The 114,326-nt window shown below is 44.7% G+C and overlaps 3 protein-coding genes across 3 annotated transcripts; 2 read left to right on the forward strand and 1 right to left on the reverse strand.

The window, feature by feature from the left end:
• Positions 1–13,687: 13,687 nt before the first annotated feature.
• Positions 13,688–106,862, forward strand: LOC144123941 (uncharacterized). Its single transcript, XM_077656652.1, has 3 exons — positions 13,688–13,879; positions 23,602–23,750; positions 106,676–106,862. Exons 1-3 carry the CDS (start codon positions 13,688–13,690, stop codon positions 106,860–106,862), a joined length of 528 nt encoding a protein of 175 aa, XP_077512778.1.
• On the forward strand, positions 69,730–75,549 carry LOC144123187 (uncharacterized). Its single transcript, XM_077656065.1, has 4 exons — positions 69,730–69,779; positions 71,592–71,648; positions 72,146–72,297; positions 74,955–75,549. Exons 2-4 carry the CDS (start codon positions 71,597–71,599, stop codon positions 75,315–75,317), a joined length of 567 nt encoding a protein of 188 aa, XP_077512191.1. The 5' UTR covers positions 69,730–69,779; positions 71,592–71,596; the 3' UTR covers positions 75,318–75,549.
• LOC144124754 (uncharacterized) lies at positions 94,305–98,767 on the reverse strand. Its single transcript, XM_077657618.1, has 4 exons — positions 98,638–98,767; positions 98,206–98,256; positions 96,270–96,421; positions 94,305–95,089 (listed from the first exon to the last, which is right to left on the reverse strand). The coding sequence occupies exons 2-4, from the start codon at positions 98,249–98,251 to the stop codon at positions 94,733–94,735; spliced, it is 555 nt and encodes a 184-aa protein (XP_077513744.1). The 5' UTR covers positions 98,252–98,256; positions 98,638–98,767; the 3' UTR covers positions 94,305–94,732.
• Positions 106,863–114,326: the final 7,464 nt, after the last annotated feature.

Below are 114,326 nucleotides of genomic sequence, written 5' to 3' on the forward strand. Positions count from 1 at the left end.
AGAAACCGCAGGAAATATGAGGCCGATCATTACGGTCAATGTGTCCGAAGACTTCTGAACTTTTCATTTAGAATATTAGCTTGCAGAAAAAGACAGAAGAATCGAGCAGGACAAATCATCATCGGCTCTAACAAAGCGGCTTCGTTTTCGCACGCCTGAGAACACACGGTCACTGCATCTTATCCTTGCTCTCGTCTTCAGTTCGTGCTCCTCTCAAAGAAAGATGTTCCTCTCATTTAGTGCTGCAGGAAGCCGACTTATTCTCCATAAAAAGGAGTCGTCAAGGACAAGAAAAATTACAGACATCTCCGCATACTGCTCGTTGCCTACAAGTTATTTACTAAGCTTATCACTAATAGAATCAGGTAAACCATAAACTACAATTAACCAAAAGATCATGGAGGTTTTCCTAAATGATACGCGGCACTAGACCACAATCAATTAGGTGACAAAGAAATTCGCAAATATAACGAATCCTTATATATAGCCTTCGTTGATCATAAGAAGGCATTTTTTTCAGTGCAAGCCTCAGCAGTCATGCAGGCACTACGGAGCCAGGTTGTAGATAAGTATTGTTTCAAAATATTGGAAGATATCTCTAATGAGTGCACTAATAGCATTGTCCTTCTCATAGTCATCAATAGAATTCCAATAAGGGAGGGTGCCAGGCAGAGAGACACGATCCTACCTATGCGATTAACCGCGTGTTTAGAACAGATATTCAGAGGCCTGAATTTGGAACAGTCGGGGATAATACTTAATAGAGAATACCTTTGTAATTTTTGATTCGCTGATAACGCTGCCTAGCTAAGTCACTCAGGAGATGAACTACAAACCATGATCAATGATTAGACAGGCAGGACAGAACAGATGGTCTAACACTTAATAGGCAGAAAATTAAAGTAGTGTTACAATTTTTAGCGAGGTACTCGAAGTGGTAACGAAATACGGCTACTTAGGGCAGGTAGTGACTGCCAATTGAGATCACGAGAGTGAAATAACTGGAATAAAAATGCGGTACAGCTCATTTGGCAGGTTCTCTCAGGTCATGATTGGCAGGTTATCAAATCCCTTAGGAGAAAAGTGTACAATCACTCATTTTACCGGCATTCACCTGTGGGGCAGAAACAAAGAGCCTAACTTAAAGCATTCAGCTCAAGTTAACTACGTAGTGAGCCATAGAAAGAAATATTATATGTCGAACTTTAATATACAGGAACATGGCAGTGTAGATGAGCGAAAAAACGCGATTTTATGACACCCCAGTTGGAATCAAGAGTAAGAAAAGGTCTTGGGCAGGGCATGTAATGCGGAGGCAACATAAATGATGGTCCGTAAGGTTAACAGAGTGGATTCCAAGAGGATGCAAGCGTAGCAGGGGTGGCAGAAGGTTAGGTGGGCGGATGAGATTAGGAAGTTAGCGGGCATAGGGAGGGCGCAGGTGGCGCAGGATAAGGCAAATTGGAGATATGCAGGAGAAGCCTTTGCCCTGCAGTTGGCGTAGTCAGTCTAATGGTGAAGATGATGATCAAGCGACTTTTCCTACAAGGTGGTTCTAAGCGGAGTGTTAAGCTGCGTCCCAAAGGTGCACAAAAATGTTCGATGGCATCTTAAAGGTGTCATTGTGTCCAGAAGGCTTTTTTTCAGAGCAGTTAGAACATACACGTCACTGTGAGAACATCCTCGAAGAAACAGCACCTCTAGGGTTTAACTAGACGCAAAACGCCTTGAAAGTAAATTTAGGCAGTCGCAATTTTCAGCTGCATTTTATATCCAGTAAAACTAGGCGAATAGCTTCAAAGTGACTCCATTTAATGTTTAAGTTCCGGATTCTTTTTTTATGTCCGAATAGCAGCGTGCTTAATGGTGCATGCTGATTTCTAAAATATTGGAAGAGACCAAAGCTTCAGTATTAATATTGAAGCTTTGGTTTGTGAGGTAAACTCTGCAGGCATTTTCCGGAGTCCCTCTGACCGCGATATACAGGACACCAATGCACTGAGCAACGTTTTTAGTAACACATTTTTTTTTACAGGAAGTTACATGAGAAGAGATCGAGCGCGAAGCGATTGGCACTCTAACATCTTTATCTAAGGCATTAATTTATTTCTTTCGATCTAAGAAGATTAAAGAACCCCAAGTTTATGCGATGCCCTCCACTACGGCGTCCCTTAGAGCCGGTGTCGCTTTAGGACATTAAACCCCAAAAACCATTATTCCGAGCAGCTTCACCTAGATGGCCTTCAATCCTACTGCAGCAGAAAGAATTTTTAATTCTGCGAAAATTCCACTGCCCATGTAGCAACAATCAAACAAAATTTTGTGTCTTTTCACGATATATTCTAGTTCCTTCTTACCCTAGTATTTAAAGCACCGAACAAAATGTGTTCTTTGTGAGGAAAACAAATTAAACGGGCTTCAAGAATGTTTTATACAAATTCACTGCAGGTTGCACGAGCCAGCCAGCTCTTGAAAAAGTCATCAAAAGCTCTGGGTATTATGGTAGGGTAGGAAAAACGTCAAAAATGCCAAAGATGGGCTTCCTTTTCTTTTAAGCAAATATTAAGAAACGACTAGTGCAGCGTCATTTGATGCCATCCGGGCATCAAGAGCAGTGAATATAGAAAGGCGCACGGAATTGCAATGTATAAAAATTTATGTTACTGAAATTGTATAAGTTATGCATTTTGAACTAACCACGCGCAAAACTGTGACGCCCTTTCAAAATTACGACATTGGTCAGACTTGCAATAAACGCACAGGAAGTTGACACCGTCGGGCCCAACAGAATTTTCTGAGCTTCTTCGCAGGACAAAATCTATGGTCAGACTTGCAAAGAATGCACAGGAATTTGACCCCATTGGAGCGAACAGAATTTTGGGAGCTTGATCGCATGACAAAATATGCATCTAGAAACAAGAAGGCTGTGCAATGTGTGATGACCAGCGACAAACATGGTACTCTAGTGCAGCGCTTGGCGCGTAATAAAACTTAGCGAACCTTGTGGTTTCCTGGCTTCTTGGCTGCTTTTCTGGTTTCTTTGCTGTTGTGGTACGACGCATCAGCGTTTAGTAATGGGATGAATAATCTATTATCTATTACAAGCTGCTGCGGTGGCTCAATGGTTATGGCGCTCGCCTGCTGACCCGAAAGACGTGGGTTCGATCCCGACGCGGCAGTCGCATTTCAATTCAGGCGAATTACTAGAGGCCCGTGTACTGTGCGGTGTCAGTGCAAGTGAAAGAACCGCAGGTGGTGGAAATTATCCGGAGTCCTCCGCTACGGCACCCCTCATAGCCTGAGTCATCTTGATACGTTAAACCCCATAAAACCAAACCTAATAATATGTTACCGCCTTCCTTCGTTTTTCCCTTCATGAATTTAAAAGCACTTGTTATCATATGCACTCTGCGCACTCTGCCCGCAGTCATGTTTGCGACAAAAGTGTGGCATTGAAAAAAGTGGCGCGGGTTTCAGCAGCTAGAAACTGCCTAAACATGTAGCATGGCAGCGCTAATGCGTTGTCCGTTTCAGTCTATGAATGTGATACTCATATTTACCTTTATATTCATATTAACTCAGTGCCGATAACTGCTATCTCTACAGATAGTATACTGCTAGAAAACTACTTGTCAAAATTTTCCGGCGAGAACCTGACTGGGGATGATCGCTACATAGTTTGTTCTAGACGATGCTGGGACGAAGAGACAAACCGCCGAATGCCACATATCGCTTTCACTAAATGTAAGACACACTCACGTGGTCAAATCGGCAATTAAATTATCTCTTTTTTGGCTCTCCAGAAAACGTACACAGCAGTGTATGTAATCATGTCAAAAAGAAGATAAAACTTTGATTTAACAGTTTCTTCTTATTCCATGAAGACTTATCTGCGCGTTCTTCCTAAAGTCCTGAGTGCCGGTTTCAAATACATCACGACGGAGATAGTGAACTTTATGTTTTGCCAAGAACTTTGTTCCTGGGCGAATCATTTAATCGGTTTAAAATTTGAGCTCCACGTCGTGCTGAATTGCATGAAGTTCGATTTCGCCAAACTATGCAGTAAATTATTTGACGACAATTCGACGCTGTTGAGGATGTTGAAATGCCTAGTGTTAAACCGCAGACCTTCTGAGCGGCAATCCTCACATTTCCTGGAAGCCGATTAACAATGATCGAAGAGCCAGAAATGTACTACGTGTTTTTAAATATGAAACTGAGAGAGAATGGACGTCAAGAGGGAAGTGCTTAACGAGAGCGCATGTAGAGTACATGTTCAGCTTTTTTTTGAAGCAGTAAGATTTGTTCCCTTGGTTATATTTCGTTTCCATGCCTTATAGTCTGCAAATGTTTATTCTCAAATTGCTTCATTGTTTGTCTGCTAATTTTCTCTACAATTTTGCTGCAAAATTTATTTTTGTTATGAACGAGCACCTTGGTTCTGAGAGTGCACTTCAGTATTTGCGCGTGATCGTGAGCTGTTTTTTGTTCGGTATTTTCAGTCGATAAATAGGTAGAACAATACGCTTCTTGTAACAGACATGTATTTGCTGCAGCACTGTGTTCTCCATTTTGATTAGCAGAGATGAATAGGCCAGTGCATATGGACAATCAATTGGCTATTTTAAGGCAAATACTTCCTGCTGTTGATATCCTTCGGTTTGCTATCTAATGGGAGATGTTTCAACGTTGCGAGTAAAGTGATTGCACGTTATCTGGCGTAGGAGACGCCTACTGGGTGTTTCCACGCGGAAAATCGCACATCTGCTATTCACAAACCTTTCCTTGCAGATGAATGGGTCTGACCGTCTATGAGTAGTATATAAATTAACAGTCACTTCTTTTTCAACAGGTTGAATAGTCGCTCTTTTTTTTCATGAAATAGTGACGGAATATTATTAATTTCACTTCCTCCTCAAAACGTCGGCAGATCGCTTTTGCGTTTTTTTGAAAAACTTCCCTTTCTTTCCTCCCTTTCGTTTGAAGTTGCTTCTTGTTCTTTCCAGCAGCCAAGTATTTTTCTAGAAAATCAAATTGCTCTTCAGCTCAAGTTCAGTTCACACGGCGCATCTAGAGAAGATATGGCGTTTTGTATCACAACTTTTGACCAGGCGCTGCCGTTTTCTCCACAATATGCAATACTTCTTTTCTGTTTGGGTTTTCGCACAGCACTTTTATTTCCACTATTCTTGATTTTGCGCAAAAATTAATCATTCTCGGTTGTCTACCGTCCGGCAAGTGCAAAAGCCAAGGCATATGCATGATAACAACCAAACTTTACAACCTAATATCAGTTCTCTTCTACAGAAAAATAGTCATTATGCAGCCATGATTTATTTCTCTTTATTTTTATTCTTTCTTTACTTCACCATAAATTACTTTCGAATCATAAGGACAAAAACTTTGTGACAAGCTGCCAATATCTACTTCTAAATGTGCGCGCCAGTTACGGCGAACATTTATTTTCTTTGCCGCTGATTAAAGTAGCAGATCCTTCTTTATTGCTAACGAAATAATCGGCGTTCTTGGTTTAATTCAATACAGTCTTAAAAGATTTGTTGTTGTTGTTAAAAGAAAGAGGTTTCTCAACCTTCCTATTTGCATTACTTATTTCATTTCTCACAGCTTGTCCTCGGGGCGAGGAAAATTGACATAAGCTTTTCATTTTGAAGCAACTGTGAAGAAAGGTAAAGTTCTTTAATGTAATTATTGACGCAAATGGCCCATTCATCCGATGAGTAGCAAAATGTTTCTTTTAAAGTTTTTCCATCGCTCGTATCTAGTAACTAACACTGCTATAGAAAACCAATGGGGAACGTTTTTGATGGCAAAAAAGACATATATTACAAATGTAATGATATTTAAATGCAATTATAATAAGAAATCTTACCAAATTTAAGGGAAGGCGATGATTATGATCATTGTGCTCATCAAAGAGCGGCCAGTAATAAATTAAGAACACCCATAGTCTATTTGGGACTCTGGTGCAGCTAACGCAATACCTAAGCAAAAAATCTACCGGCGCATACGAGCGGCTGCGTAGATCGGGAAGCCCAGTTAAAGGAACACTGAACGTTGCCGACTATATATATATATATATATATATATATATATATATATATATATATATATATATATATATATATATATATATATATATATATATATATATATATATATATATATATACAGAGCCACTGCAATGTGGAGTCAATTTCATGCACGTTAGCAAAACATTGTAGTAGATAAGCTTGTTAGCATGAAATCCATTTGCAACAAAGGCCGATGACTGCCATAAAAAAGGAACAGCTAAAACCAAAATTTTGGTGTTCCCTTCGTTACAGCAAGGTTCAACTGAATATTTGTAAACATCAGCAATTATTCGCCAATTAAAAGGCTCTGATTTCCACCTTCAAGAGTGCACACTGCCGCTCTTGAAGGCCTTCGAAATCACCACTCTGTTCCGTGCTACTTCACTGTCTCAATACATTATACATGACCCGCATGTCGCATTCAGTGCCCATCGGTTGCCAGACGGCCATGCTGTGCTGAACCACTGCCAGACTGCCTCTAGCTTACCGTTGCCTCTGTTTGCTCACACAGAGTTGATTCGCGTCCATCCGCAGCTTCACTATGGTTTTGTGCATTATCCTCAGTGGCTCCAATCATAGCGACAGGTACAGGCACAAGAACAAGCAGACTAACATGAACTTAGCGCAAGAACTCCAAGATCCCAGAGCACAAACAGATGCAGGTTGTGGCTGGCTCGGACTAAGCAAGACAATTTGGACCCCAAGAGCCTCAATTTACAAGAGTACAGAGTGCACTTTGTGACAGATAAGAGGTTTGGGTCGTGAACTTAATGTCTGCAAAGCTATGGTGAGCAAGGACTACACCCTAAAGAAGTGAATGTTTTTGTTTCGAGTCAGGCCATCTGACTTGTTTGACAACCCAAACACAGACTGGGCCCTGCGTCACTGCATATACCTTGGCTACAGCACTAGGCAAAGTGGTTCAGATCACCACGGCCACAGCCAGAAACAACGGCAGAAAGGACAGCGTGCTGAGGCCGAGCTTTAGGTATCGTAGACTCGTTGCAGACAGGTTCCTCGACCAGCAGCTCGTGAAATATTTTTGTACCTCCAATGATTTGAGGTTTGCATTCTTTCTAATGTCACAAAGCTGGAAGAGTAAACTAGATAGTTCACGATCCCTGTGGGTCACTTCAGACCACATCAACATCTATCATTGCATCGTAACCCGGCCACACTGTGTATGCATCCATATTGTCGCACATTTCCACCTTTTTTGTGCAGCGCACATGCACCGATCCAGCAAGTTCAAAGTAATAACCTGCATTGAATAGCCGATTCCCCTGTGGAGTCAGCATCATGCCTGAAAGGATAAGGAAATAATCCAAAGCATCTAAGGAGCAGTCAGGCCACGCAAGGCGGACGGTCTGGGATCGAGTGGTTTGGCGGCACGGCCGCCAGCGCTTGATAGGAGCAGAAGTCACGTCACGAGCAAGCCATGTATTGACTCAATTGCTGCTGCAGCTAACTGTGCAGCAACTAGTGTTTATCTCTTTAGTCGTAGACAATTGGTTTGAAAGTCATTGAAATGCCCATGTGATAGAGATATCTTTTCAATCGCGAGCGATAAACTTGGACAAGGACAAAGCACAGTCAGTCCTAAATGTTTTCAAACCTGTAGAGTCCAGTGACCTGGAAACTGGATATCACCATAAAACAAGGCATTGCAGTGTTTGAGATCACATGCGAATTTGAACTGGCAATCGCTTTTGATGCAGATGAAGCAACGACATCAGCTCACAAATGCATGTGTGCATCATTCATTAGCCTCCCAGTTTTGAAAAGATTAGTCACTTGACAGGCTAGCAAAAGGCGCCCGTGTGCTGTGAAGTGTTGGCGCACGTTAAAGACGGTTAAAAAATCCGGGGCCCTCCAATACAGCGCCCGTCACAGCCCATGCGTCGCTTCGGATTGCTAGACACCACAATTCACAATTGCACACATAGCGTTATCCCGGCAATAAAACCACTTACGGCATATTGTGACGACCGCGACTGGGCAGCGGAAGCACTCGCACCCTGGGGCGGATGGGTCCGCCTCTTCTCGAGCAAGGCGGATTACCTCCGCGGCTCGCTTCTTCGGCCAGTGGCAATGCTGCCAGTCATAAGACAGCCACCCGACAGGGATGACAGCCAAGCTGTCGTCCTCCATCGGGAACTTAACTACCGCAAACGGTTTTGGTGGCATGCTGCAAGGAGTAAAGCGATGCAAACAAAGATTAGTGCGTAAATAATGATTTTTCAAAAGATCGCTCGCCCTATTCTCATGTTCCTCTCGCACGAAGGTCTCGCGACACATCTCAGAAGCAATACAACGCAGCGTTAAGAAAATAAGTGCATGAAAAAGGCATACAATTGAAGGTGCACATGTCGTCGGTCGAACCCATGGGGCAAGCTAGCCTCCCACATGACTATAAAATAGTACAATTACAGAACAGGGCAACAAATGACGCCTGTCCCCTTATTGCTACTCATGACAGTAGGCTCATGAGGAAACAAAAAAAGCTACTAACAAAAAAGCATAAATACTTACGCAAGTGGCGGGCTTGAAGATCGCGGTGAAAATGCAGCGCTGACCGAACAAAGAAAGAGATGGCATCCGTCGGAGCGGTCGGACGGGTAGCAATGGTTGCCAGATAGCTCCAAGCACAGGTAGCCATGCTGGCCTCCGTAGTAGCCTAAATGAAGCCAAAATACTTTGTTTTTGCGTGGAAAACTCCTTAGCCATATTAAACTATTTTTCGCAAGTATATCTACATAATACTATTAGAAGTAGCGCAAGGCTTGCCTGCAAGCGAATTCATGATTAAGCAAATGTGGTGTTTATCATAAACGTCGTGTTTTATTTTTTCTCAAAGCATAGCAGTATCAGGAAAATAATAACACGCAAAAAACATCGCACAATAAACTCACTGAGTAATGATATGCATTCAGCAATGCAGTATAGGTACAGCTCACGACAATTTCACTAAACACAATAAAATAAATACACTACAATAAATTCCAAGACAAACTCTAGTACAAGTTGCGGCTAGACAAGATATAGCACAATCGACGGAAGTAGTCTAGAGAGGGATCTCAGGCATCGTGAGCTGATTCGAAGGGGAACTGTTTGGCCCATACATGGTCAGTGACCTTCAAATTCATCAGTATCATGCCTGACCATGGAGACGAACTTTCGTCGAGCCCTAGCATATATGTGTTCCCATTGATGTCTGAGCTGGCATTCTATTTGTTGTCCCTACCGTCATCAAACGCAGCCGCCGAACAAATGTTCAGCCAGGTCTTGTTCACTATAAAACCTACCTTCGAAATAGAATGTAGATCTATAACTAGACTTTGCAAGCGCTCTTCCATGTACGTGAAGTTTGGTATGGCCGGGAATGGAGGCTGCTAGAAGGATTTTAAACCGGCCAAGAATTTTTGTCCCGTCTCAGCCCTAAGACTTAGCTGGACATTTGTTTGACGGCTGCGTTTGATGACGGCAGTGACAACAAAGAGAGTGCCAGCTCAGACATCAATGGGAACATATCCGTCTGGTCAGACATCAATGGGAAAGTCCGTCTGGAGGCATGATATACTGATGAATTTGAAAGTCACTGACCATGTCCAGGTTACGATACGTACGGCTCATCATACGTACGACCCATACGTACGGCTCATCACCTCGACATGCGCGGTCATGTGACCTTCAACTTCGTCAGCGGGAACGTCTATCGGCTTTCCAACATTTTTTGCATTTATCACGCAGAACCGGATATTGTCTGACAGATCGTCGACTTTTGTTAGAGCACGCGATTGCCAGATTCGATTGCATAAATTTACTTTGTTGCTATGAAATCACCGAATGGACAATAGACAAAACCGATGGAGTTCGGGTCTGCGCCGATCACTCAGAAGCTTTTGGTTCGCAGTAATGCCTCTTCAGCTCAATATTAAAGCAGGAAAAAAAAAGAAACGCTGCGGCACCTATCCAGCAGGAACCGCTTGTCAGAGATGTTGATCAGGGGAAGATATTTCGGGGCTGTCGAGAAAAAACCTTACCGCATGCCCTTTAATGTAACATTTGTGCTGCTCCCATTCGGTGTTGTCGTTCAGCGTAGCTGCACGCAACTCAGCGTTTTCTCAAAAGAATTGGCGTAGTTACCGTATGGTAGAGCTAAAGCTAGCCGGACAGTGGCCGGGGTCTTCAACCGAAGCCCTTGTTCATTCGCTCAAATTAATTTCACCGATTACAAATCCAACAAAAAGCAAATTCTGATCATCGTCATAAAGTTGGTATTCTTTCATGCCAAACAAACCACTTTTACAACTCATTCATCCCCAGCACATCGGCACAATCAAATCACCTTCCCCGATCGGTCGTCGAAATAAGTGATCATTCTGTGTTTAAATCGGCTTTAACTAAGTTTATGGTAACATAGTGCATGTAATTCTTGCGCCCTGCCGTTTATTCTTTTCAGCTTATGTGGTAGTTAAAACAGACCTGGTCTGCGTGGTATGCTTGTTTGCGTGGTATGCTTACTTTTATTCTTTGCTCATAATTTCGTGTTAAATGACTGTTAATTTGATTGATTGTTTTTGCTGTAACCTACTGATTTGCGCGAGCCATATTCTTGTTCACATTTTTGTGTTACTTGTGACTGCTGTTCCTTTGTTATTTTGTCTATTGTACCCCACTCCCCCCTGTAATGCCCTCGGGCCCTGAGGGTACTGAAATAAATAAATAAATAAATAAATAAATAAATAAATAAATAAATAAATAAATAAATAAATAAATAAATAAATAAATAAATAAATAAATAAATAAATAAATAAAATATATTTCCATATGTATTCTTTCTGCGTAGCAGCTCTCTCTACTTTTCAATGCACCGATTAAAGCGGTCTTCCAGTATAGCCCACTTATACACAATTAATCGCAAGGCAGGTGCTATGCTGAGCCAACTTGATGCACATAAATAGGCCGTTAGGTGTATGCGGGAAGATAAGATGTCCAACACGGCCGCCATCACTTCGGACTATATTACGAATAATCAGCGGCGTCACATGAGGCCGGCGTACGTTTCTCCGTACTCATGCTGCCGTTTTGGAGTACCTGTGCTTCATTTGAAAGCCTGACGTAAAGAATTCTAGTACATTATATGAAAAGCAGTCAATGCGGGGGTAGCCCACGCACTTTAGAACCACGCTAGAACCACGCATTTTGTGCCTTGATTTTTGTGTAAAGGCTGTTGGGCTGATGCCCCGTCTGTCCCGAGGCCCACACACTATTTCACGACAAGTTTTCTACCAGCTATCAGCGCTTAAATAGAGAAAATAGCCTCTCCGCATCGATCACTGGTACAAAGCCGAGAAAGGTTGTAAACAAATCACAAAAAAATATAAATTACAGACAGTGACTACATTTGCTCCGCAAACCCTACAGTAGAGTGTAGCTCTCACTGGAGTGGATGGATGAGCGAATCAAGGAGGCTATGACCTGAACAGTTATGAGCGAGTGGTGGTAAACATGGAGGTGCGGCACGCGTATTTTAGACGCATGCTACTAAGACGTGCCGCTGCGGCCACTTATTTTCTCCGTGAATTAAAAATAAAAACAACTCAACTCGTGATTATTTTTTTTATTTACTAAAGATAGTGACCTAATATAATACCAAATAATTCGCAACCGGAGGTCTTTTTTATGCACAGTGTTAACGCCTTTTTGTGATGTTTGTGCTTTTGTGCGCTGCGAGTATCTGCATTGTTAGGCCTCTTTTTGTTTTTAACTGTAGCACTGAGCGGTTAGGTTTGTTGATTGTTCGTAACTCTGATCTTTTGCGCTCCGTCATGAGCATAGAGACGGAGGTCATGAGCAAGTGGCGGAGGTACCGTATCATCGAAAGAGAGTACAGGGAACTTTTGGAAGAGCTCGACATCCGACGGCCACCGTCTACGCATCTGAAATGCTCCGGAAGCAAGAGAACGGGCGGCGAAGCAGCCTTGGACGTCGTCAGCGCCCCTCCCCTCCCGCTACCGTCCGGAGCAAGCAAACGGCCGAATAGCGAAGCCTGCGCCGGCGGCGCTTGCGCTAGTGGCAGCGGACGAGCTATTTCGTCGCTACCTGCAGACCCGCCGATACCATCTCTTCAGAGCGAGCTCAACGAGCAGGCTTATGTGTCCGAGAGTTGCTCTGAATGCCTTTCTAGTGAAGATACCGCTACCTCGTTCGACTCAAGCGATGAGACCTCGTCCGCGAACAGCCTTACTGCTGAGAACGTGGAAATGGGCCAGCCTCATGAGGAGTCTGCTGAGCTTTGTTATCGCCATCTCTCTATAGCGCCGGAGTTAGCTAGCATAGCTAGCAATCAGAATTTGACGCACGCCTGTATCAACGATTTCCTGGATTTCTGCCGTCGGCGTGGGATTGTAGAGCTCCCGAAAGATGCAAGGACCATCATGCAGACGGAGCGGAAAGCTAATTTAGAACACGGCGACTCGTTTGTGCATTTTGGCCTTGCTGAGGGAATTCAGCATGCTGTTGGCCAAGGACCAGTGCCTGAGAATGTCGAGCTGCACGCAAATATTGATGGGCTGCCTCTGCATAGGAGTAGCCAGACTGCACTCTGGCCAATTTTGTGCAGAGTAATTAACATCAAGATATCTGAACCATTTATGGTCAGTGCGTACTGCGGTGCAGGGAAACCTCCGTGCCTCCAGGAATTCCTCAGGCCTTTCATTGATGAAGTGCGCAACATTAGTTGCAACGGACTGATGGTGAAAGGGGTGCACGTCAATGTGTGCTTAAAAGCCGTGATCTCTGACGCCCCAGCAAGGAGTTTCGTGAAGGCAATCACTGGCCACACAGGCTATCATGCCTGTGAACGTTGCAGCCAAAAAGGGCACTATCTGGAAGCCAGGATGGCTTTCCTTGACCTGCATGCACCACAGCGAACAGACTCCTCTTTTCGTTCGCAAGAGGATCGGCGCCATCACACTGGTGTTTCACCATTTACATTTTTGAACATAGATATGGTGAAATGCTTTCCTACAGAGTATATGCATTTAGTCTGTTCGGGGGTTATGCGGCGGCTCCTTAGGAATTGGATATGCAAGGGGCACGCTGCCAGGCTGAGCCGGGCTGACAGGAGTGCACTCAACGACAAGCTGCGAGAAGCAGCAACTGCATTTCCAAAGTACTTTCAGAGGAAACTGAGGGGCACCGAAGAACTCGATAGATGGAAGGACACAGAGTTCAGGACTTTTTTACTACACCTGGGGCCAGTTCTCCTGAAATCCAACCTGTCTGATGAGCTTTATAAGCATTTTTTATATTTGCATGTATCTGTTAGGATACTTGCCTCTCCTCAGCATCACAGAGACCTCAACCAGTTTGCTCACGACCTGCTGCGGTACTTTGTGCAAGAATTTGGCAGGGTGTACGGACAAAAACAACTCGTGTACAATGTGCACACCCTTGCACACTTGGCATAGCAATGCCTGGAGCATGGCATTGTCGAAGAGTTCAGTGCATTTCCATTTGAAAGTTACCTAGGAAAGGTAAAGAAGAGACTTCGGACGACAAACAAGCCTCTGGCGCAACTCAGCCGACGAATGTCGGAGGTGAGGGCGTGCACACCGCTCTCTACAGGACAAGTGGGTGGTGACGTGAAAGTCGGTGACTGCTTTCTTGTGGATAACTGCGCTGTAGTCATTGTTGATCTCCTGGGGGACAATGGCAAAGCTGGCATCTTGCGAAATGGCAGAGAGTTTTTTAGAGTCCCAATTGACTCTTCAAGGATGGACGTGCGTCGCTATAGTGCTCTTGGTCAAGAAACCAAAATCTGGCCCGTTTCGTACATCAAGAATAATGTTCGATGTATAAAGCTTCAGTACAAGAGGGGGCATATCGTTTTCCCTTTGGCTTTACATTTCTGTGGTGCCTGAAGGATTATGTGCCTCTATTAAGATAGCTGCAGATTGCAGCATCTTGCTTGAAGTGTTGGTGCTGAAGACAGCAACTTCTACATCACCATCCTTTGCATGGTTTGGATTTGGTTGTACGGGGCTTAACATCCCAAAGCGACTCAGGCTATGACAGATGCCATAGTTGAGGGCAGCATAAAATTTCGACCGCCTGCAGTTCTTTAACATGCACTGACATCGCACAGTACAAAGGCCTCTATAGTATTCAATGCTCATCAAAATGTGACTGCTGCAGCCCGGATGGAATCTGCATCTTTCAAGTCGGCAGCCAAGCTCCATAACCACACCAGAAAGTAGATCTGTTTCTAGGAAGGAGCTCCCTTCAAACACTTGCTTCAATGCAGAGTCTTTGAATTACGTCACTTAGCACGAGACACATCATATTTTGAGCACTTTAACATGACTATATATTGCTTTAAAAAGAATAATCTAGCTGCGTAACCATATATATGTCTGCTCATGACATGAGGCTTGGGCTATTTATACTGAATAAAAGTACCATAGAGCATCAAGTTTGTAGCAAGAAATTTGAAGCTGCTGCTGCTTTAAGGGATGCCAAGGACAAATGTGATGGATTACTGCTGTCTGAAAACAAAAAAGCTACTTACACATCATAACGCTTTAAAAGGGAAGTTGCAAAAATTTAGATACATTTGCTGTCATCATTAGAGATTTTTGCAAGAAAAGTGTAGTTAAAAAAGACGGGTTCTTTCACTGGATCTGTGGTGATGCGCCATTCAATTACACATGGCAGATAGCAATTTTTTTGCTATTGTTATCAATTGAGAAATGAGAAAAATTTAAAATTCTGATTTTATCTGCAAGAACTAACAACACAGAAAGCATGAGCCATGGAATCGATTATAAGAAAGCAATAGGTTGAACTCATATCCTCCATGCCCCTTTAAAGCTCGTGCTTGTGCCGTACGTGTTGTTTTCATTTTGCCAAAAGGAGGCACACAGAGGTGCCATATTCTTCTTTGTCCTTTATGACTGAACTGGATCCACCGTTTGTGGGCATAAAACGGGCCAAGTGTGTATCCAGTCCAGCCCTTTACATGCATTTTATGCAGTGGTAAACTGGCTGCATGGCGGCTGGTCGACAATTAATGGTTTCTTAGTTGTCAAACTCCTGGCAATAGTCTTATAAGCCTGAGAATAATTTCCATTTACACTTATAGCTTGATTAGAGTTGCAGTCTAGGCAAGTTGGTAGACAATCACACTTCTTCGAATCATGAAAAAAAAACTTGCATATAAAGCCTACTCACAACTGGTTATTGCAACAAGTAACTTGGTGAAGAAGGAACCGAGTATTTGAAACACTTGGCTTTGCAGCCAAGCGTTACAAAAAAGATAAATACATAAGAATAGAAGTAAAGTTACTTTGATCTCACTCGCGTAATGCATGAGCAGTCAAGGAATTTCTGAATCTGAGAGTGCAGTGGGAATTAAGGGGCTTTTATGCTTGTGCTGCCTCCTTTCGAGAGATAAAATGCCTTAGTTGTTTCATGAACTTTGTTTGGGCTTCAAGATGAGTTATTGTTCCTGAGAGCACTCGCATAGCAACTTTTCATTTATCAAATTTTTTCTGGGCTCAATAATCCTAGGGTTGAAAGATCAGACTTTTAGGTTTCTTCTTTGATAGCATTTTTGCTGCAGTAAAAACTTAGAGTGCACTTCCTTCTGCATACAGGTATGCCTACCATCATTTTTTTCACACTGCAAAAAGTTAGAGAGCTCATTGGGTATTTTCTACCATTCATCTTGAGAATGCAGGAAATGGCTATGTGTTTTTGGAGTTAATGTGGTAGTGTAAGTTGCTTTTACACCACAATTTCGTGGTCGTGAGATGATCGACGGTCCTATGGACACCCGTTCAAGTTATTGAGATTACTTGAACTATTGCAACAGGAAACGATAGATTATGCTACTAGCTCATGTCAATAATACATATTGTTTTGCTTTCGCCTTGATCTTTTTATTCCCTCACCCCTTTCCCCGGCCCCTGGTTAACCTATCTTCCTTTCCTCCTCCTCGTCCTCCTCGATTTGCTTTGCATATTTGTTGTAGTTCTTTTCCAGAAAATTGAAAACTTCAGGCGTACGTTTCTTTATTAAAACATGTGCAGCCTTCACACCTGCCTAACACGCACCATTCCGATCTAATTTAGGCGCCGGTCATTGAAAAAAACAAAAACAGTACCAGCATCCCACTACAACAATCCATTTATTATTTGATTATGTTTCGATGACTGCAACATTCCATGAACGAGAATTTAGTAAAGAGAGGAGGGGCACAAAAGACAAGCCAAAATATGATTGAAGAAAAGTTTGTGGACATGCAATTCTAGCCTGCCAAGAGCAAGTGCAAATAGTAGCTGGCCTTTGCATGATGTATATCTATAGGGTCACCTCGCTCTGTAAAGTTTAGCACGTTCTGAAGTAGGCTTGGGTTGACTATTTAATTAAGGATGTTTGAATGAAGGATCTTTTATGTGTATTGAAAGTGAACAATAGAGAGAATATCCTGGTGAAGGCATTCTCGTACTATAATTTTGCATCTAGAAATAGTGTGACTTCACTCTAGCATTTAAAGTACTACAGTGAATATTTGGCACAGCACTAAAGTTAAATACAGCCTTGAAGTATGGTGCATGGCCTATTGAAGAATTGCACAGCTCAAAAGAAATTTATTGTTATTGCCATACATATTATGCCTAGTGGAAGAAAAACGGTCGTACCATATCAGTCGCGTGCAACTATAGCCTGGTCTTATGCTAGTCTAAATTGCTACTCTCTATATTTGCAGTTTTCAAAAGCTCGTTTCCGTAGCTGTCTGTCACCTTCAGCCGCTTCAGGAAATCAATATCTGTTCTGTGTATAAGATAGTGTATATCCTAATTTAATTATTGTGCTGTCGTATTTGGACTATGCGGGTATTACAAGCATATTTGTTCCTGACCATTGCAGAAGCAGTAAATTGTACAGAAATAGAGAAAGGTAATTAGAGTACTTTAAATCTGATATCGTAGAGGTTAGTACTTTGGAGTATGTAGACTCCTTCAACCCTATCGCACAAATGCTGAGGTCTCTGAAGCATAAAGCCATGTGATGAGATATCCAAACTGTATAAGTAATTAGATTGCAGGATAATTTTCTTTATGACAGCAGTGCTCTGTGAATATCAGTGACAATGCAATCAACATCATGCTGTATTCCGTGACCTGGTACTATACCTAACGGACTATACTAATGCGTGAAGTAACAATTTCGTATTGCACAGGCCGATAAAAGATATGAAAAATACGAAATGCTCTCAACTATATACTCCAAAATTTTCTCCCATACTGCTGATATTGTATATTTCATTGCAATAGCAACAGCTCGTTCGATGTGAACAGTCACATGCAAGCCTTTGCATGTATGTCAACACTGGCAATAGTAGGCAGTGGCTAAATTTTGTTCTTGGGCATACACATATTTGATATAGTCGTGCACTTCCATGGCTTTATGCTGTGTAACCCACAACTTAAGATATTGCATTTGCTTTGCTGAACAAATGTCAGTGAAAGGCTCAGCAATAACCACTGATGTGTTTACTTAACATAATGAAATATAATAGCATTGCTTTACTTTGCTATACTTTTTGAGTAACTGTAGCAGTACCTATCTAAGTGACTAATTTATGGGTACAATTTAATTAAATTGTCAATTTGTACTGCAGATCGAAGCATCTTTTCCAGTTAGTTCTGATTAGTTGGTGGGTTGGTGGTAAAAAAATTTGAGACACAAGGGGCAAAAATTGCCATAGACAGACGGGCAAGTCCAAGACTCCATTGCTGAAAGCCGCTGAGATATCTGAGTTGCTAGATTAAAGATTGAGAAGAAATGTGTGTTAGAAGGAACCGTTGCATCACATAATTTTTGAAACAGGCAGGGACTGCAGATCCAAACTTATGGTTTTCATGCAGCATTTAAGCCACCACGTCAATGAGGCACAAACTACAACTACATGTGAGAAATGGTAATACTGATCTGGTACATCCTTCAGAAGCATGCATTCTTGGACACATTTTTATGATACACAAATAGTACTAATGCATAATCCAAAATGTGGACTGTGGCTAAAAAGGTTTCACAAAAAGACCACGGGGAGATCTGAACTGTTTGCAGCTATACAAGCAATCTGGACAAATACATGTGTATCAGGTGACAAACTTTGGAGAGGAACTTAACTGTTAACTTGTCTGCTATATGTTATTACACTCAGCACCTATTAATGCGTTAATTTGGTGGTGTATGTTTGCAGAAGGTGACACATATGTATGCTACCTTGAGCATTGTACCTCTGCTGAATGCCATCTTAAATGTGTTCTTGAGACTTTAAACTCTGGTGAGAATAAAGCGCTGGCCAAAAGGCTGTGATATATACTTCTTTAATATTCCCACTTTAATAAAAACAAGCTTCACGCGCATGTTGCACAGAAGGAAGATACATTTGACGCCTTTGCTGTGCTATATATCTGCCTGAAACCCTAAAGATGAGTGGTACAATGAGCTAATTACAATATCAGTTTCATTACTGTCTTAATGTTTTGCCCGTTCAATGCACATATGGACGACTGAATAAGTACCTGAACATGCTTTACACAATGACCTTCTTCATTAGAGGTGAGAAAAAAGCAGCTAGAGATGGTGACTGCATGTGAATTAATGGTGCACTTTATTGATTACCAGAGAGCAACAGCACACATAATTGTGGTTGTTATGATTAAAAGTGGAGACAAAAAAAAGCTTCCTTGTATGTTACACAGCAGAATTTGGCACAGAATGCGCGCGCATGCCTTGGTCTAACAGAACATGCGATTAAAGTGGATAATGGTGTGGATTTTGGCAACAACCGCCCTAAATGAGTTTTAATATGACAACAGTACGAAGTGTTCTGTGGTGGCACATGTATCGAATGTCAATGATTGAGCGAAGCGAACCGCGTGTCTCTCTATCGGGCGCGTGAGCAATGTATTCAAGGCATACGTCACAATTGTATAAGCACCATATTTTGTCGCCAGCCTGGCTGTTTTTTTCTGCGCTATCGCCGTTCAATGCGCCCACCTTACATTTTCTTACAGAAGGCGACGGTTTCCGCGTAACAGTCCAGGAGCGAAAGAAATCGACCACGTACGTTTCCGTAGTAAATTCTCCTGACGCATTACCTAGCAAAAGATAAAGGATGATTTATGCGCATATTTGATGCAAAATTTTCTCGTGCTTGAATGTGTAAAGGCCTAAAACATTTCTATTCACACTACGCAACATGCCAGAAGAGTTATTAGAATTATATGTCCAAGCGCGCATTATATTCTGCCTGAACTGTATGCAAGTCGTGGAAGTCGTCGATATTTGCACTTTCGCTCAACTGTATATAGGTTGTGGTAATCAGCGGGCGCTAGATGATGCACTGTTAGCTGTTACAACAGAATTGTGAATGATAACAGCTATTCTATAATCCGCTAGCAAATTTGGAATGTTTCAACGAGTGAACGGTGAAAGATGAATATGCATATATATATATATATATATATATATATATATATATATATATATATATATATATATATATATATATATATATTGTTGCGCACAGCGATGAACGGGACGACATCGGTTTTAAGAAGCCGTCTCGTCCTTTTCCTTTCCAATTTCATGGTGTCTCATCACAGGTCGATCGTGTAAATTTCCCGTGTGCGCTGGTACAGTGCGAGCTGCTTCAATGCGTGAACTATAGTGTTTTTAAGAGGATATCTTTTAAGGAGAAAGCCTTTAATGCGTCATCATTGTCCGTCCTTCCGCGAAATCTGTCCCACTATAGCAGTCAATAAATAAATGACAACTCGGTAAAAAAAAACTGTTTTTGAGCACGGCGGGATTTTGAACCACCATCCTTAAGTTCTGCAGCCAAGCATACTACCCACTACACTACTTACTTCCAACGCGGGAGCGGTTCTACTTCTCAAACATATATTTTCTTGATTTTTCTGTGCCTACACTAATATATGACGCCGGAGAGTGCGGAAAGGCGCCGAATCAGACGGATATGCCTCCCAAACACCCTCCAATGTCTCCAGAATAATATTCAAAATAATTGTGTACTTATATCTTAACCACACATCAGTGACACAAGCAGCAACACCGCGCTCAAGGCTTTCGCCTACCGCACTTAGGTCAACAAAGTGTGCGCCCTCCTGAATTTTTTGCATATCTTGCTAACGCCGGCTGTGTACACTGCAGTCGTGATTTTTTTCCCCCAAATTCTCGAAATTCATATGGAAAACGCGACGGCTGAGGCTATATAGCTTGCGGCGATGCTAATCAGAATAAGCTGAAAATTGCTTATAAACGCTTCGCTTGGAAACAATCGAGTGAACTAGACCATCTGCACCACACATAATTCTCTTAAGAGACATTCGTCATTGAAGATACGTGTTCCTGCCAAGCAGTTTATTCATTCCACTTTAAATTAGTGCGCTGCAGGCTGTCCCTTATTGCGCGTCTGCTGTGCACGGAGCCTCACGGACAAAGAATGAATTTTCTTGATTACCATGCCAATAAGCGCGCACACACGCGTACGTATAATCGACCCATTTCCTATGGTTCGCGCCAGCCCGCATTGTTTACATATTGGGATTTGTGAGAGATTTTTAAAGAACTAACGCGCATATATATTATAGTTCGATCTTTCGATCGATTTGCCTAAGATTTTTGTGTAAATCCAATAACTGCCCCAAGCAAATCCTCATGGATTATCACCCACAATGTTCGTGGGTGATAACTGCACTGGAATGGTGGAAGATAAGTGGCAAACAATGACCGATATTGTTCTGCCCACTGAAGTGGCGTTGCCAATCCTGGAGAAATACTATACAACGAGGGGCCATTAATAGAAATGTAACGAAGTGGCACTGCCTATATAGAGAAAATAGTGACCATCCGGGGCCATTATTGGGAATGTAACTGAGTGACACTGCCTATATAGGGAAAATAGTGACCATGCGGGGCCACTATTGGGAATGTAACTGAGTGGTAATGACAATATGAGGAAAATAATGGCGAACTGGGGCCATTATTGGGAATGTAACTGAGTGGCAATGCCCATAACGGGAAAATACTGCCCAGCTTGGGCCATTGTTGGCGATGTAACTAAGCGGCACTGCCAATATCGGGGACACATAGAACATGTGGGGACATCATTGGAACTGTCAGAAAGAGGCATTGCCTATATTGGGGTAATAGTAGTGATGGTGGTCCTATGTAGGACCACCATTTGCCATCACAATCTCAATATTGGGCCAATGGCTTGTGCTGCCTGGAAGGTGTCATTTTTGTATGATTTGGGCAATTGAAGCAGCTGTGAAATCTCCAAGCACAAAGCTTTCGTACTTCACTGAGTTTTATAGATAATTATATTTGTTTCCTCTTTAGGAGCAGGAAAAAAGCGAAAGGAAAGGTAAAGGCTTCGTGCCTGACGATCACCCCAGAAACGCAGCAGCAGCAGCAGAGATCGGACCCGCCGGCTGGCACTAAGAATTTGAATGCACTAACCGAAAGGAAAATCTCGGCCAGTGGGAATAAGCTATAAGATGCAGTAACACGAGCCCTAAAAAATTGTTGTTCTCTTTCTAAACTAAAACTTGAGGTACCGGAATTGCTGTTCAAAGAAGTCGAAAGACTGACAAATGTCCCCGTCCCCGGTTGACTTTCCTATGGTCACATATCCACATATCCTTGATATATAGCTGAACGTTGTTGTAAGGAAGCAAAAGGGACCCCGCGATTTTCTTGTTATATTCGTGGCTTCGTTATAGACGTACGCTACAGTTTTTGCAACTGTCGCATTTCAATGTGCTTAGGAGCATCAGTGTATGGCGTGCACAATCTAGCCGTGTGTTAGTCAGCGAGCGATGAGCGCAGCTGGAGTCTTTAAAGCGCACACAAAACGCAAACCACACTGTCGAATTCACTGTCGGAAACAAGAATTGTGCATAACACTAGCGAGAAAGACTTGATTGCTGTGCCGCTTTACAGCACAACCTTCTGTGTATACAGAGGGAAAAGAGATCGTTTTCATGCAGAGGCATGTACTTTTGCCATTTCAGTAACAGGACTTCGGGACAGCGCACAGCCAGTGGCACTAAGCTTAGAGGCTTACCATGTTCTGTTCCACAGGTGCTCAGCCATTCTTTTTTTCCTACGTCACGGATGATGTCAACGAGTTTTTTTCTTTTTTTAAATGCAGAAAACCATGCGATACTCGGTGGAAACCAATGAAAAAAAAAAGAGCTTGTCCCGAATTCCTTGTAATGTTGATGTGAATGAGGCGCCACAGATTCCCATTACTGCTTGAAAGCGCCAGAAGAGTACCGAGTCACACAATCGAGGGTGGTATAGATATCATATTTGTACCCGACAGTACATCGTTTATCAAAAGCAAGAAGATGCTCCATCAGCGTTCTATATCTCTTGAAGGTGGTGAATGCTCTCACCCTTGATCCTCTCAATTTACTTCTAAAGATGCCAAAAAGCCACGCTCGGCAGTACAAAAATTAACCCATCTAATCAACACAGCCTTGAAAATGAAGCTTTGGCGCCATTTTCTAGGCTGTGTGGAATGGATGGTTTAACTTCAGAGGAATAGTGCGACCCACCGTGGTGGTTCAGTTGTAAGGGCGCGCGGCTACTGAGCCGGAGTTCCCGAGTTCGAAAGCGGCCGTGGCCATGCCGCACTTCTAAGAAGGTGAAACGGAAGAAGTCTCCCGTGTGCTGTGCGATGTTAGTGCACGTTAAAGATCCCCAGATGGTCCAAATTATTCCAGAGCCCTCCACTACGGTGCCTATTTCTTCCTTTCTTCTTGAACTCCCTCATGAATGAATGAATGAATGAATGAATGAATGAATGAATGAATGAATGAATGAATGAATGAATGAATGAACTCCTTTATCCGTTTTTGTACGGCACGGTTCAGGTGTCCGGCGCGAGGTGAGGCAGATACTACTCCATTTCCTTTCATAAAAACCAATTTTTGTTTCATTTCCTCGTGCTGCAGAGAAAAGGGAGACGCCAATACAGAACATTTTTTGCACAAAATTGTAGGCGAAGTGCGTGGCCGCAATATCGTAGCGAGTACCCGTTCTTGTTTTGCCTTCGCCATGCATCTCGTGTGAACGCTGGCTAGAACACTTTTCTGCACGGCAGGCTTGTCTTGTAAAGATTGTGTACATCGTTCTGCGTACACAGCGGCTTCCTCTGGGCGGAATACGTTTTACGATTTCTTTTCCACCGCTTGGCCCAGAACAGCCAGAGGGACCTTGATATCATTAAACAGGCGAAGTGCATTGCCAAACGGGTTTAAATCCGCAGGTTGATTAAATTATTGCAGAACTTTCTCCTAGAGCATCCCTCATTGCCCACAGGTCGCCATAGGACGTAAACACCAAAATTGTTGAAAACGTTATTTACAGATAGTGGTGACTCCCTTCATTGCAGCTACAGCGGAAACTGTCGAGAAACAGACCTCGTCAGAGGATGTATTGGACCTCAAATCCCAATACACTGCTGATGAAGCCATATTGGTGGAGCACTTCCTGCGACACATTGTCTACCAGCTTCAACACGACCCAGAACTGGAGAGCGAGGTAAAGCATAAAAGCTGCTATCTGATTACGTGCGAAAAAATGGCGCACGTACGTTCTGAGAGAAGCAGAGTGCCTTTAGCGTAGTAAATCCAACCACTGTAGAGCCTGCATCGTGATATGAAAGTATCACCAAGTGCTGACTTCGTTACCCTTACCCTTAACTAACACACACGTCCCGAACGCCAGACCTGAAAATTTTATTTCTTATAAATATGCCTGGGGTACATCTTGCAAACTTGTTTCAGGAAGTACAATCGTGCCTAGGTAATATAGGCACTTGGGTTCTCGTGCAAAACTCTCCGTTAAGCGTGATCTCCAGAATAACGAATCGGGAATTTAAAAAAATTCTCTAAACAATATATAGTCCAGCTAAGTATGATTATGTGCATAGTGGCTTACAATGCAGTGGCAAATATTCAAAATCTTGGCAGCTTGAAGTGAGTTCTCCTTGTCGTGATTATATTTGATACAATATTGTGCAGTTTTGAGTCCCTAGTATTCTATGAGATGCATAGTGGGATGACGTATCAGTGAGTACGACTGTTCACATGGCAGGACCTGGTACTACATGCACGTTCCCAGTCGGCAGACAGCTGCTGAACGCGGCTTTCATCGTTTCACAAGCTGTAAAGAGAGCTTTCATCTCAACTATTCACGCAATATGCCAAATAGCAAGGCGCGTGATCGGGCACCTTGAAACTGACAATCCTGACACCACACGAGTAACACCTATCACTCGAACATTTGCACTATCTCAGTTCGTTTCACTCGTGTGCTGCACTGAGAATGCAGGAACGGAAAGATCTGTGAAGTGATGTCCAAATTTTGTTCTCTTCGTCGCCCGTATTAACGCGCAAAAGAATGCATGGTCCATAATTTGCTTTCTGCATTACCGCTTTTTCTATTGTCCACGATACGAGTTTCTATGTTACGGAAGCGGAAATACAATGAAGAAGTTAGGTTTCAAGAAACACTGTGTACCCATCAATAAAGTCGTCCATATTAACAGAGCTCGTACTAGAAAAGCACGACTGTATTTAAAAAGGCATGAAGTGTTGAGATATAGCTCACCATCTCAGCCTACCAAAATACTGGGATCGTTAGCAACCTCACATGTACAGTTTGATTGTAATTCAAATACGTAGTGGGCTTGGAAGATATTTGTGCAGTAAGTTCAATCACAAACATTTCTGAAACCACGGAAACGCTAGAAGCTTCTAATCAAATGTTAGGTTATCTTGTAATGCTCTAATGTAAAAGACCAGTTCAATGAAAAAGTAGGTATGAAGAATAAAGCCCTCGGGCATAGTAGGCTACAGGCGGTCGGCTTGAACGAGGAACCGCGTAACCTAATGGTTGAGGGCGCAATAGAGAAAAAAGATCCAATTTGGAAGCCAAAGAAATATGCATCGAGCACAAAACCAACCGTAGTCAGCTAGAATATTTTAAGTACGATCCGATGCAAGCGGAAGCGAAGTTCGTCTATTTTAAAATCAGCAGGTATTAAGCTTTATTAACATAATGGTTGTAAGGGGTGCGTGTCAAAAATTGCTTCTTGTTTTGCTCGAAGTGCATGCACGTGACTAACGCTCAGTGAATAACTTTACGTGCTATCGACGGCATGAAGCCTATCGCCGTCTTTCTTTGTCGCCGTCTTTGTTCTTTTTCAGACGGATGAGTATTTCTTCCTTATGTTCTGTAGTGAGACCAAGGCGGCATTCAAAAAGGCTGCCCATAAAATGAAGGCGGCGCATGGATTGCTGCGCCATACATCATGTCAACACTAAAGGAAGTTGGAAAGTCCGCCGCCAAAACCGTAATTCAAGTTGTAAAACAGAAAGCTCAGCTTAAAGCCATTGAACTTGTTACCAAGTAGTTCGCCAAAGCTTTGGTTGGCTACACTCTGGAAGACTTGAACAATCATACCGGCGTTGTGGACAATCTATGCACTCTCATGGACCTAGAAGGCGACTCTCTTATAGAGCTTGGTGAGAAACTGGGCGCCCAGCGATTTGCTGGCTCCACTGATTACTTGGCGCTTAAAAGACCTAGGATTATATAAGGGTCACTGGAGTGGAGGCTAGGCCACTCTTTTTTATACAGTTCCAAAGCAGATGTTTTACCTCATGTATCTATTGCGAGATCAGTCATGACGTGTCGGCCTTATGATACAGTGGCATGCCGTTGGCAGCTGATGAACAGTTTTCCTATAGGGACTATTCAGTGCACAGCTGTTTTGTCGATGGGTAAAAAACACTCATGTTTTGGTCCAGTGATTTGTAATTTCATTTCCCACCTCCTTACAGCGGAAAAGAAACATGGCGGCTATTAAATCTAAGTGAATGGCTAAAGCAATACCAAAGCAGGCTTCGTAGGCTCGGTAGGCTCTACTGCATACGTCATTTTGGAACGAAAGGATCCCCATGATTGTCACATCAAACGGAATTGAAGACATGTATAAGCTGTTGTAAAAAGAGCATATGATTTTTGTGCCTTGGTAACAAAGGAAAAGAGAAACGGTGCCGACCTAAAGTCAAAATATGTTAGTGAACTTTCTCTCTTTATATTTCTAATGACACGGTCTGTAAACGCAACGACTTGTCAAAGACAACCAATCAAGGTTCCTGATGTCATTACGAGTATTTTTTTTCCAAGGTTCACCTTGGAGACAGAAAGAGCTAGATGCAGAGTATTTCGTGTAAAACGGGAACGAAGGGTGAAAAAAGTCGAATTCTAAGCTATACAAAGCCCAAGATGGACTGTTAGCTTTCGCAAATACCACGCTAAAGTGCAAAGTGTTGTTAAAAATATTTATTCAGAATTACGCCGGGAGAAGTCTGGTCAAGTGTCGCTTGAAAGTTCTTGAGATAGATAGATACAGAGGAGGAGGGAAAGGCAGGGTTGTTAACCAGAAAGGGGTTCCGGTTGGCTACCCTGCACTGGGGAAGAGGGATTAGGGGACTAAAAGGAGGAAGAGAGAAGGAAAAAAAAGCATAACACACACACAGGCACAATGCTGTCACAATTTGTCACTCAATCCAGTCGCTCTCAAGTAGGCAAAGATTGCCTTGTATGCCTTGAGGGCAGTCGACTGCTGTGGCCACATGTTTTCAGATGAGTGACGCCGCAATAAAAGGAAAAAAATTAAAAACGGACATTTGCACTCATATATCTACTCTCAGATATTTCTTACAGAAATCGAGAAGACGCATTTTGTATTTACAGCATCGGCAAAAGTGATTCGCTAGGAAGAGTCTGCTGTTGAGACGCCTATCGACGCTGTGTAGAAAGCTGCTTCTGTGGATGCCATACTCGTCGGGCAAGTTCTCCGTGATGTGGCCCATGAACTAGCACAGAATCAGACTACATACGAGGAGGTGAGTATTTGGGCGGAACCTGAAATGAAGTTGAGCCGTGCATAATGCTACAACCAGAAAGCTACGTTACTGACAATTTGCCGAAATATTGCCATGAATATGCAGCTACAAAATCTCTGAAATTTAAAAAGAACAAAAAAGAATTTATGTATACTTTTATTTTATATTCAAAAGTTGTACCTTCTTAACTCTCTCCGCTCCACATACAGGACTAAAATTGGCAATGCCTTGACGCCCAGTTTTGTCATCGTTCTCGAAATATGATAAGTCGGCATTAAAACTTATTATCCATAACTTAAGAGAAAATTTACAAAATGTAGCCTTTTTATGTGGACTTAAACATCTAGTTTCTGATTTTTAAGATAATTACACTCTCCACTGAAAATATTTTTCCGCATAGGCAACGCTACCGGAGAAAAAAAACAGGACCGTGGGAAAATAAAAATAGAATGCAAATAAATGGTCAAAATATTCTCAGCAAATTATATGGTCTTCCAATACTTCTCAATCCAATAATTCGCACTCTTTAAATACGTGACTTCCAAAAAGCATTCCTGGGGAAGATTTTATAATTGCTACTGCAAAAGTAGTACTCCATCGAAAATGTAGCGGATTTATTCCCATATTTTATGCGTTTGTACACTTTGTGTTCGGGTAAAAATATGCATAGAAAGCGGCATATTAAATAGGGTTTAACAAAGACCCTACAAAACTTTAATGTGAACTGACACTTTGATGCGAAGGCACTGCAGTTATAATTGACATTATTATGTACAAGAAAGCCCGATTGAAGCTGGCGCAGGTCCTTAACGGTAGTTCAGCGTAACTGATGCTATCAACCGGATCTGACTGTTGATAGTTGTGGTAGCGAATATTTATTTTTCGGATTCCCGTCGAACACAGCTCTTAATAATTAAGCAAAAAAATCTGCGAAAATGAATTAGATCAGAAAAATCGCACTGTTGTGTTCACAAACATTGTCTTAGATAATGTTTGCCGTGATGAATTATTTTCATTGGTGAGTGAAGTAAGTTGGGAGAGTGGGTATATATTCGCGATACACAACAGCGCAGCAAGCAGTGACAAAAGGCAGACTAGGCAAAACGGCGCTTTTTCTGCCGAGTCCCCCTTCTGTCCGTGTTAGCTGCCCTGTTGTGGGTCATACTTATGTCCATCCGCCGAATTTTACATGTTCACAAGAGACAGATATTCGTTTTGAAATCACCATCGACTAGGGCACCCTGCGATCAATAGCGTCAGGACCTTATACCTGTTGCAAAAGCGAATATTTTTCAAAATATTTACAGATGACGTAGTGCTCAAAGAAAGAATATATTTTCAGGAACAAACTCTAAGTGGTTGAAAATCGACTGCCATGCAGATGGCGAAGATGGTCGTTTGCCATTCGCCAAAATAATTAGCAAAGCAACGTACATGCGGCAGTAAAATAGCGCAGATATTATGGAATGGGTGATGCACGCAGTGCGGTAAGCTACCGGAAGCCGTTGCGTTCATGAGCTGTGTTGCCGTTTCGCTTGGTAAGAAGCGCAAGAGCTTCTCGCTAAGAAGCGCTATAGAAAACGGCTTTATTTACTGTTTAAAGTAATGGTTAGGTGCATTTACGCGATTTAGATGCTACGTACTCTGGAAATTCAACCTAACGGCTATATTGTGCGAGTTAGATGGTAATATGTTAAAAAATTATACAACTAGTCAACTAAAAAAATTTTAATTTTTAGAGACATCGGCCGTGGCTGATACTTCCTCCTTTAATATATCTTTATTCGGTTTCAACCAGTCTAATTCTCAAACTTCCAGAATGTTTTCTTCAAACAGCCGGTATAATAATAGTTTATTTCCATCACCATGCATTGTTGGAGGGGATGGGGATAAAAGCGGTTAACGATTGACAAGGTCCCCACCCCCGTACAGCAAGTGGGCAGTGACATGCGACGGCACTTCACACAATCACCAACGAGACGGCACTTCACAAAAAAAATACACAATCACCAATGTGTGTAGAAAATCAATAAAGTTTAAAGCAATAACAATAAAAGCAACAAAAAAGAAACAAACAGCGCTGTTATCAAGATTGTAAGAAGAGCAATGTTCAAAGTATGAATACTAGGAAAATGTGGCTTCAAAAATAAAGTAGTCGAGGAGGTCAGAGCTGCTAATGTTTTCTATATCAATATTTCCAGCGATTAATCTATTCAGAAGTGAGGGAAGTTGAAATGTTACCATTTGGCGTCCATAGTTTGTTCTCACTACAGGTACTACACAGTGTGGTTTGCGACGGCGTGGGTATGTGCACTCAAATAACTGAATCCGGGCTAAGTCCGATATATTCGTCATGCATCTTCTTTGTTCTATTTTATAGGTGCGCAATAGTTTATAAGCATGCAGGTTGAACACATTTTTGATCTTGCGCCTGGAAAATAAGTTTTTAGTTGATCATTTATGTGGCAGGTTATGAACAATTCTGAGGGCCCTGTTTTCAAGAACAGCAAGTTTTTTCAGACTCGTTCGTGTAGCAGTACCCCATACTAATGAACAGTAGTTAAGATATGAGCGAAATAATGCACGATACAATAGAAGTTTTACCTTTTGTGGGAGACAACATTTAAAACGCGTCATAAATCCTATGGCTCGAGATGCCTTTAATGCTATATGATTTATGTGATCGTCCCATAGCATATCTTCAGTGAATATTACGCCAAGCGATTTAAATGACTTTACTAACTCAATCTGGTCTCGGTTGTAACGTAGTTCACCGAATTCGCTGCACTTTTTGTTTTTTGGATGAAAAAGTATTGCTTTAGATTTTGTTGCATTAAATAAAAGAAGATTGTTATCGGACCATGTCTTTATTTTTTCCAAGATTATGTTTGCATTTTCAAATAACTTACTACCAGAACCATCGGATAAAAATAAACTGGTGTCATATATAGGTGTTCCTTAAGTGGTATGCTAAGTTTGGTTTTCTTCATGGCAAGTCGAAGCCGCAACAAAGGTATCTCAAGACTCTAAAAGCGCAGTAAAATGGGTGTGTGTGTGCGGGCGAAAAAAATGGTCCAAGAAATTCATTGTTGCCAAGCAGACTGATAATTCTTCCCGAATATTTTTGCCTTTCAGCTTGATGAGTACTTGATCAAAGCTTTCTTTGAAAGCACCAAGGAAAAAGGGGAAAAAGGTGTGGGAAAAGCTTTGAGCGCCGTCCGCAATGAATTCGAAAAAGTCGGGGATGGATTCAGAAAATTCGGCGATACCGCGGTGGGAGTCGGCAAGGTTGTCGCGTCGCCCATCACGTTCTTTGTAAAGGCAGCCAAAGGCGAAGTCTTTTATACTACGGAAGAGAACGTCAGAGATAAATCTTCCAAGATTCTCACGAAGATTTTCGACAAGTCGGTGGCGAGCTATTCTTCCCATGACACTGAGAAGGCGGCAGACTTTGTGAAACAAGTTTGCTCACGTGTCGATGGAGTCGGACTTCGGCTCATCAAGCAAGGTGAAAAGCTGCTTGAGTTGTACGACATAAATGTCTAGAATAAATCTGAAATTTACTTCGTGCCACAGAGGAGAGATGACTAAAGAATATAGCGGCCTCCACCTAGCGGATTTTGCAAGAGTCACTGTTCTGATTCAATCGTTTTCAATCCATACCTACACCTTACTCGTACCGCTACATGCACTCAAACTTCAGGCAGCAATCAGAATGCACACTAAATGTTTCTTCCCCCAGTGTTGATACATTTACTAGGTACTTGTGCAAAAACATTGCACTAACGAAGAAAGCATCAGGTTGAAATACACTGCCACTAATTTCAACGTAAAATGCTCTACATTTTATGCTTTGAGAGGCAGCGTACCTATAGGCGGTCATTAAATTCTCTTCATTCGTGGAGAAGATCGAACGTAATGAAATGTTTTGTAAGGGCCAGTGCGGGTGGCACCATCAGGGGACATACAGGGACGGCTGACAACACTGGAAGGAGAGGGGATGCGTTGTTGGCTATGGCGGGCATGTGCGTGAAGAGTGCGCGGGCAGCGCGCGAGTGATCCGAGTGGCGTGGTCGAAGTGGGCTCAAGTGTGATCTCGGTGCGCGTTGCATACGGTGCGCGAACTGCGGACGACTATTGGGGACTCTGGCACGAGGGACTCTGTGAGAGTGTGTAATAAATCATCCCTTGACAAGTGGGGGCTCGTCCGACGGAACCAACATGGAGACCAATGCCGGAACGTCCGCATCTGATGAAAGCTCCGTCACAGCCACGGTCCCGACGACCCTGGTGCAGCAACTCCTGGCCACTACGACGAAAGGTACGCTGCTCGAGCGGGAGCAACTGGCAGCGCAAGTGCGCGAGATTCTGCTCACGACATCGACCGACACCAGCAGTACGACAGCGGAGCAGGCCAATGAAGCTATGCCTAGCGCGTCGCGGGCTTTGACGATGAGGGAGGCACCAGGGCCGTTACCGAAATTCATCGCATATGAAGACAGTCAACCCCCGCAAACATTCTTGGATCGATTAGTCAAGTACTGCGATTAGGGAGGCATCCCGAACGATCGTCGCCTTCAACTTATCCCTGCGGCGTTGGAAGGCTCTGCGAAACAGTGGTGGCGGTTCATCGGTGGCCACTCAGATTGGGCTTCCTTCGCCGAGGACTTCAAGGGCGAGTTCGCGGCCGTCGACTGCAGGGAGAAATTGAAGGCAGAGCTGGCCGAGCGCACTCAGCACCCGGCCGAAAATCTAAAGCAGTTCATACACGTCATAGCAGAGTACTATGACCGTATTGGAGAGCCTGTCACCGACGCGGAAAAAGTTGATCGGGTGAGGCGGCAAATGCATCCGACCTTTCAGGACCTGACGAATAACTTGGAATTCGCGAACCTGCGCGACATGGCAAAGGCAGCGGGCCTCATTATGCAGCGTGCGTGGCACCGCCTGCGTTACGTGCCACTGCCACTGCGAAGCACGCAGGCCGCGCCCGACCTCGCCTTTGTTGACGCCGGCGCTCCACATCGTCACTGCCCTGTAGCGGCGGCCTCAACCGATGCTTCGTCACGACATGACTGGTCGCTTCGGCCTGCGGCGGTGCTCGCATCCCGACGCGAGGTCCTTCCTTCGGGCTCGACGCTGCGAGCTGAGGCCCCTTTGTGGGCGCCGCCGGATCTCCGTGCACAGTACCAGTCGCCGGCTTCAACGAACGAAAGCGGCCGCTCCGCACCGGACATCGCATGGCCCATGCCTCCACCTGACGCTGTTGTCTGCCACCGGTGCGGTGTTAGAGGTCATCGAGCGCGTGCATGCCCTACAGGCAGGTCACGAAGCAGACCGCGCTGCTTCCGCTGTGGTCACCTCCAAGCAAACTGTCCGTGAAACGGCCGAGCGTAGCAGTTGCGCCGGCCAACGGCTACGCAACTTCCTTGCAAGTTCTAGCGACGACCGGCGGGAAAGAACCTGTGCTCGAGGTATCAATCGGCGACAGTGTATTTTACGCCCTCCTGGACACTGGCGCCAGCGTTAGCCTGATGAACGCGCGAGCCTTCGAGGCGGCGAAACGAAGTGGCGCCAGCACCAGAGAAGAAAGACGGACTCTCTGGCTTGCAGAGGGATGGTCGGAGACAACACTCTCTGTACGTTGCCGCATCCGATGGCAGGGTAGCAGCCGGAAACAGCGCTTCCTCTTGTTGGAGAAGCTTTGCCACGACATAGTTCTGGGACGAGACCTCCTTGCAACAGCGGGCTTTTCTGTACATATAGGCCTCGGTGGATGGACACTCGGGATGGATCCCCAGCCATTGGTGAGGTTCAGCAAGGCACCCTTTCGCCAGCACACAGCGGCTGCTGGCCATGCTCAAGACAGCTCCACACAAGTTGAACAGCAGCGTCCTGTCATGGAAGACTGGGATGAGGACCTAGCTACCTCCTTGCAGCAGCTGTTTGCTCTGGAAGAGCATGGTCCACCCGAGGCCAACTGCAGCCAAGCGTCGTCTGACAGCAGAGCCTCTCTAGACAGCGATCGACTGGAAGCCATCCTCAGTCAATATAAAAATGTTTTCCAAAAGTACCCCGGCTGCACATCTCTCATTACGCATAGAATAGATACAGGCGACCACTGTCCAGTTCGTTGCAAACTGCGCCCAGTAAACGCAAAAAAGCGGGAAGTAATGGATCAATGTATACAAGAACTGCTGCAGCAAGACCTTATGGAACCATGCACCAGCTCATGGGCCAGTGCTCCAGTACTGGTGCAGAAAAAGAATGGTGGGTACCGCCTAGCAGTTGACAACAGACCATTAAATGCCAGGACAAATGTACCAAGGTACCCAATGCCTCGTACCGACTGGGTCCTTGCACAAGGTTTTTTCCAAGTGCCTGTAGCACCGGAGGACTTTCAAAAGACTGCGTTCATATGCCACAAGGGCATGTTTCAGTTTAAGAGGATGCCATTTGGAGTGGCTGGAGGGCCAGCAACGTTTCAGTCTTTAATGGACAAACTGCTAGAGGGAATAAAACATACCTACTGCATGGCTTTCTTGGATGATATCCTTATCTACTCCGACACTCTGGCAGAACATCTGGACCATATTGCAAAGGTGTTGCGTAGGATTGACAGGGCTGGCCTCTCAGTCAACCCGGCAAAGGTTTCCTGCTGCAAACAGACTCTCAATTTCCTTGGGCACATATTTACTTCCTGGCGAGTGCAGACCAAACCCAGACAAGGTGCAAGCTGTCTCTCAGTTTCCCCATCCCGTACTGTCAAACAACTCCAAATGTTCTTGGGCCTAGTTGGCTACTACAGGAATTTTATACCCTCATTCTCCGACAAAGCAAAACCTCTAACCCTGTTGTTGAGGAAAGGTACAGACTGGTTGTGGGGGGCTGAGCAGCGAGTAGCATTTGAGCTTCTGAAGACTACTCTGGCAGGCGAGGTGGCTGTCACCCTACCGGATCTGAACAGACCCTTCGTCATTGAGACAGATGCTAGTGGCACAGGAATTGCGGCGGTTCTACTTCAGGAGGTGGATGGCTTGCTTCGGTCAGTCTCGTTTATTAGCAGAACCCTAACCGCAGCAGAGAAAAACTACACAGTGCAAGAATGGGAATGTTTGGCAGTCGTGTGGGCTCTGGAAAAATTCCGGCCATACGTTGAGTTTACGTCTTTTGAGGTTCATTGTGATCACGCATCGCTGGCACGGATGCTCAACACTGAACACACGTCGGATCGGGTGCGACGCTGGGTTTTGCGATTGCAAGGGCTGAGGTGCACTGTTAGGCATCGCCGAGGCCGAGCTAACATCCCAGCCGATGCTCTGAGCAGATTTCCGACTGGTCATCCAGAACCAATGCCTTCCAGCTTGGCAGAAGAATGGTTTCCGATAGAACTCGAGGAACCACAGCTCACCATTCGCTTCGCTGATGTTGCCTCGGCTGACCTTGTTGACACCTCACCTCTAACCAACTGTGCAAAACTGAAGCACGAGCAACAGAAAGACGCGTTACTGCAGCAGCTGCTGTAGTACCTTTAGGCGGCGGTCCTACCAGACGACCCCAAGAGGGCAAAAATGGTCTCCGACTTGGCCAAGGAGAGCCATATAGCACCTGATGGGGTTCTGCTTTGGACACGCGGAGGCAAAGCGGTGCCGTGGCTCCCCCTCCATCTACGGGAATTGGTGCTTAAACTGGAGCTTGACCATCCACTCAGTGGACATGTCGGCTTCTTCAAAACCTTAAGGCGCGTCGAGAGCCGCTTCACTTGGTTGGGGGTGCGCTCCGACACGTCTCGCTATGTACAAGGGTGTCAGCAGTACCAGGTCTTCAAGCCCCGTCGCCAGAAGCCGAAGGGACTTATGGACAGCACTTGGGCGTCCTAACCCATGCAGCACCTCAGTGTGGATCTGATAGGCCCATTGCCCAGAACTCCACGGCAACACAAGTATATCGTTGTAGTTCTGGACACAATCACTAAGTTTATCGAGCTTTTTCCCCTACGGGCACCAACTTCAAAAGCCATCGTTGAAAGGATGGTGGAAGTTTTCTGCCAGCACGCTGCACCTCTTTCCATCTCCAGCGATAACGGTAAACCATTCGTCAGCAAGATATGGAAGGGAGTGCTGCAACATTTGGAAATACAAGAGCGACACACAGTCCCCCACAGACCTGCTGGACAGCCTGTAGAACGTCACAATGCTAGTCAAGCAGATCATTGTCAACTACTGCTCCTCCCACTGCAATTGGGACAAGCGACTCCCTGAGGTGGCCTTCGCAATGCTGACATCAGAGAGTGTGGTCACAGGGTTTACGCCCGCATTCTCGTGCTATGGTCGGGAACTTCGTACACCTTGGGCGTATAGGCAACAGATTACTGCTGAAATTTCTGCATCGGCACCCCATGCACTCGCTGCAGAGCTAAACCTTTACCTGCAGGATGCATTGGCCACGGCCAGGAAACACCAAGAATCAGCCAAGGCCGAATAGGCCAGACATTACAGCAAGCATCGTCAACCAACCACCTACAAAATTGGCGACCTTGTACTCCGCGACAAGCACACTCTAAGTAATGCAAGTACAGGCTTAACTGCTAAACAGGCCCCTCGCCGCTCCGGGCCCTACCTAATTACTGCCCGTGTGGGTCAGAATAACTTTAAACTCAAAGCCCCTGCCTCAAGAAAGTATATGGGTGTGGCCAACGCAGACCAGCTGATTTCATACCATCCACCGTGGAGGCCTGCTTGCACGAATTAAGGGGGGGGGGAGGATGTAAGGGCCAGTGCGGGTGGCACCATCAGGGGACATACAGGGACGGCTGACAACACTGGAGAGAGAGGGGATGCGTTGTTGGCTATGGCGGGCATGTGCGTGAAGAGTGCGCGGGCAGCGCGCGAGTGATCCGAGTGGCGTGGTCGAAGTGGGCTCAAGTGTGAGCTCGGTGCGCGTTGCATACGGTGCGCGAACTGCGGACGACTATTGGGGACTCTGGCACGAGGGACTCTGTGAGCGTGTGTAATAAATCATCCCTTGACAGTTTTCACTCGGAAGATTGCAGAATGGGCGCTAATATTTATTCCCATCGTAGCGACGAAGTCTTCTGAGATGTCTCCTTTGGTGAGATAAAACACAAAAAATGCTTCATGTTTTGCACGGCTGCCACTATATGCCGCGTGGCGCTGAACGTCACAATAGCGGCAGGAATTTTGAATGTTCGGTACATACAGTTGACTTTCTATGGCCGCCAGAAGTATTTTGTGTGAGCGAAGCAAACAATTAAATGGTCGTATTTCACAGCGAGGAGGATATGTCGGCCGTAATAATCACGATGTTCGCCCACAATCTGTCGAACTCTCTAGTTCCAAAAAAATTACAGCTACTAAATGTGGTTTCAACACAGCACAGCTACAGAGGGATACATTTTCTTGCAGCCATTGATGCAATGCGGCAAATGGCAAGATGTTTCCTCTGGGTACCTTTCCTCTCTCACGCATGAAACCATGCACCATGCCCAAAGACCATCGCAAATACATCTGCACTGTACCCCTGTTTTTTGCTTGTGCCCTCCACTCAAGAAAGAAGTAGCCGAACCCCTTTAATTCGCCGCGAGAATTTGTTTTTTCCGCGGTCCATAGCAATGATACAGAAATACAAGGGCTATAATGAAATTCATGCATTCCCACTCTGTTAATTGTCCTGACCGCGAGTTTTTGTATTAACGAGTAATGAATACATTGAAAATCTTTTTCACTGCTTAAATTTGCCAAAATTTGAGTCCTCCATATTAATGAAGTTCGTATTAAGGGCGTGCTAATTTATACCTATTTCGGCAATAACATCGTACTGACGAAGAAAATATCTTACTCAGATACGCTGCAACTAATATTAAATTCACGAGGTTCAAATGGCGTTATTCGAGCTTGGTTTTCGTTTCTTTTCGAGAGGCGATTGCTGAATATGGTCGCAAAATTCCTATAGCAAGAGAAGTGGATCGTCGCCTCATGAGGAATATGCAGTCGCCCTCTCACCGTCATGTAGCGAGGCCTCCAGGGATTGCCATCCATGCATGATTGCAGTTCAGCTGGGCACTGAGGCTAGGCCAAGTGTTTCCGCTGCCACGCAAGCGGAGGTCGCTTTGCCGATGTCTCTCGCGGAAGCACCTGCCCCTCAGTCGACACCTGATCCACGGCACCAGTTCCAGCTTTGTGCTCCCGGTTCATCGGCAGATGCGCCCATCCTGCCCTCCCAAAATGCCGAACAGCTCGTAAGTGATCTGCCCCGGTGCCAATGGCCATCCATTCTATAATTCCGGATAGGCCTCAAGCCGCCCCTCACGATGAATCAAGCCCTACAATGAACTTAAGAGCACCTTTACCAGTGTAAAATTGCCTTCGTGCATCTCACAAGCGTCCTCCGGACGACAGTCAACCAATTTCATCTTTTTGGCAAGTGAGGCGAGAAGTCGGTTGCGCCGATACCCGGATCGTCATCTTAAAAAGTCTGGCCAACAAAACCTTCAAGGCTATACCTAACAGGATTATACAGGCTAACCTGGACGCGTGCCTCAAATATTTTCGGGGCTTCACGGCCAGGACGAAGTCCAGCCCTATAGCTGTGTGGCTTCCGACTCTGACTGCCGTAGAACGTCTGCAAACGCTCCAGAGTATTTCACTCACGAGCGAGATCTTAATGCCTGTCCAAGTGTATTTATTTAAGTCTCCAACTTGCACCGCTGCGTTGTCTACAATGTCGACATCACCGAGGACCAAAATTCTCTACAGCGTGAGCTGTACTGTACCACGCACGGTGTTATCCAGGCCTGACACGTGGGAAAGGGGCGCTCTTGCATGTTCACCTTGCAAGGCCCTTTGACACTACCGGCCTGCCAGTACTAATATGGCTGTATTTTAAGGCCTCGGCCATATAAGCCGAGTGCGGTATATTGCTATAACTGCTTCCGTACTAGCATATGCACCAATCTTGCCCTGCGCCGCTGCCGATGAAGGTAAATAAAGGGCTTATCGATGCGACCTCTCTAAATCCCACGATCACGAAATAACACCTCCAAGTGGAGAACACAAGGACCGAAAGAATGAACTAGGCGACAGGTGTACCCACACAGACGCATATTTAATACACCCTACGTGACACAAACACTAGCACAAAAAACTAATTAACAAAACTAACAAAAAACTCGGACTATCATCACACACGACCCTTGAACACTGCTACTAGCGTCTACTACTAGCGTTCTACAGTTAGTGGTCGGCGTTCGTGCTCACTGTTGGTTCAGTGCGGATGTGGCGTTGCGGGGTCCAGTGGCCGGCGTCGAGGTAGCGTTCGACGTTCTCGGGCTGGCATCGCTGGTGGCGTCGTTGGATGTGTCGTACAAGCTCCCGGTTCAAGCGCCCGTGGAGGTGATGCCGGTGATGTTGGCGCTGGGGGCATCACTCGGATGGGTGCCAACAGCGCTGGAGACACCCCTGGCCGTAGCAGGTGGTAGCGTTTTCCGTTGACTCCCCGGAACGGGCTCAGGAACGACAGGAAGTCCACGGAGCGAAGCTGTAAAACTCGAGTTTTCCGGAGCGGTAGCCGGCGTTGCTCTCTTCCAGTCGTAGCGTCCCTGACCCGCCGGAGCCTCCGCTTCTCTGTTGTTCCTCCTGTGCCTCGCACTCCCTCGCGGTTTTGTAACATTGGCGTTAGCCCACGTCATCATTGTCGTCGTCCCCTTCTTCTCTTCTCCACCACTCATATCTTCCCACCTCACTTAATACTTCATTTTCTTTATTATTCGGTTAATCCACGTCATACTTATCGCCATCCTGGTCGTGTTCTTCAAACCTCTTTCGTTCATACTTTTATTTCAGACTCCCTATTATACGTGACAAGGGCGTCCTCCCTCAAGAGATTTTACATAAAAAACTGCTCACATCATCTTCATCTTCAAGCCTTCCAGCCAACCGACTATCTTCTGGGGCGATACTGGACCCAGCACACAACACGCTGCGGATGTCCAGCACACACCAAAGGCACACCACTAATATAGCACACTAAACAAATTGCATTTTCGGAACACTAACACACCACTGCCGTTGTCTGTGCAGTGTCTTTAGTACACTTGATAATGTCCAAAACACACTCCCTTGTATATTCACATAACAGCAACAACAACAACAAGATGCATTCCAGAGATACCTAGAGCTGGTCAGCTGGCTCAACTTATGAAGTCGGCTCCAAAGTTATCTCTGCCTTCAATGTGTTCCACCTGAAATGAGTACTCTTGTAAGGCCAAGCTCCATCTCATGACTATGCTATTGTTCACTTCGGCCTTGGTTAAGTATTCAAGCGACTGATGATCCGTTTGAATTCTGCACTGTTAACAAAAACACCCAACTAGGGGTAAATGGCTTGTCCTCTAGCGCACACTCAAAACGAGCCTTCATTTACTCTATACAATTGGAGTATTTCATTTACTCCTTTATACAAGAGAGTTATTTAGGTGTACAAGGGAGTAATGTTTTTACTACGCACTGAAATGGAGTCCAAAAATGGCATCGCGTTTATTCATCCTCATCCAGGCTCATTCTTACAGCAGTGCCAGCCGCGAAAACGGGGGTAGCTGCGGGCGCCTCCGGCAACCTAACTTAGAAAACTGCGCTGCCCTAATGTGACCCCGCGTCACACATTCTTTTCGCCGGCTGCAAGCCGAGCGGTGGCGTAGACGGAGGCAGCAGGAGTCGTCTGCTTGTCGTCTGCTTTTGCTCTACGAGCTTGTTTGGTTGGCTATGTTCGTAGATAAAGGGATGCTACATTAGAATAAACAGTTCGAAACTGAGATGGAGTCGCGGAGAAGTTTTCACGGTCATGCACCACGCTCTATTTCACTAAACACAAGAGAAGAATAAGTTGTAAATGATAACACCCCTGAAGGTAGTTTGGTATGGCAGTGTTTGCTTTCATATTCACTTCTTTTAGGTTTGGCATTTCAATATGACTGAGGAAAATGTAGCCTCATCAGCTCGATGAAGAAGACAGTGTTGAAATTATGTTCTATCACAGTTCCATGTTATGCTGTGCAGTACAATCGGCTGCTACCCACCGCGAGAACCACACTGAAACAAGCTGTGAGAATTAGACCTAAGCGGGGGCTCTAATGGAGTGGCGGCACTAACAAAGGAAGGTAGGGTATGCTTAGAGCATTGGAGGCTTCTCAAGAGCAGCTAGAACTATGTAGCTTACTGTAGTGGCAAACGGCGACAAGCCGATATCTTGCACCACGGCAGGCGTCCGTGAAGGCGCAGAAGTGAGCAGAGATACAGCGACGATGGTAACGAGGGGGTCGTCAATCACTGCCATTATCTGACGACTGACCAGAAGCAGACGAGACGCTAAGTGGCGGTGCGGATGGCGCATAATGGTTTTACTTTTACTCCTTTTGGGACTTGGGGCACATTGAGACCAAAAGCTCCATTTAAAAGTGAGAGTTATAAGGAGGAAAATCCTCCTTTATATCCCATTGTTTAGTGCAGGAAGTAAAATAGGTAAATTAGCACATTTTTACAACATATTGATGGAGTAAATGCATCCGCATATGGAGTATAAAGGGTGACCAACCCTTTAAACTTCCATTTAGGTTAATTCCTGTTTACTCTGTAAAATGCCTCCCATAAAGATAAATTTTAAATTTCTATACCGCCCACACCACCGCCGAGCATTCGTTTTCAACAGTGGAGTAGTTGTGTTCACTTGACGATAATCTTCCTTGCAGAAATACCGGATGTAGCATGCGATTCTCTTCTTGCACAAGTACGGGTCCTAATGCCCTGTCTGATGCATCAGTGCTAAGAACAAATTCTTTATTCAAATTCGGAGCAAGCAGGACGGGCGGTTTTGCCATACGCCATTTTAACATCACGATAGCGTTCTCATGTTCACCAGTCAAATTCAGCTTATTTCTTGCGTCTTAGTGAGTTCGATTAGCGGATCGGCTATGTGAGCATAATCGGGAATAAAGTCCCTGTAGCATCACGTTAAACACAGGAACGACTGCACTTCTTTCTTGGTCGTCGGTGTCTGAGCTTGCTGTACTTTGACCAAGATGTCGTCTTTCGTCGCGATGCGATCTATCCCCCAGCTTGTGTCCGAAAAAAGAAATGGCTTCAAAGCCCGCCTCACATATCGCCAGTTTTATGTCAACCTGGCTTGCTGAACTCTGTCAAACAGTTTTCCAGCGCAATTACATGCTCTTCCCACGTACCTGCTGCCAAAATGATGTCATCAAAATAGTTTTCTACATACTGGACCCCATCCAAAACTTTCCTCATAAGCTTTGTGGATATTGCAGATGCTGTCTTTAAACCAAAAGGCAAGAATTTAAACTGAAATAAACCCGCCGAGCAATTAAAGGCACACTTCTGTTTAGAAGCATCTTCCATTGGTATTTGCAAATACCATTTAGAGAAGTCAAACTTAGAAAAAAACCGTTTGTGAGCCGCCTTAGCGAACATAACATGCTCTTGGTATAGGTACGGCAATGGGTGCCATAACGTCATTTACCCGACGAAAATCAACTCACAGTCTATCAGTACCATCGGGGTTTTTTTGACAACCACGAGAGGCACATTGTATGCTGACCACCAACTCTCAATCACACCAAGCTCCAACAAATCCCGCACCTTATTTTCAATTGATTCTTGAACTGCTAGAGGTAGTGGGTATTGTTTCACGCCGATTGGACTATCTGTAAACAGATCTAGTTTGCAACATATGACACCCGTTTTACCCGGCACATCCGAAAACATATCTCCCTTGCTTTGGAGTAGGGCCTTTATCCTTGATCTTCTGTCTTCATTCAAACTAGGGTTTAGTAACGCCATATCCCATCCTACAGTTTTCTTTCCACTGCACGTGGGCACCTCGGCAACATCATCTGTCTCCTCTGCCACTACCGAGCATGCTACCTTGGGTCGCACCGCACGGGAACTCTGTCTTCGTATTCTTTCACGCACTTGCCACGTTCACCAGGCACATTAACAGCATGGAAAAGGCCATACAGTTCAGTGTCGAGGAGGAGGTTGGCAACCAACTACCATTCTTGGACGTGTTAGTGGAGCGAGTGGGCCATAACCTCTCCTTTCGAGTGTTCAGGATGTCGACCCACACGGGCAGGTACCTACATTTTAACTCAGTGAACCCGGCCTGATACAAACGTGCTGTTGCGGCTTCACTCATCGAAAGGTCGAGAAAAAATTTGCTCACGACATCAAGACCATGCCTCGGACCTGGTGCAAGTGCGCCGTGAGTTGATGACTTGCGGCTACCCCAGGAAATTTATAGCCTCCGTGGAACGCCGCTCAGTGTTCCTAGAGAACACGGCCCGCAACCACTGCCAATCACGTGCCGCCATCCCCTGTGTGCCTGGTGTAAGCGAAGCACTGGGACGTGTGCTGCGCTCGTACGACGTGCACGTTGGCCACGTTCCCACCCACAAGTTACGGCACGAACTTGTGAATGTGAAGGAAAAGCTGGAAAAGGAAAAATTTCCGGGCGTGGTGTACCGGATCCCTTGTGCTGAGTGCGATTATGTATACATAGGCGAAAGCGGGAATTTTCGAAGGCGCCTGAAAGAGCACAAGAAGGACGTAGAAAACCAAAAAGTAGTTGCCAACGCTCTTGCGGAGCATGTCGTATCAGCAGAACATCGTATCTGCTGGAATGAGGCCTCTATTATCGCCAAAAAAAGAAACGGGCTTACACGCCAATATCTTGAGTCGCTGGCGATACAAACGACTAAAAAAACACTTAATCGCAATGACGGAAATCTCCCGCCAGTGTATTCAAGATGCCTCGGACGATTATTGAAACGTATTTAAGAGCCGGGTTTTTTAGTAAAACCTTCAGTGAACAAGGCTTCCGTAAGGAAGCCGAAACATCGTTTATTGACAGAAGCCGTTGGTCGGCGATTCATGTATTTTTGTTTTCCTATGACGCTACTACCCGACCAGACGAGATTTCGTCCAACCTTAGACTTCATCCAGTTACGACGGTCGTATGGCCAGCCTTTCACAACTCAAGTCCGCCAGTACGTTTCCATGACCGTCCGACTATCTTCATTTAGGGAACATTTAGATTTCAACCTCGCCTGCAAGGCCAGAAACCTAATCCCCAGATCGCTCCGCTTGCTGCGACCCGTCGACTCCGCGTTTGGACACAGCGTCATAGCAAGAGCAGAACGTCAGTTACTGCAGGCCAGGATCCTAAACTGCAAAGACATAACCAGGTGCCTTCAAAATCAACTCTTCTTTGCTCGTCGCCGCCTCGAATACATATGCCCAAACGAGTTCGCGAGCATCCAGCTGCATGCCAACTACAAAGCTAGCCTTCAGTCTCAACAACGACAAGCGGCTCACAAGAACAAGATGGTGAGACTGATGCCCTGCCACGAGGAAGCCTCGCCCAGTCAGCACGAGCTCCACAATCCACAATCTGTCTACCTACAAGCCTACCCAATCCGAGCTAGCAGTGCTTGAGCTTGGATTAAACTTCAACGCTGGGTCTGCTCCGGACGCAAGAAAGGTAATTTGTGCTGTTGAACGTGCAGTGATGAAAGTTGAGGGCGGCCGCCACGATGAAGCTCGAACTCGAGTTGTGAGCATCCTTGCCAAACTGCCGACCCGACAGGCCTCTCATATGCTTCCTGAGGAGCGCAACGCAATAAGAAGCCTGCGCAGAAACCGGGAAATTGTTATCCTTCCCGCCGACAAGGGCAATGCTACCGTCATCTTGAACAGCACCGACTACGACAAAAAAATGATGGAACTCCTGCAAGACAAGAGCACGTACATCGCACTGAAGAAGGACCCTACCCTGAAGGTAGAACGAGAGCTGCAAAAGCATCTTGCCTATGTGTTTCGCTTCGTACCTCCACAGCACAAGGCAGTCTACTACCGACTCCTTTGTCACAATGGGTCTGCTCCTGCTTTATACGGCCTTCCGAAAATCCACAAGGAGGGCGTCCCTATGCGACCGATAGTGCATTTTACCCGTTCGCCCCTATGCCAGCTGTCGGGCTACCTTCATTCGTGTCTTCGCGCCGCTAGTAGGAAAAGGACCCACATTCATACGCAACTCGTTTGACTTCACTGAAAAAGTGCGTGACGTCGTGGTGGAGGATGACGACATCATTGTGTCTTTAGACGTTACGTCGCTCTTCACCAGCGTCCCTGTCGATCTAGCGGTAGATGTTTGCGCGGCTGCCCTCCAAAATGACGAGAACCTCAGCGAAAGAACACCCCTCGAGGCACAGGACCTGTTACGGTTGTTGAAGTTTTGCCTCGAAAACACGTACTTCGTTTTTCGAGGTTCGTTCTACAAGCAGGTGCACGGAACTGCAATGGGCGCTTCCATTTCTGTAACGGCCGTCAACCTGACCATGGAAGCAATCGAAAACCGGGCTCTGGCCTCCTTCCATCCACGACCTAATGTGTTCCTGCGGTACATCGAGGACAGTTTTTGTATAGTCAAGAAGGACGCACTTGCCGCGTTCATCAGGCACATTAACAGCATGGAAAAGGCCATACAGTTCACTGCCGAGGAGGAGGTTGGCAACCAACTACCATTCTTGGACGTGTTAGTGGAGCGAGTGGGCCATAACATCTCCTTTCGAGTGTTCAGGAAGTCGACCCACACGGGCAGGTACCTACATTTTAACTCAGTGAACCCGGCCTGCCACAAACGTGCTCTTGCGGCTTCACTCATCGAAAGGTCGAGAACAATTTGCTCACGACATCAAGACCATGCCTCGGACCTGGTGCAAGTGCGCCGTGAGTTGACGGCTTGCGGCTACCCCAGGAAATTTATAGCCTCCGTGGAACGCCGCTCAGTGCTCCTAGAGAACACGGCCCGCAACCATTGCCAATCACGTGCCGCCATCCCCTATGTGCCTGGTGTAAGCGAAGCACTGGGACGTGTGCTGTGCTCGTACGATGTGCACGTTGCCCACGTTCCCCCCCACAAGTTACGGCACGAACTTGTCAATGTGAAGGAAAAGCTGGAAAAGGAAAAATTTCCGGGCGTGGTGTACCGGATCCCTTGTGCTGAGTGCGATTATGTATACATAGGCGAAAGCGGGAATTTTCGAAGGCGCCTGAAAGAGCACAAGAAGGACGTAGAAAACCAAAAAGTAGTTGCCAACGCTCTTGCGGAGCATGTCGTATCAGCAGAACATCGTATCTGCTGGAATAAGGCCTCTATTATCGCCAAGGAATGAAACGGGCTTACACGCCAATATCTTGAGTCGCTGGCGATACAAACGACTAAAAAAACACTTAATCGCAATGACGGCAATCTCCCGCCAGTGTATGCAAGATGCCTCGGACGATTATTGAAACGTATTTAAGAGCCGGGTTTTTTAGTAAAGCCTTCAGTGAACAAGGCTTCCGTAAGGAAGCCGAAACGTCGTTTATTGACACATGCCTTTGGTCGGCGATTCATGTATTTTTGTTTTCCTATGACGCTACTACCCGACCAGACAAGATTTCGTCCAACCTTAGACTTCATTCTTTCAATATGTTTGCATGAAAAACTTTCTTGGTGTTATTTATCAATAACTCATAAACCATGTCATTTTTCTTCTGCGTCACAAGGTTACGGCCCTTCCATTGCATCAGTAACTTGTTATGATCCGTGGGTAGCAGGATGAGAACCCCGTCGCCCGGATTCAAAATTCTGTGAGTGACTTTCGTGTCGTAGTATTCTTTATACCGTTCGCGTGCCCTTTCCAGGCCTTGATGTGCCAGCCTGCATGTTTCCTCCAATCTGTACAGCAACTAAAGAACGTATGTGTATGTTGTCTTGAGATCTGACGCAATCTTCTTATTAGCCCACAGGTCCTTAAGTATTGTAAGTGGACGTCTAAGGATTCTTCCATAAATCATCTCGACGGGCTAGAAACCAAGGCTTCACGGTACTTCACGGTGCGCGAACAAAAAAGCTGGGAGATATCTATCCCAATCTGTAGGGCTCTCCTGGCACATTTTCCTGATCATAATTTTGAGGGTGCCGTTGAAACGCTCTACAAGCCCATTACACATGGGATGGCACGGCGTTGTTAGTAACTTCCTTACTGACAAAAGTCGGTTAGCCTTTTTCATTAATTCTGACGTGTAGTTCGAGCCCAGATCGCTCAAAATTTCTCCTGGGAACCCATAACGCAAGAACATCTCCACAAGACCCTCCGCCATTTGGATACTGTCAATAGTCTTCAATGGAATAGCGTCAGGATAACGAGTGGCCACGTCAACCAGGGTAAGCACATATCTATTGCCTCTCGCGGATACTGGAAGATTGGCCCAACAATATCAAAACCCGCTCTTTGAAACGGTAGGTCGATGGCTTGCATCTTGCCCAGAGGTACGATACCAACTCTTCTTTTCGTAACTGTGCGCTGGCTCATGTCGCATGCGCGAACAAAGCGTTTACCGTCACTATGGATACCTGGCCATAAGAACTCGGTGATTCCAGAGAACATTTTTGAACACCCTGGTGTACGACCATAATGGCGTGATGTCCTAAGCATAACACTGTCTCTCTCATACCTTTCGCTAACACCAGCTGTTGTATTCGCCTTCCTGAGCTAAATGGCAATTCCCTATGCAGAAGACCGTTTACCAACTGATATTCGAATGACGTACGACCCTTCTTTCTTTTAACTTTTTACCCAACTCTTTCGAAGCAGGCTTTCAAACTAAGGTGTTCTCCTTGCCTGATTGCAATTCCGTCCGCAGTTAAGCTCAGACACATCGACACAGGAGTAGAGAGCGGACGGTTCGTTACTCGGGCGGTCGCTTGACCTCTGTCTTCACTGCCGACGAGAAACTGACTGCCCCATCACCTGCTTGTGTGTTCTTCAACGTCGAGCATCCTCCACTCGGGACAGGGGTCCCCGACACTTCTTGAAGCCGTAATGTTTCCCAAGATGGGATCGTAGATGAGTTGCTCTACGCATTTTGCCACTATCTGTCCAGTTTAATATGGTGTGGACACTAGAATCCTGGCCTCAGGCAGGAACCTGACTGTACTATCTACGAGAGTGACGACCGACGCTTCCCTGTAAGATCCTCGTTGTTCACTAGGCTTCTCCGAACCAGAACTGTGTTGGCTCCGCTGTCTCTAAGCACCAATATAGGACGGTGCCCTATTTGCGCCACCCCCACCGGCATTGCTCCTTTCGACTTGGGTGTTCCACTCACCGCCTCATTTACCAGCGGCGTTTGCTCTCCTTTCAGCTGTGGAGCTTCAGGTGGTGTGACAAGTTCTGCCCGAGAGTCGACAACGCATGCAGCTCGGTCCTGCGTTCTATATCGGCACTCATCTAGAGCACGACCCTTCCTCTTACAACCTTGACACAGCTCCTGTGTCTTTTGGGCAACGCTACTAGTCCGACAGTGAGCTTCACGGTGTCACAATTCGCCACAGAGGAAACACCTTACTGGCGCCATAGATGCACCACCATAGGATCTTGAATTTGTCGCATCTGTCTCTAGGACCATTTGGGGTTCCTCCTTTGCCTTACTCATATTTTTCAACTCTTGAGCCGCGATGAATTGGTCTGCAGTGTCGGCAAACTGTTCCAATAAATACAACTTTCTTTCTTTCAGGAATAGCGCCAGCTTTGAGCTGTATCATGCCAAAAACTGCTCTGTCACCAACTTGTCACGCACCCCTTGAAAACTCTTTCTGTGTTCGACATATCAAGCCACCTGTCGAAATAGTTGGTCAGCCCGCAGGAAAACTGCTTAGCGGTTTCAGAATCCTCAGGTTTCGCAGTTCGAAATCTCTCACGAAAACCCTCTGCCGTAAGCCTGAATCTTTGAAGAAGGGCCTTCTTGACTTTATTGTTGTCCATGGAATCAGCAGCAAGCATCCTCCCAAACACATTCAGAACCTCCCCGAAAAAACACATGCTCAGTGGCGTGGCCCAATCACTGCGCTCTCAGCATTGCCCCAAAGCTATCAGCTCGAATCGTTGCAGATATGCGTCCAAATCACCTCTTTGGTCATCAAAAAGAGCCATCATTTTTCTTGACCTATATCTAGCCGGTCTGGGAGATTTCGTACCCAATAAGAAACGCTCAACATTGTCCGTGATATCCTCATATCCTTCCGCGACATGCCTGTGTTTCCACAAAATAAACTCCTTCTCCCGTTCTGTACTTTTTTCTCTCCTGTTCTTCTGCCTCGCGAGCGTGTGCGCGTGCTTGCGCCCTTTCCTCTCTCTGCCTCTTTGCCTCCTCTTCATAGAGAAGCATCGTCTCTTCGTTGCTTAACCCTAGCTTGAGCGCCAGTTCTAACGTTTTTGCCAAATCCGTATATTTTGCCGTAGAGAGAAAAAGAGCCGAAACAAAACAAAAAGAAACAAGGAAATGATTGCTGATACAGGCTCGCCACTTAACTTTGTCACGGACCTCCCCGGAGAACACTCGGACCGAAAGAATCGACTAGGCGACAGGTATACCCACACAGACGCACATTTATTCATCCTACGTGACACACTAGAACACAAAACAAATTAACAAAACTAACACAAAACACAAAGACAATCAATACACACGACCCGGGAACACTGCTAGTAGCGTCTACCACTAGCGTTCTACTGTTAGCGGACGGCGTTCGTGCTCACGGTTGGCTCGGTGCGGCTTCGACGTTACATGGGTCCAGTTGCCGGCGTCGAGGTGACGTTCGACGTGCTCAGGCTGGCGTCGCTGGTGACGTCGTTGGCTGCGCCATACAAGCGCGCGGTCCAAGCACCCGTGGAGATGTTGGCGTTGGGGGCACCACCCGGATGTGTGGCAACAGCGCTGGAGACACACCTGCCCGTAGCAGGTGGTAGCGTCCTCCATTGGCTCCCCGGAACAGGCTCAGGAACGACAGGAAGTCCACGGTGCGAAGCCGTAGAACTCGAGCTTACCGGAGCCGTAGCAGGCGTTTCTCTCTAGCAGGCGAAGCGTCCCTGACCCGCCGGAGCCTCCGCTTTTCTGTTTTCCGCCGTGCCTCGCACTCCCTCGCGCTTTTATAACCTTGGCGTCGGTGCACGTCAACCTTGTCATCGTCCTCTTTTTCTCTTCTGCACCAGTCATATATTCCCACCTCACCGAATACTTCTTCATCTTCTTTATTCTTTGGTTAACTTCCGTCATCCTTATCGCCGTGTTCATCGTCTCCTTCAAACAACTTTTGTTGATACTTTTATTTCACACTCCCTATTATAAGTGACACAATACAACTCCTATGCAGACATCTCATCAGATCGCAGCTCTCCATTGGGATGACGACGAGTCGCCGGATCTACCTGAGCACACCTCGCATGATCCTTCTTCTCAACTACCTTCTAACGATACGGTGCGCAACGAACACCGTCTACAACCGCCATTAAAACAGCGCAGCATACCTGAACTACCGCAAGAGGATATGGCCGCAGTCTACAAAAATATCGCGCATCTTTTAGCGGAGGTCACCAAGCTCCGGCAACACTGTGAACTGCTCGCTCGACGTCGACAGGCAGCGAAAATCATCCGCCACATCTATCAATGGCGCAGCAACATGGACTTCCACACGCCCACTTGTGTTATTTCCTGCCTCTTCCCAGTTTACCGCAATGTCACTGGGCAACTCTGCAACTTCTTTGCTCCTGTTTGTAGTCAACCAGTTGTCTAATCTGACATCCGTAATACTACAGCGCTTGAGCAAGTAACTGGAAATGGCAAGTTCTTGGCGTTCTGGTGTGCTGCAGTATAAGGTGGGAAAGCTCAAGACTCAACTACGAATTCACGAGCTCCATGTATGGGCCATGTTGCTATAGGAAACAAACGCTTTGCCATCCGTTCCAGTGTTCAGTGGCTACATGCCTTCTTCAATGATAGACTGTCGTTTACACACTGCTGCTTGCCTGAGAAAGGCGGCGGTGTTTGTGCACTTACGTTTTCCCTGTGCACGCATTGCTCTCGAAAATTGGTGCACGTCATATCAAAAGCTAGTTGCAGTGGCTACGAAATTTATGAAGGGAACCATTGTGGTCGTTTCATTTTACGTTAGACCAGCCGGTGGCGCTTTCTCACGTTTTAATCTTGGCTGGTTACTAAGTGTCCGTCGGCACTACCCCGGGTGTCTGATTTTAGTCAGGTGCGACTTCAATGCCTCACACTTGGATTGAGGTAACGCACTTCGAGCCTTCGTGGCAAGCGTGTGCGGGGCAATTTCACGGATTCGAAGTTGGTTCTGCTCAAGCGTCTTGGGAGAGCAACACGGCCAGTGCTTCTTATGGTCCAGACCTGATGTGGTGGTCGGATCCGGGTACTCCCTCCTGGCACATGGAGCCACACTGTTGGGGAAGTGATCATCACCCTATCTCCATCAGTACCCATACCTCACATCTCCGGCCCTTCTGCTACAAATGGTCAACTAAGAAGGACAGTTCTCGGTCCTGTCTCGACAATCTCTGTTCAGATTCTTCACCACTTCTTGCTGAGCGCATACAAACAGCCCTTAACGGTGCTACAACTACCACCTCGGTCTGATGTTGGTCGACCGGCACAAGATTTCGGCCTCCTTAACTTGTAGGCTGCACGCCGTCAAACAGAGCTGGCTGCTACGCGAGACTCTACTTCGGCACAGGCACGTACGCGACTGCATTATCTTACTACTAAGGCATGAAAATATGACCGCGATTTCTCACGACCCCAATGGGATGCGTGGTGTGAAGGACTTTCTGCAAAATCCTCGACTGCCTCTCTTTGGCACGGTAGCCGTTCTACTGACGTGGCAGCAACCGCATGCTTCGCAGCTAACTTGTCGCCGGATAATTTCGCCAAAGAAGCAGCACGAAAGTTGTCCTAAAGTACGATGAAGTGCCCGCTTTACCTGCTAGTTTTAATATGGAAGGCATCCCAGCGCATGTATATGAACTCACATCTGATGTCGACGGAGATAAAAGTGAGTGTCCGTTCTCTACGCCAGAGCTGCGGGTTGCAATAGATGATGCGAAATAGAAAATAGCGCCCGGCACGGCGAACATACAGAATGAGGATTGCAGGAACCTCAGTAGCTCTGAAATCCCTTAACTACTGGACGCCATTGTCGCGAATTGGTAACGTGTCCCCGACTTTCCGAAGGAGAACGCTATCACGTGCAGATTCGTACAAAAGAACACAGAAATAAAACAAAACAAAACTAAGTCGCATTTATAACACTAAGGAAAAGAGCCGATACGAAACGAAAACAAGAAAAACACCTACTCAACACGAGTACAACATTGTAGAATAAAGAAAGAGTTCACCAGGTACTGAGCATCCCAGGTGAAGTGGGGATGCCTTGCAGACAGGACAGACGCGGGTGGATGTAGGGCGACGCGTCACCGGCGATGCGCAGAAGGAAGTGGCTGAAGGGAGCCAGAGAATTGCAGGAAGACGCCGGTGGTCTCCCGTCAACAGCCCGAACTTAGAAGCAGCAGAAGAAGCGTAGCCAGGACCCGTCGACGGCGTCCAAAAATGCCGGAGATTTAAAGCAGGTTATCCAAGGGTGTCTTTCGGCAGCACGGACCCTCAGTCCATCGGTTGTCACCTCTAAACCTGAAAGCGACGCTGGAGGCTTGCGTCGGGGATCCAAGGAAGTCTCATGGCAGCACGGACCCAGCGTCCAACGGCTATTGCGCGGACCTCGGGACAGACGTGGCAAGTGTCTTGTTTGGGCAGCACAGCAGAGTTGCACAAAATATGAAAGCAGAAAATGCACGACTTGTGCTTGTCAAGTGCGTGTGCCTTTGCCTACAGCTAGCCTGTAATGAGGCGATTGATCTTCTACTCTCCCACACTGTCAAGCTTGTACGCGAAAATTTCAATTGGTTTGCATCTTCTCCAAGAAGGCACCAAGAGAACAGGGAAACGTACGCAACCGTCGCTTTGGGTGATATGCCGAATGAGCTGGTAGGTCTGTACGACAGGATGGGTAAACATTGCGCCTTTTTTGCAATCAAGCGTGGATCACTGCGCTGCACAGGATGTAAAATTTGAAGAAGTGAAAAGTAGGGAACACTCTAACGCAGCTAGAGTATGTACACTGAAGAGCAAGATTTATGTTAAATTTCTAAGCCTCTCGTCAGTGAATTCGACCGAACGAGCAGTATCTTTCAGTGGCAGGTTCTGGAGGTGGGCTACATTAGGAATTGATTTGCTTTATTGAAACGCTTATGGCAAGGTTTTTAATACCTGGTTACGCAGAGCCACGAAAACGTGGAATGGTTAACAACACATATTACATGTCAGAATATGCGGCATAGGAGATTTTTCTCTCGACTGCCTTCAAGAGTCACCTCTCAGTGACACTGTTGAAGTTTCTTTATTTTTTTTGGGGGGGGGGGGGAGGAGGGAAGGTGCGACAACCACATGTTTTTTCTAGCTTGCATAAAAAGGGTGCTGAAGCGGCTTCCCGCGGGTCTGAGGGCTCTGAGCTACCACAGCCGCTTCTCCAACCAAAAACCTTAGTGAAAAGCTCTTCCAAATTTGTCCGTAGTTCATTTGGCGCTTTTACACCGAAGAATTCATTTTTTTCTGTAGAATCTGAGCACCCGCTGTCGCAGAGAAAAAGCGACGAACTGGCGGAGGGTACCCGTTGCATAAATGAATTCTGCGTAAGCGTGAGGACTGAAAAAAAAATTGTTGGCAAGCAGACGTTCCCACTGATGAGGGGCTTATTATTTTTCATTCTTTTTTTTGTTGCGCCAAACTAACAAATTATGTCTGACCTGGCGCTCTCTTAGTTCTTATGCCGCTGCGGTGGCTCAATGAGTTATGGCGCTCGGCTGCTGACCCGAAAGATGCGGGTTCGATCCAGGACGCGGAGGTCGAATATCGATGGAGACAAAATTCTTCAGGCGCATGTACTGTGGGATGTCAGTAAACGTTAAAGAACCCCAGGAGGTCGAAATTTTCGGAGCCCTTCACTAGGCCGTCCCTCATAGACTGAGTCCCTTTGGGATGTTGGACCCCCTGTAAATCAAACCATCTCTTTGTTATCAATACCCGTACCAACCAACGCTGTCGAACGAGCGAAGCCAGGTCTCACTCACTAAAACCGGCTTGCGAAATAAATTGTCTAACGAGACATTGGAAGCTCTCCTCCACGCCAAGCCTGGCCTGGCCAGAAACAGAGGCTGCTGTGAGGATTTTGAAACTACGCGAAGATTTTTGGTCCCGTTTCAGCTGCAACATTTTTGTGTGAGTCAAGCAGTCCCGTTTCCTAATCAACTCGTTATCTTTCTCTAGCCTACTTTCTTTTGTAACGACTTTCTTGGCAAAAGAAACGACTGAATTTTGTAACGAAGACAACATTTGCCTTTCATGACTTTGCTTGCATGCCTGCGTAGCTGCACTCCTTGAACTGGCACAGCACTAGCATTTTCCATGGAGCGTGGCAGCTGCGATGGTGCATGCGGCTCACAAAAGCACGCTCCGTGCAGCATCTCGAGAGATCTTGGCTGAAAAAAACTAATGCATGCATCTCCTTGCTGAAAATTACCTTAAAATGCTAGAGGAATCTCTTCACAAAAAAAAAGCTTTTTGGCTACTTTTGGACTTCCTCAATTTTAGCCCCTGGCTACATTTGGGCTAATAAGGAGGCCAATTTGGCTACCTGTGGTTGAAACGTTCTGGCATCCCTGGTCGCGTGCAGCATTCGCTTGTATATCGAAGCTTACTCTATCGCAGTTGATTTGGCTGTTAGACATACCACAGCAAAATTTCCGAAAAGCAGTCAGGCCACATTTCAGTTTATTTTTTACTTTGACAGACACGCTTTTCTCTTTTGCCGCTGCAAACAATAGTAAAAAGTTGCAGCATTATAGTACGCACACATAGAAAACTCGCACCACGCGAGGTTTCTGCTTTTAAAGAATTATAATCAGCGGACTATACTCTCGAAATTACAGAACATTAATTCAGTTGCGTAGTGCTTTCACGCATAGTAAAAGAGGTCATTTCTGCTCCAATCATCATTAGGCGCGCATATTTATTAGCGTAGGTGTTAAGCGCCCAATCTCAATTTTAGCGGCGTTGACTTAAGATGGTGAAGCAGTAAGATAATTATAATGATAATGGCGCCTATGGCCAAAGAGCGCCATGACACAATGTATTTTCGATTACTCAAGGTAGGGTCAAAGACGCATTTTTCAAGCATTTCACCCCTACAAGCCGAGCACCAGGCCATGGGAACGCTTGTACCCATTGTACCACCGGTGGGTACCCGGCGGCTCTGGGGATCGAATCCCGCACCTCCCGCATGCGAGGCGGATGCTCAACCACTCGGCTACCGCTGCGGTGAAGCAGTAAGAAGGCGAAGATTAATGGAAGGAAAAGGACGAGGAAAGAACGGAGCAGCTGAGAGAGAGAGCCTAATGGCTGGCGTTCCTGACTGCTGTTCTGTTGACGTGGCTCAGCTACCCAGGCTGCTGGGCAGTGGCTAAGTACCTGGCGGTGTTGCGTTAGCTTGCTAAATTTCTCCTTCTTTTTGTCTGTGCCTGTTTGCTCCTGTTCTGGGGTGATTGGGTGCGGGACGAGAGCTTAATGTCGACTTCTTCTCCTGGCCAGGGGTTTTCCCCTTGGTCGGCATCTCTTCCTAAAGACCAGCTCCCACTTGATCTCTTTTTCCGCAGCGGTGTTTCAAGCATTCCAGTCGCATTAGTGCCTTCCGATGGAGGCGCTATCCGACTGAACAACCCGGAGGCAGTGCAGGCGGCCCTTCAGTCCACATCGAAGCACTTTATGCACATTACCGATGTCCGGCAGTTCGGCAGGGGTGGTGTTTTGTGCCGGTCGTCGGATAAAGACTGTATTGAAGATCTTCTAAAGTGCACGACCTTCGCCAGCCACCCGGTGAGCGCATTCATTCCGCCTCATCTCGCATGTTCCAAGGGCTTGGTCCGAGGGGTCGACTCTCGATTGAGCCCTGCGGAAACGCTTGAGAACCTCTCGCCTGCGGGAGTGATTGCTGTCCATCGATGCAGCAGGCTGGTTGACGGAGTAAAAATTCCTACGGAGTCCGTCATTGCCACATTTGCAGGATTATTTTGCCCTTCAGAGATTAAGGTGTGGCCATTGGTTTTTCGAGTTGATGCCTTTAACTCTCGGCCCCTTCAATGTCAAAACTGCTGGCGATTTGGCCACAGCGGCAAAGCCTGCAAATCGGCCTTACGCTGCTGTGCCTGTGGGGAACGTCATTGCAGAGAGGAATGTCCTGAACAGCAAGAGAAGTGTTGTTTGTGTAGCGGTGCTGATCCTGCTGATTCGCCTGACTGTCCTGCCTGAGCACAAGAAGTTCAGGTGCTCGAGCTTATAGACAAGCGCAGATGCACGCGGAGAGAGGCTTTTGCCGCAGTCAAGGAGAGAGCCTCAGCCTACTCTAGTGTGGCCGCCAAATGCCCACCCATAATGGATTCTAGTTTGTCCCAGGCTATTACAGCGGCAGTTGAGAAAGCTGTGGCAAATGCAATGGATCGCATTATGGAAACCGTGTCCACGTGCATTTCGCAGGTCATAGCTGCTCAGATGACCAATCTTCTGCAGGCGTCCCCCACTCCGCTCTTGTCTTCTTTGGCTTCGGAAGCTACCCCTCCTTCTGTAGTAATCGATTCCGCTCCACAGGGCCAAAAACAATGTGAGCAACAAAAGACCTCTCAGCCCTCTCCTTCGAATAGCGTTATGGACGCATCCTCTATGGATTGTATTGATATGGAGTGTGATCTCCGCGCCCAGAAACGAAGTGGGTCTCCTCTGAATATTGCAGGTCCATCTTGCCCCCAGTCAAAGACAAAGAAAAGTAACGCAAGTCAAAACGCTAAGACCAGTATTCTAGAAAAGGCAGTCGCGGCTGCGGCACTTCCGCCAAGATAGGGTTCTTAAGTGTCCTCCAGTGGAATTGTCGATCAATATTCTCAGCTTCAATAGATTTAAACTGCCTATGCAATCAGCTTCTACCAGATTTAGTTGCTTTACAGGAAACATGGCTAACTCCAAATTTCAATTATCATCTCAAGGATTACCATCCGTTCCGGCTTGACCGGTCATCACGAGGGGGAGGGTTGTTATTGCTCATATCTAAAAAGTTTTGCCACAGGGCATGCATTTCTTTTCAATATGCGGACAATGAATGTGAAATCCTTGCGGTTGACCTCAGTGTCCCAGGTCAACAGCCCTTTACGGTAGCTAATGCATATTTCCCGTCTGGTGTGCGTGACACTCGGCCCCTTGACTCACTCATGTCTAGTAGCCGATCTCAGGTTCTAGTACTTGGCGACTTCAATTCGCACCATGTGACTTGGGGGTTTAAAACAGACAGCTTTGGTTCTAGGCTATTTGATTGGGCTTCTGGCCACAACTTGATCTGCAACAATTCCGGATTGCCTACGTTTGTTCGCAGTCAATGCCGCTCTGCCCTGGATTTAACTTTTTCCTCCCCAGGAGTCTCCGTTATGTCTTGGGCGCCTGTTGACTGTGCAACAAACAGTGATCATCTACTGATTAGTTTCAAGTTTGCGTGTAAATTAACTCTTCCTGAGCGACATCAGCGCACGTTAATAAATTACAATTGCTTTAAAGACACTCTAAAATCAGCCCTCCAAATCACTTCAGACACTCGCGCTCAGATAAGTGCCGAAAGCAAGGCTGCACATCTATGTTCAGTACTGGACCATGCAAGGCAAAAGTCTGAATTTTTGGTTAAGAGAACAAAGGGTGCAATCGCGAACAGTTGGTGGAATTCTGAGTGCACGCGTGCATACAGACGACGGAAAGCAGCTTGGAGGAAACTTCTCATCAATCAATGCCCAAAAAATTGGCTGGATTATAAGTATGTTGCAGCAACATTTAAGCGCACTGTCGCCCGTGCAAAGGAGGAGTATAATACAAATCATTATGATTTCCTTTCCCAATCGGGCAGTAAACGAGCCTTGTTTAGTTTCATGAGGCGCAACAAGGTGATTCCTCCGACTGCCAACATTGAATCCCTCGTTCAGTCCCCTGCTGACATCGCAAAGGCCTTAGAAGATATTGCGTGTGGCCTAGAGCTTCGCTTTACATCTGCTTTACCTTCTCCTACTATATTCACATGCACCTCAAGTGATTTCACTGAGGTCTCTATGCCTGAGCTGTCGCAAATTGTTCTGCGCTTATCCCCAGCGGCTCCTGGCCCCGATAAGGTCACTTCATCTATGATCAAAAATTTGTTCAATGAATCTCCTGCAGACCTGTTGGCTCTAATTAACCATTCTATTAAAGGTCCTTGGATACCGCATGAGTGGCGTCTTGCTGAAATAGTTCCATTGCTTAAAAAGCAAGGGGAGGGCTCAACTTTAGACAATATACGCCCTATTTCGTTAACATCGAACCTAGTGAAATTGGTGGAAAGGGTCCTTCTCGGCCGTGTCATGTCATTCATTTCAGAAAATGCTGTATTGAATCCATGTCAAATTGGTTTCAGGCCGGGTTGTTCAATTTGGTGTGCTCATACTGATCTTGAGAGTCGTATTAAATTAGCTCGCAATAGAAAACAGTTTGCTGCGCTTGTCACCTTGGATATCAGTAAAGCATACGACAGCGTGGAGCACTCGACTGTATTACTAAGATTACAGGAACTCAACTTCCCAAGCTATTTTGTAGCCTGGCTTTCTGTCTTTTTAGAAAATAGAGAATTTTACTGCTGCCAAAATGGTATTTCCTCAAGGAGATTTCCACAGACAAGAGGTGTTCCGCAAGGATCAGTTCTCTCCCCTGTTCTTTTTAACATTTTTCTAAGCTCAATTCCATGCATTCAAAATGTGAAAACTTATGTGTACGCCGACGATATTGCATTTTTTGCATCAGCAGGTGACATTCACACTCTTTATCGCACCCTGCAAAATTACCTCAATGTTCTTGACAACTGGCTAGGAAGAATTCATCTGTCCCTTAATGTGAAGAAATGCGCATTGTTAGTATTTCCAGTTTCTGTTCCTGTAAACATCTGCCTGGTCTATAGAAATAACATAATACCTCAAGTTCAGACGGTGAAGTATCTCGGTGTAATATACGACTCTACTCTCTCCTGGCGGCCACACATTGAGCAAGTTTCTGCAAAAGGAGTTCGGGCCATTGGCATCCTGCGCAGGCTTTGTAGTGCTAGGTCAGGCATGAGAAGGCATACGCTTCTGATGATTTATAAAATGTACGTCCGCCCAATTTTGGAGTTCGGGTGTGTTTTATTCTCAGGAGCTCCTGCCTATAAACTTCGCCCTCTTGTGCTTTGGAGCGTGAGGCGTTGCGCCTTTGTCTGGGGCTTCCATATGTGTCGCCAATGCTGTTCTGCACCTTGAGGCGCGAATGCCTTCGTTATCAGCTAGGTTTCGCCTTTTAACAGTTCAAACATTTTTAAAATTGTGCGACTCCCCTCTTCACGCTTCCAGTATAATATTTCTTAGTCAACCTTCCGCCTTTTTTAGTGCTGCCTGGTCTCGATTTCATACCCCGCAGATATGTTACGTGTAGTCCCTCCTTGATCGCATAAATATCCATTTCACTGATGTCCGCCAAATATATAACAACTCCTCATCTGTCCAGATTGAATTCGATGACATTTTCCCATCGAATGCAAAGCTGCAGCCCTTCCCGCTTCTTCAGGGTCTATTGCAGGACCACCTAAGGTCCTTTCCCTCTCATGTTCTTATTGCTACCGATGCCTCGCAGGATCGCGAAAAGGCAGGTGTGGGAATTTTTTCACCTTCACTGGATTGGTCTTTTTCTCTCCGTCTTCCTGACTTCACTCCAATTTTTCTGGCTGAATTATTAGCAGTAATCTTAGCCTTACGAAAATTAGAATCTACCGTTTCCCAGGTCATGGTTATGACAGACTCTCTGTCCATTTGCTCTTCCTTATCCTCGCCCACTGACTCTCGGCCATTACGCCTCTTTAAGTTCCTGATTCCGCTGCATCTAAATTCGGTAAGGTTGCTTTGGGTACCAGGTCACATGGGCTTTCACTTTAATGAGGTTGCAGATTCCTTAGCAAGAGCCTCTCTCAGCGGCCCAATTGTTGCTGTCCTACCATCGTGTGCATATACAGCTGCGGTGAGGTTTCGCAGCTACACAATATTTCAGGAATTTGCTGCATCGGCTCTTACATCGTCTCCCGAATATCAGCATCTTCTGCATCCTTGGAGTAGCAAAGACTGGCGCTCACGCAGACTAGAGGTCTCTTTCACGCGCTTGCGTTGCCGGGTTCCCCTTCTAAATTTCTACCTTCACAGATCTGGCCTGGCAGCTTCCCCACTGTGCCCTTTTTGTGCCGAACCTGAGACAATAGATCACTTCCTGCTGTTCTGCCGCCGCTTTTCTCATTTGAGGAAGCGTCTTTTGCAAATTCCATTTCATCAACTGGGCTTGCCTGTGTCTTCCGCGGTTGTTCTTTCCATTGGCGCTTCTTTGCTTGGACGAAGCGACAGGAGTGTGCGCTCTGCTGTGCAAAATTTTCTTTAAGAAACGCAGCGACTCCCATTCTAATTTCTTTTTCCTGATCTCTGTCAGTAAGACATTGCAACATTACAGGCATTGTGTACTATTATGCACATTAAGCAATTGTCCCGTCTTCGATCTCCAAGTTAACTGGACCCCTTTCCTTCCCTCTTCCAATCTATCAGACTACATACTATTTCCATTGCTTTTCCCTTCAAAAATTTCCTGTATCCAGTAATTAACCGCCTGTGTCTTGGCCACTCCCCCGTAGTGGGTATGTGCCAGCAACGTCTGAGGCCTTCCTTCCTTCCTTCTTAATGGCTGGAAGACAAGCGGCGCGAAGGGGAGTGGCTCCGATCAGACCGCAAAAGCAATTGAATAGACAGGTAGTACAAGAATAAAATGACGTTTCCGCGATAAAAGCACGTCCCTCCTGCAGAGCTCGTGGTCACGGGAGTAGACGAGAGCGGGATCTGGGAGAGGCTAGAAGAAGGAGGCAAAAATGTTAATATCATTTAAGCTTAGAGGGAGACCACAAGGGGACGTGGCCTTTAAGAGAGAGCACACAGCGCAACTCCAGAAAAGTTCACGTGTTGATGAATTTAGAACACAAAATACTTAGCGCAAATGAACAAGGACTTAAAAAGAACTCAAAATAAACAGGGCTAACTTTAAACAACAGAGTTGATTCAAGTTAGTGCTTAGTCTCTCGGCGTTCTTTTTATGCCTTCTTCCATTGGAACTTCATGCTCATTTTCTACATTGCAGCTAACTGCGGTAGCGGTTATACACCTACCCTTTTAGTGTGAAAGCGCTACCTCACGAGGTTAAACCGGCTCACCAGTTTGTGTGATGCATGACCTTTAGGGAGGCCCTTGGCAAAGCATAAGTAAATAAAAAATAATTACTGCAGCGGCAGCGATTCGAGCCCACGGCGGCGCGAAAAGATCGGCTACGCTGGCTAGTGCACGATAAGACTAGACTATCGCCGCACCAGACCACGCATCAATCATATGGGTCTCCGGCCACCAAGGCATGCCAGGTAACGAAGCCACCAATCTGGCAGCCCGCGCACTCACTTACCGGGTACCAGGCGTTCGTTGGGAGGGCCTTAACCCAGATCACAGCCCTCTTCTTCATTTAAAGACATTACCGAGCACTATCGTGTCGAACACCGGCGCTGCCCGGTTCCTATGAAGGGACTCAGTAATGCTAGCGAACGAATTCTCCTTAGATTCTTTACAAACACCCTGTTGTGTCCTGCAGTTCTCAAGCACCTTGATTCTTCTTTTGATGGCCGCTGCTCATTCGGTGAGGAGGTGGCCTACACCGTTCACAAGGTTTGGGAAAACAAACAAACTCCTTCTCTCCTCCCTATCACCCCTTACCCTACCCTAGAGGACAGGGAGGCGGCTCTGCTCGGCTGCCAGGAACTATCGGCCCAACAGGCTCTGGTTCCGCTGACCTGCGCAGGGCTCAGGACCAACCGGGTCCCGGAATAAGGGACTCCGCCTTATATTGTAAGGGGCGAGACCCACTAAGGGCCTCTTCCCGAGCACCTTTCTGGTTTGGTTTATGGGGCTTAACGTCTCAAAGCGACTAATGCTATGAAGGACGCCGTTAGTGAAGGGCTCCGGAAATTTCGACCATCAGGGGTTTTTTAACGTGCACTGAAATCGCACAGTACACGGGCCTCTAGAATTTTGCGTCCATTGAAATTCGACCTCCGCATCCGGTATCGAATCTGCGTCATTCAGATCAGCAGCCGAGCGCTAAAACCACTGACCCACCACGGCGGCTCCGAGCACTTCTCTGTAAATATAGCTAAATAAATGGTTTTCACCCCCACCACCACCACCATCATGCCTGGTTTTAACCTTCAATGCAGTCTCGGGCGGAGGATTGGATATCTTCCGGCAGCAAAATGAGACTAATTTTCTCGCTTTGAGCTCTGTGGCTGTAGTGACCGACAGATGCGCAATCCATGCGCTGGCATAGACCGTTGGCATGGACAACGTTGTGGCACAAACACGTCATTAGAGGAACCCGGGGTGGTGTTGAAAACATTGCTGCAGAAATCTCATCCGGCCATCTAAATTCTTAATCTCATTCGCCCATCTTACCTTCTGCCACCAGCGGCTACGCTTGCCTTCTCTTGGAATTCATTCATTACCCTTAAAGACCAGCCGTTATCTTGGCTTTGCATCACATGCCCTGCCTAAACCCATTTCTTCCTCTTGATTTTGACTGCGATGTCATTAATCTGTGTTTGTTCCCTCAGCCGCTCTGGCCGCTTCCGGACTCTTAATGTTACAGCTATCATTTTTCTTTAAATAGCTCGCTGCGTTGTCCTTAACTTAAGCTGAACCCTTTTCGATAGCCTCCACGTTTCTGCCCCGTAGGTGAGTGCCGGTAAGATACAGGTGTTTTACACTTTGCTCTTGATGGATATTGGTAAACTGCTATTCATGACCTGAGAGAACCTGCCATATGCGCTCCACCACATTCTTATCCTTCTAGTCATTTCCCTCTCTTGATCCGGACCAGCTGTCACTACCTGCCCTAAGTAGACATACTTCGTTACCACTTCCAGTACCTCGCTGCCAATGGTGAACTTCTGTTCCCTTGCTAGACTGTTGAACATTACTTTGGTTTTCTGCATGTTAGTTTTAAGACCCATCAAACTGCTCTGTATAACTCATTGATCATGATTTGTAGTTCATCTCCTGAGTGACTCAGCAAGGCAATGTCATTAGCGAGTCTCAGATTACTTAGGTATTCTCCATTAACTCCTATCTCGGATTGTTTACAACTCAGGCTTTGGAATCCCTCCTGCACACAGGCGCTGAATACCATTGGTGAGATCTCCCTGCCTGACAGCCTTTCTTGTTAAAATTTTTTTGCTGATTTTATGGAGGACTACAGTAACCGTGCAGTTGCTATATATATATATATATATATATATATATATATATATATATATATTGTCTAGTATTTTGACATAAGGCTCTTCTATACCCTGATTCCGCAATGCCTGTATGACTGCTGAGGTTTCCACTGCGTCAAATGCTTTCACGAAATAAATCAACACTCTAAATAGGGGTTGGTTATATTCTGCGCATTTCTCTATAACATGATTGACTGAGTGATTGTGGTATATCGTTCAGTATCATTTGCGAAAGCTTGTCTGGTTATTTGCTTGATTGAAATTTAAGGTGGTCCTGATTCTGTTTACGATTACCTTAGTAAATTCCTTGTAAGCAGCGGAGAGTTAGCTAATTGGTCTGTACTTTTCAACTCCTTGATGTTTGCTTTCTTATGAGTTAAGGTAATGTTAGCGTTTTTACAACCTTCTTATAAGGTCTAGGTGATAAAGCATTGCGTATGCAGGATGGCTAGTTTTTCTAGCACAATTCCTCTCCATCCTCAAGAAGTCTGCTGTTACCTGATCCTCACCAGCTGCTTTCCCCCTTTGCATTGCTCCCCAAGGCTTTCTTTACTTCCTGTTTCGTTACTGGCAGGACGTCCCACAACTGTTTGTTACTGTCGTTGTTATTAACCTTCTGATTACATTGGCTACTGTATTGATTTGTGTAAAAATTCTTCGGCTATTTTTACTGTCATATCCGTAGTGCTAATTACATTGTTCTCTTTGTCTCTGCGCATACATCTTGTTTTTATGAATGCCTAGTTTCCAATTCACTCCTTTAGGTTACATCCGTTCTTAGAACACGCTATAGTTTCTCTAAATGAAACTTCCTTATGCCGGCTACCCCCCCCCCCCCCGCCCTTGCGCTTATTTTGTTAACTTCGATAGCTCTGCCAGTTCTATTATGTCCTATTCTGTCCTGAGATAGCTTTGCGGTATCCCGTCGAACAATCCTACCGCCTACTACTGCGCACTTCGTAATGATAGCGGTGAGATTATCGTTTTTTGATTGAATATTAAGATCGTCTTCCTCAGAGCCGAATATCTGTTCTGCCGGAATATCCTGAATTCTTTTACTTCGCTTCTTACGGCTAACTCGTTATTGGGTTTCCGCCTCACCAATATCTTCCCTTCCCTCTTCTGGTATAAGCTAATTCCAGACCTTACCTTTACTGTGGTCGCTACAACGCACCTTTCCGAGAACTCCCACATCCTTCACTATACCAGAGTGAGCACACAGTATGGTCTGTGTCATTTTTAGTCTCCCCTTTGGCGCTCTTCCATGTGCATATCCTGTTATTTTGTTTCTGGAAGAAGGTATTTTTGATCCGCAAATTATTTTTATCTGTGAACTCCTTTATTAATTCTCCCATGCTATTCCTAGAGCCTATCCTATAGTCGCCTACCGTCTGGTCGCCAGCCTGTTTCTTGCCCACCTTCGCGTTGAATTCACCCATCAGTACCGTGTTCTGTTATTTTAGTTTTTTTCATTGCCGACTCCACGTCTTTGTGGAGGCTTTCAACGATCTGGTCATCACGGCTGGATGTAGGGGCATAGGCCTGCACCACCTTCAGCTTCTACCTCCTATTGAGCTTAATTACGATAGCTCCCACCCTCTCGTTAATGCTATAGAGCTTCTCTACGCTGCCATCTATATCCTGGTTAATGAGGAATCCCAATCATTGCTCTCTTCAGACTGCTAATCCACTATAGCGCAGTACATGCCCGTCTCTTAGCATTGTATACGCCCCATCTGTTCTCCTAACATTACTAAGCCCTATGGCATCCCATTAATACCCTGTAGTTCCTCCAACACCACCGCTAGGCTAGCCTTACCGGGTAAGGTTGTAGCGTTAAATGTACCCAGGTTCAGATTCCAAGGGCGGCCTGTCCGGAGCCAGAGATCCCTAGCACCCTACGATGCGCCATAGATCTGACCGCGGCCTTGGTCACTTGCTCCGCAGCCTCTGGGGACTGGGGGCCGAGGGTTAAATGTTTTGTTCAAAAAAGGTTGTGGCGGCGCAGTACACCGGGGTGGCCATATCCTGCTGTGTGGCTACAGTAGGTTCCACTCATGTTTTTTTTCTTTTTCCCCACCTACGGGTCGTAAAATTATCATTGCCTTTGGGCTTCTTCTTTTATCTTCAAATTAGATTAAGCCGGTTGTAAATCACGCGGTGCAGGCATGGGCTCATTATGATTCAATTTTTTAGGTTCCCTAGACTATTATAGGGGGTGAGGAAGTACGTCGTTGATTCTTGTCGCCAAGATGAGGCCTCGCCTCAGACCTAGTTATGCAATTCTATCGACACGCAGAGTTCTTTTATTTTGAACTTGGTGGAGAATCGCGGGGCACCGGGAGTCGAAACCCGGTCCTCTTGCATGCGAGGCAGATAGTCTACCTCTACGCCATCGCTGCCCTGGCATTTCGCCTTCATGGAAATAGGACCGCCGCTGCCATGATTGAACCCGCGTCTTTCGGGTCAGTAGCCAAGCACCACAGCCCCTGAGCCACCGCGGCGGCTATATGCGGAGAAAATTAATGAGAATCGAAGGCGAGAAAACGACCTTTCCATAATGACGCTTTCGCGCGAACCGTGGCACCCTGTGACGGGCTGTCAAAACAGCGGAAGTAGCCCCGTGCAGGCACTCGTACTGAGAGCTCAGCATGTAAAACAGTGTCCGACACGGGTGTATTCATCTACGAGTATCAGTAACGACACACCCTTAAGATTGGCCGGTGGCCCTTTGTGACACGACTACACTTGACGGACCTTATCGCTCAATGGACGGACGCGGTCACGGTTCATAACAGCTACTTGGGTATCTGCATATGCGCGCAACATAGACGGTAACGCATGTGTTTATCGGGAGACGATGAATCAATTGACGTAGTGCAAGCAGTGGCATATTATTTTATAGCGCAAGGTACCGACACGTTAGCGCGTGATAAATCCTGCTATGCAATTCCAATGACGAAACACTCACCTTTGTTCACATTGCCTGTGGTCGCTTCAGGGGCGATGCACCTTTATACGTAACTGGTTGGCATTTTTTTTGCCGTATGCGATTCCAAAGCTCGGGCACACAAAAACGGCGAAAATTGAGCCTACTAGGTGGTATAGTGCACTACCACCATGGTTCATGGTGGTTTATGGAATTGTCGAACGTAGCAAGAGAAATACTCGCGGCCTCCTGTTTTATACAGTGCTCAGAGTATACAGAGCGTTTCGCCTAAGGGTTTACACAATTTTAAGACACGGCTTTTTTTAGTCAGGAGGGTGCTTTCTCTGGCATAGCATTGTCGGTGGTGTAAAACATCAGAATACAGCTAAGACGTGCTAACCAGTAAGATATTTAATACTGAATAGCATACTGAACTGCATCGCATCCTTTCCTACTTCGTCTAGACATGTGTTTGACAGGATTTCTCGCTCACTAGGCAGGCATTTCTAGCGTAGCGGTCACTATTTCACAATCATGTTTTGCGACTGTAGCATAGAAGTCCATAATGACATGCAATTAATGTCATTGATGCAACAGAGTATGGGCTACCATTAGTCCTCCAACTTGGACTAAGCAGTCTCTGCTGCTGGCGGGTTCAGGCAGTCCGCGCGGATGGCGTGATGCAGGGCGCCAGTGACCGCGTGACGCGCTGCACCACCGCTCCTCTCCCCTGGTCGAATTGAGCAATCAAGTTGTGACATGCTTTACACCCTGTTTTCTCTCTGCCACCCGGCAACCGCCGCCTCTCGCCTTGTCATTGTCGATGCATACTCTGTCATGTCTATAGCATTGATGGTTTAAAAATTTTCAGCAATGCTAGCACTAAAAATTCAATATCAGCTTTCGCCGATGTTCGTCTCTATAAGATAGGGTGGCCGCCGCTGGCAAAGGACAGTCTTAATTCGAGAGATATTATAGAGGCCTTTGTACTGCAGTGGGTGAAGTCAGGTTGATGACGATAATAATGAGGATATCTGTCCGAAGCCCCTGACAGGTTCGAAGGCTCTGGCAATCCAGCTTTATGGCCAACTATACTAAACGTTTTATGGCAAAACACTATGGCCGCTATTTAGTTTACAAACAGGGGCAGCGTGAACAGATCAGCTTCGTTCATCACAGCATTAGACGACTATGTGTTTACCTGCCAATTTCTCGCACTCAGCTTTGGATGCAGTCGTTTTCACCAACCTCCAACCGTGCGCAATGAATTCAAAACCCACCTCTATCGGAATGCGCTGTTAAACCGAGCCTCGTATCGAACCCGGAAATGAATTTAAATCTTCTGTCATTTTTTTCCTTGTCGCCTTGATGCAGCCGCCCAACACGACTATTCAAGGATCTTTCGGTAAACATAAATTTCGGCGGGAAAAAGCGCTCATGATACACAACACACCTTGTTCAGCGGAATATATTGCCAGCAACGGGGGAATCGATGCCTTGTGTGAGAGAGAACCAAATGAGTCTCATTGTTTCGCGGAATGTTTTGGTGCCGTTAGCGGTGAACGTTTTGGTTGCGTGATTCAGTGGCAACCAGGGCGACGACATTTAAAAGTGAGCAAGTGAGCAACTCTTTGTGAGAGGCTCCCCTTTTCGAGGCAGGTTCAATGTATTCAATACGGTGAGACTATTCGTGCATGCATAACCGGCGTAGAAGGAAGAAGCTAAGGAATACGGAATCAAGCTGTTCCAAGTCCATCTGAGGTGGGGTACCGTCGTGACTTTGATTTAGATGTACGCGTTTCATCCCATCAAAACCTAGGGCATCTGGTTTTATATTGCATGTTGCGGTTCTACTACCATTGTGATTTGACTTTTTTTATGTATATATATATGTGACACCAACGGCTCGAAAGTTTATGTGCGTATATTCGTGGGCGCGAGAGCGTTTTCACTTCAGGGGGTGAGAAAAATCACTTTTACACCTAACCAAAGCTGGCGACGGAAATTCATGCTTATCTCAAAACGTAATCTCTAAGGAAGAAATTCTTGGAAGAAAAAGTCTGAAACATTAAAAGCAACAAGAACAATGCTCCAAATTTATGTAACTTACGAATATAGCGGCTCCTGCAAAACTTCACATTTTCTTTTCTTGCAACACATGATTAGCTGTTGAATCAGCTGTGTTGAATCAGCGGCTTGTGCTCTGTAACGGCTTCGCCAACAGAATTGTTGCCGGCATATCTTAAACATCAAAGTGTTCCGACATTCTGGTGCCAGCCTCTTTGCTGAAAGTAGTACCGTGCATGAATATTTCGACGGGTTAGATGCGCCATTGTACAAGTAGTCAAGTGAGTGGCATACCGGAAACTGTGACGTCCACGCGAAGACCGAAGAGAATTGCGCCCAACTAAGCTATATGTAAAAGGCGGGGTAACAATCTGCGCTTTCTTCAATATTCCGTCTGTAGGCAAGGGGGTCAAAAATCAGTGGCCCAGGCCATTATGCTCTCGTCATGGAGATTTGGCGAGGTCCAGAATTTAAAAATAATTTCCTCTTTGTCCAGGTACACCTAATAAAAAGCGGCTTTGTTAGCATGCTAGCGGGCACTCCCTGAAATATTCCATCCGCTGTCTTCTTTTTCAACCGAGAATGGGAAACCACGCCGCATTGGTAGATAGGATACATGGCAAGGTGAGGGACACTGGAGCTTTCTTCGTATCTCTAATTTTCATGACCAATAGTTAGCTAGGGCAGGGCATGTAATTCGAAGGCAAGAAAAACAACGGTTTTTAAGGGTAACGGACTCAATTCAAACAGAAGGAAAATGGAGGAGGGTGCGGCAGATTGTCGGGTCGGGGGATGAGAGTCAGATGTTTTTTGGGGTACGGTGGCCGCAGCTGGCACAGAACAGGGTTCATTGGAGAGACCTGGGAAAGTCCTTGGTCCTGCAGTGAGCGCAATTTGGCTGATGATAATGATTAGTTAAATAACTTTCATACTACCACACGTACTATTTAAAAAAAATTCTTACAAGTCATGGTACCGTCATATTAGCAACCAAAATTCATGAGCGTTTTGCTGAATGAGGGAAAATACTTATAGGATAGGATAAGAATAACCTTATTAAAATGACGCCAGCGGACGGCTTAAAACGGCTACCCTATGAACACTCCCCCGCATACGTGCGAAGCGCCTGCGTTCCCAGCGCCGCGCCGCGACGGACATCGAAAAGGGGCATCCACCTCCATGCTCCTGCAGCTGACTCGTTCCCACTCTATGGTAAGAATTTGAAGGCGTGAAGAAAAAGGGCTTGGGGGGCGCTGAAAGGACACCTTAAACCGTGAAGAAAAGTAATTGGGGGAGGGGGGGGACCTGAAAGAGCTCCAAGCCATGAAAAAAAAATTCCCAGAAAGCCCCGCGGTCCTCCCATTTTTGTGAACCGGACCCCGCTTCCGACGCGCGCGCCAGCGCCCGCGCGCAGGCACGAATATCTGACATGTAGAGATATCTCCGCCCCACTCGCGGCTGATCGCGCGACGCGCCTCGCGCATGCGCACGCAGGCTCCAGCGTACGCCCGTGCGCGTAGGCGCTCCACCCGTACGCGTAGGATGTGTTCATGGAGTTGGGGCTTAACGCGTCGTGACGTTCGCCAAGCGTTGACCTGGGGTTATGCCCTGCTCTCCACTAAGCGTTACTTTGTTAAAGATATCTATTACATATCTAGTGAAGGCAGTCACAGTTCCAGGCCTCGACAATATATGAGGCCATTCAATCGCCAGTGGCGTTTATCTTTGCTAGTGTGGTGGATTTTTGCGATCAGCGTTAGACTTGAATGCCTTGCAAGATATATACCCGAAACAAGAAAAGGCACTTTGTTGTGAAATCTCTGTTGAAAGAGCAGATGTTGGTGAACGATTTCGAGGTGCTCTATAGATAGAGACACTAAAGTCTGTGATAATGGAGCTACCACGAGTAACTAATCAGCATTTATAACATACACAATAAATGGAACTAATAATTTCGTCGGCCTAGCACTACACCCTGACAGTTCAACAACCTGCTAGCTGGCCGTAGTTGGCTTGTATATTCAGCTGATAAACTTTGATTCGTTCCAACCACCTCCGCATTTTTTATCAAGAAATCGTTGAGATTCCTGACCGCTTGTGGAGCATAAAAGGCAGCACGCTGTGGTTCCTCAAGCATTACTGTTTCGTGGCAGTACCCTACCTTGACGAGTCCGCTGCAAACCACTGGTAGGTTGCTGCGCCCTTCTTGTGAGAAGAATGTCTCTTGAATGTTAAGTGTTCATTTGAAGTGTGCATTACAAGGAATCCTTTGTCGACGGTGGATTCGGTAATTAACAAACATTGGATTCGTAAAAAAAGCGCGACGTCTTTAGGAAATTTTTTCATCGAGCAAAGTTTCCTTCGGATGAACTTAGGAACGACGTTTACTCTTGAGAAGTAATTTTCCTGACAAGCAAAATAGTAGCCAACAGAAGGTGCGATATTAAAGCCACAAGGGCGGTTAGGAGAATTTCGGCATATTAAAATTTTCATATTTACCTCAGTGAGAACCGCACACTGTTTTGCAATCAACTATTCAGCCCGCGATTTCTGGTTGTGAAATCTGTGCGCGTACTGCAGGCCGGCACTGTTCAGAAAAGTAAGGTCAAATGCCCTCGGTTTTGGGGGTTTTATGTGGCATACAAAGCAGTGTGGAACGTTGTGGACACTAGTTCACAAAATGCCATATATAATCACCTTCCTCTGCGAAAAAAATGCTCACAAATCCTACTGGTCGTAAGACTACCTTCTAGGCTCGCTTTCCGCCGGGATTGGGCTTTTCTAACTTGAGGTCATTTCTCCTTCAAAGCAAAACAGCATTCTTTTCTGCTATATGCCTGCTTTGTTTAAACTTTTCTTTCCTGGAGAACCAATTATAGCCAGGCAAAAAAATCTGACAGTAGAAATTATTAGTCAGCTGCCCTGAATCTATCTTAAGGACGCTTTTCAGGCATTTACTTGTTAGTAATGTTATTCCTGAAAGTTATTCTTCTTGCCCGATTAAAGCGCGAAAATATCCAGCGAGTTCGCTGGAATGTATGGATTGGCCAGCGAAGATATACCACACACTGCTCTTATTAAGAAATTGTGCGCTAACACGTCGGTTATTTAAGAGTGCAGTGCATACATGGCGGTACTTAGCTCTTGACAACAGCTAAACAGGCATTATGTACAAACCAACTCGGGCTACATGGTTAGATGTCACAATACTGCCTGCCTCAAAACATTGCTGTATTTGATGTACAGTAGCTTCCTCGAATATATATATATATATATATATATAGTTGGTTTCTTCAGTATTCGTGCATACTAAAATCTTCATACTTAACGGTATATATTGTAAGGCTCAAATAAAGGTATTCGAAAAGAAAACAAGAAAAAGACAAGTGCTCTAGATTGCCGGGTCTATGTTGTCGAGAAAAGTGCCCAAAACCAACAAATCTGTCACATTTGATGTTAAATTGATCTGGTAATTTTACCGCTAAATGAATCCACTTTTTCATAGGTGTCATTAACGTCCGCAATGTGTGTAGGTTTTTTGAGGAATTAATTTTTGACGAAAACTCACCCTTGTGGCTCAGTAATAAGGCGCTCGTATGCTGAGCCGGAGTACCCGGGTTCGAACCCGACCGCGACGGCTGCGTTTCGATGGAGGCGAAATGCAAAACGTGCGCGTGTGCTGTGCGATGTCGGTACACGTTAAAAAAACCCCTGGTGGTCGAAAACATTCTGGAGTACACCACTACCGCACATATTTCTCCCTGTATTGTTTCACTCCCTCCTTTATTCCTTCCCTTACGGCGAGGTTTGGGTGTCCACCGACATGTGTGAGACGATTACTGCGTCATTTCGTTTCCTCAAAATCAATTCTCAATTTCTTGTGCACCCCAATGCCGCGTGTATATTTTCGTGTAGACAGCAAAAATCAACATTTCTTACATTTTATCTTAAATTGTAGTCGAAATTTCACCACTAAATGATTCAACCTTTTTTTTATAGGCGCCATGAATGCCATTACGTCCGCAATTTGTGTGCTTGGCCTCTTTTTCTTCACAGGTGAGTTGATTCGTATGGCTGCGTCTCGTGAGGCGGTGCTATTCTCGCATATCTGTTTATTTGGGCAGAGATTTTAGCTAATTGCCAGTACAAACAGGAAAGAATGGATTGTTAATGGGATTTGTAAAGGAGTAGTAAACTTTGCAAGCTACTTTCGGCAGCTTTATTTTAGTACTTTTTGAGTGGCGGTCCTCCGCAGAGTGGGAGGCCAATTATAACCAATGCTTAATTTCTCAACACGCACCACAACCGTGCACCTTTCCCACTGATCAGGACCCTTAATGCTATCCGCTAATCGCCTGTAGAGGATCTTTATCCCTCATCTTAACCTAATGTGAGAGAATTTTGCTGACAAGAAAGAATATATTAGGCGCGATCGCTGTTCTTTAGGCGAAGGGTGCTATATTGCATTGCAGCAGAATTTTCGCATCCCAATGTAAGATTACTTTGCGCTAAGGTTATTTGCAAATAGTGGTGAAATACTCAGTACATTGCAGCTTCAGCGGAAACTTCCGTAGAGGAAGAGAAGACGTTGGAGGTGGTGTCGGGCATCCAGTCCAAAATCGCCGCCGATGAGGCCGTGCTGGTCGGACACATTCTGCGTAACGTTGCCCACGAGCTTCAACAAGACACCGAACTGGACAGCGAGGTGAGGCTTGAAAGAACTATTTGTGCACGCGCCAAGAAACCTATAGGTTTGGAGAAAAAAAAAGACAACGTCTGCTCTTGGAAATTAAAAGAGCGTTTTGGTTTTTTCACATATTTAATTCTCAGATATTCTCTCCCGGTATTGTGTTTTTTGCTTTTCTTTTTAATTACTCTGAAATTTCACCCAAGGCACAATCATTAGCTTGACACCAGTTTACCCTATTCTAAAGGGTCTCCCCCCTCAGAACCCTGGTCACTCCCCCGTCGTGGGTATGTGCCATGTCACGAAGGCAAGAACAACAACAACCACAAATAGAACCATCCAAGCACCCACACCCTAGCATAAGTAATCCTCAGATGCATGGTCATTTCTGTGCCCAAATTTGGAGCCTGTATATCTGGTGCAATCTCTAAACCTGACAGAACATTTCAATGCCCATCATCGCGGCCAGGTTAGTGCTTCCGAAAAAGATTTTTTTTTGTTGACTGTTAAAAAAAGCATGAAATGGTAGAAATAGCGATCACCATCTTACCATTTGAAGGAGGTTAGCACTATTGCATTTTTCGACCTGAGCTGACAAGACGACAAATCGCTTGTATGTAAATAAAATACGCATTAGATTCGAGGTTAATCTGCAGTGAATTGAAATGCATAGGTGTTCTGAAAACCTAGGAACACAAACTGCCTCTGATCAAACATTTTTCTTTGTAATTTACTGGTATAATAGGGGTGCTTTATTGAATAAGTAAAAATAAAAAATCAAGCTCTGAGACAATGCTCGCTCCCTGCTGTAGGTTTGAACAGAGAACTGCATGTGTTAATGATTGAGGGCAGAATTGAGGGATAAAACATCTGCTTTTGCAAGAATTAAATTGGTTCAGTAACACAGACCTCGTGCAGTTTCTAAGGTGGAGTTGGGTGACTAATGGATGGAAGCAGTACCAGACTTTGCCTAATTATGCGTCAACGAGTATTTATTGATGGTGCATGAATATTGAGGAGTTCAGTTAAAATAAAAGCACTAGTTATTAACATCGTAACATTCGCACGCAGCGCGTCTTAGAAATTGAGTTCTTGCTAATATAGGAATCTCTAAAAACACGCGAATGAAGGCGCAAGTAATTGTACAGGGGTGATAAAATTTACTGGGGTGCCTCGGTTACCTTGAGAGTGGAATGTGACAGCGTTAGACATTGTTGCTGCGACAAATTTCTGCGTGTCATTTCTTACACCACGTTCACAATATGGCAGCTGTCATCTTACATGTGTACTGGCACGAACTTCATTACGCGCTCAGTATATCTTCGTTCATTTCCTCGTCATACATCTTTTCACTATGTTCGTTAATGTCGGTGTCCTAGAGGTTATCGAACCCTTTCCCCAAACCGGTTCCAACAGGATGTTTCCACCCTTTATTTTTGCGTAGGGAGGGGATGTGATCTTTTGACGTCATCGCCCTCTCGAACAATCTTCTCCCCAGTTGTATTCAACCTGCTTTTTTGTCCTTTCCCAGCTGCAAAAAAAAAAAGTAGAGAGCATCGCTGTAGAAATTGTATTTTTTTTAATCAAATTATCTTCGCCTGCCAAGGTGGGCAGGTTGTTCACAGCCTGGTGGTCAGGTTTATACGTGCCCTATTGGACATGTTGACAAACATTGCTCTCTCGCCCGATCGGAGTGTTTTGTGAATAAATATTGCAAAATATTGCGATATGAAGGTCAATGGCTCGCTCGCATTTCGGCATATGGCGGCAAGAGCGAGCGAAATCTGACGCAGAGGAAATGCTTCCTCCTTCATACTTCCCGACCACCCCGTTCACGCTTCGACAATGAGCTCCCAATGGCCCCCCGGGAGAACGAGGTTTTGATGATATCTATGCGTGCTCAATATGACGGTAGCCAGGAGAATGTGTCATTTTTGCGGAGATAGCTTTTCGTTGCGCCCTCCAAAGCCTATCAGGAGAGCACGTTAAACGTGTTCTCTAGTACCTCATCGTCTGTGACCATAACAGTATGCAAGTTTTCTGAACATAAGGGGAGGCATTTTGCAGGACGTTACGTACTTTAACACATTCGCACTTTCTTGCTTATCTATTTAGTTATTTATTGTATTTGTTTAGTGTGCACTCATGGCCATTAAGGCATTACAGACGTGAGTGGTAAAAGGAACGGGTATGTTCAACGAACGGGAGTTCATGAGGCGAAACGGCATATATACAGAAAAAAGGCACCTAAATACACAAAGTTAGCTTTGGAGTTAGTGAAAAACAAGTAGAACGATGTCAAGAAACAGGAGCCTTACTTCAAAGGATGCCGCACTGTATGTCACCGCATGAACCGAACATCCTCGTTGAAATCCTATTTAAGGACAGCATTCGGTTGAACTTTCTCGGCGGCACAATTCAGTTCTGTGCTAATCAGGCTTTTTAATGGGCATTTCGTTGTAATCTCTGCCGCGGCGGTGGACACCCCTTGCTCTCGCGGCCAAATGCACTAGTGTGAACGAGTAATATTATTATCATATTAAAAACAAATGAGAACAGCGCTTGGCCTACGGGCGTTGCTGATCACATTTATTTTAATCGGGACTGAACTGCCTATAATAGGTTTGAAACTTAAGAGCATGCATGAGCATTATGTTTTTATTCTTCCATTTCAGACGGACGAGTATTTCTTCCGCAATTTCTGGAATAAGACCAAGGGAGCAGTGAAGAAGGCTTGCCGAAAAATCAAGAAGGCTGCGAAGAAAATTATGCCCCACATCCAGAACGCTGCCGAGGATGTCGTCAAGTCCGTCTCTAACGCAGTCTTACCAATCATAAAAGAGAAGGTTGAGAAGAAAGCCACTGAACTCGTGACCAAGTTCTTCGCAAAGCATTTGGACGTCTATGCTCTGCAAGACTCGAGCAGCCATACCGATGTTGTACGCAGTCTGTGCACGCTCTTGGACGAAGAGGGCAAACGGATTATTGAGCAGGGCGAGAAACTGAACGCCCACCAATTTGTTTTCTCTATTCATTAGTCGATGGCTAGAAGCCAGAGCCCGCTGCAGGTGTGTCCTCGATTAGAACCTCGGGGACTCTTGTATGCTGAGGGAACGCAGGCGTTTCATTTCATGTATTTATTACAACCTCAGTCATGAGAAGTCTCTCTCAGATAATTGTAACATGATATTGCCGGCTGCTCAACAGTTTTCCTACAAGACTCTTCAATGAGCCGTCTTTGCTCGACGAGTAATAAAACATCGTGCTTTCGTCAAGGAAATATTGTTTGTTTTGCATGTCATCGAACCAGAAATGAGGCAGCTTAGGCTTATAAATTTAAGCTGCCTCGAGCAGGCTTTGTTCATTTGGTGGACTGCTACTACCAGAGTTGCATTCACATGAATATTAGTTAAAGAACTCACATTACAGGCACATCAAATTAAATCGGTGGCCTTACAGGCTGCTATAAACAGTGCTCATGATGAGCAAGGTAGAGGTCATTTGTGCATAGATACAAAGAATAACTGAAGCGTTGCCCATACTCTTTCTGGTATACCCGGCGATAAGAACTCTTGGAAGTTTCTTTTTATTTGCGGAGTTTATTCAAAGAAACCTGCGTCGCTAGAAAGGTACTTTTGCGTGGTAGACCTGGGAATAAATAAAATATCACAAGTGCCATAGTCAGATGCTGAGACATTTATACAACACACAGAGGAGCAATAATACAGAAAATAAAACTCGCGCACACACTCGCGTACGTTAAATAAGACAATGCTAAGATAAAACAATTTTAGAAGAAATGCACGAAACGCTTCCAGAATTGCGCCGTCGACAAAATTTTTGGCACATTGTTCTACATATATATGATATTTGTAATGGAAGAGTTTTTGCTATCGTCTGTTGGGCATGACCAAAACGTACAGATACCGAGTAGGCCAGCTGAATATGCAAAGCATTGCTTATCGCGGTTTTGTTGAAATGGATGTGGTTGAACATTTCCAACTTTACTGCAGAGATTCGTGCTACTGGAAATTTATCAATTAAATAATTTGTTACGAAACGCGGCGCCTAGTCACTGGTGCCAAAGTGAGCTGCCCTGGCCTGAACGTTTTCCTAAGGAGCCGGTAATGAAGTCATGCGTAGATCCCCCACCGCACTGGCATGTTCAGAAATGGGTGTGATGGTTGTGAGATGCAGCGGTAAGTTTATATATACAGCAGCTTTGTGAAAATATTTCCGGAATAGATTCAACATTCTCAATGCTTTCGGAAATATATCAGGTGATTTTCTTCCAATATTTTGATTTTTATTTTTAAACATATGAGAGTTACCTCAATGCCAACTGTGTAGGTGCATTTTAAAGCAAGGCACATGGCATATGCGCCACAAAGCTCAATGGTTACTTTATTGCCTAACTAAATAACTCATAAACGTTTTAATTGTAAGGCAGGAGTTCACCGACCGGTTTATTCCCACCCGCAGCCGGTGATACACTCCGAGCGAACAGCTCTAGCGATGAGATCAATATACACAGGGGAAAAAGGATGAAGTCGCGTACAGATATGTGAAAGTGACGAAGGCACAAAGAGTGCTAACAATGTATAGTTATGACATAACAAGCCATCAGTGATTCTCTGATTGGGTTTCGGCCGACGGCGCTCGATCTGGATTCCTCATTTAAATTTGGAAAGCACAAGAAAGAGGTCGCGGCTGTAGCCATTTTGGATATCGCAAATAATATGACACCGTAGAGCATTCAATACTCTTCAGCAAGCTTGACGAAATTCAGCCGCCGTGTACACTGTTGCATAGGTACGGGAATTCTTAAAAGAGAGACGTTTCATGTGTTCCGACGGTTCCTTTACTTCTAAAACCTTTTCACAGACCAGAGTTGTGCCTCAGGGATCGGTCCTGTTACCTTTAATTTCAAACATACTCATGCCGGGCATACCTACTCAATGTGACATCAAAGTGCACGCGTATGCGGATGACATAGCCTTTTTCGCTTCTGCTAGAGATGTTCATTCACTGTACCAGCTATTGGAAGCCTACCTCAATGCCCTGGAAATTTAATCGTGTAAGTTACGTTGAATTCTCAACGTAAACAAATCTTTCGTTCTCGTTTTCCCACCAGCGTCCCCTCTTTATATCTGTTTAAAGTGGCATGGCAACCAAATCCCATAAGTTGTGTCCTTAAAATAGCTAGGTGTAATAAACGACCCTCCAAAGTATTGTTCAGAAAGGTGAGCGGGCTCTCGATCGCCTTACGCGCATCAGCAATAAGAAATCTGGTATGCGCAGAGATACTTATTTATCTTTAAGACTTACGTATTATCAATTTTGGAGTTTGGCTGCTTTATGTTGTCAGGTTATCCTAGATACAAAATTCAACCTCTGGTGCTTTTGGAGAGACGCGCTCTAGGGCTTTGCCTTGGCTTGCCAAAATCAGTGGCAAATGTCCCCTTTCTGGAAGCCCGCGTACGGGACTTGAACTATCGCTTCCAGCTTCTCACATTGCTTACCTTCTTACGGGGACTTGAGCCTATGCCTAGAGTCGCTCCACCCATTTTCTTTGATAAAATCAGCTTCATTTCTAGATAAACTTTGGCCGCAATACGAGGTGCCTCAACTTATGTTTATAGAGTATCTGTTGTCTAGAATTGCAGTCTCGCGTAGCTTCGTGCAGTCCGTTAGCAATGTGCAGGCTGCTCCAGCTGTTTGCTTCAAAGATATGCTGCCGCAATATGATGATGGTGATGATAGCGATTTTTTTATGGCGCAAGAGCATCTGCGGCCTAAGAGCGCCATGGCACAAGCTGTTTTCGTTTGCTCAAGGTGAGGTCAAAGATGCATTTCCCAAGCATTTCACCCTGTTTATGCCGAGCGCCAGGTAAGAGAAATTCGTACCTATTGTATCACCGGATGGTACCAGGCGGCACTGGGGATCGAATCCCGCACCTCCCGAAGGCAAAGCGGATGCTCAATCATTAGGCAACCGCTACGGTCATCTGCCGCAGTATGCAAAGAGATTGACTGCCAGTGAGCAAAATGGTCTCCCGGAAGCATACATGTTCCAGTATCTGAGCCACGCAGTCATTTTTCGAGATGCCTCTCAACATGGCGAAAAACACCAGTAGGTGTTTTTTTCCCTGCGCTCTAGATTGGAATTACTCTATCCGGATCCCAGATTATAACCCAATTTTTGCTGCTTAATTTCTCGCTATTAGTTTCGCGTTTCAAGAAGTTCCCCGCTATATTTCTCATGTAATCATTCTCTTGGACAGTCTCTCAGGCTCGACAGCGCTTGAAATCTCGATAACTAGTATCCTGTACCGATCTCCAATGTACTTCGTGCCCCTTCATGTACAAGAAATGTGTTTGCAGTGGATTCCAGGGCACGGTGCCTTTACTTAAAATTCAATGGCCTATTTCTTAGTGAAATCAGCCATCAACGAGCCTGTTGGCTGCGTTGCTTTAAACCTTAACCTGCTGACCACGTCCCGTTATGAACGTTTAGAACTACACCAGAACCTGAGCTAGGAGCCCATCCTAGCTACCACGGACTATGAACACTTAAAATTCGCATGGAACTTTCGTTCACGTGTTTAAGGCAATGTGAGGTTTCCATGACACTGTTCCGCTGCAGGATTCCTCGTTTCAATATTTATGCCGAACTTGGTTCACGCCGTCGAATCTATGTGGGTCATACGGGAACCGTGAAACCCTAAGAACATTTCTGACTATCCTGCTGGCGGTTTGTACCGCAGAGAATTAAGTAATTTCTAATTTCCCTCGCTCGATTAGGGCTACCGATTACTCTTCCCGTCCTCTCCTTCCTTCGGTGCAACCGTGAAAGGACATGCCCTTAAGCTGGTGTGTGAGCTCCTTTGCAGATGTGTTATTGAGACGTGGAGATTTCTGTGTTAACTATTATTTCCCTTTACTTTTCTCTGAAAATTTATTTATATAAGATTATTACATTCTAATTAATTTAATGTAGCCCATACCTCTTTGTTCATCGATTTTTATAACCATCTCCTCAAAATCTTTCAAAATTTGTTATTCGTTTTCCCAGATTGCACAATTTTTGTTTATCAGCCGCTTGAAATAAGCATAAATAAATTTTTCACCTCTTTGAACCTGCACCAAACCCTGGAAAGTCCCACATTTTGGGTATGTGCCATCACTTTAGAGGCAACAACAACAACAACCACCCGCGCAGTCAGATATCAACAGCCTGGCTGCGATTTGTCTGATGCAGGGTACGGAATGCAAGGCGTCAGGCGGGAAACTTGGCAATTTCTGTCGCGCGGTAACATCAGTCCGCAGGAGGATCAGCAGGAGAGACACGATAGTTCTCTGAAGAAGTTTAGACGAGCACCAAGCAGGGACCAATTAAACGACTCTAAAGTTTGAGCAAGTAGAGGCATCCGCAAAAGGATCCAAAGTAAGATCTAGTCGACAGGGGGAACGACAGAACGTGGTGCGTCGCGTTGCAGTGACTCTTGTGATCTTCTTTAGAGGCTTCAGTGTTGAGGCGAGCAAGATGGCCGAATAGGACCACTAGGGAGAGGAACTTTTCGGGTACAGACGGGGAGCAGCTCGCCGGCGTCTAGAATAAAGAGGCGTCGAGAAGGGTAGTGAAAGGACGACCGTAAACGAGAATAAACGGACATAGCCAGTAGGTAACAGGAATGCGAAATTGGAACAAAAGCAATGGCAGGAAAGACTGTGTCTCGATTTCAAATCAATTCCATTCAATTCAATTTATTCAACATCTTGAGGATGTTGGGTGCGTCGACAAAAAGCCAGAGAGAAGGCTTGACAGGAATCGACGCACACTACAATGACTGGGCAGCAGCATCGAACACATTATTAACAGGATCACTACGTGAGTATGGAATTAAAATAAAACGGCAAATAAGCACAAAGGAAAAAAAATACAAATAAGAAGTACAAATCTCAGTTTCACGAGGTGCTCACGGGTACCTAAGAGTGCATCAATTTAGATGCTTTATTTAATGAGCACGGAAGATTGTATGAAAGCATTTGGCGACCATAATTCGTTCAAGTTTTTGACACGAACCACGTGAAACCAGTACGGGTGGCATACTTCAATTCTTTACATTCTATGTTCGACAGGTACACCATAAATAGAATATTTTTTCTAATACTGTTTCATACCGCCAAAGTAGCATATATTGAAAGACTTGGCGAAGGGGGAGATGCGAAGATATGCAAAAATCGGTTCCGTATGTTCAAAATGTGAAACATTAACAATATTTCGAACAATTTTCTTTTGAAGTAATTGCAACCGTTTGATATTCATAAATGATGTTGTTCCCCAGACCAAAATACAATAGTTAGTCACACAGGAAAACAGTGCGGTGCACAGCATCAGCTTAATATGCTTTGGAAAGAGGTACTGCAGTCGGGACACAATACCAGCAACCTTGGACAACTTGTCCTTAACTTTCTCAACGTGTCCACCCCATGATAAATTTTCATTGAAAGTACTCCTGGGCTTTTGGCCGTAGAAACTAATTGAATGAATGAGGAACCCATTTTTAGATGAATTTGTGAGACAGGAGGATCTTTATTACGAGGTCTAAGAAGTACAGCTTTGCTTTTTCCTGTGTTCATGATCAGTAAATTGAATTCAGACCACTCGTGAAGTGCCTGCAAACAATCTGTAGCTTGCTGTTCAAGATCTCGCACATGTGCTGGTCGGAAAAATAGAGTGGTGTCATCTGCATATATGAATGAAGTTAGAAGATTACTTACACAGAATATGTCGTTTACATAAAGAAGGAAAAGCAGCGGTCCCAATGTACTACCTTGCGATTCACTAAGGTGCACCAAGGTGCACCGGCGGCATGGTTGTTTTTTCTGCTGCTTTATAAGTAATTTTCTTTAAAAGCGAATGATTGCCACTACAAATTAAAAAAAAAATTAAAAACATTCCCGTATGCACCTTGGTTTCGGTGGCTGTTGGCTTCCTTAATATGTTTGTCAAACGAGCCCCTCATTTCCTTTACCTTGTCTGCTAATAGCTTAACGGGGGTCTCTGTTCTGGCAGTCTTGTTGCCATAGGTAGCATAAGTGGGTTCTCGCACAGTTTCCGCCCTCGTCGTTAGATGATGTTCTACGTCACATTCGCGGTATTAAAGGACGTGCTACGTCCACCGCTATGGTCGAGGGTGGCGCTGGTGAACACTCTCAAGGTTCGCTTACACCCAGTAAACATAAATACCCACGAAAGCAGCAGATTGGACAGCCGTCGCCGTAGCTCAGTTGGTAAGAGCACCGGACGCGATATTCGGAGGTCGTGGGTTCGGATCCCACCGGCGGCATGGTTGTTTTTTCTGCTGATTTATAAGTAATTTTCTTTAAAACCGAATGATTGGCACTACAAATTAAAAAAATAAAACATTCCCGTATGCACCTTGGTTTCGGTGACTGTTGGCTTCCTTAATATGTTTGTCAATGGAGCCCGTCATTTCTTTTACCTTGTTTGCTAATAGCTTAACGGGGGCCTCGGTTCTGGCAGTCTTGTTGCCATAGGTAGCATAAGAGGGTTCTCGCACAGTTTCCGCCCTCCTCGTTAGATGACGTTCTACGTCACATTCGCGGTATTACAGGACGTGCTACGTCCACCGCTATGGTCGAGGGTGGCGCTGGTGAACACTCCCAAGGTTCGCTTACACCCAGTAAACATAAATACCCACGAAAGCAGCAGATTGGACAGCCGTCGCCGTAGCTCAGTTGGTAAGAGCACCGGACGCGATATTCGGAGGTCGTGGGTTCGGATCCCACCGGCGGCATGGTTGTTTTTTCTGCTGCTTTATAAGTAATTTCCTTTAAAACTGAATGATTGGCGCTACAAATTAAAAAAAAATTTAAAAACATTCCCGTACGCACCTTGGTTTCGGTGACTGTTGGCTTCCTTAATACGTTTGTCAAACGACCCCTCATTTCCTTTACCTTGTCTGCTAATATATATATAATGTAAAGGTGTTTATTCGAACCAGAGGTCGGTAGGCGTTGGTCGGAGGGCGGCACGACGAACACATTCACAGGCGTCACTCGAGAATCACAGCTGCATTTCGTCTACCTCTACTCTGCGCTGCTTGAACTCCTGCCAGTCGATCCTATTACAATATATATAGCATAGAAAGAAACGTATTTGGATGCTAGAGGCGAGATTCAAAGTTGTGAGACGCTTCATTTAGCCATAGATTTATTTTGAGTCGGCGTCTTTGTCAAGACTGAGTCTTGAGTAAGGACAGGCTCTGTCAGAAACGTCGACTCAAAATAAATCTATAGCTAAATGAAGCGTTTCACAACTTTGCATTTATATATATATATATATATATATATATATATTAAGGGAGCCAACAGTCACCGAAACCAAAGTGCAAAGAGGAACGTTAATTATTTTTTTTTTAATTTTTTTAATTGTGTTATGCTTATTAGTGGGATAATAATACTTAGATTAATAAATAGCTTAAAGAAAATTACTTATATAGCAGCAGAAAAAACAACCATGCCGCCGGTGGGGTCCGAACCCACGACCTCCGAATATCGCGTCCGGTGCTCTTACCAACTGAGCTACGGCGACGGCTGTCCAATCTGCTGCTCTCGTGGGTATATATGTTTACAGGGTGTAAGCGAGCCTTGAGAGTGTTCACCAGCGCCACCCTCGACCATAGCGGCGGACGTAGCACGTCCTGTAATACCGCGAGCGTGACGTAGAACGTCATCTAACGGCGAGGGCGGGAACTGTGCGAGAGCCCTCTTATGCTACCTATGGCATCAAGACTGCCAGAACCGAGACCCTCGTTAAGCTATTCGCAGACAAGTTAAAGGAAATGAGGGGCCTTAATAAATTTGTCAAACGGGCCCCTCATTTCCTTTAACTTGTCTGCGAATATATATATATATATATATATATATATATATATATATATATATATATATATATATATATATATATATATATATATATATATATATATATATATATATATACAACGTTCAGCGTTCCTCTAACTGGGCTTCCAGACCTACACAGCCGCTAGTATGCGCTAGTAGTATATATATATATATATATATATACAACGTTCAGCGTTCCTCTAACTGGGCTTCCAGACCTACACAGCCGCTAGTATGCGCCATTAGATTTTTCGCTTAGGTATTAAGTTAGCTGCACCAGAGTCCCGAATACAATATGGGTATTCTGAATTTATTACTGGCCACTCTTTCATGAGCACAAGGATCATAATCATCGCCTTCTCTTAAATTTGGTAAGATTTCTCATTATATTCGTATTAAAATATCATTATATTTGTATTATATACGTCTGTTCTGCCATCAAAAACTTTCCCATTGGTTTTCAATAGCAGCGTTAGTTACTTGATGCGAGCGATGGACAAACTTTAAAGAAACATTTTGCTACGCATCCGTTGAATGGACCATTTTCGTCAATAATTCCATAAAATATCTTTACCTTTTTTCACAGTTGCCTCAAAATAAAAACTTATGTCCAATAATCCTGGCCTCGAGAACAATGTGTGAGAAAAGAAATAAGTAATGAAGAAAAGCAAAGCCGGGAAACCTCTTTCTTCTAAAAAACTACAAATCTTTTAAGATTGTGCTGGATTAAACCAAAGACGCATATTATTTCATTAGCAACGCAGAAGGATCCGCTACTTTAATAAGCGGCAAAGAAAATCCCATTTGGCCGTAACTGGCGTGCAATTTCAGAAGTAAATATGGCAGCTTGTCACAAAGATTTTGTCCATATGATTAGAAAGTAGTCTATGGTGAAGTACACAAAGAATAAAAATTAAGGAGAAATAAATCATGGTTGGATAATGGCTATTTTTCTGAAGAAGAGAACTCACAATACGTTGCAAAGGTAGGTTGTTATCATGCATATGCCTTGGATTTTGTGCGTGCCGGACGGCAGATAACCGAGAATAATAAATTTTACCCATAATGAAGAATACTGTAAATAAAAGTGCAGTGCGAAAAACCAAACCGAAAAGATGTATTGCATAATGTGGAGAAAACGGCAGAGTCTGGTCAAATGTTGTTATAGTTATACAAAACGCCATATCTTTGCTAGATGCGCCGTGTGAACTGAACTTGAGCTAAAGAGCAATTTGATTTTCTAGAAAAACACTTCGCTCTTTGAAAAAATTACAAGCAACATCAAATGAAAGGAAGGAAAGAAAGAGAAGATTTTTCTCGAAGAAAAAAGCGATCCGCCTACGTTTTGAGGAGGAAGTGAAGATAATGGTAGCCCTTCACTATTTCATGAAAAAAAAAGAGCGACTGTTCAACCTTTTGAAAAAGAAGAGACTGTTAATTCATATACCACTAATAAATGACCAGACCCGTCTCTCTGCAAGGAAATGTTTGTGAATGGCAGAAGTGCGATATTCCGCGTGGAAATACCCAGTAGGCGTCTCCTACGCCAGATAGCGTGCAATCGCTTTACTCGCGACGTTGAAACATCTCCCAATAGATAGCAAAGCGAAGGATATCTACAGCAGGAACTATTTTACTTAAAATAGCCAATTCATTGTCCATATGCACTGGCCTATTCACGTCTGGTAATCATAACAGAGTACGTAGTGCACCTGCAAATACATGTCCGTTACAAGAAGCGTATTGTTCTACCTATTTATCGTTAGAAATAGACCGTACAAAAGGCAGCTCACGATCATGCGCAAATACTGAATCGCACTCTCAGAGCCAAGGTGCTCGTTTATAACAAAGAGAAAGTTTGCGGAAAAATAGTAGAGAAAAATAGTAAAGAAGAACAATGAAGCAATTTGGGAATAAACGTTTGCAGACTGTAAGGCATGGAAACGAAATATAACCAAGGGAACAATTATTACAGCTCCCCCCAAAAAAGCTTAACATGCACTCTACGCGCACTATTTTTAAGCACTTCACTCTTGAGGTAAACTTTCTCTCTCAGTCTCATCTCTAAAAACACGTAGTACAATTCTGGCTCTTCAATCATTATTAATCGGCTTCCAGGAAATGTGAGGATTGCCGCTCAGAACGTCTGCGGTTTAACACTAGGCATTTGAACATCGTGACAGCGTCATATAAATTACTGTATAGTTTGGCGACATAGAACTTCATGATATTCAGCACGACGTGTAGCACAAATTTTTAAACCGATGAAACGATTCGCCCAGGATAAAAGTTCTTGGCAAACATAAAGTCCAAAGTCTTCGTCATGGTGTATTTGTAACCGGCTTTCAGGACTTCGTGAAGGACGCGCCGATATGTTTTCTTCGTTTAAGAACAAACCATTAAATCTAAGTTTTCACTTCTTTTTGACATTTTTACATACACTGCTGTGTATGTTTTCTGGAGATCCAAAAAGAGATATTTAATTGACGATTTGAGTGTGTGAGTGTGTCTTAGATCTATTGAAAGCGATATGTGGCATTCGGCGGCTTGTCTCAATTTGTATCAGCATCCTCTAGAACAAACTATGTAGGGTGCATCCCCAGTCAGGTTGTCGCCAGAAAATTTTGACAAGTAGTTTTCTAGCAGTATACTGTCTGTAGAGATAGCAGTTATCGTCATTGAGTTAATATGAATATTAAGGTAAAGATGCGTATCACATTCATAGACTAAACCGGACAACGTATTAGCGTCGGCATGCTACAAGTTTAGGTAGTTGTCAGCTGCTGAAACCCGCGCCACTTTTTTTATTGCCACATTTTTGTCGCAAACATGACTTCGGGAAGAGTACGGGGAGTGCGTATGATAAGAAGGGCGTTTTTATTCATGAAGGAAAAAAAGAATAAGGAATGCGGTAACATATTATTAGGTTTGGTTTTATGGGGTTTAACTTCCCAAGATGACTCAGGTTATGAAAGGTGCCGTAATGGAGGACTCCGGATAATTTCCACCACCCGCGGTTCTTTCACGTACATTGACACCGCACAGTACACGGGCCTCTAGCAATTCGCTTCCATCGAAATGCGACTGCAGCTGCCGGGATCGAGCCCGTGTCTTTTGGGTCAGCAGGCGAGCGCCATAACCATTGAGCCACCACAGCAGCTTGTAATAGATAACAGATAATTCATCCCATTACTAAACGGAGATGCGCCGTACCACTGCAGCAATAAAAACAGAGAAGCAGCCAAGAAGCCAGGAAACCACCACGTTCGCAAAGTTTTATTACACGCCAAGCGCTGCACAGAGTACCATGTTTGTCGCTGGTCATCACACAATGTACAGCCTTCTTGTTTCTAGATGCAGATTTTGTCATGCGAACAAGCTCCCAAAATTCTGTTCGCTCCAATGGGGTCAAATTCCTGTGCATTCTTTGGAAGTCTGACCATAGATTTTGTCCTGCGAACAAGCTCGCAAAATTCTGTTGATCCCGACGATGTCGACTTCCTGTGCGTTTATTGCAAGTCTGACCAATGTCGTAATTTTGAAAGGGCGTCAGAATTTTGCACGTGGTTAGTGCAAAATGTGTAATTTATACATTTTCAAAATCATAAATTTTTATACTTTGCAATTCTGTGCGCCTTTCTATATTCACTGTGTTCGATGCGCGGATGACATCAAATGACGCTGCACTATTCGTTTGTTCATATTTGTTTAAAAGAAAAGGAAGCCCATGTTTGGCATTTTTGACGTTTTTCTTACTCTACCATAATACCCAGAGCCTTTGATGACTTTTTCAAGAGCTGGCTAGCTTGCGCAACCTACAGAGAATTTGAATAAAGTATTCTTGCAGCCCGTATAATCTCTTTTCCTCAGTAAGAAAACATTGTGTTCGGTATTTTAAACACTGGGGCAAGAAGAAACTAGAATATATCGTGAAAAGACACAAAGTTTTGTTTGAATGTTGCTACATGCCGAGCGGAATTTTTCCAGAATTAAAAATTCTTTCTGCTGCACTAGGATTGAAGGCCATCTAGGTGCAGCTGCTCGGAATGATGGTTTTGGGGGTTTAACCTCCTAAAGCGATACCGGCTCCTAAAGGACGCCGTAGTGGAGAGCACCGCATAAATTCGCGGTTCATTAATCTTTTTAAATGGAAAGAAATAAATTACCGCCTTGTTAGAGTGTCAGTCGCTTCGCGCTCGATCTCTTCTCAAGTCACTCCCTGTAAAAAAATAAATGCGTTATTCGAAACGCTGCTCAATGCATTGGTGTCCTGAAAATCGTGGTCAGTGGGACTCCGGAAAATGCCTGTAGAGTTTAGCTCACAAATCAAAGCTTCAATATTAACACTCAAGCTTTGGTCTCTTACAATATTTTAGAAATCAACATGCACGAGTAAGCACGCCACAATTTGGACGAAAAAAGAATCCGGAAATTAAACATTAAATAGAGTCGCTTTCAAGCTCTCCGCCTTGTTTTACTGGATTTAAAATGCAGCTAAAAATTTTGAATGCATAAATTTACTTTCAAGGCGTTTTGAGCCCAGTTAAACCCTAGAGGTGCTTTTTCTTAAAGGATGTTCTCACAGCGACCATGTATGTTCAAACTGCTCTGACAAAAAACCATTCTAGACACAATGACATCTTTAGATGGCATCGAACATTTTTATGCACCTTTAGAACCACCATGTAGGAAAAGTCGCTTGATCATCATCCTCACCATTAGACTGACTCCGCCAACTGCAGGGCAAAGACTTCTCCTGAATATCTCCAATTTGCCCTATCCTGCGGCAGCTGCGCCCTTCCTATGTCCGCTAATTTCTTAATCTCATCCGCCAACCTAACCTTCTGCCACCCCCTGCTACGCTTGCATCCTCTTGGAATCCACTCTGTTAACCTTACGGACCATCATTTATGTTGCCTTCGCATTACATGCCCTTCCCAAGACCTTTTCTTTCTCTTGATTCCGACTAGGGTGTCATAAAATCGCGTTTGTTCGCTCATCTACTTTGCCCTCTTCCTGTGTATTAAAGTTCGACCTATAATATTTCTTCCTATGGCTCGCTACGTTGTTAAGTTAAGCTGAATCCTTTAGGTTAGGCTCTTTGTTTCTGCCCCATAGGTGAATGCTGGTAAAATGAGTGGTTGTACACTTTTCTCGTAAGGGATATTGATAACCTGCCAATCATGACGTGAGAGAACCTGCCAAATGAGCTGTACCGCATTTTTATTCCAGTTATTTCACTCTCGTGATCCCAATTTGCAGTCGCTACCACGCCTAAGTAGACGTTTTCTTAACCACTTCCAGCACCTCGCTACAAATTGTAATATTATTTTAATTTTCTGCCTATTAAGTGTTAGACCAACTACTCTGCGCTGCCTGTCTAATCAATGATCATGGTTTATAAGTCATCTCCTGAGTGACTTATCTAGGCTGCGTCATCAGCGAATCGCAAATTACAAAGGTATTCTTCATTAATTCTTATCCCCTACTGTTCCCAATTCAGACCTCTGAATAGCTGTTCTAAACCGGCGGTGAATTGCATTGGTAAGACCGTGTCTCTTTGCCTGGCACCCTCCCTTATTGGAGTTCTATTGCTGACTATAAGGAGGACTATGCTATTTATGCAGTTGTTAGAGATATGTTCCAGTATTTTGAGATAATACTCTTTTATATCGTGGCTCCGCAGTGCCTGCATGACTGCTGGGGTTTGCACTGAGTTAATTGCTTTCTTATGATCAACGAATGCTATATATAAGGATTGGTTATATTTGCGGATTTCTTTGTCACCTAATTGATAGTGTGAATATGGTCTAGTGCCGCGTATCCTTTACAAAAACCTCCATGATCTTTTGGTTAATGAAGTTTATTGTTTACCTTATTCTATTACCGATAACCTTAGTAAATACCTTGTAGGCAACGAGAAGTATGCTGATCGGTCAGTATTTTTTCATGTCCTTGACGACTCCTTTTTATGGAGAATACGTCTGCTTCCGCCAGCACTAAATGAGAGCAACATCTTTCATTGGGATCAGCATGAACTGAAGAAGAGAGAAAAGATGAGATGCAGTGACCGTGTGTTCTCAGGCGTGGCAAAACGAAGCCGCTTTGTTAGAGCCGGCGCTGATTTGTCCTGCTCGATTCTCATGCTTTTCGCTGCAAGCTAGTATTCCAATCGAAAAGTTCAGAAGTCTTCGAACACCTTGACCGTAATGTTCGGCTTCATATTTCCTGCGGTTTCTGGATGATGTTTATCCTAATACTCAAAGGATGAAAGCCAGAAGGTTGTCAAGCTTAAAATCCTCCTTAAACAAATTGGCGTCTCATAAGGGTAGCCACCTCCCGTAACTGAGGAGTTCCTATGATGGTTCTAGAGACACTGTCCTCAAGCCGGGATCCAGATTTTTCCTAGGAATCCTCAGGTTACGTTTGCTTCGCGCTCTCGTCAATTAAATTACGCGGAGCCCAATGGCAACGGGCCTGATTTGTTTTCTTTTTTGAATACATAAAACTTCCCGTGTTTCATCCGGCAGTCAGCGCCCTTAGTAAAAAGAGGTCCCAGAAGAAAAATGAGCCTTTGCGTCTTGCCTGCTTCGCTAATACCGGCATCAGATTGTCTCCAATCTGCGAATTTAAACTGAACTCTAGATGGGAATAGAACCGCCTTTTCTTGGCCTCCGAAAGTTACTGTATGATCTCGAACAACCGGAACGCCCGGCAGCAGTACGGAGGGTTAAAGCTGCAGCGGCAACTCTTTCTACATACCGGCGGAAAGCCATAGACTGTGTGCGTGCCCAACAGACGGGAGTGGTCACCTACACCTCTCAACGTGTGTTTTTCTGCGCCCTGGCTTTGCGAAGAGCTATTAAGATTCGACGGATTGTCTATAAAAGAAGAAAAATAGGCGCCGCCTAACAGTCCGAGCTCTAGAGCCACTGTTTGCGTTGATTTAATGGGGACGCGGCTGATTTCGGCTTTTTGAAAGAAATTTCATTAGTTTAGAAATGGCAATCGGCACTTTATTGAAACGTTGTGGTGTGCGAAAGAATTATTCTCAACATCTCTTGACCTGTAGTATGTCAGTAGGAATGGAAATTTCTGATTCCGCCCTGTTACATAATTTTTAAACTATGCAGCCTTTTCAAAACATTCAGCTAAAACTTTTCCATTAGGATACAATTTTGTGGAGCGATAACAGTGAAGTTATGTGAGCAGCGACCGTCGACTAAGGCCGGGCACCAAATTCCCCTCCACCTTTCTTAGCACTCCGTAGTGGTGTGTGTTTCGATGCCAAGTTGTCATGTTAAATCGAGGATACTCTCCGTACGTGACGGGCACATAACGCCGTAAGCGACAACGATCAGCAATCGGAGAATGTCCCGTCTGAAGCCTCACAGTGCCTATCACGCGACATATGAGTTGTATTATCACTCTGAACTCGCTTTCAATGCAGCAGACTGCATAGGGAATCTAAAAATCTGTGCACGAAGAAAATTCAGTTTATCGGCTAAAATTGTTTGCCTTAAAGCTCTTATAACAACTCGCTCCGTTTTAATTTTGCAGGAGGTGAGAAATGCGAAGAGAACGAAGCGTTGCTGAACCCAGTATTGCAGGAATATATTATCAGTGCTAAGAAGAAGCACGCAGTGTTGTACATCTGTGTTTTTTTGGACACTGGATATGCTTTGCAGCATAAACTGTAAAAGGATAAATAAAGATCCCCGTAGCAAGCATAGCGAACCAGCCTACAACTGTGTGAAAAGACCGGCGGCTCTCAACTGTCCTATATGCAAGACAGAAGAATTCTGTGTTGGAGTAAACAAACAGGAATGCAAAATAGTGTCTCCGCGAGTAGCACAGAGCATCACGTGCTTCAACCAGTGAAAGGATAAGTATTTAACTACTGAAAATAAATTTTGTTTCACAACGAAGGGCAGAGCTTCATGAAATATAAGATACCTAAAACAATGAGAGACAAAAAGAAAATTGAAGAAAAATAATAATATGGCCAATAACAGCTATTTACTAGTAATAAGAGAAATGTGGAAAAATGTGGAAAAATCCCAAGCAGCTGCTAGCGTCAGTGTGAGAATCTATTCTCAGTAGTTTGAGCAAAAACAGAAAAGGGGAATGGGTGGACTCGTTGACGCGAAAGGAAAAAGAAAAAAAAACACTCTTGTGCCTTACATTCATCATTTACCCCACAGACTAAAAAAGATAGCAAATAGAGCACGTGTCAAAGTTATTTTTTCGGTTCTGCATACGCTTGGGATGATGTGCAAAATGATTAATACCGATTTTGCTCCAAGAGAGTGCGACATCAATCATAAAAATCAATTCGTCTCCTGTGAAGGTGTAGTTTATACCATTCCCTTGTGATGTGGCAAGCTTTATGTGGGTCAGACGGGGAGATGCCTCAATGAACACCTGAAGGAGTACAACAACAATGTGCATAACACTGTAAAAAGGCATCTCTATCGGCATCTACTGTAGAGACTGTGACAGCAAAACTTGCCGCCCTGACTTCACTCGCACACAAGTTTTAAGCAAGCACAGTAACCAACTAGCACGTGAACTGACTGAAGCAGCGCACATCGCCTGGTCAAAAGACGCCTGCGTCAGCAGCCCCTCTTTATTGATTGGTTCCAAAAACTGTCGTTTTTAGCGAGGGGGAAATGATGATTTCAGTTATCGTCCTTGTTTAATGCAGCATGTTTAGATGACTGGAATCTATGAATGGTTGTGTGTTTTCTTCTTTTTGTTGGAACTGTACATATGCCTCGTTCCAAGCAATAAGCATCAGTTTCAAGTCAGCGCTCGTCTGTGTCGTGTCTTCCTCGTAGTCCCTGTCAAAGTGCGCGCTGTTCTGTTTTAAAATGACTTATCAACTCGCCAAAGCATCCATTTTAACGAATAAAATGAGTTATAAAAATTGGTGTGAACCGAATAAATTAAAGAAACAATAAAATGGCCTGACTTAGCTAAGGTTAAGACTAGGATGCGAAGCATGATAGATTTGCGAAAGAGATTCGGTATCGCCTGCCCGTAAGTCAGGCTAGTCTCTTCGTTGTTTAGCAATCTCCTGGAGTAGCGGGAGTTAGCCTTGGTGGTCGCGGCCGCGCGGCGACCGCGCGAGTTGAGCCCCGTTTCTCCACAGCTGGCGTGACATCAGACCACGTGCTCGGCTGCAGCGCCCCTAGCGGGAGGAGCGGGAGTTAGCCTTGTTGGTCGCGGCCGCGTGGCCACCGCGCGAGTTGAGCCCCATCTCTCCTCAGCTGTCGTGACGTCAGACCACGTGCTCGGCTGCAGCGCCCCTAGCGGGAGGAGTGGGAGTTAGCCTTGGTGGTCGCGGCCGCGCCAGGCTGGGCTATGGTTGAGCTAAGTAGTGTCTCTATTATGCTTCGCATAAAATATTGAGTGCATAATGATGGGATTAGTTTTACAGGCATATGTGGTTCTGTTGAATATGGTGATCAGAAGGATGGCATCGGAAGTAGAGAATGTGTTACTGACGAAGACGACTGTCATTCCCTGCGTGGGGCCGACTGTAATGTTCACCATTCGATCCTTGAAAGGCTATTTGTGGTAGAGTTTCCAGCTTAGAAAGGTCAACCCTTCATTCCTTTTTAAAGTCGGTGCAATTAACAAGTCCAAGATTTAAACATGCGCTGGCCGTGGCATGATGCGGGTTGTTAAGAATAATCAGAGAGTCTAAAACAAGCGGACGATTACAAGCATTTTAAAGGCACCTGTAGTTTCAACACACGGTTCAAATACACGTGCGTAGTTGTTAATTTGAGAGTGAAGCTCAAATTCATCGAGCAGTTTACACACAAAACTATGGCTTAGAGCCACATTTCTTATTTAAAGATAAAATGAATGCTGCTCTGTGGAGAACAGAATGATTTTGATCATCACAAGGCGATTGACTGTTACTTTCCCTCTAGAACCAATGTAGGGTTCTTTCTCTTTGGACTCTTCACTACGGATCGTCATTCTGTAAACATACATGCCTGCATTGCAGTTGCAGGCTGTCGCACTAAATGAACGATACCTTCCTTTGAACTGATTTAAAGCTCTACTTAAGCGTTCCACAGGGCATATCCGTGTCACAGAGCTGTAGCGATGGCAAACAAAAAGAGAATCCGGCCCACGTGAAACAGGCACGTTGATCAAATTCAATTCTTCACTTATAAAAACTGCCAGGGGAAAACGGCGCGCCGGTAATTTCCCACCGGTAAAAAAAAAAGCGGCGGACTATGATAGGCACTGATGCGGGGAAACTGCGACAGCGGGAGCGCATGTCTTTTCTCTTTGTTTGCTTGCGTTCAAATGGTGTTTTTGGTTAAATTTTGCCGTCACTCCCTCGCTATGCTGCTGCGTGAGCTACTTGTGGGTGAATGGTTTTGGAGGATGATGATAGGTGTCGGGCTTCTGGGTGGTGTAGGTTCGTGGTCTGAATGAAGCCTTTGCTCCGTTATCCTCGCAGTTTAAGCCCCATAGTGATGTATTGCTAGGGAACGATTATTGCTTGGTGTTAGCGTGATGGGTATCTCTAAGCTACTATTGAAATAAAACCTATGCCTGGCGAAAACTAAGTCAAAGTTGTTCATTTCACGGGGTTTCTGAATGGAAGCTGTGGAACAACAAACAATTTGTATCATTGAAGTGTCCTGCCTCATCTTTACTGGTACATACAATGCAAGAACTATTGAAGACGTAAGCAATGCCTTTTTAGTGTCTTCACGCCTCAGCCTGCTCGGCAAAAAGAAACTACCGGTGTTAACATCAGTTTCGATATACAGAAAAAGAATTTTCTTACTTCTGGCACCATATCAATCTCTGGGAAATAAATCTCGCGCTCCAAACTTCGGCAAATAGCTTCCATACTTTATAAGCGTTGCAAGAGTGTGTGCAGTTCTTGTTTCTCGCAAAGGATTCAAAGATCGCTTTTCTCATCTGATAAAGAAGGCATCTTTCCGCGGCCATAGGTCAGCAGCAGTGAAGTGCATGCAAGAAAACTGTGTCACTACTGCGGGAAGAAAAATTAGTGCACTTTCCTAACTAAGGTCATGAAATGTTTTTGCGTTGCCTGCAATTTAATACATTTATTTGCCGTATTGAGCAATGGGCACAAGTCAATCAATCAAAAAAATCAAACAAGAGGGCAAAATCAATCTCCAACAAGAAGATAAACTGCGCCTACTCGAGCACGTGGAACGCCAAAAATTTCGTGTTTATATTGATGGCAGCGTTTCTCAATCAGATGTTTTCATGACTAGTGCGATTTTATTGACGAAGTAGATAATACACACCTTAACACAATGGGAAAAAAACTTGCAAATGTTGACAATTAAAGGCGTGTGAATTTGGAGAGCATGTAGTAGCGAGTAAACGGTGAAGGGATCTTTCAAAAACTCAAACTCCTAGCGACAATTCTGCTGGAACCATGACCTGAAAATAATTTTTTTTTCCTCAGTCACCTATGCTGGATTACAGAAAAATCTATTTGAACTTTATTCTAGAAGTTTACATCGTACAGCTCAAGCAGCTTTTCACCTTGCTCAATGAGCCGCATTCCGACTGCATCGACACGCGAGCAAACTTCTTTCAGAAAGTCTTGCGCATTCCGGGAGTCCTGGGAAGAGTAGCTGGCCACCGACTTTTCGAAAATTTTCGTCAGAATCTTCGTAGCTTTATCCGAGACGTTATCTTGTGCGGAAAAAGAAGCGTGATCCTTGATGACATCCACAGCAGCCTTGATGGGCGACACGGCCACCTTCCCGACTCCCTTCACAATTTGCCCGGCTACTTTCCCAGCTGCCTTCACGCCCTCCTTGATTTTTCCAAGCAGTTTACGGATAAAGTACTCATCAACCTGCAAGATAAACAAAAAACGAAATAGGTGCAGAATTGGTGACTCAAATTCATAAGACTCAAGAATTGCTATCACTCTTCGAGCACAAGAAAAAATTTACTGCACGCGTATATTCCGGACCTAGATATGTTTCGGCCTCTAGTTCCTTGGAGAAGACCGCACCTAGCAGACGACTTCAGTAACGCCGCTACATACCGATTGTTTCAGCGAACTTTTTCCGGAATTTCAGAAAAAACATTTAGTGGTAAAATAAAATGGCGGATGTGGGCATCCATGAAACCCATGATATTGGTTAGGTTAATTAATAATTTACAGATTATATTCTTATTAGAACAATTTTGTGTATGTGAATTTGCGACATCGCCTATACGACCGTCACTTTTCAAATACTAAAAGAGATTTTTTTGTTCTTGGTCCACTACCACACATTTCATATTTTACAAATGTTCGCCTAAAGAACCGGTGTAATATGTGGTATATTAGTGACAGGAGGTTGTTTCTGCTGGTTTCTGCTTTCTGAGTTTCTGATTCCTGCTAGTTTAGAAGATGCGAACACTGCAGTCTCGAATATATTTCCACCACACCTTTCATTCATGCCAGCCTTCGGGAACACAATCTATGTCATTAAGGTCTCTAAATGTGAATCTTTGCATATGCAAAATTTTTCGCAATCACTTTTAATGTTTTTGTATTTAGCAATCTTATGAAATCACGTGTTGCATTAGAGGCGCAAAGCGCTCGTGGATTTTATCCTCCCAATATTGCGGGTGTCTGCCAGATTTCCGATAAATTATCTCTTATACTTGCCCTAATGGACCAGGGGCTGTATGTAACAGGAACGCAGTATTTCATTTATCGCTGCCCAACTTACTAAATTCTATTTACAACTAATTGCAGCGTTAACATCGAACCACTAGCTTTTACTAAGCAAAACGCCAATGCCAGGCAGCACGGCACCTCCTTAGCATTATGAGAACGATGACTATTGCAGTACTTTCCTATCAAACTGCCAGTTCACATTAAAAATCTCAGGGTCATATTGATGTATTAATTTTATCTGCAGCTTTTCATTCACAGTTACGTAAGAACGCGAAATGCAGCTAACGTCATGAAAATTTCAACGAGGCTGATCTACCTAAGCGCTGGATACATCATTTACCCATTACTTTCTAATGCTCACCTCATTATCGAGTGTCTCATCCTGAGCGAGTTCACGGGCCACGTAGCGTAGAGCTTGGCCGACGAGTATGGCTTCCACGCCGACGGCTTTGGACTCGGCGTCGATTGGCGTCTCTATGTCAGGATTTCCCCGGCGGATCTCATACGCCGACGCTGGAAGCACAACGTATGTCGTATGAAATGCCATCAGGGATACTTGGCCACAAAAGTACTCTCTTTACATATTTTAGTGGTTTTCTGCACCATCCCTCGTGTGAGAAGAGATTCCTTTCGTTCAATTAGAGAGGGATGCTTCTATACCTTGGTCGTAGAATCTGTATCAGAGGGGGAGCTCATAATCATTCTAACAGTCAGTGGTTAAAGAAATCAAATTTTTTGTTATATCACATGGGCGCAGTGTAAGACAGTGTCTAAGGTCCAAAGACCGGACGTGATGGCCAAAACAGCGAGAGTGCGTGCATAAATACTGAGCGCAAATCTTGTAGAAGTGTCGTCGAGCAGTTGTAATGCTTTCGCAGCAAAGTCACCGCTTCTAGTCACATCTCATTGGAAGAACGTGCTAGCCAAGCGAGCGACGCTGCGACAAGTATGCGCTCAAATTTTCTAACGGTACCTCCTCACAACCCAGTCTAGGTAGATAACACATCATTGGCAGCATATGTTTCTAATTTCTTGCTCCGGAAGTAAGAGCAAAAAGTTTTTTTGTTATCAATAGTTTTCATCTTGGCCAGTAGCAACCAAGAGGGATCTTAATTTTTTTTTGTGAAACGGCTCTTTCCTTTTGTATTCGATCTACTGGCACTTGATGAGGCCTGTGCTTTTTTACCTCGCCACTTTGTAATAGATATAGTGGGTGCTTCGCTTAAGATTTAACGCAGTTAAAAAAATTATTTTTGGGTTAGGAGAGTGTTTTTTATGGCATATCATTACGGGCGGTGTAGAACGAAAGAGAAGCGCTAACACGTTCTAACTAGCAGACTGGTTAACTAAAATTTAACTGTTAACTTTTAACTATTACTTTTAGGCTTCTTAACTATTGAGAGGCCTGTAGCCCACCATAAGTAATATCCATTTCAGTTTTTTTATTTGAAAAAGACATTTACCCTTCGCGCTGTGGCGCAACAAATATTGCCTACATAGCGGCAAAATACATGCGCTTTCAGGTGCTTGCAGGCAAAGCAACCTTTCCAGAGCACGTAATACGTCGAAATAGCCAAAATTTGTTTGGCCATGGTGCCTTGGGTAACGGCGTTTCTGAAAGTTTAAAAACTGATATTGTTTTTACTTATAGCAAACAACACACTTTTAAATAACTAAGTAGCCTAAAAGTAAGTTTTAAAAAGGTAATTACTGAATATTGGTTAACCATCCTTCAAGGTAGCTCATCCTGACTGTATTCTTATGTGTTACACAGCTGGTAATGCTGTGCCAAAAAAAGCGCTCGTCTAAATTAAACATTCTAGTTTTCAAAATTGTGTGAAGCCTTAGGTGAAACATCCTCTATACTGCTAACAAATTCTGATAGAAAGCCTTTGCTTCTCTAGGCACCCCCAGCGCTTCCTTTGGGCAGAAGCCGTTGATGGAGATCGCTTTCGAGAGTGCCGTACATTGTGGTTGTCCACATGCCGCTCACAGATAACCGCAGCGAGTTTGTTAACGCCGTGCTATAAGCAAGAATATACGCAACGAGCACACTGCATTTTCCCTAGTGCTGCGTTTCTACCTAAGTCGCGAATGTAGCAGTTATTTTAGAGTATCTGAGTTTTACAGAATCAAAGCATATGCAGTGAATTTTCCATACTCAGTCTGAATCGCTATCAAATCTGCGCTAAAGGGGTCGTTTGGTCTCTACACTCTAGTGCAAACTGCCAGCTTGTCACGATGTTTCAATTTTTTTTTAATGGAATTGAATGCTGGCTACCAGCTTCTATACTCACCTACAACGAAGCAAAGAGCGCAGAATGCAGCCAAGGTTGTCTTCATCGTGCCTGCAGAAAATATTTGCAGTGAGAAGGCATTAGAAAGTTTAAATACGCATTGTTATGTTCTTTTGAATTAGAGTCCAGATGGAAGCTGAGTATAAGGGAACACGAATCAATCTTCCAATTTCCAATCTTCTTTCACAATAGAGGACCCGCGTTTGCATGCTCCAAGATATTAGACATCTAGGTAATTCTTAAAATATGGGAGTGTTCCCGCCTCCTCAAGAGCCAAAAGAGTGGTACAAAATCGTCTCAAGTAAAGCATTAAAGCTTTATTCAGTTATGATTCTGTGTATATATTATATTTTCCAATTCATCAGAACGCTGGGGGCTTCTTTAACAGGAAACATTTCTTTCCCGAAAAAGACAGCAGCGAAGCACGCTCACCTTTTGAAGAGTCGGGTCGCAGTAACACCTTGCTTCTGCTTTCTCATATAGACAACACCCCTTTTATAATTTTATGAGCCGACGTGTATCACGTGTTCCTACCGCCAGGGCTGATAAATACCGGCGATCTGTAAAAACCTGCGGTCAGTTGTCCTGAGTCCTAATCACGCAGGAAGTATTTCTAACGCCCTCTCTTCAAATGCTCCATCGGCAGTGTGTGCATCGAGTTCCCGGTATTCACGACAAAGAAAGGAGGCGCCTGCTATCTTGAGTGCGATTGTTGCCCTAGGATTCAGTGTATTTTTGCTGCTTCTTTTTTGCCGATTTTGCCTAGATAGAAGAACGTTGCGCGCAATTTGTCACTGTACGTCTTACATAACGGAATGCAATAACGCTATCTATGCAATAAGGGTTTTGTGCCTGCCACTGGTACGACGCGAATCGTGCTACAGGTATGTCCGAGATATGCGTACGTTTCCCAGGAGAACAAAAAGATAGGCACGTATACATCTGTGCAATGCTCCCGGCTTTCAAAAGTATAACGACGTAGACAATCGTAAGCAGTATAAATTCATTTTTTCTTCATAACACTGATTTCTCCCGCTAAAAGCGCATACCAAAATTTGGCACAAATATTTTCATCCTCTATAATGGTTGCCAACTTATGAGTATGATCCCAAAAACTAGTAAGATGGCATGTGCAATGAACCCGTTTATTTTACTGCCACAAATTGCTGCGTGCCCTACTAGTGGCGGTAAAACAAATTTCTAAGGCTTTCACACTATAGTCCAACACCGGGCCGTAGGATCGCCACGTACTCGACCGGGGCTACACCATTACATGGGTAGAGTTCATCAAGGCTAACTTAAGCCAAATGGTGTACCATCCCCATAAAACAATTCGGCCAGAAGAGCCTTTCATTGCGCGCGAAACTAACAGATGCCAATGGCATTCTACCTTTCCTTCACACCAATGGTAATCAACAGTACCTGTCGAAGCACATCGGGGGAACAGTGGCTCATGGTCCATCTATCCTCCTAAAAATTGTATCTATAATCATCTTCTTCTCTGCTTCTGCTTCCAATCATATCACCCTCCAAAGAAATAGCTTTAAAAAGAAACAAACTGCTTTAATAAAATAGGTCTCTTTATAATAATTATGGTCGGGGACAGCGGTGTTGAGGCTTCAGCAGAATAGACTGTCATGATGCAGCACAAACTGGCGCAGAGCACGGTCAGATGGGGAGGAGTTGAGGCGGTAATTAATAGAGCGCAGCTCAGTAACTCGTCGCTGTTCATCACCAACGTGAGAAGAGCAGAGAGCGAGAACAGGTCGGTGGCGCAGGCAATGTCAGTAAGAAGGGTCAATAGGTTATCGGGAGAGGCAATGACCATCGGTGTGTAGCCGACCGGACTTAAAGACCACTGTGTAGTCGCAGTCTTGTAGGCGTAAGGCTTAGCGACCTAGCCGGCCAGTAGGATCTTTCAGAGAGGTCAGCCAGCAGAGCGCATAATGGTCTGTGACAACCGTAGATAGCGGCCGTATAAAAACGGGAGAAATTTGCCAACGGCGCACATGAAGGCAAAGCACTCGCGTTTCGTGATGGAGTAATTGCGCCCTGATGTAGAGAGAAGGCGGCTGGCGTAGGTGATGACAAGGTCAGAACCAGATTGCGGCTGAGAAAGGACAGCGCCGGTTCCATGACAGCTGGCGTCAGTGCTGACTTCAGGGTGAGCGACCACATCAAAGTGTGCCAAGACGGGCGACATGGGGAGCTTTGAGATTAGTACGGCAAAGGAGTTTTCTTGTAGGTGTTCCCACGCGAAAGGCGTGTTATTTTTGAGCAGATCACAGAGGTGGCGGGAGATATCAGCAAAGCCTGGCACAAATCCATGCAAGTATGTTTTTGGTTTATGGTTTATGGGGGCTTTACGTCCCAAAGCGACTCAGGCTATGAGAGACGCCGGAATTTCGACCACCTGGGGTTCCTTAACGTGCACTGACAACGCACAGTACACGGGCCTCTAGAATTTCGCCTCCATCAAAAGCCACACAATTAGGAGCACAGCCACAGGAAGCTCCGCACGTCGTTGCTGAAACGTGGCACCGGTAAGCCTTTTACGGCTCGGATCTTAGCTGGATCAAGGTGAACACCCGTGGCATCGACGACATGGCCCAATACTGTGATTGCGGGAATTGCGGGTAGAGAGTTCTTACTGGCCTGACTGAGAGCGGGGCGAGAAGCGGCGCTGAGGGTGAGGTCGGTCAGGGTCAGGCCTTAAGGTTTCGTATGGGCGGATGCCAATGAATAGTGTGCTCTTGTAATGCAAATTTACTCCACGTTGAGATATTTTTCTAAACATTTCACTAACAATGCTCCCACTTCAAGTTACTGATAAATTTGCCATCACCCAGCTATTCGTATTAGCTTAGTTGGGTGAGTGACTGCTCTGCTGAAACGGTTGTCCCTGTTTCGTACGCCGAGCCTGGACGAATTTCTTTTTCTTTTATCTACAAAGTTTCTGTGGAAGCTGTATAGTTTTCCTCTGCAGCCGCATGGCTTCGCTTGGGAGGATGCCAATAAGTAATTTGCTTTCTTGTTATCTTCAGATGTCGACGTTCGCAGCACTATCATGCTGATATACTTTTGCCTATGTACATTTTATACTTACTATAATTTGTGCCACTGTCATCATCTTATGTAAACTCTAAATTTAGAATTTTTGTGCTGTACTGGCTCTCTTGCTAGCTTATAACACTTTTTTTGCATTCACCTTTGCACATTTGGTACATAATATATAAAATGATATATTTCACAAAAGGACTATTTCTATAGCTAGCCGCCTCGGGCCGACATTGGAACAAAAAGCCGTACTAGTATGATTGCTCTTGAAAACTTTTCCCGTGCGTGAGTGTATTTGTAACGGAAATCTGAACGACTAAATCTGCACTGTTTCCGGCGTCTCCGTAGACGCTACTTTGACTCGATATTCTACTGACGTCGTCGAGAATTCGTAACCAAGAGCATATTGAATTAGAATGTCGCCATATAGACGACGGGACTCCGCGGTCAATATAGTCCACCACAAGCAAAGTGGCCTCTATAAGAATATAGAGGCATATTCAGCGGGCGAACAAAGTCTCTCCTATGGCGTGATTTTTTTATCAGCCCCTTACGGCACTTTAGCCTTTACAATCTTGTCACTGGCGAGAGCCGCAGATGCCAGGGAAGCAGAATTATCACGAGTGCAATGTGACGACGGCGACAGGGCGTTCAGTTTTATGCCGCACACAATATAGGGAAAGGAGACATTGTTCTATAAAGCAATTGATACAGAATGATTCACGTGTGCAGCTGAATATTTTTATCACTGTCTTTTTCCAGGAATTCTAATCCAAGGTGGCAATAAAATGCGAACCTTTCCGAACATTCATAGCGTTTGTGCTTCACTTACATATTTTCTTACGGGTACATATTCAGTAACTGCTGAAAGACATTGGATGGTTTATGTGGTTTAACGTCTTAAAGCGACTCAGGCTACAGGGGACGCCGTAGTCAAGGGCACCGGAAATTTAGACCACCTAGGCCTCTTTGACGTGCACTGACATCGCACAGTACACGGGCCTCTAGAATTTGGCCTCCACCAAAATTCGACAGCCGCAGCTGGGATCGAACTCGCAACTTTCGGGTCAGTAGCTGAGCGCCATAACCACTGAGCCACCTCGGCGGCCTCAAAAGACTTTGAGTGAAGTGAAACATCTTTTGGGGGCTTCTTCCGAATAATCAGCTGTTCGCTCTTGTAACGACCTTTTATATCAAAAGTCTTGTTGCTGACTTCATTCATTTAACTATATAAAAAGATTCTAGCCGTCGTTTTTCTTAATTTCATTCGGAGCGTTCCGCGCATTCTAACTACGGCTGGCTGCTTAGGCGGAAAAATATTCATGATATTTCACTGAGGTTTATAATTATGTGCCTTCTAAGCGACAGCCGTCGTTCTTGAAAGCACCTTAATTGACCCCGCTGCAGTGACAGAGCTAAGAGGGATACAAACCCGAAATTTGGCCTGTTGAAGCTTAACAATTTAACAATTTTTAAATGCTACACTAGGTGACCGCTTTTTTTGCTAATGAAAGGATGTGTACAGGCAGGTCCGGTGCCTGTCTGGCGGTCACTCCGCCGATATTCGACAGCAGTGCGGCCTCCATGCACGCTGGAAATTTCTGGTCACTGGAAGCGCCTAACAAAGCCGTAGTCAAAAAATGTTTTTTTTATGATCCTCTAAGTTTTAAATGCGCATTTTCTTTATGAACACGTCAGTCTCCAATAAGAAGTGTTAGCAATAAAATACAGTTTGCCACAGAAGGCACGTTTCGGGTGTATAGCCATCACTCCATTGTGAAAGAATGCTAATTCTGAGCGTAGTCAACTCCCACCAGCATATTAAAAACGTTTTGCGCTATGCCATGTAGTGATATTAAATCATCACAGATATTTATTGTAAAAATCGCGATGCATCACGGCGGTCTGGTCTTCTGGTTTGCAGAGCAAGGTGGACATCATGCAACAATCAATATTGAGCGAAATTTGAATGCTGTAATTTCTTATAATAGTTTAATTGCAGATACTGCAATCCACAAAGGATTTTGGGGAGGATTGAAATACAACATAGCAGTACATAAACGCAGGCGACAAAACACAACGAGAAAAAAGTACATTTTTTTCGTGATAACACAAACAACGTCGTTATTCTATAAAACGTCGCATAAAAGTAAGCGGCACCTTTGAGCATGAAAAAATTATGAGAAATTAGAAGCAAATAAGGACAAGAAAGGCTGTGTAACTTCGATATTAAGTTATTCCTTTGTATTACGGTGCTCGGAAAAAAAAATAATGTTTAAAACAATCGTTATTTACGCAGAAGTGTCATGTTAGTTGATCGCTGTGCCTTGTGGAATATACAGAAGAGAATATAATGACATCAGAGAGGTTAACATGCCCAGAGAGGAAAATGTCCCTCTATAAGCTGATACATTAACTTTAGTCGAGAAACTCGCTTACGCTCTGTTAGTGCGGGCAAGTTGGCTTGTTTTAAAAGCGCTCTAACTGAGCTGCGGGAGAAGTTATTGTAAATGAAGGGAACTGCTATTCTCTCCACTTGTTAGCGCTTTTTGACATTAGATTGCATAAAGGAATCACAAAAAATGGCTGGGTAATCTAGTACTAGACGTATTATTGTGTTATAGGCTTCTAAACAAACGGGGCATGTGGACAGTTTTAGGGCTCTTCGGAGAAAAAAAACATTTTACAGTAGCTATTAGTAGTCTCTTTGTGTTGATTCAATTTGACATTTTTAGCTATCTTCTTCTGTTCTGTTACCTCAGGTATAAAAATGGCGTTAGCCATGTAATTCAATTTCAGCTTACTCTTTTTGTGAGTAATGCACATGAAAACGGCTTACTCAAAATGCCGACATTTGTCTGTCGTCTCACCAGGCAACGACCTTCTGAAATGCATCATTTAACAATATTCCATCAGAAGGGCTTTATATTTCTAAGCACAAAACACAATAATCTGAATAGAATTTTAATTTTACGGGAAGGTCGTTTACAACCTCATCAATGTAGAGAAGAAAAAGGACAGGCCCAAGAACCGAGCCCTGGGGAACGCCAGAGTAAAGAGAAAGACCGTCAGAGTCGTGATTTCTAAAATGAAATAAGGTAATCTTAGCTCAGTTTGCCCGCCGCGGTGGCTCAGTGGTTAGGGCGCTCGACTACTGATCCGGAGTTACCGGGTTCGAAACCGACCGCGGCGGCTGCGTTTTTATGGAGGAAAAACGCTAAGGCGCCCGTGTGCTGTGCGATGTCAGTGCACGTTAATGATCCCCAGGTGGTCGAAATTATTCCGGAGCCCTCCACTACGGCACCTCTTTCTTCCTTTCTTCTTTCACTTCCTCCCTTATCCCTTCCCATACGGCGCGGTTCAGGTGTCCAACGATATATGAGACAGATACTGTGCCATTTCCTTTCCCCCAAAACCAATTAATTAATTAAAAGCTCAGTTTGTAGACCGACTGCTCGAGTGAAACGGAGGTCCCGGGTTCCAACCTTGTACCAGGATGAATTTTTCTTTAACTACGTACGAAGTTTCTGTGGTAGTTGTATATATTTTATTTGTAGCTGTATGGCTGCCCTTGCGTGGATGCCAGTGAGGAATTCGCTTCTTTTTACAAATGTACTCCACCTTGGGGGAGGCACCTAAAAAAATTTGACCAACTCGTTGAATTTCATTTGCCGCACTGTATATATATCAATTTTCCTCGTTTCGCGTAGCATCGTCACTGAAATCACGTTTACTGCTTCTCCGTCAGAAAATAGACCAACAGCGTTTGTAATTACTGCGTTAAAAATCCTAGCGACACCATTTTTCAAATACGCAAAGCGAAGAGCCAACTCAACGTGCTTTGAAATGCACATTTGTGACGGCCGATGATTCGAACAACATTGCCCAGGAAGAATATTTGTAAACTGGTCCCTGCCTTACACTTGGTGAAGGTGCGCCTTGATCCGCCATTGCCTCTTTCCCAGCTTCTGCGTCGAGTTGCGTTCCGGTCGCCGCTTGTGTGCTCTAACCGCAATGTCCCAAAAGGAGAATGCTGACAGCCCGGGTTCCTCTCGGTTGCCCTGTACTACCTCCGCCATTTGGACCCTCAGCAGACGCCAACGCGGTCGTCAGATGTTTGCTGGCCCCCGCGGTGACGAAGTCGACCACTGACTTGACCACTACGACCGCGTGAGCTCTTTCAAACAAATGGGACGACTTCCTAAAACTTCTAAATGTGTCCTGCTACCTGAGCGGTGCCAAACGCCCATGGTCCCTCAATCACGAGAGGGATATTCTGGACAGGTCCTGTTTCAATGAAGGTTTCGGCAGATTTTCAGCGCTCCGGGTGTTCGGGCTGAAGTCGCCGAGAAGATGCTTGATAACAGCACTGAGCGCCCAACTCAGTCGTAGACTCCCTAAATTTAGGATGTACTCGCTCTTTGTCGACGTGTCAGTACCTCCATGACCGAGGCCGACCATGTTCTCCGCGTCCTGAAACACATCGCCTTTACTGCATTCAAAGCGCTTTCTGTTCAAAACCCTACCTCCCATCATCACAACCTGTCATCTTCTCGACCAATTGCAATCCATCCGTCTGCAACATGCCCCGACTGCCTCCCTTTAGCCTGCCCACTCCGATCTGCGTGCGTTAATTCGGATGCTCATTTCTCAGGGACTTCTCGCTCACGGGTCTTCGAGCAGCAAGAGCCTGGGACTCCTGCACAGTCATCTGCTGGTGCCGACGTTTGTAGCATTATCAAAGAACAGTCGACGTCGCTGATATTCTCCAAGGGGAATCGCCCTGGCTCTTGCACATTACGACGCCCAATACATCTTTGGCGACTCCAAAATGGCTCTGTCCAGCTTTGACAGGCGCAGGATTTACACCCTGCCAGGCAATTGTTGCACTTCTTTTGTTGACACAGACAGCGCTCGTCTGTGTCGTGTCTTCCTCGTAGTCTCTGGCAAAGTGCGCGCTGTTCTGTTTTAAAATGACTTACCAACTCGCCCAAGCATCCGTTTAAACGAATTGTGGAACACCCCTGCCAAAAAATTTACCGCGCAGGGTAGAGCTCCAGTGGGTGCCGGCTCACTCTGGGAACGCTTGAAACGAGGCTGCCGATAAATTCGCTCCAGGCTTGATTTGCCGTCCTCAGAGCAGTCTCGATCAAGGATTCTTAAGGGAGCGGGCGCACACCTTTAGAGAGCTCACGCAAATACTCCGTTTGCACAGTCGAACTTACCCCTTTCCCACCCCTCTCTTACGCATTCCCAACAGATCCTCTTCAAATTCCTCCAGACCCGCTTTCTGTCATCCCCTCAGCTGTTATACCACTATTATGGCACGTCCCTTGCATGCTCCTGATGCGGGAACCCTCACGCCACACTCTCCCAAACACATTTCGGCTGCTTTGCTGACTCTCCCCCGCAGGGACAGCACGCCATCTCGAGCTGGGAGGACTGGGAGGTCCTGCTCACGCCTGCAGACCCGACATCGCAGCTTCCTCCGGGAGCTCGGGCTGCCGACGTCATGTCCCGACATCACCAAGATGATGCAGAGCGGGACCGTGCAGTGGCCCAGGGACCCAGCAGGGTCTAAAACTCACTTGCAGCAATAAAGTTTTCTGTTACCAAATGTTACACTGGTCTAGCGCGAGCACTTCGTACCGCGCCACTGACAACTTCGTCGTCTTCGTTACTATATAAACTGACAATAGTAGCTCCAATTGCATTTAATATTGATATCCTTATTTTAAAACAATGCTTTTTTTTATTTGGTATGAGGACATTTCTCGCGTTTTGTCCAAATGGTTTTATCCAGCTCGTAGTATCCTGTAGTCAAATATATAGGATGTTGCCTGCTGCTAATCCATAGGGTTTATTGAGAGCCAGAAAATATATTTAGCTCTTGGGCATTCAGAATTATTACTTCAGAAAACCCATAGAGATTGTATAAATTTGAGGCCTTGATATCTATTAGGTAACCGCACGAAGGGTACGCATCAATTATGACGATTTTCGTGCATGTCGCTCATGTCGCACAATGTTCACTGAAAGGAGGATTGATGTTTTGCGGGTACTCCCATGTTGCGACGTCAACAGGACAAGTTTATACCAGCCCGGCGAATACTGGCACGATCACGAGATGCGTGCCAGCCGCTGCGAGCCTCGCGCGAGTGCGCAGCCCAGCCAAGCCAAGCGGACAGTCCATGTGGCTACTGCCTACAACATCTCCCCGGACAGAAAAGCAAACTCTTGGGACGAGAGACACGATGTCCACACCTCGTGTGCCGGTGGGAGGTGGCAGCGCAGGTTGTTTGTGAACCTTCAGGAAAAATTGAAGTCCCAGGGAGATATTTCTTGTATACGATCTCTTGGTTGTCTCTCTCCTCTTCCGCAGGCTTGAGAAACGGGATAAGATGGATTCGATTTCGCCGTATAGTGCTTTTAAGATATCAGCAATTGTGCCGCATGTGTTTTAAAATTTATTTAGGATTAAGGCTAGGTGAGTGCATCTTATAATTTTACCATTGGGAAATGCTCGACAAATGAGTATTGTTAACAAAGTAATTATTCATTTATCTCTTTTTTTTTATCTCTGCAGAAAACGCGCTCAGCCGTGTATATGATGGTGAAAAATGAAGATGAAAACTTTGATTCAAAAGTTCCTTCTTACTTGAACAAAAGAAACGTGCGCGTCTTTCATGAAGTCCTGAGAGGCCAGTTACGTGTACACCGTGACGGGAGACTTCACTTTATGTTTTGCCACGAAATTTTCCCGGTGCGAAACATTTCATCGGGTTAAACATTTGAGCTGAACCTGGTGCAGAATTGCATGAAGTTCGATGTCACCAAACTAAACAGGAATTTATATGGTGACCATTTGACGCATTTGACCATTTAACGCAATCAACCTGAATAAATTGTTCACTTGGTTATCCTTCGTTTCCCAGCCTTGCAATCTCTAACATTTATTCCCAAATTGCTTCATTGTTTCTCTTTACTATTTTTCTCTACTGTTTTCCCGCAACTTTTCTCTTTGTTATAAAGCGGCACCTTGGTTCTGAGAGTTAAATTCAGCATTTGCCCGCGATCAGAACTTCTTTTTGTACGGCATATTTCACACGCTAAATGGGCAGAACATTACGCTTCTTGGAACAGACACATATTTGCAGGTGCAGTGTGTTCTTTGTTATGATTATCAGGCATCGATAGGCTAGTGCATATGTGGACAATGAATTGGGTCTTTTATCTTGGTTGTGAGAGTTGATTCAGTATTTGCGTGTGATAGCCGCCTTTTTTTACGGTCTATTTCAGTTGCTATTAAGCCAATGCATACATGGAGATACGCATGGCAGAACAATAGGCTTCTTGAAACAAAGGCGTAGTTGCAGGAGCAATATGTTTCTTGGCTTAACGCATTTACCTCTTTTTTATGAATAGCAGACATTGATAAGCCAGTCCTTATGAACAATTAATTGGCAATTTTAAGGAAAATAGTTCCTGCTGTAGATATCCTTCGCTTTGCTATCTATTGGGAGATGTTTCAACGTCGCGAGTAAGGCGATTGCACGTTATCTGGCGAGGAGACGCCTACTGGGTATTTCCACGCGGAAAATCGCACTTCTGTTTTTCAAAAACCTTTTCTGGCGGAGGAACGGGTCCAGCCATTTATGAGTAGCTTATATTTTTACAGTTATTTGTTTCACAACAGGTTCAATAGTCGCCCTTTTTTTCATGAAATAGTGAAGGGCTACCATTATCTTCATTTCCTCCTCAAAACGTAGGCATATCGCTTTATTTTACGAGAAAAATCTTTCATTCCTTTCCTTCCTTTCATTTGATGTTGTTTGTAAGTATTTCCAACAGCGAAGTGTTTTTCTAGAAAATCAAATTGCTCTTCAGCTAAAGCTCAGTTCACACAGCTCGTCTAGAGAAGTTACGTCATTTTATATAAGAACATTTGAGAGGGCCCTGCCGTTTTCTCCACAATATGCAATACTTCTTTTCTGTTTTGCGTTCGCTTATACTGCGCTTTTACCTATAGTATTCATGCTTTTGGGTAAAATTTATCATGCTTGGTTACCTGCCATCCGGCACGTACAAAAGACAAGGCATATTCCTAACAACTGACCTTTAACACATCATATGACTTTTCTTCTGCAGAAAAATAGCCATTATGTAGCCACGATTTATTTCTCCTTACGTTTTATTTTTGTTTACTTCATCATAAACTACTTTAGAATCATAACGCAAAAAACTTTGTGACAAGTTGCCGATATCTACTTCTAAATGCTCGCGTCTGTTGCGGCAAACTAAAATTTTTTTGCCAGTGAATAAAGTATGGTATCCTGCATTGCGAAAGGAATCATGTGCGTCTTGTTGCATTCAAAACAATCTTGAAAGATTTGTTTTCTTTTTCACATGAAAAAAATTTCGGTACGTTTTGCTTTTCTGTGTGATTTCTTTATTTCTCACACCCTGTTCTCAAGGGCAGGATTATTTGACATTGGTTTCTTTTATTTTGAGGCAACTGTGAACTATAGTAAGGTACTTTTATGGAATTATTGATGCGATTGGTTCATTCGTGCGATGCATAGCCAAATATTTCTTTTAAAATTTCTCCATCGCTCGTATCGCGCAATGAAGACTTGAGCAGAAAACCGATGGGGAACATTTTTGATGGCAGAAGAGATCTTACCGGCAAAAAAAAAAAAAAATCTGGCAAGGAGAGATCTCCGAATATGTTAATTGTTAAACTGAGATCTCACGATATATGAAGAACGTGGGTTCACAAAAAATAGACTTGTAAAGAATCCGCTTGTCTAAAATTTCAATGTATGTAAAATCATTTGAATTGCAATTGAATAGGCTGGTGCAGATGTAATTCCGATACCGCGCTTCGACTCTGAGACCCTTTTCTATTTGACAATATCCATGCTAACTTTGAGTTTTGTAATAATATCAGGCTTGATTTTCAAGTGATTTCTTTCGTATTGTTCTCATCTGTTTAGTTTCCCGACTATAAAAATCATGGAAGATTGCATATCAAGATTTGAAGGTTTCAAAAAATGCAAAATTTGGCAATCGCTAGTGTGGATTGCTGCAAGTATTACACATGAAAGGCGTTATTCGAAAAATTTAGTCTCCAAATGATTCAAGTGCAGGGAACAGACTGCAAAAACAATCTGACGATAATCATGCCAACGCGTATGGCACCAGGAATAGAATTTATTGAAAAGTGTTATCAAATTTAAGGAAAATCAATCAGCATAGTCATTGTGTGGATCAAATATTGGCCAGGAAGAAATTAACAATGCCCATAGTGTATTTGGGATTCTGGTACAGCTAACGGAAAACCTTAGCATAAAACCTACCTGCGCATACAAGCGGCTGCGTTGTTTCAGAAGTCCCAGTGAAAAGAACAGTAAACGTTGTCTGTTTTTTTTTTACTCCTTGGCCCTTTCGCCCAGTTCTTAATCCCTTCCTTCTCTTGTATTGTGCGATGTCAGTGGACTTTAAAAAAACTCAGGTGGTCGAAATTTCCGGAGATCTTTCCTTTACGATGCCCCTGATAGCCTAAGTCTCTTTAGGACGTTAAACCCCCATAAACCACACCTTTCCCTGCCTTCACGGTACGGCCAAAGTTCCCATGAATGTTGTTATCTTTACCGGTGCCTACAAAAGCCTCAGCAAGCTGAAGTTATACAGTGTATCCACCAGCAGTCATAAACTCCAACAAATGCCACTAAGGAAACGGTTGGATGTTTTAGGAGCGCCCCGGGAAACATAGATTTTAGTGCAACAAAAGGGTACTAGGGAGAAGAATTTCCTAAGCCTTTACCGTAAAAGGAACGCCAAAAGAAGGCTCCTTAAATAGATACATGGCATCTTTTTTGCATCGCACATTGTTCTGGCATGCACTATGTTGGTCAGCGCAGTGCAGTTGTTGCAACGATATGTTTGTGAACATAACTCTAATTCATTTTGAGTATCATTCGCAAAAAAATGTACAGGAGAAGTGAAAAAAATACGACAGGGTCGGATCACGTTTTTTTTTTCTCTGCCCGTGCACTTTTTTCCGCGTCGCGTTTGTATCTCAAGATCAGTGCCCACGACCTCCGAATTGCACGTCCGGTGCTGTACCAGACGCAAAGGAGGTCGCGTGTTGAGATCCCAAATTTGGTATTGTTCTTTTTTCTGCTCCTTTATAATTAATTTCCTGTAAGCAACAGATTAATTGAGGTAGTATGCTCCCATCGTTCAGCACTACAAATTCGAAAATGATAATAATAAACATTCCCCTATGCACCCCGGTTCCAGTGATTTGTTGGCTTCCCTCTTAAGTTTGTCAAACGAGCCCCTTATTTCTCTTCTCTTGTTTGCTAATATATATATATATATATATATATATATATATATATATATATATATATATATATATATATATATATATATATATATATATATATTAAGGAAGCCAACAGTCAACCAAACCAAGGCACATAAGGAAATGCTTCTAATCTGTTTTTTTCTTTAATTTTTTAATGATTAGTAGTGGCAATTAATCAGTGTTTAAAGAAATTTACTTATAAAGCAGCAGAAAAAACAACCATGCCGCCGGTCGGATCCGAACCCACGACCTCCGAATATCGCGTCCAGTGCTCTTACCAACGGAGCTACGGCGACGGCTGTCCCATCTGCTGCTTTCGTGGGTATTTATGTTTACTGGGTGTAAGCGAACCTTGAGAGTGTTCACCAGCGCCACCCTCGACCATAGCGGTGGACGTAGCACGTCCTGTAAAACCGCGAATGTGACGTAGAACGTCATCTAACGACGAGGGCGGAAACTGTGCGAGAGCACTCTTATGCTACCAATGGCAACAAGACTGCCAGAACCGAGACCCCCGTTAAGCTATTAGCAGACAAGGTAAAGGAAATGAGGGGCTCGTTTGACAAACATATTAAGGAAGCCAACAGTCACAGAAACCAAGGTGCACCGGCGGCATGGTTGTTTTTTGTGCTGCTTTATAAGTAATTTTCTTTAAAACCGAATGATTGGCACTACAAATTAAAAAAAATTAAAAACATTCCCGTATGCACCTTGGTTTCGGTCACTGTTGGCTTCCTTAATATGTTTGTCAAACGAGCCCCTCATTTTCTTTACCTTGTCTGCTAATAGCTTAACGGGGGTCTCGGTTCAGGCGGTCTTGTTGCCATAGGTAGCATAAGAGGGTTCTCGCACAGTTTCCGCCCTCGTCGTTAGATGACGTCCTACGTCACATTCGCGGTATTACAGGACGTGCTACGTCCACCGCTATTGTCGAGGGTGGCGCTGGTGAACACTCTCAAGGTTCGCTTACACCCAGTAAACATAAATACCCACGAAAGCAGCAGATTGGACAGCCGTCGCCGTAGCTCAGTTGGTAGGAGCACCGGACGCGATATTCGGAGGTCGTTGGTTCGGATCCCACCGGCGGCATGGTTGTTTTTTCTGCTGCTTTATAAGTAATTTTCTTTAAAACCGAATGATTGGCACTACAAATTTAAAAAAAATTAAAAACATTCCCGTATGCACCTTGGTTTCGGTGACTGTTGGCTTCCTTAATTTATATATATATATATATATATATATATATATATATATATATATATATATATATAAATGTGTGTGTGTGTGTGTGTGTGTGCAGACAAGGCATATGAAATGTGGGGCTCGTTTGACAAACATTAAGCAAGCCAACAGTCAACGAAACCAAGGCACATAGGGGAATGTTTCTAATCTGTTTTTTTATTTTTAAAGATTTGTAGTGGCAATTAATCGGTGTCTGCTGCTTTATAACTAATTTTCTTTAAACACCGTATAATTTCCACTACAAATCATAAAAAAATAAAAGATAAACAGATTAGAAACATTCCCCTATGTGCTTTGGTTTCCTTGACTGTTGGCTTCCTCAATATGTTTGTCAAACGAGCCCCTAATTTCATATGCCTTGTCTGCTAATAGCTTAACGAGGGTCTCGGTTCTGGCAGTCTTGATGCAATAGGTAGCATAAGATGGATCTCCCACAGTTTCCGCCCTCGCCGTTAGATGACATTCTACGTCACATTCGTGGTATTACAGGACGTGCTACGTCCACCGCTATGGACGAGGCTGGAGCTGGTGAACACTCTCAAAGTTCGCTTGCAAGCAAGACATTAATACCCACGAGAGCAGCAGATTGGACAGCCGTCGCCGTAGCTCAGTTGGTAAGAGGACCGGACGCGATAATCGGTGGTCGTGGGTTCGGATCCGACCGGCGGCATGGTTGTTTTTTCTGCTGCTTTATAAGTAATTTTCTTTAAACATACAAATCATAAAAACAGACTAGAAACGTTCCTCTATGTGCCTTGGTTTCGTTGACTGTTGGCTTCCTTAATATGTTTGTCAAACGAGCCCCTCATTTCATATGCCTTGTCTGCTAATAGCTTAACGAGGGTCTCGGTTCTGGCAGTCTTGATGCAATATTTAGCATAAGAGGGCTCTCGCACAGCTTCTGCCCTCGCCGTTAGATGACGTTCTACGTCACATTCGCGATATTACAGGACGTGCTACGTCCACCGCTATGGATGAGGCTGGAGCTGGTGAACACTCTCAAGGTTCGCTTACAAGCAAGACATAAATTCCCACGAGAGCAGCAGATTGGACAGCCGTCGCCGTAGCTCAGTTGATAAGAGCACCGGACGCGATATTCGGAGGTCATGGGCTCGGATCCGACCGGCGGCATGGTTGTTTTTTCTGCTGCTTTATAAGTAAATTTCAGTAAACACTGATAAATTGCCACTACAAATCATAAAAAAATAAAAAAAAAAACAGATTAGAAACATTCCCTTATGTGCCTTGGTTTCGTTGACTGTTGGCTTCCTTAATATATATATTAGCAAACAAGAGAAGGGAAATGAGGGGCTCGTTTGACAAACTTAAGAGGGAAGCCAACACATCACTGGAACCGGGGTGCATAGTGGAATGTTTATTATTATCATTTTCGAATTTGTAGTGCTGAACGATGGGAGCATACTACCTCAATTAATCTGTTGCTTAC

Source organism: Amblyomma americanum, chromosome 3 (assembly GCF_052857255.1).
Source record: "Amblyomma americanum isolate KBUSLIRL-KWMA chromosome 3, ASM5285725v1, whole genome shotgun sequence".
Taxonomy (NCBI): domain Eukaryota; kingdom Metazoa; phylum Arthropoda; class Arachnida; order Ixodida; family Ixodidae; genus Amblyomma; species Amblyomma americanum.

What these genes read in the sequence shown, in the direction of transcription:
- LOC144123941 (XM_077656652.1), top strand. Translation starts at nt 13,688, where the DNA reads ATGTCGGAGGTGAGGGCGTGCACACCGCTCTCTACAGGACAAGTGGGT. An exon ending in TTGACTCTTCAAGGATGGAC is followed by an intron (nt 13,880 to 23,601) that starts GTGCGTCGCTAT and finishes CCTTCATTGCAG; the next exon opens with CTACAGCGGAAACTGTCGAG. An exon ending in ACCCAGAACTGGAGAGCGAG is followed by an intron (nt 23,751 to 106,675) that starts GTAAAGCATAAA and finishes TCTCCCCCGCAG; the next exon opens with GGACAGCACGCCATCTCGAG.
- LOC144124754 (XM_077657618.1), bottom strand. Translation starts at nt 98,251, where the DNA reads ATGAAGACAACCTTGGCTGCATTCTGCGCTCTTTGCTTCGTTGTAG. An exon ending in CGCTCTTTGCTTCGTTGTAG is followed by an intron (nt 96,422 to 98,205) that starts GTGAGTATAGAA and finishes TTGTGCTTCCAG; the next exon opens with CGTCGGCGTATGAGATCCGC. An exon ending in ATGAGACACTCGATAATGAG is followed by an intron (nt 95,090 to 96,269) that starts GTGAGCATTAGA and finishes TTTATCTTGCAG; the next exon opens with GTTGATGAGTACTTTATCCG.
- LOC144123187 (XM_077656065.1), top strand. Translation starts at nt 71,597, where the DNA reads ATGAATGCCATTACGTCCGCAATTTGTGTGCTTGGCCTCTTTTTCTTC. An exon ending in TGGCCTCTTTTTCTTCACAG is followed by an intron (nt 71,649 to 72,145) that starts GTGAGTTGATTC and finishes AGTACATTGCAG; the next exon opens with CTTCAGCGGAAACTTCCGTA. An exon ending in ACACCGAACTGGACAGCGAG is followed by an intron (nt 72,298 to 74,954) that starts GTGAGGCTTGAA and finishes CTTCCATTTCAG; the next exon opens with ACGGACGAGTATTTCTTCCG.